Source organism: Durio zibethinus, chromosome 28 (genome assembly GCF_047325235.1).
Source record: "Durio zibethinus cultivar Kanyao isolate XHJ-2024 chromosome 28, ASM4732523v1, whole genome shotgun sequence".
NCBI classification, from domain to species: Eukaryota; Viridiplantae; Streptophyta; class Magnoliopsida; order Malvales; family Malvaceae; genus Durio; species Durio zibethinus.
In genome coordinates this window covers 9,164,922-9,309,100 of record NC_143189.1, presented here as the reverse complement: position 1 = coordinate 9,309,100, position 144,179 = coordinate 9,164,922, and the positions used below count along the sequence as shown (strand labels likewise).

Sequence of the window (144,179 nt, the reverse complement as noted above, 5' to 3'; positions counted from 1 at the left end):
AAATGAGTACAGATGCTCCAACTACATACAAAGAACTAAGAAGTGGCTTTCTGGCCGCAAACTACTCTTTTCCCATTCCATGATTGATGGCAATGCATTTTTGGAGTTTTTGACAAGGTATTCTTAGGTCACACTGTTTGGCCTAATTTGCCCATTTTTGGAGGGAACATGGAAAATGGCCATCCAAACCCCACCTCCACCTTTTCTTTTTCTTTTAAACACTCTCAAGATTCAACTAACAACAACAAGAATTCAATTAAAAAAAAAAAAAAACCCACAAAGAAAAGGTCTTTAAGTCTCCCCTCTTAGCTACTTCTGTACTTCATAGTCCTCCCTCTCTTTTTACCATTTCCATGCACTCCTCTATTTATATCCCCTTGAATCTCTGGTCCTTGACATTCATATCTCACTCGTATCATAGACCATGGATTGGTTTTCTTGGCTCTCAACAACTGGCCTTGAGCCATCCCTTGTGTATGAGTATGGCCTCGCTTTTTCCCACAATGAGCTTGAAGAAGAAGATTTAGCTTACTTCAACCATGAATTTCTCCAAAGCATGGGCATATCAATAGCTAAACACAGGTTGGAAATTCTCAAGCTTGCTAGGAAGGAGAAAGGAGGAATTCCAAAACCAGTGTCAAGGGTTCTGTTGGCAATCAAGAGAACAAAAAGGAGCTTAGCTAAGTATATCAGGACATTGGTTCGCAGGGAAGAGGCAGCTCTTGTTGTCGTCAATCCAAGGAGTAGGTCAGGATATGCTCATAAATGGAAAGGTGCAATGTTGAAGAGAAACAAGAAGCTGATGATGGCTACGCAAGGGAGACTGCTGCTCACAAATGGGACTCCTCTAGTGGTTTCAGGGCCTGCTAGAGTTGAGAGCTTTTCAAGTCCTGTGGTTTTTGACTGCCAGGAGGAGGGGAAAATGGATGGTGATGAAGATGGATATTGGTCAACAGCTGTTGAAGGGATCAGGTGGGATACAATGTTCCAGGATTTGAAACCAACTTGAAGGTTGTTTTCATTTGCTTTTGTTTCTTAATCTATTTTTTCATCATGAACATTTCTCCTTATGTCAAATTTGACTGGTGAGAGATGAGTTTTTTTTGTTTCTTCCACTAGAATTGTGTGTGTGTGTGTGTGTGTGTTTAGGAATGTCGGTAATTTATCTTTTTTTTTTTTCCTTTAGTGGTGAGTCATGTGAAAGCCAGACTTTGGCACCAAGGAGCCTGTTTCAGTCAAGAGATTGTCTCCCTTGCTTTTTGTATGTCTTGATCTTTGTGTCTTTGACAGAAAAGAAAAGCACTAGCAATCAGTCTCTTTGGGAAAGACTGAAAAAGAGCCATTTGTTAGGCATGGAAATATGCAGAAAGCATTGTATTGTAAATTTAAAATGATTGTTTATTTGGGTGAAAGTAGGAGAGATCATACTTTCATATCTCCCAAAACTGTACTAGAATATGAATCATCATGCTTTGATAAGTGAGTTTTCTCTTAAAAGAAAATATATTTCTTTAGGTAACCATAAGAAATGTTATGAAACCAATTTGGAGAAGATACGGCTAAGACACATATCAATTTCATTCAGTTCAATAATATATAAAATCTTTGATTGATTTAGAGTGCAATGATACATGGTAACCAACATCCCTGAAGGATAATACAATGATTTCAAGTAAGTGAATTTAATCATACATCCCTTAGAATATGATCATTATAGGGAATTAAAGTCTTACCAAACGTATGGACACCAAAGCTCAACAAACATCTTTACTTGGGATAGACTCAAAAGTGCAGCAAAATTTGCACCAGATATGGGACTGCACAAAGAGCAAAATTCATGGAGCAAACCAATATAAAACAGGCATGCCACCACTTTTATTCTGGCAATAATAGCTTTCGATTTTCAGTGGTCTGAAGCTTGAGGAAGACGAAATGAACCAGAAGAATATAGCATCTGATAAACTGGTCTTATTCTAATTGTTAAAAATATGCTCAAGATGGTGCCTAGCCCGCAGATGCCAGCTAAAACCAAGAAGGTGAGCCTAAAGCATTCAGGGCCCAAGCAGGTGGAACTTCCTTGCTTAGCAGCTTCAGCATCATAAACATAACCAGCAAGCAGACCTGAGAAAAGAAGTGCACCTACAGGATTGCCTATCTGCATGAAGTTATAAATGATACCAAAATGTTTCAGGCCAAAAAGTTCAGATGCCGTTGGAACCATGAGAGAATATTGAAAGCCGTAGCAGACACCGAGCAGAGCAGTTGAAACATAGAGAGTACCACTGAGAGCTAATGCATACAGAAAAAATGCTAAGATCATAACTATAAGTGTGCAAGTCATCCACATTGTTCGAGGAATAGTTCTTGTCCTGCAAGACCACAAATTCATGCTTACAATAATGCCTCATAAACAAATGGTAATTTTTAATATAAACTACTGAACTATTATCACTGTGAAAAAACTCCACGGGGCCTGTGGCGAGAACAAAGTTTGGATAAAAATTTTACAGGAACATTTTCATCTACCAACCTAAGAGACAGTGTCTTCCAAATAAAAGATGTAGGGAAAAGGATGCATGCTGAAGAGTAAGAACAAAAGTAAGAGAATTTAGTAGTTCTCTGCCGTGCCTTCTGAAAAGCCAGCCCTGGTTTTGAATGATTTGAAAAATGGAAACAAAATATTTACATCTAACCTTACACTAGACTTGCTAAATCAAAATTTTATAATGAGAAATAACCTGACAAAGTGTTCTGAAAGAGCACCCGACCCAAGACGACCAACAAAATTGCAGAAGCTAAAAAGGGACAGTAATATTGTTGTACTATCTAGCCCAAATGCAACTCCAATTTGAGCCAAGTTATTGAGAACGGTAACGCCAGAACCAACTCCAAGAAAATATACAACCCAAAGAAGCCAAAAATCAAACTTAACAAAAGCTTCATGAAACTTGAACTCCTCCCCCCTCCTGGGTCTTCTTTTCTTCTTCACTGCTCCCTCTCCCACAGCAAGAAGAGTTTCAACATCTGAGGCATATTCACTTTCAAAGAAACTTCCAAGATTTGACGTTGATGAAGATGGTGACAACAAAGGATCTGCTTGAGTTGAACCACCTTCTCCCTGAGCCAAATGTTCAGTTGAACCCGCCAGTGGTGTAAGTGCCTCAGCATTTGCTCGAAAAAGTGTCATCTTGACTGGAATTCCAAGTGGAGAAAGCAAGAAGATAAATACAATGGCAAGTAGTACATAAGAAACAGCATCACTTAGAGAAACCGTCTCATATATTACTGTTAGTGTGAGAAGATAGATAGCAAGCAAGACACTAGCAGCCTGGGTGAAAACAAAATGGACATGAACTGAAGAGTCTTCTCCAGAAGGAGGAGTGCAAGGGCGAATAAAGTACATCATGGCCAAACATATCACTGGAAGGCCAAGAGTAAGGAACAGCAGCAGCTTTGAAGCAGACTGTTCAAACACTGAGCTGTATAATACAGTATATACAGCAGCACTGATCCCAACATAACCCTTGAGGATGCCAGAAACAGTACCCCTACTGAGGGGGAAATTCCTCATGTTTGTTACTAGCACTGCTGTGCCAAACCATGCATTACTATTAGAGGCAACTGCAAGCGCAATCCATAACTGCCATGGCATCGAACATAGATGTAGTAAGTACATAAAAATAAAAAATAGAAGTAGAAAAAAGAAACAGAAAGAGACAAACCAATAACTAGTAGCCACTTCAAAACCATCTAGTGAAGAAGCTTATGAAAACAAAGGTCACATGCAAAAAAAATTGTAATGTTACTTAATCTCCTTCATTAGCAATTTGTAGTTATTTTGATATTTTCGTAGGAGTTTCTATCAATAATCTCACATCTCTTCACATTCCAAAAGAGACGGGAAAAAGTAAGGAAAAAAAATCTCATTGGGGAAAATGACCTAACAGACGCTTACCCAGCAACCAACAGGGCCAGCTTTAAGTTTTTTCTGCATCAAAGTATGAAGAGAATAAAGAGATAGCCAGTGTAAAAATTTACTAATTACAGGTTTGGAAATGCTTCAGTGAAGACCTAGGATCATCAATAAATAGCTTGTATCAAACAAAAATGATATGAAACTAATCAACTGACAGTCTAATGCCAACATAACCAGATAAGAGGAGTGTCAGATTGGCATGAATCTGAAGTCAAACTTAAACGAGGTTAACTTCCTTCACTTCTCTCTACATCCATCCATACTATATATTGTTTGGATGGTAGGTGAGATCCAAAATGCTTTCAGTGGTCTGAAAGGAAAAGAGTTTTAGGTAGAAAATCTGGAAAAATTTTCCACTAAAGAAAGCACAAAAAAACGAAAGGGAAAAGGAAGGGGGTTGGGAAGACAGAATTTTTGCACAACAAATGCACACCTTCAAAAAAAAAAAAACCACCTAGACTAGAGGATCATAAGACCAAAATTATGTGACTTAAAACAATACAACAATCATATCATGAGCACTCTCAAACACTATAAGATTAGAACAATATGAGTTATTCAGGTTGCTCATAATCTTGTCAAGAGACACAAAGATATAATCGATAACCTGGGCTGCTTCTCCTGGCAGGTATAAGGAGGATCAACCAATAGATAAGACCCAGGCTTAATAACATTAACACACAAAGATATAGTGGATATCTGCATATTGCTAGATAGATGGGATGTTATTTTGCTTGATGTTATTATTACATAAATTTATGAACTTGCAGTTCAGGAATTGTGGCACCAAATGATATTCCTGCCTGAGTCTTTTTCAAGTAACAAAGTTTTAAGTGAATGTCTCACCTGAAGATATTTTCAACAAGGAAAAGAATTAAAAGCAAGGGTCCTGCACAGTAGTGGGCAAATTCAACTGCAGGTCTCAAAACTTTTTTTTTTCCAACTTTATGAAGCAGGTCTTATGGTGGAGAACAGATTCATGTGCTGCCATTAGTAATTGAAATTAGACCTATTTGTTTGTTCCATTCTTGGAGTATCACTGTGTTTTCCCAATCTTCTAAACAAAACAGATAAAAGCGGATGATTTTCCTACATCATATGTACCATCCCATCTCACTTTAGCTGATTCAGTCACATCATATGCAAACTAAACTAAGATTTACAAGGAAAATTAATGGAGTCACCATGATCAAACAATCCTCATGAAGATCTTATGGAGAAACAACCAAAAAGCAATTTGCAAAACAAATCCAATTCAGAAGAATTCACATATTGATGTACAATAATTGCAAACAGATAAACTCAACTATTTGCTGGCTGCTAGTCCTAGATGAATCTAATTGCCAACGGATATAGGACAAATTTCTTGAAGAAAAAAAGAAAAGAAAAGCGATATGCAAAACAGATCCAATTCAGAAAAAATCACATGATGATGTACAATAATTGCAAACATGTACTCAACTAGTTGCTGGCTGCTAGATGAATCTAATTGGCAACAGATATAGGATAAAGTTCTTAAAAAAGCACAATAAAAACCAAATCACTAATAACAGTTCCATCCAACCTACTCCACAATCTAGTTCAGGAGAAATTAGGGGGGAAAATCACCAGCATTCCAAACAGTAACAACCATCAAACAAAATTTCCGAAAGGATCAGAAATTAATAACTGGGTAGAGAGAACAGTTTCATACAATCACTTTCAGAAAGGTAATGTAGAAAGAGGAAAGAAAAAAAAACAAATATGCATAAAAATTTAAATCCATAGAGTTCAAATTATGAAAATTGTGATGTGATCACTTACCACCCAGAAAGGAAGACCACTAATAGTTTGGCTAACTGCAAGCCAGATAACACCATATCCCAAGAAACAGGCAAAGACCCCAACAAGAAGCACAGCCCAAGGAGGGAACTTATTACAGGCAATACCAGGGAGAAGTCCAACACTCTCTCCAATATCATTTGCCACTCCCAAGATTGTGACTTGTTGCTGGCTTAATCCCAGAACTGATTTGAGAGCAGAAGAATAGAGTGGGAAGTTGTAGCCGTTCCCTGCTGATATCTGAACCCATACTGCAGCAGCCAAGCCAACCCATGGTGGCCTGCTCCCTGCTTTCAGTTTCAGTTTTGGCATCTGCTATTGCTTTTGCTATTGCTACCTTCTGGTAGCGGAATTATTCTCGGCTGCTGAGGTAATAGAGAGAATCAGGGAGGAGTTGTAACAAAGGGAACTCAAAAGTAAACAGGTAAATCAAAAGAAAGCAGGGAATTAAACTAGTAAGACTAAAAGAAATACGAAACACATGGGGTTATAAAGAATACACTCATTTTTCTATGATGTGATAAAATTTTACAATAATATAAGATAACTTAAAAAAACAATAAAAAAGCAGATGGATAATGATAAATTATTATTGCATATATGATCGAATAATTATATTAGTGTAAGAATAAATGGTTGGATCTAGTGGTAAAAAATGTCTTTTCTGTGATATTTTGTCTTCTAGTCTTAAATTTTTGATAAATCCTGATAAGGTAAAATTAATGTAAATAAATCTTTTTAAATTGAGTTTAGAACAAATGTATTGGATAAACTCAAGAAAATATTATTTATTAATGAAAAATAATTATAGCAATTTGTTTGCATTGAATTTTTTTATGAAATTATAACTATAAGAGAAGTTATCATAACATAATCAAGCAATACATCCATATATATAAGAGAAGTTATAATAACATAATCAAGCAATACATCCATATATAATATATTATTAAATAATTAACTAATAAATTAAAACATAACTATATAATTAAATTTATATATAGTTAGAGTTAAACCTAAGAGCTCAAGATTTCAAAATATGCTCCTTGTCACTAATCTAATACCTTAGTGTTGGTTGCATCTACGGCCTACCCTAAATAAAGGGGTTGACCTAACTTACAAGATGTTATTTTGTGATAGAAACCTTAAATTCTGGAAATTATTATTGTTGTATATATTACTAAAGAACATAATTTTGTAAACTAAGTTGAATTTTCTTAAATCATATAGAACACATAAGTGATGAAAATAATGTTTATTGGAAGTATAAAATAAAATTTGAATCAAGTTATAAAAGAGAAGTTGACTGTCTTAGTAATTGCTCATGATAAAATTTATTTTTTGAGATTTTCTATTGCTGTTGAAAAGCAACCAATTGCACTATTCGTATTTGAATTCTTGCATTCTGTTTGAACAAAACAATCGACTGCCCTTGGGAGCAATCGATTGCTCGTACTCATTTTGCCTTAGAAGAATCGATTGCTCAATGTGTTCAACAAGATGTCTATATTCTGTTTGTCGATTGCCCTTATGTGAAACCGACTGTTCTTACCCGGAAAGCATAAAACAATCAACTACTATGAAAGCAATTGGCTACTAATATGAAACTAGGTTTCTGGTCTTGAGAAAATGTTTAAGGCAGTTGATTGCTTTTATCGAGTAGTTGACAGCTCATGTTACAAATTTAAAAAAATAAATTCGTTGGACATGTTCTTTCACTTGAAAAGAATTATCATTTCATGTGAAACATGTTCTTTCATATATAGACGTTAGAAATGACTTATGACGTTTATAAATACTTTTTTAAACTCGTTTTACTAACAATTTTGTATCTTTAAACTCAGATTTCTTCTTCTTTGTACCCTTTTTTTTTAGTTCAAGAAAAATAAAAAAGACTTGAAATGCAATCAATTTTCCTTTGATTGAACATTGTATCTTAGGATCAACTTTTCTAATAACTATTTGCACCTAATAGAAAAATTATTATCCTTATAAAAGCTTTCTAAAAGTGCTTGCCCAAGTTTCTTTTTGTTCTTCATTCATCTTCAACAACATTGCAAAGGTTTCCATTGGTGCACATAGAACAATTATGATGATAAAAAATGCAAAAGCTTAAAGCTTATTATGATACATACATACATACATATATATATATATATAAAATATAAAGGCAACTTGAACCACGTTTCATGTTGTAGCACTTCTGTTACTTTATACATTCAAAATTCAAGCAAAAAATTAAATACACAGATCAGATATATGATCACTAATTTCTAATTATGGGAAAGACATTGCATTTTGAGTTTATAAAATAGCTAGCTAGACTATTTAAAAATAAATAAATAAATAAATAAAATGACTAGCTAGACCAAGGGATTGAGATTGATTGCAAAAAGAGTTACCCTAAGGGTTTTTTTTTTTCTCTTTTTATACTGACACTACCATTATAATGTGACACTAACTAGATTTTTTTACACGTATCAGCATTTTATTAGATATTAATGTCATGTCAACTTTTTTTATTAATGGTGTTAAGGGTTTGGATAATTTAATACAAGAAAATATAGTTGAAGTACCAAATTAAATTATTTTTTTTGTTTTGGAATCACATTAAGAAAATACAATAGTTCAAGGATCAAATAAGACATTATCTTTGTTTTTAAATATTAGAATTGTAATTTCAATATCTTTATTTAATGTATTCTATTATCCATCTCCATCTCCATGTATGTAGATTTTTAGACAAATCATGTAAAGTATGTGTCCTTTTCATTTCGTTCTGTGTTTATTATCTCTTAAATATTATTTTTAATAATAATAAATGAATCATTTTAAAAAGTAATTAAAATTCTAAAAAATTATTGATGGGTTGTGCTTGGCATAGCTCTACATGAAAAATAATTCTATGTTTGGCATGACACGACTTATGAAGATTACAAATCATATGATGTATTGGGTCATACCTTTAATTTTCATAAATCATACTAGCACAATACGTTAAAAAATAATACTAAATCGGTACGATCTATTAACATATGGACTAATATTTAAATAGGCTATGTTAATCTAACACGATCCATTTGACACCTCTTTTTAAATATAATACATAGTTTAAAGGTTTAAGATACAAATTATGTATTTTATTTCTTCAAATACCAATTTATATATTTTTCAAAAATTTAAGTACAAAATATAATCAACTCTTTAATTTATATGTATTTTTTTATTCACACACAACAATGTTAATTAGAGGAGTAAATCTAGGTTCTTTAGTTGCTATCTCCATACTTTCCCAAACAAGGAAGTTGAGGAGTTGGTCCCACAAAGTCTCAAATTAGAATATTCCAAATAAAACAACTTGACATCTTAACAACATTGTCCTTGTCCGGCACATGAATTGAGAACCAAAACCTACCACAAGATTGATGGGGACGTTGATACCCATTACCCAATATATATGGCCTTCACCACCATGTGATTTTCAATTGACAACTATATGCGTCATCACTTACGTGTGATACTATTGGACATGGTTTTTCTTTTAGCTAAGCCATCATGATCATGGTTTCCATTACATACATGCATGCACGTGTTATCTAGTAATTAAGGCAAATTAACATTTTATAACATCTTACTCAATGTGTAAAAAGATAATTAGTGGCAATGTAATTAGGTAATAACTAAGTTACCTTTTAGTTCTTAACCCAATATCTCGTAATATAAGAAAATAACAATTTCTTTTAAATGTTGAGGTTCAAAATTCAATTTAAAAAGATTCATAAAGTTTTAAGAGGAAATCTAATGGTTAGAGCTTATTATTTCATTTTGAAATTAAAAGTTTCAAATTTTAATTTTGAGATGAATCAAATGAAATTTACGAAATAAAAAATTTATTTTTCATTATATAACTCTATCATATTCATAAAAAAAATGAATTTCAAAAATTAAGCTTTATGAAAATTTATTTCAATTTGATAATTTATATAAAGGAAATTTATGTGATTAGGCTGAATTCTTTAATATATTTTTATACGAAGAGGAAAAGAACGGATGAGGTCTCCAAAACGAGGATGATAACAACCGTTGAAGTCAACCTTGTTTGTTTCAAATGATTTTTCTTTTTTTAATATTGTGGAATATATTTGCAAAACTTTCCAATTATTTTATTACCTTGAGCTAATCTATACATCTATACATTTAATATTAAAAAAAAATCTTTGGAGTCTTTTCCATTGGACAGCTGTTCACTTTTGTGGATGTGATGCGTTTTGATATGGGAGGAGCCTGAGGTTGTTTTTTGAGTTGTCGAGAAGACCTGAGTTTTATTTGTTGTCTTTGTAACATATATCGATTAGTATTTTTATAGCATTAAAATATATGAAGGTTTATAAGTTTAATTTAGTTATAAAATTTTAAAATTTATTTCAGTTTGGTGTGTTTAATCTTGTTTTTTTTTTATCTTTAGATTTTTTTATTCGGAATAATATTTTTTTTTACTTTCATGCAAAATTCATGTAAGATTAAAACAAAATTAAATTTTGTAATGTTTGACTATGCATATTAAGAATGTATATGATTTTTATTTGTAGTAGGTTTTCTAAATTCAACTTAAAATAAAAATTTTATTGGTACTTAGACTCTTACAAGAATTTGATTTTCCTAGAGAGGTCTTCTGCATACATATGAGATATTTGAAGATTTTTATTTACGGATAGACTTTATGATTATGATACCCTAATCTTATATCGAAATATTTTGAGGATCGATTATGATATATAAGTAAAGGCTTAAACTTATTCTTGTGAAGCACTTTTCGTAAGATAAAATCGTCAAACTTTCTGATAAAAGTGGATAATACATCAAAAATTGAGTGTAAATTTTCACAAATAGTATCAGAGTGGTTACCAGTTAGACATGATTTAAGTACTACACAATGGGAGCCACCTTAAAATCATGCGGTAGTTAAGTGCGACATGGTGGGAACCATTTTTAGAATTTCAATGTTTAATGTAATCTTATGATTTGTGTATGTTTTGTGTTGAGCTTACGCAATATTTAATATGATTTGATGGATCTGTATACTTTGTATTGGGCTCAGGAATGTCAAGCTTTAACATGGAGAGTTTATGACACTCTAATCATACATTGAAAGACTCTGATAATCTGCTATGATATATAAGTAATAACTTAAACAAAAACTTATGAGATGCTTTTTATGTGATAAAACTATGAAATCTTCGGATCAAAGTAAATAATATCTCGCAAATTGAGTATAAGTCTCCACAATGATATTTAACCAAAAAAGTTTTTATTGCACCATGGCTTTTTTAATTAACCATTAAAGAGTTATATTTCAAGAATGAATTTTGCAAGATTAACCTTACGAGTTTGGATGAAAAGCAATTATAAGGTTTTGATAATACAAGCTTAGTCGAAACCTTTTAAAATTGCAAACATCAAATGTGATGAATGTCCAAGATAAATTTCAAGAAACATATTCGGCTAATGCAATTTAAGAAACAAATAACCCATATTTGGCCAACGTCTCCTAGATCGCAATAACTCTCATTCATTAGAGTTTGGATAGAAATTGACTCCTAACCTTTATCTTTACCCCATAGTCAAAACTCCCATCTATAAATAGGGAGATTTACTCTTGTATTTTACATCCCACTCTATACCATTCTTTTTCTCGTTTTTCTTTAGTTTCTTAAGGTCTTTTTAGTTTCTTTGTATTAGGGTAAGGTGACATATTAACCATTAAAAAAAGATTTTGTTTTCTAAATTCTTTCTTTATTTCAATAGCATTCTTTATTTTCAAGCTTTCTTGTTTTTGGTATACAAGTTCTTTTAAAGCAATTTTTAGTTTTTAAGTTCTTTGTTTCATTATAGTATTCGATCATTACTATTTTCTTTAATACAAGCTTTGATTTTATGCAATTTTTGATTAATTGTTTCTTTTATGCTTTTACTCTATTCAACTTTTACAAATCTTTGTTATTTCAAGTTTTAATCTTTGTTTCTTTTAAATCTAGCTCTATTTGGCCTAATCTAAGATTTTCAAAATGACAGTTGGATATCAAGATCTTAACTTATATTGTTCTATATATATTTTTAACTTATTTTCAATTGCAATCAAATCAATTTTTTTTAGTTTAGATATAATAAGATAATAGCTTGTCAACTTTAGTATTTTAATCTACCCAACAATTCAATTCTATAATTTTTGTAGAACGATACCCTATTTCATCACTTTATTATAATATGTACACTTGCAGGCATTATAAAAAGTAGCAATCACTTTTCTTTTTATTTTGTTTTTTTTTTTATTTTCTTTGGTTTATAAATTTAATAGTAAAAGAATCTTTGGAATTTTTTATTTTACATTAAACAGCTATCCACTTTTATAGGTTTGATGGGTTTTGATATGTGAGAAAATTGGGGTTATTTTCTGGATTAGATTTTATTTGAGAAGATCTATTATTGTTTAGGGAAAGATTTAGATGAAGTTACTTAGATAAAATTAGTGAAATTCTCTCTTAAAATGATTAAATAAAAATTAAAATAAAAAATAAAAATAAATAGATTGAAATATCTTGTTACGTAGATTAAGTGTATAAAATTTAAAAAAATTTTAATGAATTTTGATATAAATTTATAGATAGATATTTTTAATAAAAAAGTTGATAGAATTTTTATCGTTGAATGAATATTGATCAAATTTAAATTATAAATAATATTTTTAATTATTTTTAACATATTATTGATATTAACATTGAATTCTATTAATTTAATAATTTGAATTTTTTATTAAAATTTTATTAAATTATTTTTAAAGATGAACAGCATAAATTTTACTTAAAATTTTTTATGTAAATTTTGTTTTGTTCTATATAAATTATAAAGAGTATCTTTCCCTTTTATTTTGGTTTTCTTATTTTGCATTTTTTGGTACAAATTATTTTTTTATTAGTTAGTACTTTTTTTTAATATAAAACTGGAGCTTCAGGCTTTAATAAATGTATGAATTAAAGAAATAAGAATTATTAATTATTAATCTCTCACAACGCAACAAATTATATACAATTTATAATTTTATAATATATAAATAAAAATATAATATATTTAGATATTTTAATTCTCAATTTATAATGCATGACTTGACAAATTATTGATTTCAAACAATTTCCAGCGAAGCGGGCTACAAGATTGTATGGTGTGTTGACAGGTGTTGGACAGGTGTCGGAAGGAATAGAAAAGAAGAGAGCCTATCTTAATTATTTTGACAAATAATATATAATAAAAAAAGATATTTATTTTTTCTACCAACCTCGTCAAAATCAGAGCCTAAAGTTCATGGCTGCATATTTTCTGCATCACATATATATATATATATATAGTGTAATTTAATTGGAATTTGGACATGTATATAATATTATATTATTCCTTTTATAATTAATTAAATTAATGATACATGCATGCCTGCTGGTTATCCGATCATGCACATTCCCCGAGAAAAATGACTACGCAATTTGCTGTAGTATAACTTCAAGCCAATATATTAATTTAACTTATTATTGTAACTTTCAAGCACGAAAGCTCGTTCTGGCACGTTCTTCTTAATTGTCTGAGTTTACGGGAGGATTTTATTGTTTAAGAAGTATTTGGTTTCTTATACATATTCGATTAATATTGGTATAAAATTTTGCATTTTTAAATAGATGAAATAAATTTTAAAAAATTAAGCATATATATATATATATATATCACCGATTCAAGTAAGATAAATTTAATTTATCGTTCTACAAATGATGAGTTTTCGAAAATGCTAGCTATAACTGATAATTCCTTTTACTTAGAGTTTGGACCGAGGAGAAGATCGACAAGCCAAATCTAGGAAGTTTATTATCTTTTTCATTCTTTTTTCTTATAGGAATAAGTCAACACGGACATAGAGATATCAATAGTTCGATACCACTTGCACGATTTATGTTTAAATTAATACTAATGCTTCTCGCATTTCAAATTGAATAATCACTACAATCATTTTTTCAAACAAAACCAACTTTTACTACCATTTATTACAATAATATCATGTGTAATTAGAATTAAACTAAAATTTTCAAATCATATTTTTTTTTTGAAATTTTAATTCCACATAATATCATAAAAAATTATGATCAAAATTAATTCAAAGTGGAAAATAAGGGGCTCGGTGGACATTTGTCAGTAAGTAGATTGATGCCACAAATCGATTCTCACTCGCCCATGATTGGTTGACCGACTGTGCTGCTGCAACTCCTTTCTCGTCCCCTTCATTATTTCTCTTCACTTTTCTCTTTTCTCCTTGCTCCTAAATTCCCTCCTCTTTTTCTTTTTCTTTTTTTTTTTTTAATTTTGAATCTTAACATTTTTTCAAAATTTATTTTTTATAAAATTCAAATATTGATTTTTTAAAAAAAAGTTTACAATTTTTTAAAATAATTAATTTTGAACCTTTTAAAATCATAATTTTGAATTTTTATATTTTTTATTTTTGATTTTTGTAATTTTTTATAAAAATTTTTCTCTTCCTTTTTAAATTTTTAAATTTTTTAATAAAAATTCTATTTTTGAAAAACTTCCTCTGATGCTGTTGTGATAATGGATATATAAATGACATGACAACGACTTCGTAATTACCTAACAACTGATCTCTTATCATTGATTAAATCATTTACATCATAATGGATTTAACTTTTGAAGTAAAGTGTTTGACGGAATAAAAATTTAAGTATTTGGTTACAAATTTTAATTTTGTAAATATCAAAATACAAAATGATATAGCACATAAATCAAATGAGTATTTTACTCTTTAATTAAAAAGAAAATAAGTATATTTATCACAAAAGCATAACCTACTTATAGAAGACATGACATGACTTTTTCATCCCGAAAAGCAAACGATTGAAAGTTTTCGTTGAAATCCCTTTATATAAACTAGTACTAGTTAACTACCTGCACTTCGCTATAGGATGTTCAAATGAGAGTAATATTTTCTAATTAGATAGATTTAGTAGCAATGGAGTGGTGAACAATAACAAAAACGTGAGAAAAGGAATATTAAGTTTTAGAAGATAAAATATCTAGTGAGAAACAATATATAAAATAGTTCAATACTACATGAGATAAAAATTAAGAAGAGGGATAGAGTCTATACCAATAGATGGAAAAAAAAGTTCAAAACATGGCATTTTAAATAGGTGACCGGAGTTTAGAGTCATAATATAAATTTATTGAGGTGAATAGCAATTAAAAGTACTATTAGTTTTTCTAAATTGGAATGTTCCAAGACAGATATAGTTGAAATAGGAAAAATTAATCCATCATTAGCAAGATAGTAGCCATCAGCAAGATAGTTGCAAAAGAGCATTAATAATAAAGACCTACAAAATATACTTGAAAGGGATAGATAGAGTAGCAATCTTGGAAATAGACAATGTTTCAAACTTCACAAAAAGCTAACAAAGATGGTGCAGTTTTTGACATGATTCCTCAAAAAGTTACCTAACACAGTTTGATAATAAAAACCTACAAAATATACTTGAAAGGGATAGATAGAGTAGCAATCTTGGGAAAAGACAATATTTTTACAGACTTTACAAAAAGCTAAAAAAGATGGTGTATTTTTTGACATGATTCCTCAAAAAGTTACCTAACACAGTTTTGACTCTTTCCACCATTTTGTCAAAAAAAAAAAAAAATTATATTTACGCAAAACATGGAAATCAAAATGATATTATATAACTAGCAAACTAATGTACCATAATTTTTTTGACAACCTAGCATGTATGTTACAGAAATGTACTCCACATAGTAAAAAGAAAAATCCATAACCAAAGACGTTTGTATATTGAAGATCAAAAAGTGTATTTCAAGTTAGTCTTTTCATCTTTCCTCACATTTTTATCCACCATAAAGTTTCTAATTTAGTTGAAGGATACAAAACCCTAATTAGTAATTAATACTTTTCAAACTTAGGGCGTAATTAGAGGCATGCAAACTAACATGGTGTGGGAAAATTTGCCATGATAATCCACAGAAGCGAGGCAAAATAACCAAAACTATTATGATAATCAGCATAAGATGCTAAGCAAACCAAAATTATTATCTTTTAAGAATCCAAAGCCAAGCAGTTTGATCACTCAGGTAGCGAAGTACTTTGACATTCAAGTAGCCAACAATTAAGAAGAATAAATAGTCTAAAGTACAAATATCATTGTCAAAGTTACAGTTATAGAGAAACACTATACACATTCATATAATTAAAACTGCGGCAGTGCTCGGGCATACATAATTTGATCATCAAGAATAAAAGTTGAGTGAGTAGTTTAAACCTTAATTCCAAGGACAAAATGATCACCAAGCAAATATAAACTCACACTTGAGCAATAGTTGCAAAGCTATGAATAACAATAGAAAAAACTACTTCTTAATCATTCTAATACCTTTATTGGTACATCTTTTCCTAAGGCAAAAAAGGTTGCATGATCCAAGCTTGCAATTACTATTGTTTGTGATGAAATTTTGAAAATTACAGCTTCAAAGAGTTGGTCTAATTCTTCATCAATGATACTAAAAGCAACCTGTTAAACATAATTATCAAATAAATTATGTTTAAAACTAAATTGTAGGTTCCAATATTATGCTAATCTAAATATTCACAATCAAGCTTAAATGTAAACTAACATGATAATGAAATTTATATGGTGCAATAGAAATCAACCAATTAGTTTCAAGTATTTACAATCATGCAAACAAAACAAAAGTAGTTAGAATCACATTTCCTAGAAAAATCATGGATGATAGCACATTAGTTCAGTCAATCCAAAAACCAAGTTTTGATAAAAAATTTCAATTAGAGCATTCAAGCATGCAAGATAGTAATCTTTTAGAATGTTCTTCCTTTCACCTATCTATCTCACAAATTCAAACTTCTAATTAATATAAAATTAATAAAAAAAAATTAACACCATATACATAAACTCAAATAAGCAAGTTTGCAAAGTTTTCCTAATCATTTTTGTCTAAGGAAACTACTCGCCACCACTTCGTACGATATCTTAGTAATTAGCAAAATTATGCATTTGAATTTCTTGCTACTTGCCATTCAATTTTTAATTTTCCAAACCAATAAAAAAATTATATAATCTATTAGCTTTTTAAGTGAGATGGTGATCCGAAAGGGGGTTGAATTGGATTTCTCCAAGTTCTTCCCAAATAATGATTTCAAAATAATTAAATGAGGAATTAAAATAATAAGCACTTTTGATGAAAATATAATGCAAGCAATAATAATTAATGAACCTATAATCAAATATAAACAATAATAGATATAAGGAGATAGAGATAGAGAAATCAAACACAATAATTTACAGAGGTTCGGTTCTTTTCACATGGCACCTACGTCCTCTCATCTTGGTTGTCTACACCAAAGCTTCAATCCATTAATCTTAAATTGAAAATACAACCATATCTTTTTCTCTCTAATGCTTAAGATAGAAGCCTCACACTCGTTACTTTTTAGGCTAAGTAGCAATCTCACAATCTCACAAATTCAAGAGGATGCCTCACTTTTTTATTACAAAATCACTTAATAAAAATATAAACTTAGAATACCTTTTAAAGGCTAAGTGTTTGCCTAATGAAGTCCAAAAAAATTTGATGAATGAACAACAATATAGCTTGGATACAATAAATACAAACGATATGGATTTTAAGCTCTAACAACTCTTGATTTTTTGAGAGAATGAAAATATAGGTTGTTGGATCTTACTCTCTTGATTCATCAATTTTGTTGGTGTGTTGGAATGCTTAATATATAAAGAAATTGAAAAAATAGCTATTGGGAATGCTTAGGAGAAAAAAATAGCCATTGAAGCTTGATAAACTATCCATTGGAGCTGAAGGGATCGATTGGTTCGTATTTTACCGACCATTTTACACTTGAAAAACACATCCCGATTGATCCCTTTATGTAGGGGATCAATCCTGTCAAGGGGGTGATTGATCCCCTACATAGGGTGATCAATTCCTTCTTCAACCTGGAGCATAAAGATGCATTCTAAGTAAAAAATCAATTGATCCCTTCCCTTCCCTGAAGGGATTGATCCTGTCAAAGCTGGATGGTTATCTCATATTTCGTACTCTACTCACTAATTTGATCATATCTTGAGTTATATAATTCCAAATCAAAAACCATTTAAAGATTTAGAAAATAGACTTAAAGGCCTTTCTATCCATATAAAATTCATCACCTAATTCATTGTGTATGAATTATGGTGAATTTTTAAAATTACCTCATGTGCAATTTTTAGATAATTGTAAAGTGTCTAGTAAAAATTCAAAATCTTTTCTTAGAAAAATTAGATTTAGATTTTGTTTGATCCATTAGAAAGTAGACTCAAAGAACTTTTCAATCATATAAAATTCAAATATTAAAATTTTGTGAATTAATACAAAAAAATAAAACAAGGTCAATGTTGCAAAACTTTGTTCTTGTAAAATAACTTTCTTAAGTTAATCTATTTCTCAAAACCAATATTATCAAAATTATACTGAGTCCAAAATGAATAAGTTCACTTTAAAAACAACAATTGAACTTTTATTTAAGCTCAAATAAATAATGTTTAAAAATAGTTTTGATTTGAGAAATAAGAAAATATAAAAAAAGGTTTGTTTATACTTTGAAAATCATATTATTTATTTATTACCAAAATATAAAACTTAAGAACATGTACTAAATAAATCATTTTTCAAATCTTGATTAAGCTTATTTAGCTTATTGTTTTGTTATTTAAAAAAAAAAAGATCAATTCAAGGCTAACAATCTCCTCCTTTTTGATATCACTAAACTTATAGATAAATTTGCTTGATAAAAAAAATTTTCTTTAAGATATTTAAAATTTTGAAAAACTCCCCTTTAAACAATGCATTTCAAAACTTCCCCCTCAATTTATGTATCCTAATCAACACAACTCAACAAACATATGTTAATCAAATATATGAAATAAGTACAATTAAACACACGCATGTCAAGCACAAGCAAATTTGTCTATATGATATTTCTCTCCCTTTTTGTCATAGCAAAATGGTATGAGCATATTAATAAGCAAATAAACACAAAGAGGCATCGTTAACAAATATATTCATGAAACATTTCTCTTCTTTTTTGTTTATACTCTTTATACCAAATGTTAAAATTCCTATACCAATTGATATAAACATACAAGAAGAAATATTCATAAACTTTCCCTCTTTTTGTCATAACAAAAAAAAAGAGAGATCAATTCAAGGCATGGGACAACATGTTTGATACCAATAATATCAAGAGTATTTTGAATGCATGTAATTAAGTGTAATATGCACAATTAAGTTCACATAGATATATTCAAGTATAAAATTATAAGTGTATCCAATTGAAATGTTATAGCATAAAATCATTCATTCAATCTAACCATATGAAATTTATGAGCAAAATGATAATAAATGATATACAACCTACTCATAAATAATGTTATCATAAGTTGTGTTTAGAACCTAAAACATCAATAGCAATTAAGCATAAATTCAAGTACATGCATACAAGCTCATACCAATTATTAACGATACCAATTGTTATCCCAAAACAAATTAAGCAAAATTATATTTTAAGATTTATTCTTCTTTCCAAAATAAGGATTAATCAATTTAAGGCACACACAATTTTGCATGAAAGGTATAAGTTATATCAAGAATAGGCACATAAATAAGCATCTAAGAAAGTTCAAAAATCTTTAACAATTTTGATACCAATTGTTAGCAATTTTATTCAACAATTTTCATAGAGCACACATACTTTAAACATATGAAAGATTCATTCAATACATGTATAAATGATAATAGTAATCTTCATAAGCTATTCTATCCAAACAATAACCAAAAGCTCATATGTATATAATAAATCATAGGTAATAATGAGCAATGGGGTTCAATCATCATGTCCTAACAAAGATTATATAAGCATGATTTTTCAAACATGATGAGCACATATGCCATAGCAAAGAAATAATGAAAACATAATTATTCAAATATGTTTCAAATTATTTCAATGCATAGCAATGTACTTAACTCAAACATATGCAAGTATTCAATCATATATTTCAATCACAATCATACAAGCATATGCAAAATACATAAGCAATATACCTAATTAAAAAAATATGCAAGCATTTAGGCACAATTTAGTATTTTCCATCTCAATGATCTTAGTCAATGAATATGTATTTAAATTTCAAATTTATAATTCATAATGTATAAGTCAAATCAATTTAAAAATCAAGAAATCAACAAAGCTAACCCATAGCCATATTCAATGATTCAAACGAATATTCATGCTATCAAAACTATTAATCAAAGCAATCAAGAACTAGACATGAATATTAATCAATCCAAGCATTTAACAAAGTTAAGACAAATTCTATCAAGTAGCTTGGTGATTAATCTGTGCAAAATGTTTACAAATTCGAAAATAATATTTTATTTTTGCACATATCAAAGCCAACTGTCATAATGTATAGATTCGTAGACCTACCACTAGACATAGATTAGAGAAGTCACCACCAATCTTTTTTTGTCTAAGTGTGATTGGTCACTTGAAATATATTCTGATCTACGAAAATAGAGGTTAGGTTTGAGAGTTGAATACACATGAGAAAGGTTGTAGCACCCCCATAATGCCCATCTAAAGGATGGTACCAGATTGATTTCAAATTATTCAAGCCTTAATCATTTTATGATTTACCAAATAATTTAATATTGAAAATTAATCTTAAAAGTGTCATAATAGTTTGGTAGCAGTTTAAAATAATTTTCTCACCTTAGGAGTATTCATAGAAACTAGTCTCCCATTTTGAAGAGGCTTAATCATCGGATTTATTAATTTTTATTCCAAAAAATTAGTCAAGCCTCTCAATAGTTTGGTAAGGCTTACTTTAAAGCAATCTTCTAATAGTTTAGAGGATAAAAAAATTATTTTTGTTCATTTGAAAATTTTTTATTTTTTTGTTTGAAAAGACTTTTTTTTCTTTTCTTTCGAAATCATTTTTCTTTTTCTTTTTTATTTTTAGAAATATAATAGCACACACATTTTTTTTAAAAGGAATAAAGCCAAAAAAATAATATAATAATAAAGTGGGTTAAAAATAAAATCAAAAAATATAAATAAAATGAAAAAAAAAACTTACGATTGGGTCGGGTCAGTACCAAGGTCAGCACGTGGATCCCGATGCCTCTTTGCTTAGAAACTCCTTCCCCTTTCTCTCTAGCCAATTTTTCTCTGCCTTTTCTTTGAAAAATTCCCCAAGAACCCACCGGCAAATTTAACCGAAAATTGGGTATTCCATCAATTTCTGGGGATGTCACCAGGAAATTCAACCAGAAACTAGAAAACCCACTGATTTCTAGAAAACTTGTCAGAATTTGACAGAAAGATTCAACCAATCATCGAAAAACTCATCGAAAAATTTATGTTTTTCCCCAAATCCAGATTTTTTCAGAAAATCCCAAATTTCTAGATTTTTTCAAACTTCCCCCAGATTTTTTCAAAAATGCTCCAAAATCCAAATCCAAACCCAAAAAAACCTAAAATCAAGTCTAAAAACTCCAAATTGAACCTGAAATCTCAAAATTTTCAGAATATCCCTACTGTCAAAATTCTCTAAACGTTTCTTTCTTCAAACTTTTTCTCTCAAAATTTTTGTGTATTGTTCTCTGTAACATCAGTCCAATTTATAGGTAGTCTTAGGAATAATTTTAGGAAATGGACAAAATCAATCCCAGGCTTGAATCCTGGGATTGTATTCTATTCAATGTGATTTTTGGGTCCAAAATTCCAGCAATACGATTTGCAATTAAAACTTTGACCAAGGATTTCGATTTTGATTCCTTGTATTCTCGTCCACGTACAAATTAGAACAGAAAAAGAAAAAAAAAACAAAAGAAAAGAAAAGGAAAGAAAAAATAAAAATAAAATAATGATAATAATAGTAGTAATAATAATAATAGTAATAATAATAATATAATAATAATAAGAATATAAGTATATACATAGAAATACCAAAAAAAGAAAATAATAATAATAATAATAATAATAATAATAATAGTCAAATAATAGTGACATTAATAAAAAGAGTTGGCCCAATTAGGCCCAGACATAAATGGGCCTAGTTGGGCTCGAACATTAATGGGCGTAATTAGGCTCGAACACCAATGGGCCTAATTAGGCCTGAACATAAATAGGTGTCTATAGCTATCCCTCTTTGTACATTTTTGTTAGATAGGGATGTTGTAAAGACCTAGACACCCACTATATTTGAGTCGAATTAAGAATGATTTTTGAATCTGAAAAAAAACCTAAATTGAACCAAGATCGAGTGATCGGAGCTAAACTACGAGTCAAGATGAAATGACTAGGACTGAGTTGAGGTAAAAAATAAATGACTGGGATGAAACCACAAATCGTAAGAAATGATCTGGACTAAACCATATTAAATGACTGGAATGAAACCATGAGTCAAAATAAAACAACCAGGACTGAGTCGAGGTAAAAAATAAATGATCGGGATGAAACCACGAATCGTAAAAAATGATCTAGATTGAGCCAAGATTAAGTGATCGAGACGAAACCATGAGTCAAAATAAAATGACTAGGACTAAGTCGAGGTCAAAAATAAATGATCAGGATAAAATCACGATTCATAAGAAATGATCTGGACTGGGCCAAGATCAATTGACCAGGACAAAACCATGAGTCAAAATAAAGCTACCAGGATCGAGTCGAGGTAAAAAATAAATGATCGGGATGAAACCATGAATCATAAAAAATGATTTGGATTAGGCCAAGATTGAGTGACCAAAATAAAACCATGAGTCAAAATAAAATGATTACGACCAAGTTAAGGTCGAAATAAATGATCGGGATAAAACTATGAATCATAAGAAATGATCTAGACTGAGCCAAGATTAAGTGATCGGGATGAAACCACGAGTCAAAATAAAGCGACCAATACCTAGTCGAAGTCAAAAATAAATGATCAGGATGAAATTATGATTCACAAGAAATGATCTGAACTAAGCCTAGATCAGATAAGTGGATGATGTAAGTGCATGTCCTATCTAGAGTGCAAATGAAACATCAATTATGGTACTAAGGCTTCTACATTCTTATTTTTGCAGACTTTTTGCAAAGAAACCTTCTTTTGTTAGCCTGAACACTTATCCCAAGGAAAAATTATGGAAGCCGTTTTTTTCTTACTTATGGGAATTCATCTTTGGTCCTTGTCTCCTTTAATTCTTCAAAGTAACGTATAATTTCTTATGACTTTGTTGAATTATTAATCATTATCCCAATTTCAAAGTAGGGATGTAAATTATGCTCTTCTTCTATTCATGGCAAGGTATAAAGAGAAAGGACAAATATATTGGCAATGTATAAAACTAAGAGAGAATAATAAGATGACTTTCATTTATTTGGATAAGCAATGAATTACAAATGATGGTATAGAGATAAAAAGAGAGTATTCGAGAGCGACTATTTGGGGTAGCAATGCCTTAAGACAAATGATTAGATAAGTATGACAATAAATCTTGGATCTCCTTAAAAAACTCAATCAAAATACGATGCCTCGACACTTCAAAGCTCTTTAAAATTCATTGTCCCTAGTATGCCTTCTCAAGTGATGCCATATTTTATTCACTTGAGTTTGTTTTCATTCGATTCCAATTACCTTTTAAGGTTTTCAATTTGAATCCTTTCCTTTGGGTTCAAGTTGCCCTTTCGGGTTTTCAACTTGAACCTTTTTTTTTGGGTCAAGTCACCCTTTTGGGTTTTCAACATGAAAATTTTCCTTTTTTCATTTTTTTTAGTTTAAGCTGCCCTTTTGGATTTTTCACTTGAAACTTTATTTTTTTCCTTTTTTTTTAGAGTCAAGCAAAATACTTTTTCACGGCATCAGAATTAATAGGATTAGAAAGTTAATCTCCATCCATTTTTGCCAAGATTAAAGCTCTTCTCGAAAAAGCTCTCTTAACTACATATGGTCATTCTCAATTCGAAATCCATTGTCCCCTATCATTATGCTAACTTGGGAAAATTCTTTTCAATACCAACTCTTTTTCTCAAAATTGATGAGGTCTGATCTTTTTGTCATGAGCCTTCATCATTCTTTTTTGGTATAATTGGCCATGACAGAGTGCCATTAATATCTTTTCTTCAATGATGTTTAATTTTTCATAATGCTCTTGGACCCATTCAGCTTCTTCTAATCCCATATCCCTTAGGACTTTTAGAGATGGAATCTCTATTTTTATTGGCAATACAACTTTTATCCTATAAATTAAGGAAAAAAAGTTGCTTCAGTAGAAGTACGCACCGAAGTTCGATACACATGTATGGTAAAAGATAATTTTTTGTGTCAGTCCTTGTATGTTTCAGTCATCTTTTCTAAAATATTTTTGATGTTCTTGTTTGTAGCTTCCACTGCGCCATTCATTTTGGGATGATATGGAGTTGAATTGTGGTGTTTGATCTTGAACTGAATACACATCTCTTGCATCATTGTACTATTCAAATTCTTTGCATTATCTAAGATGATTTTTTTGGGAGCCTATATTTACAAATTATTTCTCTTTTGATGAATTTGTAAACCACTGATCTTGTCACAGTTGTGAAAGAGGTAGCTTCAACCCATTTAGTGAAGTAATCAATCATCACAAAAATGAATATATTCTCATTTGAGGCCTTTGGTGTGATGGGACCAATTACATCTATTTCCCACATAAAAAATGGCCAAAGTGGTGTTATAATATTAAAGTACTAGGTGGAGCATGGATCTTATCAACATAAATATGACATTTGTGACATTTTTTAGCATAATCAATGCAATCTTTTCCATTGTTAACCAGTAATAGCTGGCTCGTATGACTTGTCTTACCATCATATGTCCATTTACACGTGTTTCACATACGCCATTATGAACTTCCTCAATAATCTTTTTGGCTTTAGAGGCACTTACACAACTTAATAATATTTGGTTCTTACCTCGTTTGTACAAAATTTCTCTATCCAGAAAAAAATCCCATATCCAACATTCTCAAGATTCTCTTATCATTTTTTATTGCTAGATCTGGGTACTACTGATTCTTTAGATATTGCATAATATCATGGTACCAGAGGGCGGCCATATTTTTCCTTTACAAGTTAGTATAATGGACTGGTACATCCTTGATATCTAATTTGATAGACTGAATTTCAACAGTATCACCAATATGTACTATTACAGCCAAGATAGCCGAGGCATCTGCAATATGATTTTCTTCACGAGGCAAGTGTTCAAACTGAATTGCTTTGAAGTGTTTATACAACTTTAAAATGTATTTGTGATAAGGAATAAATTTTGAATCCCTTATTTTTCATTCACCTTTTAGTTGATAAATGACTATAGCTGAATCACCAAAAACTCTTAATGTTTCAATTTTCCTATCTAAAGTAGAATGCAACCTTATAACACAAGCCTTATATTCAGCTACATTATTGGTGTAATTGAAATTCAATCTTGTTGTAACAAGGTAATAATATTCTGTTGGAGATACTAAAACTACTCCAATCCTATGTCCCATGGCATTGGTGGTCCCATCGAAATACATCTTCCATATATCTTCCTCATCATTATCTTCTTCTAATTCTGAGATGGCCATTAGTTCTTCATCTAAAAAATCAAGCTTCATGGGCTCATAATCATCAATGGCCTTATCTGCTAAGAACTCAGTAATGACACTTTCTTTGATTACTTTTTGGCTTAAATATTCTATGTCATATTCAAAAAGCATCACCTGTCATCTTACGATTCTTCCTAATAGTTATAGTTTCCCGAAAATGTATTTGATGGGATCCAATTTAGCTATGATCTGAGTCATATGGTAAGCCAAAGTACAACACATTTTCTCTAGTGATAATACTGTGACTCATACTCTATAAATTTATTGCTCAGGTAATAAATAACTTTCTCTTTCTTGTCGGATTTATCTTGTTGGCCTAGCACACATCTCATTGATCCCTCATGTACCATAATGTATAGAATTAATGGTTTTCTCGAAACTTGGGGTGCTAATATTAAAAAGTTTGATAAGTGTTATTTAATCTTATCAAAAGCTTTTTGACATTATTCATTCCATTTCCCATGATTATTCTTCTGAAAGAGTTTGAAAATGAGGCACATTTAAGAGTGAGTTGAGAAATGAATTGAGAAATATAGATCAATCTACCTAAGAAGCCTCGAACCTCCTTTTACGTGCTTAGAGGAGATATATTCTGAATGGCTCAAATTTTGTTTGGGTCGACTTTTATCCCTCTTTCACTGACTATAAATCCCAATAACTTCCCTGACCTGGTTTCAAATGTACATTTAGCCAGATTCAGTTTGAGCTAGAATTTTCTCAACCTCTCCAATAATTTTCTGAGATGGACTATATGATTTTTTTTTCTAGATTTGGTAATCATATCATTTACATATATTTTAATCTTTTTATGCATCATATCATGGAAGAGGGTTACCATTGCTTTTTGATAGGTTACCCCAGCATTCTTTAACCCAAAGGGTATGACCCTGTAGCAAAATTTCCCCACACAATGATAAATGTGGTCTTTTTCATACACCTCGGGCTATTTTTATTTGATCGTAACTAAAAAATCCATCCATAAAGGAGAACACTGAATGCCAGGCTATATTATCCACCAGTGTATCTATGTAACGTAAAGAAAAATTATCCTTTAGACTAGCTCTATTCAAATTTTGATAGTTTATATACATTCATACCTTTCCATCATTCTTACGAATAAGAGCATCTCTAGTTTCATTCTTTTTAGCTTTTGTTGCACCAGTTTGCATTTTGGCTTCAATGGTAGCCTATGCTTAATTATTTTAGTGCTGAGCCCAAGTATATCTTGATAGGATCAGGCAAATACATCCATAAACTCTCGGAGTAAATTTTCTAACTGTTGTCGATCAATAATTGAGAGTGAAGTACCAATCTTAACTTCTTTCTTATTTTTGACATCATCAAAATTAATCAATTCAACAACTTCTTGATAAGGCTTAATGGATTTATCTTTCTATTCAATTAGCCTCATTAAATTCAGAGACAAAGTGTATTTCTTAGAATCTTCTTTAATATCAAGTTCATCGATATTAATTGAATTTTCAAAGTTAAACCTCGGATCATTGTCATGACTACCTTCGTATTCTTTTGGGGACTTAAAAGTTAATAGAATAGGAAATATTGGCAAGAAACTTTGATGGGGTAATGAATGAATGGAAGAAATGAACCAAATGCATGCTCCTACTTTTATTGATATAATGAAAAATAAAAGGCCCAAACATAAAGGTTCATCCTAATGCTTTTGGACATAAACAGTTAAGAGATGTGATTACATTGAAGAAAAATCAAAGACAATAGGCATTTGGATGACCTTCTAATTCTGTAATTCATATCCTGACGGGCAAAGAAAGACCAAAGCTTCCTCATTTTGACTTTCATTATCCACTATATGAATAGATAGCTTGGCAAAAGTTTTTTTTTTTTTTTGGTTTTTCTTTTGTGTCTTCTTTAGCTCTCTACTGAATGTATCCTCAAAGAATGAAAATTTCATTCAAATGGGGAATGATCATCAGTTCTTTCTTTACCCTTCTGCTATTGTTCTACCATTCTTCCATCTCATAACCCAATCTTTATTTGCCATTGTAATTTTCAATCTTATAAATCTTTTTTATCCCATGAAAGCTTTTGCCTAAGTCGAACCTGATACTCCAACCCTTATTAACCATCTGATTGATCATAATCTGATTTAATTTAAATATTCTCCTATTGTATTTATAGGTTCAAAAGATTGATAAGAGCACTCAAATGATTCTTTTGTCACTTCCACATATAGGGCATTTATGGGTCGGGTTACTAGTAAATCTTCTTCCCCGGCCATAATCACCAAATTTCTTTCTATATTGAATTTGATCTTTTAAAGTAATGAAAAAGGGACGATGTCTGCTTTATGGATCTATGGTCTTTCCAATAAGTAGCTATATGATGAGGAGATATCTATGACTTGAAATTTTATATTGAAGACACATGTCTCAATCTATATAGGCAACTTAACATCCACTAAGACTTTTTGTCTAGTCCCGTCAAATGCTCGAACCACCATCTGATTATTTTGGATATGAGACATATCAAAGGGTAGCTTAGCTAAAGTGGACACATGTATGACATTAATAACTAATCCATTATCAATGAGGACCTTAGCTATTATGTGGCATTTGTATTTAAGAGTGATTTGTAATGCCTTGGTGTTCTTTCTACTTTTAGGTAGAATCTTATCATCGCTAAAAAAAATGTGATGTGGCACTACTAGATTTCTTACCAAGTGATTCACATACTCCACAGACACATTATGGGCCATATAAGCTTAATTCAATACCTTTAATAAGGCATTATGATATAGTTTAGAATTTAGGAAAAGAGATAGTAGAGAAATTTTGGCTAGCATCTTATTCAGTTGCTCCACCATAGAATATTTGCTATACTTGACTCATTTTAAAAACTCGTAAGCTTCTTTTTTAGGCATAGATTTTAAGACATCTTTTTTTGGAGTCTTTGGTTCAATCTGCTTCTTATTTTTTTCCAAAGTTGTCAAAATGTAACATTTTCCACTTTTAGTTGTGCCTCTTACACCCATTATATAGGTAGTTTTAGCTTTTAGCATATCTTTTTGCTACCTTTGAGTCGTCACCTCACACTCATATTTCTAAGGCACCGCTTTGTTATCTTTATAAAAAAGTAAGCGTGAAACTTTTAGAGCTACTGGTTTGAGAACAAACTTATTCTTAGTTGATTATGGCTTTTGCTTACAATGTATAGTGATAGGTTTTGGCACCCACTTATCTGTCATAGCTACCCTAATGGCTTCTGAGGCTCTAACTCTTTATATAACTGTATTTAGTAAGAGTCTTTTAGCTTTTGAACTTTATCATAGAATTGTTTGTAGATATTAATTGAATGTCTTAGTGCCCCACCATGATACTTACATCTTTAATTTGGGATGCATCTTCCCATATAAATGTATGGAGCCATTGGTTGTATCATTTCAGTTTTACATAGGGCTTCATACAACTAGTTAAATGGCATCTTGAGTTCTTCTTGTCTCTTTTTCACATGTTTTTCACCTGCATCTAAAGCATTGATTGTATGATCGGATAAAGGATTCTCATTAACATTGAGTGATGAACTTCCATTGGTATCAAAGCTTATCAACCCTTTCTTAATTAAACTTTACACCTTATACTTGAAAGGAACACAATTCTTAGTAGAATGTCTCACTACTCTAAAATGGTAGTCACAGTGAGCATTAGAATCATACCATTTAGGGTAAGGAAGTTCAAGTTGTTTAGCAAGGACGAGAGCAATTAGATGGTTTTTATAAAGTTCTTGGTATAGCTCGATGTAACTTATGGGGATAGGGTCGAATGTAAGTCTTTTCTTAGTTCATGGTTCTCTGGCATTACATGTAGTGCTGATTAAGTGAGTAAGAGATCTTAGTGAAGATGGATAAGATGGTTAGATGGTTGATTGGTAAGAAAATGCAGAAGTATGATTCACGGTGTGATGGTATGAAAGATATGTAGGTCAAGAGTAGTGTTTGAATTACTACACTTCAAGACTAACAGCTTGAGTCTTACTCTTCATCTTTTTAGGTTTTCTTTTGAAAGACTCACCTCCTTTAAGCTTATCATTTTTTATAGCCTTTTTGATGATCTTTTTAGAAATCACCATATCAACAAAGTTTTTAGTCATGTTTCTAATCATTCTTTCATAGTATGATGACTTTAGAGTGCTCATAAATAGCACAATAGTTTTTTTCTTTATTAAGGGAGGTTGTACCTAAACAGTCACATCTTGCCATCTTTGAGCATATTGCTTGAAGGATTCATATGCTTTCTTTTCTATTCTGTACAAAAAAAGGTGATCATGAGCTATATCAATAATGTCGTGGTATTGATTAACAAAAGATCTAGTCAAATTTTTTTATGTCTTTATACGGATCCCATCTAATTAAATGTACCATCTTACTATAGACCTAGTTAAGCTATCTTGAAACACATGCATCAGTAGCTTCTCATTACTAGTGTGTACCACTATTTTGTGATAGTACATAGTGACATGCATGATGGGGCACTTAGTACCATCATACTTTTCAAACTTTGGTACTTTGAATTTAGGTGGCATTACCACGTCTGGTACTAGGTAAAGTCCTATTGCATCCATGGATTCATAGAAATCGATTCCCTCCATAGCCCTCAATTTTTCCTCAAACCTATTCATGGCCTGGTCAGTTTTAGAACTCTCTAAAGGCACAGCTATCTGTAGCTTCTTTTTCTCTTTTACTTTATCTGCAGTAGGGAGTTGGATGGGTTCAACAATCTTTTCAGCATAAACAGGATTGTCATAACTTTAGATGTTCTCATGATCGGGTGTATAAGTCATCCTTAGGTAATTGTACTTTAAAAAAGCTACTTGTTGAGGTTGGAATATTGGAGCCATTTGAGTCTTTTATGGACTAAAACCCTAAGGATATATTGATTCAATAGCTTCCGATGAGGCCTCCCCCTCTATTTCTTTTATTTTGTTTGCCTTTTCCAAGGCTTCTAAAATTTTACTCAACTTTCCTTCTAGTGCCTCTTGAGCCTTTTCTATCCTTTCAAGATGACTTGCATTATCTTGCTCTATTTTCTTGGCTTTAGCCTGAGTATTGTATGGATGTGTAGCTATTCTTGTACCTTAGTATCACAATCAGAGATTTAATGATGATGTTATAATAATGAATGAATAAATGAGTGTGATGCAAATGCATAAGAAAGAAAAAAAAAGAAGCGAACATAAAAAAAATACTTACCCCATAAAAAATTCAACAAAAAAAAAAACTTTCATTATTTCACTGGAGTCTGTTTTACATCGAATCTAATACTGTCCCTTTATGAAAACACTTAACTTGCTCATACTAATCTTTAGCCTCTTCAATGAAGTTTAGCAGCCTCTGTCCATGCTCATTTGCTGGTGTAACTGAAGCACTAAGTGCCTTAATCTTTTTTGTCATCTCGCCTATTTTGATCATGACCTTACCTATTTGAGCTATAAAGTGCTCTATGTATCTTTGTCTTTTTAACCTTTCTCTTTTGCTGCACCACACCTGATAGGATAACTCTCTGTGCCTTTTCGTGAGGATTTCGACATGATTTTTTTATTTATTCAACTCTAATGTTAGAGTCAAAATGTAATTTGCAAGCATTTGATTCTCCTACTCAACCTTTTTAAAGTCATCTTCTATTTGGGCACATTCTTTTTTTCAACTTTTCATTCTTACAAGCCAAATCTATGTTGTTTATTTCTCTAGCCTGTATCTATATACGCAACCTCTTATGTTCTTGTCGTAACTCTTTTAGCTCCTTAAGGGTATCATCCCATTCTCTAACAACTTTTTGAGCCTTGCTGTATTCCTTAGAAATCTTATGGTCTTGGATTTCTAATTTTTTTACTTTATTTTGCCACTGGTCCGTTTCTTCTTGTAGCTTCAAAATTTTTTACTTCAGTTGCTCTTTGTTCATTTCATGCTCTAACTTTGAAAGCTTATTGTCTAACTCTTGGCCCACTTGCAGGTGATTATCTTTAGGTATAAATGTAATCTCCTAATCTCTCTTATTTCTTCAAATTAGGTACCCTAAAATGACTCTATCAATGAATGGCCCTGGGCTTACCCTCTTGGGCTTATTCCAAGCCTTTATCATGCTATCAATCTTTTGAAAAGTTTTGAGCTCTCCATATGAACAGTGAAACTGGTTGAGCTTGTAGGTTATGGGAGTAAATTATTCTGGTCCATGCTATCTCCTTACCATCAATGGTGCATAACTCGTTGACCCCCATAGACCTAAAAGTGGAACCCTTGTCTCATCTCTACATTGATACAACATAGGTTCCCTGTTCATCCATGGAGCTAACCATTTTACCTGACCAGCTATGAGCCCTTGCAACAGACACTTTCACTCTTTTTGAGTCTTTGCTTCTGCCCAAATGCTCTAACAAAACTCTCTAATCAAACTTCTAGTGTAGAAATAAAGTTTGGTAAAAGTATTTTTCTGACATTCGAAATGGCTTTTCATCCATATATATAATAAAAGTATGCAACCCATGAAGCGTGCTTTGTCATTCTACTTACAAAAATTCAGAGATCTAATGGTTTTTACCAAGATAGCTAGTTAAAGATTACACTTTTTTTTAATCTACTTAAATAAATCCACCATTTCTATCTAAAAAAGGCTTAAGACCTTAGGAAAAATGACCAACTCATATATGGTTAGAGCAAATGCATTCATTCTCTGATCATTATCTGGATGCTTGATAATGAAATCTCAGAGAATTTTCCATGGAATACACCTATGCTGTCCTTTTTCTCGGATGTATGAATCTATGACCTTCTTTCTTAATTTATGTTTCTTCATGTATATTTTATTTAGATACAATAGATGCATACCCACTAGAGTTGAGTACTCCTCTATTGTTGATACTAAATTAACCTCATTAAAGATAAAACATTGGTAGGAGGATCTCAAAACTATACCATCACCTTGAAAAGTGAGTGATCAACCTCCATTGACAAAAGACATACAACATGCCGAAACTTTTCACAAAAGGCCTTTTACCTTGAATGAGTCATACTATTGCATATATCTAATAGTCCTTTTAGATCATTATGTTTAAGGAGTAGGTGAACTTTTTTTGATAATGTAGAGACATGACCAAGTGGTAAGCAATCTCTCTCTTCTCGTTGCCTTTTTTTTATTCTATCTTCAAATCTATGGGAGAGTCACATTTGAATGGTGTAGATGAGGCGCAAACCTGATGTTCCATGGAATCCATGAAGGCTTTTGTTGAAATATCTTTAGGACAAAAACACTATACAATCTGTAAACATGTTTATGAATGTGCACAAAAAGAAAAGAAATAAAAGAAGATAAAAAGATTAGTTAGTCACTTTAATAAAGCATAGAATAAACATCACATAGCAAATAAGATAACAACATGACCTTGAATTTTGGATTATCTATAAGAGGTGGAAAAATAAGGCTCTATCTATGGTTAACTATATGCGGTTCGGGTTAATTCTAAAAGGTTCCTAAATTATTCCTTACATCATGGTCTATTACAGACTAATAAGACACCCCAATCCTTACCCGTCATAGGCTACAAATGAAAAGGGTTCAATATGATTAGGAGTGTTTCGTAGGCCCATATAGAGACATGAAATCTCATGAGGGCATAGGTACTTCACTCCCTCCTAAAAGTAAAGCCTGGGTGGAGGGCTTATGTTATGCATATGCAATTGAATGACAGATATATACCATAAGTAGGTAGTTAAGCAAATATAAGTAATGAATAAAAAGACAAACAAATGAACAATTAGGCAAATATACACAATGAAAGGAAAATAAATAATAAAGCAAATATAAGCAATGAAAGGGAATAAAATAACTTCAAATCTATTAAGTGCGGCATGGATAATAAGAAATCATTTATTGGTTTGACTCTGGTTTTCTCCAGTGGAATCGCCAAACTATCATTGCCATAGATTCGTGGACCTGCCACTAGACATGGATTAAATGAGTCACCACCAATCTTTTTTTTTTCTAGGTGTGATTGGTCAACTGAAACATATTCTGATATATGAAAATAGAGGTTAGGTTCGGGAGTCAATTACACATGGGGAATGTTGTAACACCTTCATAATGTTCATCCAAAAAATGGTACCAGTTTGATTTCAAATTATCCAAGCCTTGATCATTTCATGATTTACCAAATAATTTAATATTAAAAATTAATCTTAAAAGTGTTCCAATAGTTTGGTAGCAATTTAAGATAATTTTCTTACTTTAAGAGTATTTATAGAGAATAATGTCCTATTCTAAAGAGGCTCTGTCGTCGAATTTATTAATTTTTATTCTAAAAAAATTAATAAAGACTCTCAATAGTTTGGTAAGGCTTACTTCAAAGCAATCCTCAAATAGTTTAGAGGATAAACAAATATTTTTGTTCATTGGAAAAAATTTTATTTTTTTATTTGTTTGTTTGAAAAGACCTTTTTTTCTTTCGAAATCATTTTTCTTTTTCTTTTTTACTTTCAGAAAAAAAGGAATAAAACCATAAAAATAATATAATAATAAAATGGGTTAAAAATAAAATAAAATCAAATAAAATCAAAAAATAAAAATAAAATGGAAAAGGGAAAACCTACTATCGGGTTGGGTTGATACCAAGGTCAGCGTGTGAATCCCAACTCGGGTTCACGCGGATCCTAAGCAGCCAAAACGACATCGTGTAGAGGTTGTATATAAGGTAGGTCCAGCGCCTCACTACTTAGAAGCTTATTCCCCTCTCTTTTTCTAACCGATTTCTCTCTGCCTTTTCTCTGAAAAATTCTCTAAGAACCCACTAGTAAATTCAACCGAAAACTGGGTGTGTTCCATTGAGTTCTGGGGATGTCGTAAAAAAATTCAATCAAAAACTAGACAAGGCACCAATTTTTGAAAAACTTGTCAAAATCTGACTAGAAAATTCAATTGATCATCGAAAAACTTATCGAAAAATTCATGTTTTTTCCCAAACCCAAATTTTTCTAGAAAATCCCAAAATTTCTAGATTTTTTCAAACTTCCCCTAGATTTCTTAAAAAATGCTCCAGAATCCAAATCCAAACCCCCAAAACCTAAAATCAAGTCTAAAAACTCCATATTGAACCCGAAATCCCAAAATTTCCAAAATATCCCTATTGCCAAAATTCTCCAAACATTTCTTTCTTCAAACTTTTTCTTTCAAAATTTTTGTATGTTGTTCTCTGTAAAATCAGTCCAATTTATAGGCCTACTTAGGAATAATTTTAAGAAATGGACAAAATCAATCGCAGGTTTGAATCTTGGGATTGCATTCTGTCCAACGTGATTTTTGTGTCCAAAATTCCAACAATTCAATTTGTAATTAAAACTTTGATGAAGGATTTTGATTTTGATTCCTTGTTTTCTCATCCACGTACAAATTAGAACAGAAAATGAAAGAAGGAACAAAAGGAAAGGAAAGAAAAAAAATAATAAAATAATAATAATAATAATAATAATAATAATAATAATAATAATAATAATAATATAAGAATATAAGTATATACACAAAAAATACCAAAGAAGGAAAAATAAAAAAAATAATAATCAAATAATAATGACATGAATAAAAAGAGTCCGCCCAATTAGGCCCGAACATAAATGGGCCTAGTTGGGCCCGGACATCAATGGGCCTTAATTGGGCCGCGATGCCAATGGGTTTAATTAAGTTCGGATATAAATGTGTGTCTACACCAACAATTATCAAATTATGCATTAAACATTATAAATCATAGGCACATAGCATAGATTTAATACAATTACCTCCATCCTTATCAAGCTATGTTGTTGTGCTGATTGTAGTTGAGTGAGGCTTTAAACCCTCTACTCTACATCATTTGTGCTAGTCTTTGATGTAATTGGGCTTGATTGATGAGGATGACATGCTTTGCTTGCTATACTTAAAATTCTAAAAATGTAAGCTTATTCATGCTCATAGGCTTAAAAAAAATTTCTTAACAAAGGATTTTCATTAGAAGCATCAAGAAAATTAATTGATAAAAATTATACCAATTATTAGAAAATGAATTCCATATTCTAAGTCATTGTAGGCAAAAGAAATTTTGTTCATTAAACACAAGTTTATAGCAAAAGAGATATATACTTAAGCTAGAGGTCATATATCAATTTAAACATAAAATAGCACAAGAATGGCACTAAAGTAAAAGTTCTCATGTAATGTGCAAAACGTTAATCTTTCTAGATCATTTATGAAAACAAAAAAGACATATTCAATAATCATGTATATTCAAGAAATTATCAAAGAATATGTTAAAATAAATTTTAAGCCATATAAAAACAAAAAACTCAAGAAAGACATATTTATCATCAAAAACATATTTAAGAAAATTTTAGCTCAAAAGCATAAATATGTCTACACAAATTATAGGCCATAATAAACAATGACTTAAGCAAAAAATAAGCATCATAAGAAAATCATTTACTTAAGTCATGTTGTGACCATGTCAAGTCAAACTAAATAACATTTGTTATATAAGCACACATACTTGATAAGAGTAATAGATGAACCAACAGTATCTATCATTTAAGAATAAGTAGTTCATCTATTCAAAATAATAAAAAAAAAGGGATAAAACAATTAAGCACAAGCTCCAAAATATTCACAAAATTAATAAATCAATTTAGCACAAGAACAAGTATATTTAAGAACATTTTAAAAGTCAAGAGATAAAAAATTTAAGCACTTTCAAATTACAAGAATTAAGGTCAAATTAAATCAATGATCATATGAACACATATCTTGAACAAGATCATAAATGAACTAAGAATTAATGTATATCTTTTAAGCATAAGATGTTCATCAATTTCTAAAATCACAAATCAAGAGTTAAAACAATTGAGAATAAAATAATCAAGTTTAAATAATATTTCACAAGATCCAACCATTATAAACAAGTTAAGCAATTTTAAACAACAAGGTCATATAGACATGTTCAACAATCACAAATTAATATGCATAAAAATCACAAAATCATTTTCATCATGCTAAAATCATTCAAACAAATATATTTATGCAAACACAATATAATAAATCATTCAAAGCTTAATATTTTCAAGATTTTTATTTTTGATATTTTGAAGCTCATTTTTGCTTGAAAAATACCTTAATAAATCCATAACTAGTCAAGCTCATTTTTAACCGTCTTGAACCATTCCAATAAGTTTTAAATAACAAAACAAAGCTGTTCAATTGGTCATTTGACATTAAAAACAAAGAAATCATAAAGTCAACTCTTAATCCCATATTTTCTTAAAAAAAGCTATTAAGATGGACAAATATATTTAATCACACATTTAAGGTCTTCAAACCATTTTGAAAAGTTTTATATCACATTTTGAAAAAGCCTAAATGGTTTTTATGCCCATAAATGTTCAAAAATAAGATTTGATATTTTAAGCTCCACACTCCTTTGAAACTTACATATAGCACTTATGAAAAATTTAAACTATTGCAAGTTATCAAGTTATCTTTATTTGAATAAGTTTAAATCATTAAATTCAAGATATTCAAATTCATTTTAAAATTAAAAGCTTGCTAAAACAAAATATCATATTTTAACGCTTGACTATAGCAAAAATCATTTTCAAAGCAAAACATAAAGTCTCAAAATCATTAAGCTTTGAGCGCTCCCCTTAAGTTTATGCATAAATATAAAAACAATTTAGCATACAATTTATCACATCAAACACCAATAACAATTTCACAAAGCATGCATGATATCATTAATATCCAACATTCATATACACAATCATGTATAAGCACAAGTTCTCAATAATGTTAATTTCACAAATAATATCAAAATATCAAGATCATTTATGCAATCTCAATATTAAGAGCATTCACATATAATCCCATAAATTCATTAGAGCATTCATGAATTCTCCTAAAAATCTATCTCAAGCAAATAAATATTAAACACAATATCAACAAGCATGTGGAATATATTAAAATCATACAAAAAATGCATACTCAATTCAAGCTTACATATATAAAATAAAATTGGTATATTCAAGATATATTAACAATATCCATTAAGCACTCAATGTTTAAAAAAAATAGGCAACTGATTTCATATTCACTTAAATAAAAGTTTAGAGGTTACCTATCTCTATTATGTGTCTAGAGTTTCATTTTTTAAAATCATATTGTAACTTCTTACTCTAGCACACCTATAAGAGACAATCTCATTTGATTTTAGGTACCCAAATTACTTTGGGTCCTTGAGAGTTAGTCACCAAGTCTCTTGTTCCTTTAAAAATCCATACTTATTTAAATCTAAATGAAACTTTTCTTTTTATAGGACAAGTATATGTAGTATGATCATAAAAATTACAAAAATTACATTTTGTCATTTTAGCACTTAAACAATACTTGAAAAGATTTTGTTTTTCTTTCATCAATTCATCAAATTTCTTTTTCAAATCAAAATTTTCTTTTTCTAAAAATTCATTTCTATTTTGAGAGGTCTCAAAATGTATTTTCAATTTTTCATTTTCTTTTTCTAAAATATTTTTTGCATTTATCAAAAAATCATTTTCAACATTCAATTTTGAAATCATTTTCTTGTATTTGATTTTCATTGACTCAAATTTCATAACTAAGTCATCAAAAGCATCTTGCAATTCATCAAAGATATATGAATTTGAATCAATTAGTTAGAGGTTACCTTAGGCTCTTCAAGAGCCATGAGACATGATGCATTTTGGTTGAAAATCTATCTTTCATATAGCTCATCTAACTTTCTTCATATTTTATTTGAAGTGGAGCAATTGAGATCAAGTTGAAGTTATGGGAGTCAAGAGCTCCATAGAGAATGCACTTGGCCTTTGCATCATCAATCACTTACCTCATATAGTTTACAAAAGAAATTCAAGCCCTTTTTTTTTATCACATTCCAAGCTTTAAAATCATGGGCTATTATGAACACCTTCACCCTCATTCTTCATTCAAAAAATTCATATTTATCGAACATGAGAGCTTTGAGGATTTTCTCACCATCTTGGCACCTAAATTGAGCCATAAGATCTTTACTCAAGGTAGTTAAACCTACAAAAAGAGACCAAAGCTCTTATACTGATTGTTAGCTTTTTAGGTGAGATAATGATCCAAGATGAGGTGAATTGGATTTCTCCAGGTTCTTCCCAAACAATGATTTTAAAATAATTAAATGAGGAATTAAAATAATAAGCATTTTTTATAAAAATATAATGCAAGCAATAATAATTAATGAACCCAGAATCAAATATAAATAACAATAAATGAAAGAAGATAGGGATAAAGAAATCAAACACAATGATTTATAGAGGTTCAGTCTTTCTCTATAAGGGACCTACATCCTCTTTTCTTGGTTGTCCACACCAAGGTTTCAATCCACTAATCTTGAATTGAAAATGCAACCTTATCTTTTTTGCTCTAAGGCTTAAGATAGAAACCTTATACTCTCTACTTTCTAGGCTAAGTAGAAACCTCACAATTTTATAAATTCAAGAGGATGCCTCACCTCTTGATTACAAAATTATTTAATAAAAATGCAAACCTAAAACACCTTTCAAAGGCTAAATGTTTGCCTAATGAAGTACAAAAAAATTTGATGAATGAACAACAATATAGCTCGGATATAATAAACATAAAAGATATGATTTTTAAGCTTTAACAACTCTTGATTCTTTAAGAGAATGAAAATATAGCTTGTTGGATCTTACTCTCTTTATTCATCAATCTTTTTGGTGTGTTGGAATGCCCAATATATAGAGAAATTAAGGAAATAGCCCTTAAGAATTCTTGGGAGAAAAAAATAGCTATTAAAGCTTGATAAACTATCTATTGGAGTTGTTTCAGGGCCTACCCAATCGATCCCTTCTCTGAGGGGATTGATTGGTTCACGTTTTGCTGGCCATTTTGTGCTTAAAAAACACGACCTAATCTATCCTTTTATGAAAGGGATCGATCTTATCAAGGGGTGATCGATACCCTACATAGGGTGATCAATCCCTTCTTCGACTTGGAGCATAAAGGTGCATTCTGGGTAAAAAATCAATCAATCCCTTCCCTGAGGGGATTGATCTTGTCAAAGTTGGATGGTTATCTCCTGTTTTACACTCTACTCACTAATTTGATCATATCTTGAGTTATGTAATTCCAAATCAAAAATTGTTTGAAGATTTAGAAACTAGACTTAAAAGGCTTTCTATCCATATAAAATCCATCACCTAATTCATTGTGTATGAATTATAGTGAAGTTTTAAAACAACATCTTATGTAGTTTTTAGACAATTGCAAAGTGTCTAGTAAAAATTCAAAATCTTTTCTTAGAAAATTTGGATTTTGATTTTGTTTAATCCATTAGAAAGTGGACTCAAAGAGCTTTCCAACCATATAAAATTCAAATATTAAAACTTTTTGAATTAATACAAAAAAATAAAACAAATTTAATGTTAGAAAACTTTGTTATTTTAAAACAATTTCTTAAGTTTATCTATTTCTTAAAACCAATATTATCAAAATTGTATTGAGTCCAAAATGAATAAGTTCACTTTAAAAACAACAATTGGACTTTCATTTAAGCTCAAATAAATGATGTTTAAAGATAGTTTTGATTTGAAAAACAAGAAAACATAAAGAAAGGTTTGTTTAAACTTTGAAAATCATATTATTTATTTAGTACCAAAATATAGAACTTAAGAACATATACTAAATAAATATTTTTCAAAATCTAAATCTAGCTTATTTTGCTTATTGTTTTGTCATTTTAAAATAAGGATCAATTCAAAACAAACATAATCGATCAATTTATCAAATCGAAAAAAGAAATCTATCATCTTTTTGTATTTATAGTAAGATAAATCAAGAGATCAATAAGGTCGATCTTTAGGGCAATTTAAGCAATTGTAACCTTCGATTTCTTCAGCTTCTTTGGATTCAACTTTTTTCCCCTCTATCAACTTTCCATTAGGTTTAACTCTTTCTAGATCATTATTATTATCATCATTATCATAATCATGGTTTAATAATTTCAAACTACACCAACATAATGATGTTTCCCAGGTTTTGTTACACCAAGATTGCTTAGAAATTTATATAAGACATGGACATTTAAACTTATCCTAAAAATCTTAACTTTAGTACTATCATATGTATCACCTAACTTATCAAATGGGTAGAAAAAGATCATAAAAATATATATTACTTGTCTGATTGAAATGTTAAGGTAACTTTTGCCTCAATTTCTAGATTCATATGTTGTAAACCTTTCTCATCCTGTCAAAAAATATAAATTTCAACTTATAAAGCTCATTTGAAAACTAATCTTTATTCTTTTAATTGACATTTATCCTTATATCTTAGTATATTACAATATAACATTAATAAATATTCAAAACGAATAATAAAAGATAAAGGAAGAAAATTTTACCAATTTAGAGAAATAAATGAGTACCGACATCCTTTATGGAGATGCGTAATTAAATCTCGGTAACGTTAAAAAATAACAAACTCTTTTACTTTTTTTTTCTTCAAACTTCTCTCTATTCTTAAAATATTATGTCTCTTATGAGTGAGAACATGTATATACATATATTATTTTGGGTGAACCTAGGTATATACAGCATTGTTTTGGAAAAAACAAGTATAAACATATATTTTTTCATCATCCACTTGTAAGTAATATCATACCCGGTGAACTTTATGGGTGAAAACATCAGTAGTTAAAAGCTCCATCAATATTGTTGAACACTTGGCTAATCAAATATATGATCATAAGTGAAATAGTGCTATCAGCAACAACTCCAATGAGGCTAATAGCCATCAACCACATATCTACACCATCCGTATTCATGAAAATAGAGCATGTAGATAAAATTTTTTATTCATAGGGCTAGTTCCAACCTTTTTATTACTCATTTTCTTATCTTCCATGACATTTCCTTTTTTTTATTTTTTCATTAGCTATCAATCCATGGATATTAAAAAGTAGCTACAACCATAATAAAATGATACATTGGCCATCAAGAAAGAAATAAAAATAAAGAACAATTCATACTTATAGATTGGATTTGATTTTGCAAATAAAAAGAAAAAAGGTATGTACTCACCAAAGATGATTGACTTCCATAATTTGTATTGATAAAAGGTTATAACAACTTATAACATATTTATAATAGCAAAATCAATATTGTTATGTTTAATTATATGACACTTTTTCAATGAATTAGATATGAATCTAATAAGAAATTATTGTCAATTAGTCATTAAAAACTGTTGTTTCATCAATCATCTTTTTCAGTTTTATATTATATATTCTTATTCAAAATAACAATAAATTTGATATTTGGCATTTGATTATGATAGAAATGTATTTTGTTGTGAGGCAACACATAGATAACCTTTGATTGCTCAAAATCTCATAAAATTTATAATATGGCCATAAACATTCTTGGTCGACTTCATAATAGAAGTGTGCATCTTTATGATACAATGCATGAAAAAAAAACTTTGTAGTCATGTGAGAAATTATAATTAAAATAAAAGACCTGGGCAAAAAGAAAAAAAAAGACAAAATAAGTGAGAGAAATAAATAACAAAGGGTATACTTCTGGTTTCATTCAATATTAACATGATATTTAACATTAACACCGTTACTTTTTAGGGGGTATTGTGTTTTCAAAGCTAAATAGGAGTGTAATTCTTAAGTGTAATCTTACTAAAACCTTAGGAGTTATGTATCCAGTAAAATGATACATAAAATAAAAAAAAAGAAAATAGACTACTGATACCTGAAAGCAAATAACCAATATTAATTTAACAGCATTAGACATCAAAATAATGGATGAAAAAAAAAAGACAATAATCAATTCAACAACAAAACCACCAATAAAGTTACCTTAGACTTAGATGATGTATGTTGCACACCTTTTTTGAAGCCTTTAGCACTTGTTTGTTAGTCTACCAAGTTTTCAAGAATGATGCCTAAAGACCATATTATGTAGAAACCAAGTACTTTAAAAAATTGTTGGTTGATCCAATCTACTGATGTCTTATAAATAGCATTAGAGATATGTGAAAGAGGTATCTGTCAAAGGAGAACTTAAATACTTTGGTTAGAAAAAACAAATGAAATTTCTACAAAGATCGATAGAGAGCAAAATGAATCTAATTAAGATTTGAGAAGATAAGTAAGCAAGATAACCAAGCTAATATAACACAAAGATAGGTTTAAACATAATAGAACCATACTCTTCCATTTGTGCCACTCTAAAAAATGAGCTAAAAGGATCTTGAAAGCCATACACAACAATCAAAGTCAAATTGTGAAAGAGCTGAATTGAATAGCCCACTCAAGGACATAAACAGACTAATTATCTTGTAATTTATCCTATCTTTACTAAATCAAAACACAAAACACATAACTAACAATAACTAATATCATTATCAGCCTCTCAAAAATAGCAAAAAATAACCTCTTCTTATGTTGCATTAGACCAGTATAATCTATCAAAAATTTTCAAAAAAAAAAAAAAAAACTCACCAATGAATAACCTTTATATTGACAATCATAAAACCCAACTAAATTGGATCTACACCACAAAGGTGTAAGGATAACTACAAATCCCAAACACAAAAATTTAATAACTTAAAATCAAGCAGCTATCCATTTATGACTATAAATTGTTTAGATGATAATAACTATTATTATCTTAATATTCATTATTGACTTAACAAGAGGCAAAATAAAGATTAATGTTATTAGATTTACCCCACAAACAATTTAATTTGTAAAAATTTAATTGAATTAATCAAATTATATAACAAATAGTTAAATTCAAAAAAATCAACCTATTATGATCAATTTACAATGAAACAATCTATTATTATCAATGTACATTATATAATAATAGATCAAAGGCAACTAGTAAAATATATATCTTTTTAAAAAGGCAAATATGGTAAAAAGAACAATGGATATACAACATATACTTGAAAATTAAATGGGTGTATTCTGAATTCCACTAGCTTGATTTGTATTGGCCTAAACCTTATTAAATTTTCTCAATCAGTTTTTTCAATCTATCAACAAATTGCAATGTCTTTTAAAAGCAAAGAAAATATGAACAAAAGTAAAACAAAAAGGCAAAAAAACTTTCTAAATCATGAAAGATCTTCCCTAATTTGTTTTTTTAATGGACTTTTTTTTCATCAACTTGTACACTAACAGATGAAGGGAAGTAAAAAAGATTATTACAACAAACATCATTATTACTCTAAGAGGGCATTTGGTTCGAGGAAATCCATGCATTTCTTTCCAGAATCTTATTGTTGGGTATTTGATTTCAATTTTTGGTTCAAGGTAATATGATTTCGAGGGAAAGTGACAGATTTCCAACAGTTTCCAAAGTTTCGAAATCAAAAACTCACATTTCCCTATGGCATCTAGGATTCTAAGGGAGAAAATTGTGTTATTTTCAAATTTGACTTGAATAAAAAATTATAAAATAGCTATTACTATTTTGAAAAGTATGCAACTCAGTTATATATTTCTACTGCTAAAATTTTTTTTATATTGTAATTAATGGCATTTGGTATGAAAAATGCCTTAAATAATCTTGTTCAATTTTTTAGGATTATTTAAGGTATTTTTCTTGTTTAATTTTTTTAGGATTATTTAAGGCATTTTTTGGCCAAAAACGCCTTAAATAATCCTAAAAAAATTGAATGGGATTATTTAAGGTGTTTTCTACCCAAAAACACCTTAAATAATTTCCTAAAAAAAAATCAGCATTATTTAAAGTATTTTTTAACAAAAAAAAAAGCCTTAAATAATAAAAAAAAGTAATCTTCAAAAAATAAATGCTAAAGGGGGGTCGAACTTACGACTTTATAGTTAATAGCTATATGCTTTAACCAACTAAGTTACTCTAATTTTTTTATATTTTATCTCTTAAATTTTATAAGTAATGAAAGAGATTATTTAAGACTTTTTTGACAAAAAAAACCTTAAATAAGAAGGTTCAAAAAATTAAAGGGTATTATTTAAGGTATTTTTTACTAAAAATGCCTTAAATAATCCTCTTAAAAAAACATTAAAATGCTAGAGGGTAGGTTGAATTTACAACCTTATGGTTAATAACAATATACTCTGATTGACTAAACTACTCTAGTTTTTTTAATATTTTATTGCTTAAATCTTACAAGTAATAAAATGGATTATTTAAGGTGTTTTTAGTAAAAAATGCCTTAAATAATACGATCTAAAAAAGTGAATGTTAATATTTAAGGTCTTTTTTTTTCCTTACCAAAACGCCTTAAATAATCTTGTTTAAAAAAATAAAAATGATTTTTTAAGGCGTTTTCCAACCAAAAACGCCTTAAATAATCTCTAATATTTATTTATTAATGATATTCATAAATAAAAATAATAATCAAATAAAATATTTATCTTTTTTTTTGTTATTAAAGGTATCATTTGTCATTTAGGTATTTATTATTAATAAAACTAATAAAAAGTTACCATCATATATGTTAAGGAGATTATGATAACTATTCAAGAATTAATATATGTGAATTTTTTCTAACCAAACGAGTGAATCTAAACATGAGATGCCCTGAAAATGAAAAAAAAACTCTAGATATCGCATTTTCTCGGGGATTACACTTTTTTCCGAAATCCAAGATTCAACAAACCAAATGGCCATTAAGGGAAAAATAGTTAATGAATTGAATGATACAAAGCATAATAATCTTTCTTTTTTTAAAATGAGAAAATTATTTTTATTTTCAAGAAACCTTGCTCTTTCAAGTAGCACAGCACCAAGAAGCCTTTCATTGAAAATCAACCTTAGCACAACTCCTATGGTAGAGTTGAAACATCAATAAAGTATCAAATTATACATACAAGTTTGAAAGCTTTATAGAAACATGAATTTTTTCACAAAAAATACATGCAATTACCTCTTGAATTTGACAGAGAAATTATTCTCTCTTTGCAGCTTCCTATTTTCTTTCATAAAACCTTGTTTCTACCAAAAACTATCAACAAATTTCAAAAAAAATAAATAAATCAACAATACCAAAAAAAAATCTAATATTTCAAAATAAAACAGTTAATTGAATGAAATAATGGCTCACAATGCAAATATAAAATTATTATTGATAGTTAATGTAATAACTTCTTTTGACATTAGTTAAAATTAATTCTCAGAGAAATTTCTAAAAGTTAAAAAACTCTAAAAAGAAGGAAAATTATAATAAAAAAAGGAAAGAGAAATATTTGTTAGGAATCAAACAACTGAATAAAAGAAAAAAAAAACTTGTGGAAAAGGAAATGTAAATTCATTCAATGAAAATATCGAAATAAGATTTCTATAAAAAAAACTAAATAAACACTTCGACATTTTTCATCTTAGTTTGATCAAGTAAGTTTATTTGACAATTTGAATATTTTTAAGTTTTTAGATGTAGAATAATTTTGATACTATGATATAAAGATTTAATATTATTTTGAAGTTATAATTTTTTTTTTATTTTTTGAAGTTATGTGACATATTTTTATTATGGCCTGTACAGTGAATTTATTTAATTATGACATCTCAAAAGTCAATTTAAATAATATTTTGAACTTTAAATTAAAATTTATTTTAAAAACAACTATATGAAAAAAAAATTAAAAAATTGTTGTATAGAGTTTTTTTATATAGAATTGACTTCTTATAATTTTTTAATTTTAATACACAAATTTTATTATTTTATATTTTTAAAAGTATTTAACATTATACATTAACGAAATTTATTTTAAATTATAATAATTTTAAATAAAATAGTGTAAATAATATTATTTAACTATTTATCCCACTAAATGCAAATTTCGAATCCATCGACTGATTAAAATAATCATATTTTTACAAATTCATTATGCATGTAACCTGGCTAAAAGGTTTCTTTTAGCGAGTTTTAACCAAATGGACTTGGCTCCGTGGGAATTGTCACGGAGCTTTGATGTTGGTCAACTACAATCATAAAATCTTGACTCATAATAAATAAATATATTTACTTTAAATATTTTAATTAAATAAATTTGATTTTATTAATAAATATCATTTCAATTTTAAGATTTTGTGGTTGTAATTCTGTGATAACTTCATGGGACCGAGAGGATAGAATCAAAACTCGTCTTTTAGCACACTTTATGGGTCTTGGCTGCATAGGGATGGAAAGAACTAGCCCAAAATTGCCTTTCAATTTGTTAACCCAAAATTAAAAGGTGAAATTATGGTTAAAACTCTTTATAAATTTTTTTCTTGAATCTTTTAAACTTTAATTTCTTACTAAAAAGATTAAGATTAAGATTGTCTGATTAGGAGGATTTTTAAATTCGAATCGGGATGAAATTTATGAAATAAGATAAAAGTAGAACAACTTCCTTTTGTTTACCTATCACGATCATCTATATCCAAAAAAATAAAAAATGTTAAAGCTATAATTAGGCTTAAATTTTAGTTTTTCCAATGGAGGTGTATCTAGAACTAAAGTGCTTATTTGGAGGACAAAACTCAAATTACTTTTTGTTTTATGTTTCCAATAAAAAAAATAAGTATTTAAAACTATTGATATACTAGCCAACAGTCGTGATAATTATTCAATTATCCATAAAAATAAATTTTGTCATTTAAAAAAATGGACATTACAATTGAAAATAAAAGAAATTTTTTTTTTTGATAAGAAACAGGAATGAATTAATTATAAAATAATAAAATACATAACATGTCCAGTTTCATTGGCAAGGACTAAACCTTTAACAAAAGAAGGAGATTTACCAAACACTACATAGTTAGCTTTGTAATGACTAGAACTATTACAACAATTGCTACTACCAAACTGAGCAAGGGCATTAGCACACTTATTCCCTTCCCTAAACACATGAAGCATGCATTGATCTTCAAGATCTTCTATCAACTTCCTGCAATCAAAGACCAAAGGGAGTACCACGAGATTAGTCACCTGGTGATTCTTAATTATGGAGATAACGGTGGTGGCATCGAGTTCAATTTCCAACTTGTGGATATTGAGTTTTTTCGCCAAAAATAATCCATCTCTAAGAGCCCATAATTCAGTCAAAATATTTGAACACACCGCAATATATCTAGAGGAATCAAAAATCCATTTTCTCTCACTGTCTCAAATAATGGCTCCAGCTCTTGCTTTCTTAGGGTTGCCCAATGCCCAGCCATCTGTGTTCAATTTATACCATCCCTCATTAGAAGGGTTCCACCTAATGGACACAAAGGATTATAACGGAGCTCGAACTCCTCTCTGGTTCATCGCAAAGAATTCAACAACCTTCGTAGTCGTCAATTTCACCAAGTCAACGGTCTCACCATTCTGTCTAAAATTTCTTCTATTCCTTTCAAGCCAAATCTCCCATAGATTATGGATAAACAACAAGTACCAGGGGATACCATACATGGATCAATGCTTATTCAAAGCATTTTCTTTGATCCATTGTCTACAGTTTAGGATTTGATAGGATAGAGGCAAAAAGGCTCCTCGTAAGTCAACTCATATGTTTCTGGTCCACTAGCAATTGTAAAATAGGTATTCCAAATCCTTTCGGTCATGCATGCAGAACACACAAGTAGTCGGGACGTTCAACCCTTTTCTAGCAAGCTCATTACGTGTAGGCAAGATACAATGCATGCATTGCCAGATAAAAAACTTAATTTTTGGTAGAGCCCGCAACTTTCAAATCCACTTCCATTGACCTTTATTCTCGTTCAAACTTGTTCTCTAGCAAATTGGGTAGTGAATACTCTACTAGAGGATGCAGACCAGTATATACTATCTTGTTCCTATCCCACCAGTTGAGAATGGATAGCATTTATCTTATCAAGAATATCAGCATTGAGTTTGAAAGAAATTGAAAGAGGTTGATTATTTTTTAATGCATTCAAACATTGGCTTATTGAAATTTGATCCTCCTGCTAGTTAAGAGGGCCATGAACAGTATTTCTCAAACTCTCATACGCCAACCAATTATCATGCCAAAAACTCGTAGAAGAGCCATCACCAATGACTCAGCCAATACCTTTTTCAACAATCAGACCTACCCATCTCTTGGCTTTCCACATCGTCTACACTTTAGAAGCTTTTCTTAAAGTGTCGTTTTCCTAGAGATATTTCCCTTTCAACATTTTAACCCACAAAGCATCCTTTTGATGATGAAATCTTAAAACCAACTGAGCTAATTGTGCTTGGTTTTGAGCTCGAATCTTTCTCAAACTTAGTCCACTTTCATTTTTTTTCTTGGTCACTTCGTTCCAATTAAGTAAGTGCAATCTCTTCTTATCCCCATTTTTCCTCCATGGAAAATCCTTGCGAACCTTGTCTAACTCATTTGAAATGCTAACTGGAAGGGCTCTACATTGCATATAATAACTGGAGATGCTTTTCGTAGTCGACTTGATCAGCACTATTCTTCTTGCAAGAGAAAGTAGATTTGCCTTCTAACTAGCTAACTTTGCTTTGACCTTGTTGACAATGAAAGCATAATCATTCTTACTAACTCTCCTTTTATGGATAGGAAAACCCAGGTATCTTCCGAGATCAAGGGTTTCGTTAATGCCCAAAAGGTTAGTAATATCCCTTTTGTAGTTTTGTCTAGTGTTGGCAAAAAATAAAACTTTGTATTTCTCCAGATTGATGGTCTGCCCAAACTCACCATAAAATGCCATGAGAACCTCATGCATAGACTTGGTAGTTTTTCTTTTTGCTTTGCTTAGAAGAGTAATGTCATCTGCAAATATGACATGAGAAAGCACAGGGCCATTTCGTGAACTTTTAGTAGGCTGTCATTTACGATTTTCTACAGCTTCAAGAATTTTTAGACTTATAAACTCCATACACAAAATAAAGAGGTAAGGGGATAAAGGATCCCCTTGTCTCAAACCTCTGGAAGGCTTGAATTTTTTCAGCATTCCTCCATTCATCAAAATGGAAATAGATAAGGATGAGATACAGCTCATGATTAGGGAAATCAAGGACTTTGGTAGATTGAAAAAGTTAAGCACCTTCATAATAAATCCCTATTCAAGCTTGTCATAGGCTTTTTCCAGGTTCAATTTGACTATCATATGTTTTAATCCTCTTCTCTTAGTTTTAAATGAGTGGACAAGTTCCTGAATAATAATGCAATTATCACAACCGTTTCTACAAAGAACAAAGCTAGCTTGGAGAGGTGAAATCAACTTATCCAAAAAGGGCCTTAGTCTCTAAACCATGATCTTTGAGATAACTTTGTAGGGTATGTTACAAAGGCTTATGGGCCTAAATTGGTCTATCCGAATGGGATTAATACACTTGGGAACCAAGGAGATCAATGTCTCATTCAACTCTTCGGGCATGGATGCCATCTCAAAAATTTGTTTGATAGTGGCACAAATCTTATCTTTCACAATATTCCAGCAACGATGGTAGAAGAAAGGTGGAGACCATCCAGGCTAGGTGCTTTGAAGGACTTGAAGCTCCAAAATGTTTTTTGAATCTCCAAATCTGAGATAGGTTTCAACAGATCATGCTGATCTTGTGTGGTAAGCTTAGCAACAAATTGAGGTCAGAAGTGACAAAATGGGAACTTTAAGAGAAGGAAGAAGTATACAGCTTCATGAAGTAATCTTGGACCACCAGGCCAAGATCGCTAGGTTCAGTAATCCACACTCCATCCTTCATTAGGCCAGAAATTCTGTTATAATGCCTTCGTAAAATGATAGAGACATGGAAGAATCTAGTATTTCTTTCTCCTTCAATAAGCCAATTCACCCTAGACTTGAGAATCCAAATATCTTCCTCTGCTTTAAGGATGCCATTAAACTCCTCTAAAAGGGTTCTTTGAAGGTTCAAGAGGAACTGGTTCGGTGAATTTGCCAGGGCTTTTTCAATGCTCGACAATCGAACAAGAATTTTTTTCTTCTTCAAAAAAATATTACCAAAGGAGTTCAAGTTCCATTCCTGCATGTCCTTTCTCAAAGTCAGCACAGATTGAGCTAATGATTCTTGGCCATTACTCCAACTGTTGCGGACGAGGGTTAAAAACTCGGGGTAGTCAAACCACATCTTCTGAAGGCGAAAAGGTTTAAGACCTACCCTAGGAACTTTGTTTTTCAAAGACAGCAAAATTGGGTAGTGATCAGAACGGGTTTTTGGCAAATGAGACACCCTTGCTTCAGGAAATGCGAGGCACCAAGCGGAGTTGGCAAAAACAAAGTCAATCCGTTCTTGGATCAAGTCCAACACATTCCTCTTATTAGACCAAGTGAACCTAGGTCCAGAGAATCCAAGGTCCGCAAGATGGCAGAAAATCAGACAGTCCTTAAAAGCCCCAGATCTAACCAAAGAAACAGGTCTACCTCCCTTCTTATCTTCGCTATTAAGAACTTCATTAAAATCCCCTAAAACTAACCATGGAAGATCATGATGGGATGCAACAGTTTTAAGATTTTCCCATAAAAACAATCTTTCATTATAACGAGGGCTAGCATAAATAGCAGAAATTAACCAAGAAAAATTATTTGATTTTACCTTGATTGTAGCATGGATCTCCTGTTCTGTAGCGCAAATATCATCCACGTCCACGAGATCAGATTTCCACAGCAACCAAATCCCTTCTTTGTACCCTATAGTGGCTGTGTCCTTCCAAGAATCGAAAGGAAGGCGGTCAATTATATGGCGAACATCCTCTCCTCGAGCACGAGTTTCAGTAATGACCATAATATTAGGTCCATGCATACCAGCCAGTTCTCTTACCGTTCTCACAAAGTTCGGATGCCTTGCACCTCTACAGTTCCATAGTAACATCGACATTAGTAAGGCTAGATTTTTGGGTTGGCGCACAGATAGCCTCTAGAAGCATGGGGTGACCTGTTCCTCTCTCAAATTCCACCCCTGGTGCAGTCTTCTCATCTTGGGATACGTAACGATCCTGTGGATCAAGAGCTCCTCCCCTAGGAATATGGGCGAGCTGAGGCATATTCTGAACTGCTTCACATGCAGGCTGGTCCTTATCTTCATCACTATAGTTTGAGGGCTGTTCATCAATATCTCTAGAGGGTGACTTAAGTGCTGAGTCACCTGAATTGCTAAAACCCACATTTGATGATTCAGTTTTGCTTCTGTCCATGAAAAAGCCTGAGATTGTGTGGAGTCTGAATCCTTGAAACTCTGCATTGGTTGGGGGTAAATCAGAATAGGAAGGAGTTCGTTTCTCCTCTCCATTGCATTCTCGGCCATCCTCTCTTCTAGGACTCCTTCTTCGCTCCCTTGGTGATATTGAACGACCGAATCTCCCACAACCCTGTTTTGAGTTCTGAGAGTGGAAGTTGGACTTTCCCATATCGGGTGAGAGCTCTGAGGAGCTACTATTCTTGTTTGCCTGCTGATCTGATGAAAGGCAGTCTCTGATGGTTGTTCTTGCATATCTACTTGCTTTCTCAAAGCTTTCAGTTTTCTTCCCTTAATCTCCTCCTTTCCCTGAACAAAAGAATCCTTTCTCTGAACAATAAATAAAGGCAATCCCGTCTCTATTTTGCTGTACAATTCATCAATGTAAAAAAAAAAAATGATGTGAAATATGTTTTGGGAAGACAGTTATTTGAGAGAGAAAGCTTCTAGAGATATGTGGAGAAAAGAAAGAGGAACAACATAGAGGGCTTGGGAAATAAAAAATGAGGAAGAAAGAAAGGGATTAGAGAATCTGCAAAGTGAAAAATGATGACAGATGCCAATATCTTTGATCGCCTGGATGATGGATCAATTCTTGGGGTTTTATTTCTGGGTATCTTTTATTTTTGGAAATTGATTAATTCTTGGGGTTTTATTGTTGTAATGGCAGGTTTCAAAGGGCTACTAATCTTTATCGATTCAACACCAACATTGGATCAAAATAGCAACAATGACGAGAAACTAATTCCATCATTGGATCTGCAACAACCCAAGAATGAACCTGGAGAGGTAGATAAGCCCATCCAATCCCGAAACCCAAGCTGCACTATCTCTACCAATGGCGATACCATCATTGATCCAAAGAGGGTTAAGAGGTAAAAAAAAAAAAAAAAACACTTTTTTGCTGTTCAAGAAGCTAGATTATCTCCAATGGATTTGCACAATTGCTGTTTTCCTGTTCTTTGTGGTGTTTTTTCAAATGTTTTCAATTGGTTCAGTAATGGACAAATCTCAAGATTCCTTTTTGGATGATAAAGATTTTGTATTTAGAGAATTGAAGTACTTGCATGAGATGGGTGGGTTGGATTTTGGTGAAGATATCAAATTGTAACCATGTAAGATTTTAGAGAAATTCCAGAGAGAAAAGAAACAAGTGAATTTGGATTCTTCATCTGTTTTCAACATGCTTCAATACCGTTTCCAATTAGAAAGCCTCAGCTTGCATTGTTTAGTGCAAAACTTTTTCTATTTTTGTTCATTCAATGTTGTTATTACTTACTTATAGGTTTTTGTTTTTCAAAATTTATATTTGAAAGTGTTTGCCGATCTACTAGTTGACCCATAACAGTTGCTAATGGTGACCACTGCAACTGTATTGAGAGAGATTGGTTATGAAATTCAGGTTAATGACATTGAGTTCTGGACATTTCATCATTAGTGAGTCTGATTTTTTTTTGTTTTTTGTTTTAAAAGTTAAAAATCTAGTTGTGAATAAAAAATACTCTAAATGCCTTTTCAGTTGATAACTTACTGGACATGTTGGAAGTGATAATAATGACTATGAGTTTATGATTTACAAAATCTTAGAAAACGAAGTTATGGATTCATCTTTAGCTTCTTGTGTTTTAATTTCTTTCTTAGAAGGTGTACTCCTTTAAAGATGGTGCTGTGCATAATGTTTGGCAAAACATTGGAGTTCCTGTCACCATTCTTAATGACAATCCAAATAAGATCGGAGTTGATTGGCTGAAGTACATGTGTTTGTTTATAATCTGTAACAAATCAACTTTAAGACTGATATTTTGCATGGCAATGTTTAATTAAAGGTCTTTATTTTTATATCTGCAATTAATGAACTATTTATATATTTATTATTGGTTATTTGCATTAATTCTAATATTAAGAAATTTGATTATGTGATTGTAGACTTATTTCAGCTCCACTCAGGATAAGTTATCTTTATTTTTTTTCTTCAAAATGATTGACTTTTTGCATGAGTTTCTTGGTGCAAGATTTTTAAAAATTTGGCCATGTGTCTTAGCCCTCCACTAGTTCTAAAAGAAGCATAAAAATATTACAGGTACATTCATAACAAACTTATATAGCAATAATTAATTGATTGTTGTTCAATTAGAGGAAAGGAATCAACTTTCTCGTCTATGAGAATTCTGTTTTCTTTTCCTTTTTGTTTCCATTATCTTTTCGGTAAAATTTAAAAAAAAAAATGTAAAAATTGAATTTTTTAAGCAAAAATTGAAGCTAAACCCACCAAAAAACTATGAGCAAGAAGCAAACCACGCATCATTTTCTTTCAATGGAGCACACTTGAACAATGGGAATTCTATCGGTATGAAGCATAACCCTGGTATTTTCTTGGATTGAACCTTAGAAAAACAAGTTATACTCAAAGACGGGTTAAAAACGTGAGTCTTTTTTGAAATTTTGATATGGAATTTTACTCTTTGACTTTGAATTCAACTTTTTATTATTATTATTTTTTTTTGTGAATTTAAAGGATGATACAAATTCAACTTTTCATTGTTTATTTTTGTAAATTTAAAGATGAATACTGAAGGAAATGAAACAGGATCGGTATTCAGTGATCTTGAGTGAACAACAGATAACGTCATTTTAGTTGATAACTTAGTGCTTATATTTCTAGGCATGTTGGAAGTGATAGCAGTGACTATGACTTACAAAATCTTAGAAAATGAAGTTATGGATTCATCTTAGCTTCATGTGTTTTAATTTTTTTCTTGGAAGGTGTACTCCCTTGAAGATGGTCCTATGCACAATGTTTGGCAAAACGTCAGAGTTCCTGTCACCATTCTTAACGGCAATCTGAATGAGATTGGAGTTGATTGGCTAAAGTATGCATATTTGTTTGTAATTTGTAATAAATCCACTTCAGGATTGATGTTTTACATGATAATGTTTAATTGAAGGTCTCCATCTTTATCTACAATTAGTTAACTATTTATATATTTATTATTGGTTATTTGCATTAATTTTAATTTTAAGTGTAGATATTTAATTTTATCTGCGTAGTTTTCAACCATTGTGCAGAACTTAAAATTCAATCCGGTTCAAATCCAATGTTTCGTTAATTTTGACAAGCTTCTAATTGAAATTTGAATTAATTTAACTCATATGTCTCAAAGTCAATTTTGGTCAAATCTGATCAAAATTTAGTCAAACAAAGTTATAATTAGTACACTTGATCAAATTAGTCAAAACGCTCAAAATGGATGGAGCCCAATTCAACATTCAAAATCCAAATCCAAATTAGAATCAATGTAGTTTAAAATAGAAATTTGTGAGTTTTAAAGTACTAAAAAGTTTAATTGCATTTCGGGAAATGTAAAATTATTGAAATGTCTTCAAATGTATTTTCGTAATTTTACATTTTCAAAGTTGAATTTTTGTATAAATTTTTAGGGTATAATTAAATATATTTTGATGATTTTTAATGCATTGAAAATCAAAATCACATCTTGAAAGGCATAAAATTATAAAATACCCTTAAGGTTATTTTCGTAATTTGACCATCTTAAAGTTGAAATTTCAAAAAATGCTCCATTTGATATTATTTAATGATTTTAAAAATTTTGAAAACCTTAATTGTACCTCGAGAAGTGTGAAATGACCAAAATGCTCATTAGGGGTAATTTTGTAATTTGACCTCTCCAATATTGATTTTTTGTAAAACTTTTCAAATGATGATTTTATATTATTTGATAATTTTTGGTGCATTCGAAATCATAGCGATACCTTAAGAAGTGTAAAATTACCAAAATAACTTTTAGAGGTAATTTCGTAATTTGACTTTCTCGATGTCAGATTTTTACAAAATTTTTAGATTTTAATTTGCTAATATTTTAAGATTTTTGGTGCTTTAGAATCACAAAAATGAACATAGAAATATTAATTTCCAAGAAAATAAGCTAAAGACTGAAAACTTTTTATTAAGGGTAAAATAGTCTTTTCAATTGGTTTTAGTGGTTGTAAAAATTAAACCTTTGTAGTGAACAATGCAAATTGTTGGATCTCATGAGAAATCTTGATTCAATGGCTAAAGTTTTCTTTTTGGATTAAAAATAAAGGAAAAATTTTGACCATTGGAAGAGTTTTGATTTTATGGCCATAATTCAATCTTGATAAGATATTTTCCACCATATTTAAGAGCCAAGGGGTGATATTGTTGTATGAAAAACTAGAGGGCTGGAAACAAAAAAACAGGGGAGAAAATCAAACAAAAAAAAAAAAGAAAAAATAGGAAAGTTTAAGAAAACTTGGATGGAGGTAGAAAATTTTTTTTTCTTACACTTTCATTACATTCTCATCACATTTTTCACAACATTTTCATATTAGTTTTCTATTTTTTTTTCTTGAAAGTTTATAGCTTTTTTTTTAATTTAATCTTGGTTCAAAGTTCTTCCAACTAAATAATAGTTTGGATTGAAACCAAAGAATCAAGTAACAAAAAAAAATCAAAATCCACCATTAAACCAAGTTGGAGGTTTGGCCAAACCTCTTTTACCATGGCCAAACCTTCTCTTGGTTCTTTTTTAATGTTTGGTTGCTTCAAAATGTTGTTTATGATGGTTAGATGATGAATTTATGATGGTTAAATGGTAGTGTTTGGTCTATGTTCTATTGGTTTATGATTTCTTAGCTATTTTTAATTTGCTTTATGTTGGTAGAATTCTTCATATGATTTTAATTTCCTTACATGATGGTTTGATGAGTAAGTATTAATGCATGCTTGAGTGAAATGAATGAAAATATATTTGGTCAAAATATGCTTAGCCAAAAGTTGTTCATCATTTTATGGCAAAATATTGCTTGAATCCATATGTATGATGATGTTTTTTAATATGTTTTTCAAGTTTGCAATGTGTTTTGTTTAATTTTCAAAGAATGAAATGTTGGTTTATTAGGTTATTTTAGTGACATTTTTTAGTTTGTTTGGTCAAGTTTCCAAAGAACAAAATGGTGGAACATTCATACCAAATTCAAAGTTTTTTTCCATGTTTGATCCTTTTTGTTTTTGAATTTTCATGCACAATATGTTTGTAATTTAACTTTGTAAATACCTTGGTTTGTAATTATTTTTCAATGTCATGTTTTTTATCATATGCATTCATTAATGGCATTTTCGTAATTTGATTTTATCATATGTTTAATCCCATAAAACCTTAAATCCCATGAAATATCAAATTCGATGAAATCATAAACCACAAACCCTAAACCATAAACATTAAAACCTAAACACTAAACCAAACCCCAAACTCTAAACAAAACCCTAAACTCTAAACCCTAAACCAAACCTTAAACCCTAAACCTAACCAAACCAACCTAAACTTCAAAACCAATCATGCATTTGTATTTCATTTTATTTTGTCAGCACATGCATTTTTATATTGTCATGCATTTATACATTGTCATTTATGGTATATTATCACACATTCATCATATTTTATTATGTTCATACATTTCATGCATTAAATTTCAAAAATATGTTTTCAAAGAAAAATATTTTGAAATAAGATAATATATTAAGTAAATATAGTCATCAAGAGCTTACCTTTGGTAATTATTTTGCCTCTAGTGATTATTATTTATGAGATGTATTATCTCGATTTTAGTGGGAGAATTTGAAAACCTTTAAATTAAAAATATTTTTGAAGCTCTACTTAAAAGAGTGAAAGAGGTTTTCTGATATTTAAGGAGTTTTCATCTTGATCCAAAACAAAAAAAAAAAAAGTTTTGTTTTTAAAATTTGATTTGTTTTTGTTTTTTTTCTAAAAAAAGAAAAGAAATTAATTTTAAACATTAAGAAAAATGTGACTAGTTTTACCCAAATTAAAGGCAAACACGCAATCAATTGGTATCATCTTTGATGGGTATTGTAAGGATGCTAATCATTCCTTACGCATAATTGACTCTTAGACCCAAATTTGAGTTTGTAGATAATAAATTTATTTTTTTTATAAAATTTTTAAATCTGTTATAAATATTTTATTAAAAAGACAAAAAATTTTGGATGACTAATCATACCTTAAAAGAGATTAGTAGTGACTTCTCATTTTAATTTTTATCAAAAATATTTTTAGCTCCCTATTTTTCAAAATTTCTCTATTTGTCTGGTTTTCGAGTCACCCACCTTCAAGTCTCAAGATGTCGCGATAGCCTGGCGACTCCACTACAAATATATTTTTTAGAGTCAAATCAGATATTGATTGTATGTTATCCTTAATTTTGGTTTAATAGTTTTAATTACTATTTAATCTTAATTCCTTGATTTTGATTTTCTTATTTTCTTTAAAAGTGAAAATTTTGAAAAAAAAATCAAAAATGAAAAAATATTTTAATATTAATTTTCTTGTTTTCCCACAAAAATTAAAAAATATATAAATTAAAAAAAATGCAAAAAACAAAACAACAAAAAACTATGTGCGCTTTACATTTCATGCATATTTTAGTTTTGTCATTTCATTCATATTTTAATTATGTCATTTATTATATATTGTTGTTCTTTATTTTATTCTTAATATTTGTGAGACATTTAGGATAAGGGTAGTTTAGGAATATGTGATAAGTTTGTATGTTCCTTCGCACACACTCTCATCAACATTATATACATAAACTCTATACTTGGGCTCTAACCTTTTTAAGGAGGAAATGAAGTAGCTACGCCCTCATGAGGTGTAAACCTCTGCAATGACTAGTAAAGCACTTTCACTTACATTGAATTCTTTTCGTTTGTAGCCTATAATATGTGAAAATTATGGTGCCACACTAATCTGTGATGGATGATGTTATGAGAAAAAAATTTGAGAACTTTTAGATAAGTCAGTTCCCCAACCTAGCATATAATAAACTTTAGAAAGCTAGCCTAGGTAAAGCCATATTGTACCATTTCTATAGTAATTGACTTGAATAAGTCACACAAAAGAACACCCCTCACTTTCTTTTTTTTTTAATTTGATAGTTTGTATTATTTCTTTTAATAAAAAGGAAAAGAAAGGAATCATTAAGAAAAACATTCCTTGGTGTTAGAAAAAAAAAGAAAAAATAAAAAAAATACTTCCAGTAAAATTTCTTCTTCCATGTAGCTCGATTCATTTTATTTGTGTACAAAATTGGTAAAAAAAAAAAAGAAGTATGAAAGGTTTTTCTTAACTTATTTGTTTATTGGCTTAATAATAAAAGTTAGAAATGAAAAAAAAAAAAAAAACTTTAAATCTTAGTCAATTTGTGTGATTCTTTTTGTGTTAAAATTTTCCATGTTCTAAACAAAAACAAAAACAAAAATGGAAAAAGAAAAAAATCTTTAAATCATAGTGAGCTGTATGATTGCATTTCACATGTGTTTTGAATTTTTCCTCTTTCCAAGAAAAAAAAAGCTTTCAATTTGAATATTGTTTCATGTTTTGCACTTTATTCTTTCATACATTTTTATCATAATTGGAAATAATAATATAACACATGTATCCCATCTCATGCACATCATAATAGGATAATTTGTCATAATGTATCAGTCCAGAGATTGGATCGCTAAATGTAAACATTTAAAATTGAGACAAAAACAGGGAGTTGCCACTAATCTCTTTTAGGGTATGATTGACAATAAAAAAATTTTAGCTTTTAATAAACAATAAAATGGATTTAAAATTTATTAAAAAGATATTTTTTGTCTATGAAAATAAATTATATTCAGGAGTCGGTTACGTGTAAGGAAGGATTAGCACACTTATAGCACTCATTTAAATTGGTACCAATTAATCATATGCTATTTTTTGTTTTGAATAAAAATGGTTTCAATTTAGAAATTTAATAATAATTTTTTTTAGAAAGAAAATTAATTAAAAATCTTTATTTAGGAATACTGTGAAAATCTTTGGATTAAAGGAATACCTTAAAATTCCCTAACATATAGGTAGAATTCAAAAATAATCCTTTTTGTCTAAGATTCACCACAACATTCAATTAAAAATAAAATAACATTCTTTGTAAATGATAATTATTAGTAACTCTCTAACATCTAGGCAGAAAACAAAAAATTATCTTCCTCAGAATATTATTTGAATTTTATTTTTATTTGAAATCAAATTTTGAAAGAAATTTTTATGTAGTAAAAATGAAGTCATAAATAGCAATAATTACAATACGTACATATGCATGATTAGTGCAAATAATGATTTAAAAATAGATAAATGCAAATGTGTATCTTATGCAATGATGTAAATTTAAGAATCGGATTTGTAAATATAAAGAAGCCACCTAGACTTTCTAACCTCCAAGGAGAATGTGGGTGCGACTTTTATATTTAAAATTTTATTTTTCATTTTTTATTCTTTATTTAAGTTTATTATTTTAGATTATGAAATTATATGGAAATCCTTAATGAAATAAAATTTTTTAAATACCCCATCACCTAGGCTATATTCGAGAACAAATTATTTCACAAAAGGTTTTTAGATAAATTCTTGAATTTTGGGATGGTCTTAGGGTTTGTTTTATTTTAGCTTCATTTTGTTTGTAGGCTTTAGCCATTTGGGCCAAGTATATTTTTCATTAAGCCATATTTTGGGTAATCTTTAATGGCCCACATTGGGCTTTATTTGAGCTTTGAAACGGGTTTTTTTTTGGGTCATTTTGGGTATTCATTTGGACCTATGCAACAGGCCTTACTATGAGACCTACATTGGATTTCATCTCGAAGCATTTAAAAATGGACTATGTAATGGGCCTAAAAAATTATAATTAGGACCCAATTACAAAATTAAGCTTAGATTAAAATGATAAAATATCTCGAGAAAAATTAGGTATCTATAGTTGTCCTTCTTTGCATATTTTTGATGATCAAGAATAATGTAAAAACATAAATAACAATTTTGTCATATACTATTTTCTAAGGTGAGTTTTTTTTTTTTTTTTTGGTTTTTTTTGGTTAAGCCAAAAATCCATAAATTGCAAAAATGATTAGGATTGATATGCAAGTTAGAGAACAAGAATAATCGAGACTAAGTTGTGAATCAAAAATAAAGATGACTAGGATTAAATTGTAAATCGAGAACTACAAATGATCATAACGAAACTGTAAGTCAGAAAATAAAGATGATCAAGACTAAGCTACAAGTTAGAAAATAAGGATGACCGCGAAGAAATCATAAGTCAAAAAATAAAGATAATTACGATTGAGTTGCAAGTCAAAAAATAAAAATGATCGAAACTGAAACCGCAAGTCAAAAAATGAAAGTGACTAGGATAAAATCGCAAATCAAGAAACAAAAATGATTAGGATTGAGCCACAAGTTAGGAAATAAAGAACAACCCTAATTGAACTACAAGTAAAAAAATAAAGATGGTTAGGACTGAGCCACATATCAAGAAATGAGGATAACTAAGACGAAATTACAAATAAAAAAATAAAGATGGCTGAGATTGAGCTACAAGTTAGGAAATAAGGATGACTAGGATGAAATTGCAAGTTTGAAAACAACGATGACCGAGATTGAACTTCAAGTCGAATGAAGTAACCTGAACTAAATTACAAGTCATATGAGGTGGCTGGGATTAAATCGTAGTCGAATAAGGTGACTAAGGTTGAACCGTAAGTTAGATGAGATGATAGGGATTGAACTAGAGATTGAATGAGGTGACTAAGATTGAATTGTAGGTCCAATAAGGTTATTAGGACTGAACCGTAAGTCAGATAAAGTGACTGGGATTGAATTGTAAGTCAAATGAGGTGACCACTAATCTAAGCTTGCGTGCTAGCTAAACTAGGTTTAAAATAAGTGCTAGATAATCTAAGCTTAAATCTCATTGGTACCAGATAAATTGGGTTTAAATTTTCATAACAGCTAGCTGAACTGGGCTTAAATTATCATTGGTGCCAACTAGACTGGCTTAAATTTTCATTGGTGCCAGCTAGATTGGGCCTAAATTTTTATTGGTGCCAACTAAACTAGGTTTAAATTTTTATTGGGTGCTAGCTAAACTGGGTTTAAATTTTTGTTAGTGCCATATAAACTGGACTTAAAACTTGGTGGACTTAAATTTTTTTGGGGAACAAGCAAGCCCTATTAGAAATGAACGAGGTACAAATTTTCTTTTCCAATAGATTGGATGATTCAACACATGAAGGTTTTTATTGAATCAAAAGGACTTAAACACTTAAAAAGGATAAAAGAGGTGTATAATTTTCAGCTAATCTGAGATTATTTGTCAGCTAATTTAAGCTTATATGTCAGCTAATCTGAGATTATTTGTCAGCTAATTTAAGCTTATATGTCAGCTAATCTAAGCTTATATGCCAACTAAGCTGAGATTATGTGCTAGCTAATTTGGGCATGCATGCTAGCTAATCTAGGCTTACATGCCAGTTAAACTAGACTTAAATTTTCATTAGGTGTCAAAAAAACTAGACTTAGATTTTCATCTGGGTTTAAAACTTGGATGTCAATTAAATCGAGCTTAAATTCTTTCTCAAACACTAAAAAAATTGGATTTAAATTTTCATGGGTGCCAACTAAACTAGGCTTAAAACTTGGGTGCCAGTTAAATTAGGCTTAAATTTTTTCTTGAGTACCAAAAAAACTAGACCAAAATTTTTCCTGGGAATTGGTGATCCCTATAAAAAATAAAATAGGTGAAAATTTTCTTTCCAAAATAGATTGAATGGTTCAACACACGAAAGTTTTTGTTCATTCAAAAGGGTTTTTCCACCCAAAAGGGATAAAAGAGGTATATACTTTTTTCATGCAAGCTTACAAATGAAACATAAGTTTTTCTAAAACATAGATCCCTGGAAAACCAAATATGTTAAACACCTTTTTTAGCTTTCAAATGTGATATTTTGATGTATGCCAAGATTAGCTATAAAGACTTGAGATTTTTTAAGGTTGTTTGGGAATGAAAAACTGAGATTTTTGAAATCAATCATTATCAAACTTTTGGGACTTTGATATTTTGGATCTTTTGAAAAGATTAGGCTTATTTTTGTTCAACATCCATCTTATTTAGTATTTGGAGTGGCCTTCAAAGTTTGCTCTAGATTGCCTTTTTGTAAGGTTTTCACCTTAGAACCATATTTATTTTTTTGTTTTTTTTTGTTTTGTTTTCCTTTTTTTTTTCTTTTGATTATTACACCATGCACTTAAGAATTTAAACTTATCCAAAAAAAGGTAATAGTCTAAACAAAAAATTAGGCAATAAAAAGAGACCAAAAGGCTTATGGTTATTTTTTCAAAAAATGATCTTTAATTATTAAGCATCCATATTTGATCCAATATGGACTTTTCATAGGATATAACATAAGTCAAGGTTTGAGGCTTTTGAAGAAAGGAATAAATAGGTCCAAAACAAATGTTTAAGGGTAAATGAAACCAATGATCATTCTTTAATTTTAAAGATTCATTATGGGGTATATTCTCTTTTCATTTTCTTGTGCTTTCCACTTATTCATTTTTTTTCTTTTTTTTTTGTTCATCTTTCTCTCTTTTTTTTTCTTTTTCTCTTTTTTTTATCTTTTCTTTATCTTCTTTTCTTTACCTTTTCTTTTTCACTTTTTCATTTCATTTTTCCTTTCCTTTGAATGGATTTAAAACTTTTTAGGAACTTACATATTAAGCCTTTGCCTTCAACATATGGGATTCTTTTTGGACATCACCTTTCTTAACTCCTAAATACATATTTTTTACCCCTTATTGTGGAAGGTGATCTTTAGTTTTTTTTTTTACTCTTTCACTTCTTTTTTTTTTCTTTGAGTGGATTCAAAACTTTTTGAAAACTTTTATATTGGGCCTTTACCCTTAACATATGAGACTCTTTTTTGGATATCATCGTTCTTAACCCCTAAATGTATCTTTTTTTTACCTCTCAGTGTGAAGGGTGATCCTTAGTTAGGGTTCTATTTTTACATATGTGCAAGGATAATGAAAGATGATCATTTGTCATTTCAAGCATAGTTACTTAAATTGAAGAGTAATTTCTTTTAGAAAAATGAATTTGAAGAAAGGTTTTTCATTTCAAAAGTTTTTCATTTTCTTTTTGTCTTTCTTAACTTTTCATTTAGCTTTTTCATTTAGGGTTTTTATTTTTTTTTTGTTTTTCCAAAATTTTTGGATTTGTCAAGACTTTATTTGGATTTATTTAAATTTCTTAAGTGCATGATATTATAATCATTTTTCTTTTATCATTTTTCTTTCCCTATTTTTTTCTTTTTTTGACATGCCCCTTATAACTCATACATAAATTTACTATGCTAATAATGCAATTCATGAAAGATGCCTTATTTTAATAAACCATCCTTAATGAAAGTTATTACAAAAAAATTATTATATGGAATGAACCTGTTTAAGGTATCGAATGATCTAAGTCACTCCATAAAAAGAGAACTAATAGGTTTATCATAACTTAAGTTGTTTTAATGGCAATGACGTGTTTCTTTTCTAATCAGTGTGCCCCTAACACACATGGGCCGAGCTAATTTTGTGGTCAAAAGCTGAAAGGTTGGTAAGTTTGAAGTCATTTTATAAGACTTGGGGTGGCTTTGATTTTGAAAATTTTGTAACTACAGCGTAATATTGACATATCAAATTACCACATCTAAATTCTTAAACATGTCATGTATGCCTAATTTTCTAAGAACCATATATTTTTTAAATTGGTTGTTTCATTATTCATTATATTAGAAAAAGATTATCACCCTTTGATATCATAACATTATCAGGTGAAGGCAAGGTTCACGAATTTAAATTCATGGCTTTTGAAGGGTCATGGCTGATGAATGGAATCAAATGAATGTGTTTAGGTATTTGAAATTTTCCTAATAGTGATCACTAATTCATTTGAAACTCAAAACTTTCCTTTTTTTTCTTTTTTTTTTCTATTTTTTAATGGCATTTCTTTTTTTACAACCTTGGGACTTTAACATTTTTCCCTTTTTACTAATTTTCTTTCAAAGAAAACCTATAAGTCCAAACTTAAAAGAAATAAAAAAAAAACCTCAAATGACTATGATGCACAACATTCATTCATTAAATGCAAACACTTAGACATAAACCCAAAAATTTACATTCCCATTAGGTTTTTGAGATGAAATTCAAATTTACAGAAATAAAAGTTCCTTACTTGGTACTTAAACTTTTGTATCACTGACCTTTAATTCTTATTGCTATCAATTTGGGGTTAGTTAGCTGGTGGACTAGCATATATGTAAGGCTATACAATTGGTGACTACGAGTAAATTTTTTAGGAAGCTTAAACTTGAGGTAAGGTAAACCCTTGGAGGATACAATGGTTCTTCTATATTAATTGTATCTTCTGGTCCTGATGTGCCATAAACTCTTTTACCTTTTAGCTAGCTAGCTAGCAATTGGCTTAATTCAGACATTTATGCCTTGATGTTCAATTGTATTTCCATTACTTTCTCTTTTATCTCTTCATGTGCTTTCTCGACCCTTTCAAACTTGGCTGTACTTTTTTCTTCCATGACTCAAAAATTACGTATTATCCTGTGCAGAATTGCTTGACCTGATTTCCTTGACTTTGCTGTCTTTAGACCTTTCTTATTAATCATGAATTAAAATGCATGGTATAATATCATCATCATCACCATCATCATCATCATCATCATTATCATCATCATCATCATCATCATCATCATCATCATCATTATTATTATTATTATTATTATTATTATTATTATTATTATTATCAATGAATGTAATGTAATGCAAATGAGGTATTGTTTTGGATCAATCTAAGCAAAGGAAACATTCATTAACCATAGAAATCTTTGTACATCAACTAATCATTCATGTATTAAAACCATAGGAATACCTAACTTAAGCATACTGTTCCATAGCTTCATACAAAAAACTCAACAATCATTGACTGCAATCTTAAGTTGGTATGATCTCTTGTTCAAGTTCTTCAACTATCTCTACCATTTCACTAGCCTTTTGCACAGCTTTGTAGATTTGAGAAGTCGGGTACTCCATATACTATTGCCTCCCTAGGTTTTTCACTCTCCATATTTCTCGAACCTTCAGTTCCATATTATAGTTATAGGCCCATTGATCCTTCTTTTTTTGCCATTTGGTCAAAACCTTATCTATGTGATTTTGATTCTTAACCAGCTAGATTTTTAGGCTCATCAGCTCCTGTTCCAATGCTTTTTTCTCATTCTAATTCTTGGCATTTGGCTACCTTTGTAGAGACTCCAAAAAACTTATCTTTCCATGTTTGCTGCTCTTTGGTGAGTACAAAGACTGCTTCCTTGTTTTCTTAGGCTCTGTTTTTATAGGACTCCACCATTTTTCTCAATTCTTTTGCTTCTCTATTGGATCCCTTTAAAGGTCCAATGTCTATCATCAATATTTTATTCTTTTAGTTAAGATCTTGTAAATCCCTTTTCAACATTTTTTGTTCCTTGGCTAACTTTTGTAATGCATCATCTTTCATCATCAAATTATACCTTAATTGGTTGACCTAATCTATCATTGCCATTTTTTCTTTCTCTATCTTCTTCCTTTCAATCTTGAATTCTCACTAGGCGAAAAGCAAACAATACAAGCTCTAATGTAAGGATAGGCAACTAATCTAAAACATTTACTGGTAAGGGCCTAACTTTATTAACTTTTTTCATTTTTCATGTAAGGTACCTTTTGTAACATTATTTGTATATTTGGCTGAGTTCATTCGATTAATTTGGTTTCATGTCTTGATGACCTATTAGACCTTTTTCATATAACTGGGTGCCCCATAATCACACATAAGCAAATAAAGTCTATGAGTCATAGGGATGCACTAACAAGAATGATATTGCCTCTGGACCATGAGAGGTATGTAGCTTATTACCCCTTATATTCCTAGCTATGGTACCCACAACTCATCCCCACAATTGTATAAAATGGTTGTGGGAAGCATCCACGGTGCCTTCCATCATACATTTTCACTATTAAGTTAAGAAAGAACGCCATCTGTTGTCTTTTTATCCAATCCCTTCGTCATTCCTTGATAACAAATTCTTTAATCATAATAAAATGGATGGAGAAAAGCCGAAATGATATCTTCTTTTTTCCCTAAAAGTGACTTATGATCTAAGCATAAAGCAATTGAGCACAACCTATGAATCGTCTTTCATCCTTCATTCGATAAAAGTTTAACAATTTGATGCTCTCCGCTAATATGGTCAATGAAAGATTTATGCCCTTATCCAATTGCTTAAAAAAGTTAACCACTAATGCTTCTATATGTCCTAGTATGTTAGGGAATATTATCAACCCATACACGGCCAAAGCAAACAAATCCAATTCGCCTTCATCATCAAGATGTTTCTTTATATGCTCTAACAGAAACACTGATGAAATTGTCTCGATCCCATTCTTTTTCTTTTTGTGCTTGTCTATTTTCTTGACCTCTATTTGCATGATTTTTGTTAATTTCTTTCTATATCTGGTAGTCTTCTGCTCCTTCCAATAGATCTTGTCTTGACTGGTAGACTCTATATAGAGTAGGGACTAGTACTCTTCAATTATAGGGGTTAAGTCTTTTTTATTAAATATGAAGCATAGATAAGATGGCTCCCAAAACTGTATCATAGTCTTAACTAGTGACTTATTAATCTTTATTAACATAAGTAATGCCATATCCCAATACTTTTTCAAGAAAGTCTCCTTCTTTTCTACTCCTCACTACTGCCATATAGTTTCCTATTTAACTATATCACTTTGACTCAAATCCACATGCACTAATTGTGGAAGTGTAGAAATATGACCAACCCACCCTTAAGCAGTCTGTTTATTTTTCTTAGGTGCTTTTTGATTGGCTTTTAACTTGCAAATAAGTCCTACAAGAGGTTGATGCTACTAATAGCTTAATGAGAGCTTCTTTTACTGATGATCGACCTAAACAGATACCCCTCTTAAAATGTAATGCCTATATGATATATGCAACAAAATTAAAGACTATAGAAACAAAATGAATCAACAAACCAAAATAAATAAAAAATAGAAACAACACAGCAATGATACAATACAACAAAATAATACAATATAATATATATATTGTCTTAACTTTTGGTGATTTTCTAAAAGGCAATATGCTCTATCCTAAGTAGGTTTCTTATGGCTCATGATATGCTGGGTCGAGATTTATTCATCTAAAGGTTTCTAGATCAAATTTTATGTCATCGTCCATTATAGACTAAGAAGGCACACCAATCTTCACCAATTACAAGCTACAAACAAAAAATGTTTGATTTGAGTAAAAATATTTCGCTAGCAAATGTGAAAGCTATGATTTCACAAAAGTGTATCAACTTCACTTCCTCCTAATAAAGACAGATTCTGAGTCTAGAGCTCATGTATGTAAATGAATATGTAAAAATGTACAAAACAATATATCAATAAAAATAGAATAAATAAATTACAAATAACAAAATCAAAACTAGATAATAACTAACATGAAATTTATTTATTTTTATATATTTTTTTTTATTTTCAAAAATTAAAATAAAAGGAATTAAATTAAATATAAAATAAAAGCAATTAATTTCAAAACCTTTAATAACACATGATTAATTTTTTTGTTTAGCCTGACTCTCAAAATTTCCCTAATGAAGTCATTAAGCTATCATAATATATCGGTTTGGAAACTGGATCACTAGATGTAAATATTTAAAATCGAAAAAAAATTAAAGAGTCACCACCAATCTTTTTTAAGGTGTGATTGGCCATGAAAAAATTTTATCTTTTTAATAAACAATAAAATAGATTTAAAGTTTATTAAAAAGATAATTTTGGTTTACAAAAATAAAATTAGGCTTATGAGTTGATTATGTATAGGAAAGGATTAGCACCCCCACATTGCCCATTTAAATTGGTATAAATTAATCATACGTTATCTTTGGTTTTGAATATAATCGGTTTCAGTTTACAAATTTAATAATAATTCTCTTTTTTTAAAAAAAATAAAATCTATATTTACAAATATTGTGAAAATCTTTGGATTAAAGAAATACCTTAAATTTTTCTAACATATAGGCAGAATTCATTAATAATCCTTTTTGTCTAAGATTCACTATAACATTCCTTTCAAAATAAAATAACATCTTTTGCAAATGATAATTATTAGTGACTCTTTAACATATAGGCAAAATACAAAAAATAATCTTTTTCAAAATATTATTTTAATTTTATTTTTATTTGAAATCAATTTTTGAAAAAAACTTTTATGTAGTAAAAATGAAATTATAAATAGCAATAATTACAATATGTACATATGCATGATGAGTGCAAATAATGATTTAAAAATAGATAAATGCAAATGTGTGTCTTATGCAATGATGTGAATTTTGGAATCGAGTCTTTAATTATAAAAAAACTACCCGGATTCTCCAACATTTAAGTAGAGTTTGGGTGTGACTTTTATATTTAAAATCTCATTTTTTATTTTTTTTATTCTTTCTTGAATTTTATTATTTTAGATTACGAAATTTTATGAAAATTCTTAATGAAATAAAATTTCCTAAATACTTCATTATCTAGGTGGCATTCAGGAACAAATTTTTCACAAAAGATTTTCACATAAATTTTTGAATTTTGGAATGATCTTGGGGTTTGTTTTATTTTAACTTTATTTTGGTGATGGGCTTTAGCCATTTGGGCCAAATATATTTTTGATTAAGCCATATTTTGGGTTATCTTTAATGGCTCACATTGAGCTTTATTTGAGCTTTGAAACGATTTTTTTTATTGGACCATTTTAGGTATTCAATTAGGCCTATGCAATGGGCCTCATTATGGGGTCCACATTGGGCTGATCCTAGAGCATTTAAAAATGACAATGAAATAGGCCTAAAAAATTATGATCAGGGCCCAATTGCAAAATTGAGCTCTTGTTAAAATGATAAAATGTTCCAAACAAAATTAAATGTCTACAAATATATGCATTCCATTTCATACATATCTCAATAGATGGGACATGCATTGCATTTTATTATACATGGTAATAAATGATACATGCATCCTATGCACATCTTAATAGGTAGCACATACACTCCACCTTATTACATATCTTAAGTAGCGTCAATCTCATTAGGTCAGCATAACACAAGTATTGCATTTTATATAAATAAATCTCATGCATATAATATGTCAATGCATTTCACATATATATGATCCATCAGTCATAAGCATACATTTCATTATTCATGTAGTATGTCATTATATTCCATACATGTGTATCCATGAACAGTAAGGGTTTATAAAACATGTATCATATTTCACATGAACATACCTTAACACCTTTGGCAACGAGACATTACATTCTTATATACACATTCATGGCTAATAAAATTTTTATCATTTAGGGCCATGTACATATGAAAATCTATTGTCTTAGATATCTTTGCATTTCATGAGATTTTTTTACATCATCATCATGTTAATGTATTCATGAACATGCTCTGTGTATCATGTAAGATAGAAATTGTTTTGTGGCATACATTCAATAAAGGTAAAAACTTAGACTTTTTTATCTAAATCTTGAAATAAACTATCTATTTTGGTGGATATCAGAATGGCAAAAATGAGAGATTAACTAGAAGTAAGGATCAATGCACTAGAGTTGAATTAAGAGGAATTTGGGCATGAGTTTCGAGAAATTAAATAATAAATTGCTCAATTGATATAAATGGTTAAATGTGTTGGTAGGGTTAAGTTTGTTTCTCCCTAAAGGTCTTCATTACTTCCAATTGAATCAGATCAAGGCCTATTGGTTTTTACTAGTCCAACATCTTTCAAAAAGATCTTGAAATGCACACGATGTCTCAAGTGAAGATTGGAATAAGCTCAAGAAAGGAATGAATGACTTAACCACATAAACGATTGAACTCTAGAACATGATTTCCAAGACAAGGTCCCTAAGTTTCAAACAACCCTCACCAATTATCATAAATCAAAACCTGTATTCAAATCTTTCTCATGACTATTTTCAACATCCTTTGCAAGTACCCAAGATTAGTATTTTTTTAGTGTCATTGAGGGTTGAAATGTTTGCACTGAATGAATAGGCTTTAAATTTAGTTATGATGTATTGCATTGTTTCATGAATTTGTGAATATTATCATTTAAGGTTTTTAATTTCTTTTAAAAGTTTGGATTTTTAAGATTGTTTTTTTTTTAAATTGTTGAATTTTGAATATAGCCCCATATAATTAATTTTCAAAAGAAGAGAAGTGCCTTGAAAAAGAAAAATAAAAGAGAAAAAAGAAGAAAAATAAAAAGAAAAGAAAAAAATAAAGAAAAAAGAAATTTGTTTTTTGTAATAAAAAATGAAATGAATCTCGAAATAATTGGTGATCTCTATTAGAAATCAACTCACCAAATGCCTTCACATCATTTTCAAATCATTCAAATACTTTCACTCACCAATCATTACCCCTTAAGATGCATGAACCTAAATTTGTGAAATCTTGTCTTTGTCTGATAATACTGTGATATCAAAGGTGGTGATCTTTTCTTAGGCAATGAACAATGAGATACATAATTTCAAAACAAAAAAGAAAATTTGGATTCTAAGAAGATCAAGCAAACATGATTTTTTCTTAAAAATTTAGATGTTGTAATTTGATAAATGTCAAAGCTATGATATTTCTAAAATCAAAGCCACCTAAATCCTTTAAAATGACCCCAAACATACTGGCCTTTCACTCATCTATCCCAAAAATTATCTTTGTCCAGTATCTTAAGACACATTGACCAAAAAAAAAATGTATTCATTGCTCTTAAGACAACCTGAATTGTGATAAACCCTTATTATAGAGTAACATGGATATCATGACATTTTAATCAAGTCCATTCCACATAATCCTTTTTCTCACATTTACCTTCATCAGAGGTGGCTTGTCAATGTATGCTATCTTTCTCGAATGGTGGTGGAAGGCATGCAAAGAAAAAAAAAGAGAGAAAAAAATAAATAAAAAAAGCAAAGAAAGAGAGAGAAATAAAAAAGAGGAAAATTTTGGTTATGACATCATGCACCTGACACGTTCAAATAAATCCAAAAATAAAAAAATCTCGACAAATTCATGAAAAAACCAATGAAAAAAAAAACCTGAGAGTTTAAAAAAAAAAAAGATATTCTTTCAAACTTTTTTCCCAAAAAGAATTGCTTTTCAAATTTGAGTGACTTATCCTTAAGATAATAAATGGCCATATTTCATCATCCCTTCATAAATATAAAAATTTATCTTTTGTTACTCTTTTGAACCTAATGAAAATTCTTTTAAAATGAACCTTAATCTAGAATAACTTTTCACACTGGGGGGCAAAAAGGGATGCGTTCAAGGGTTTAAATATGGTAATATCCAAAGAGGAACCCCATATGCTGAAGGTAAATATTAGATAAAAAGTTTTTAAAGTTTTGAGTCTACTTAGAGGAAAAGAAAAAGAAAAAGAAAGTGAAAGAAAGAATGTGGGAAAAGGGAAAAAATAAAAGAAAATAAAAAAAAAAAGAGAAAAAAGAAAAAGAAATAAAGGGGAAAAAACAAAAGAAAAAAAAAATGAATGATTGAGTGGAAGGCATGAGAAAATAAAAGAATAAATCCCCAAAGTGAATCTTTCAAATAATCATTTGGTTAATCACTCTTAAACACTTATCTATTCCTTTCTTTAAGAATCTCGAGTCTTAACTTACGTTACGTCCCAATTGTAGACACTTAATTTTATTCGGGATATTTCATTTTTTTAATCTGAATTTATTTTTATAATTGGGTTTCGATCATTAGTTTTTTCATGTGAATTAACAGTTCATTTTTAATGCTCTAATATGAGGTTAAATATAAGTTTTATAGTGAGACCCGTTGTATTGGCCTGAATGAATGCCTAAAAATGGCTTAATAAAAGATCCTATAATTCCCATTCTTAAAGCCTAATAATAGCTCATTGTTGACCATTAAAATAAAAAATTAAAATAATAATAAATATAAAAATTAATTATTAAATAAAAATATATAATAAATAAATAATAAATAAAATACTTAACCAAAATAAAGTCATAAAGAGCCCATAAAATATAGCCCAATTAAAAGCCCATAACATGCCATAACCCAAAAAACCAAAACACCCATTTGGCCTTGTTAAAATTTTTTAAAAAAATGGCTAGGAGGGTCCATGTGAAAGGAGAAGAGGAGACATGAAAACCATTCAACACGTGAGAAAGAAGGGACTGCTAAAACTTACAAGGCATTGGTGCTGACAACGTGGAGAAGGATGAAAAAAAAATGTTGAAGAATTGATGCAAACCATGCATGAAAAACGTGCATGGGAGGTAAAGGCGAGCAGAACCCAGAAGAGGGAAGTACGGTTTAAAAAAAAAGAGGGGAAATTGCGTGAAAAGGGAGATATGTGAGGAAAAAAATAGAAAAAAAACTGAACGAAGAAAGGAAGGGAGGTGAACCAAGAAGACGTGAGGAATGAAAACTAGAGAGCAAAGAGGGAACGTGTAGAAGGAAGGTGGCGGGCCAAAAAACTGGCAAGGAAACCGGCAGAAAGGGAAGGGAGCAGCGAAAAAAAAAGAAAAGGAGGTTTTTTTCGTGAGAGGGGAGGAGAATGGGGAAGCAAAAAAATAAAAAGAAGTTGGGCGGAGAAGCAAAAGACCAGAACGCCAGCAACAAAAGAGGAAGAACGCAAAATTGTATTGGGCAGGCGTTCGCAGAACTAGGAAAGTGGTAGAAAAAGCGAAAGTGGTAGAAAAATCTGAAGTGCAAAAACAGAAAAGCAGAAGAGGAAGGAGAGGAAAATTAGTAAAAAGGCAGGAAGCGATAGCGAACAGAAGGAAGAAGAAGCAGAAAAAATAAAAAGAGTGTAGCAGAAGCCGCATGTGGACATGCTGGAAAAGAAAAGGAAACTGACCAGAAAATAGTAGCAGTAGAAAACTGGCTGCAGAAAAATAACAAGAACGTGAAGGCAGTGAGAAATGGCGTAAAAACTGGTAGCAGAAAAAAGAGAAATAAGAAACAAGCAGAAAAAGGAGAGCCAGACGTGAACCAGACAAAAAAAAAAATTGACAGCAAACAAGAAGCAGCGGAAAGGAGAACAAGAGTGACGTGAAATTCAACAGCAGAAAAAAGGAAAAACTGTTGGGATTTGCTTTGAATCTCAGAATCCCACATCAAAAGTTAAGTAAGTTTGAATTTGTCTTGTATCCCACATCGGAAGTTTAGTAAAGGTATAAAGGGTTTCACCCTTATAAATAAGATGTTTTGGTTTTAGTTTAGTAACCCCAAAGAGTTAGACACCAAGAGAATAGCTAAGTGAGTAGGCTATTAAAGGATGTAATTGGGTTTTGGGTTACGTTTTGAGTAAAGAGTTTTAGGAGACTTTTCTCATTCTAAAAGTCTCACAATTGTAAAGATTTATTTGATAGTGGATTTGGTTTGGAGTAGGCCATTTTGAGTTGGGCCGAACCAAATATATTTGTGTATTTTTATTTTTGATTTGAGCTTGTTATTTTGTGTGTGGTTGCTGCGCGTGGGTGTTGTTTTTTCCCAACAAGTGGTATCAGAGCGAGGTTCAAGGTTCGAGGTTCGAGGTTTAAGGTTCGTGGGCCCAAGAGATCGTGAAGCAAAGGTTTAAGGTTCGTGAGCCCAAGAGATCGTGAAGCAGTGTTTGAAGATGTCTAAAGAAAGTATGTCTGGTATGTCTATGTCTAAGTTTGAGATTCCGTTATTTGATGGAAAGAGTAATTTTATGTTATGGCAAAGTACGATTTAAGATTTGTTAGTACAACAAGGGTTGGATCAAGCATTAGAGAGTAGTAAACCTGAGGGAATGTCTGATGCTAATTGGAATAGGATTCAGAAGAAGGCTGTTAGTACTATTAGATTGGCGTTAGCTCCAGAAGTAAAGTACAGTGTGTTGACTGAGAGTACTCCGAAGAGTTTGTGGGATAAACTTGAAGGTATTTATGCTTCGAAGTCGTTGATTAATAGATTATGTTTGAAGATGGATCTGTATTCTCTGAAGATGGAAGAAGGTATGAGTCTTCATAATCACCTGAATGAGTTTAATAAATTGGTTTCTCAATTGCTAGCGATTTCTGTTGATGAGTTAAAAGATGAAGAGAAGGCTTTAATTTTACTGTCATCTTTGCCCAAGTCTTATAGGCCTTTAGTTCAGACTGTGTTGGTAGGCAGGTCTACTTTGAAGTTGGATGATGTGACTGCCTTGTTGCGTGAGAATGAAAGGTTTATGGGAGCTCAGAACTCATCACCTAGGGGGAGTACACTAGCTATAGAGGGTTTTAATCGAAGGAGGACTCAAAAGAGAATTGATGGATCAAAATGGAGATCTAAGTCAAGAGACAGAGATTACAGTGATATAGAATGTTATTATTGTGGTGAGAAGGGACATATCCAAGTACGCTGTAGGAAGCTGAGAAGGGATATGGCTGCTTTCAAAAGGGCGAATGATGAAAAGAAATCAGATGAATAAAAAAATGATACTGCTGCTGTCGTGTCTGATGATGATGATGTTGTTTTGACAACTTGTGTGGATGAGACCCAAACTTTGAAAAGTGATAAAGGTTGGGTTTTAGATTCAGCTGCTACAGTTCATGTTTGCAATGATAGGAGCTGCTTTGTGGAGTTGAATGAAAATGAAAAGTATGGGGATATTGTGGTTGCTAACAAAGAAAAGGTGCAGATTCAAGGCATTGGGAGTGTTCGCCTTAGATCTCACAATAGTGTTATTAGGACACTTCGTCATGTAAGGTATGTACCAAATTGTCACTATAATTTGATTGCTTTGGATGAGTTAGCTTCGCGGGGTACATATTTTATGGTAGTAATGATTAGTTGAAAGTGTATAAGAATGATAGTGTGATCCTATAAGGGAATAAGGTCAATCACTTGTACATGTTTGATGGAGGCTCAGTTGCTGGAATGCCTGTGATGAAAGAAAAAAAGAAAGGTAAGCATGTTAGCTTTGCAAATACTGTTGAAGTGTTTGGAGATTCAAGTCAAGGGAGGATTTGTTGGGATTTGCTTTGAATCTCAGAATCCCACATCGAAAGTTAAGTAAGTTTGAATTTGTCTTGTATCCCACATCGGGAGTTTAGTAAAGGTATAAAGGGTTTCACCCTTATAAATAAGATGCTTTGGTTTTAGTTTAGTAACCCCAAAGAGTTAGACACCAAGAGAATAGCTAAGTGAGTAGGCTATTAAATGGTGTAATTGGGTTTTGGGTTAAGTTTTGAGTAAGGAGTTTTAGGAGACTTTTCTCATTCTAAAAGTCTCACAATTGTAAAGATTTATTTGATAGTGCATTTGGTTTGGAGTAGGCCATTTTGAGTTGGGCCGAATCAAATATATTTGTGTATTTTTATTCTTGATTTGAGCTTGTTATTTTGTGTGTGGTTGCTGCGCGTGGGTGTTATTTTTTCCCAACAAAAACAGCAAGGAAAAAGGTAGGTAATCTGTCATGGTTTTAATTCTAAAATAGGTTTCATACTTTCACTCATTTTCTTTCTTTGCATTACTTCTATTTTCCTTTGATTTGGTTATTACATGTACTAGCTTGCATAGTGTCCTTCCTTGCCTAGGTTGTATGTGATGTTTATTGGTATAATTTCTAAAGAAGAAGAGGAAAATCCATAAAAAATGAAAGGAAGCTTCTTTCATTCACTGGAAATCAAGCAACACTAAAGCATAAAGAAAAATGGTTTATAAAAGTTTTAAAGATTGAAAAGAATCTGTGAACCATACCAAGCTTTTTTTTACCACTATGAAAGTTCACTGCCGGTGCCCCTTTTATAACGGAAATCTTGGTCTTTGGCTTTGTGTCAGAGTTTTATGTTTTGCTTTTTTTTTTTTTTTTACTGTTATTTCTTCTTTGAAGTTTGTTTTAGCTTTTCCATTTTACATTTCTACTTGTAGTTTGTTTCATATACACTTTGGAGGACAAAAACACATGCTTAGACTAAGGAAAATGTTTAATTTCTAGATTATTTGTAGGCTCTGTTATGTTTTTGATGAACTGTTTGTGGAAGACTGATAACTTCATTTCTTATTTACATGTGCCAGTTTGGTATTTTTTATTTTTATTATTATTATTTTTTATGCAAGTATGTTGTTGAAAGAATTCCAAGTTTTATTTTTTCTTCAATATACGAAGGTTTGATAATTTGAATTTCCTTTTATGTTCATGAAAATTCTAAATATCATGATTGATTATTTATGTCCTTGGCTCATTAGAGATTTTTTTAAAAAATATAAAGTTAAAAAATAATAAATTATAAAAAAATAGAAAATAAAAATAGAATAACAATAAAATTTTTAAATCTCTGCCTAAATGTTAGGGGAATAAAAATCAAATTTTAAAAAATAGTAATAATAAATAATTTCTTCCAGATGTTGAGAAATTATTAAATAATAAGAATAAATAAATAATAAATAATAAAGTTTAATGGAAAGGATAAAATTTAAAAATTAATTTTTAAAAATTATGTAAAACAAACTTGTTCCAAATAAATATAAAATATTAATTTTTGAAAATCATAAAAAGCAAACTTACTTTTAAAATTTGCCTAGATATTGGAAATTTAGAAAGGCTTATGAATTTTGAAAACCTTAAACCTAAAATGAAACCCTAAACAAAACCCTAAATCCTAAGTAAAACCCTAAACCTTACGTATAGTTTAAAACTGTAAGTGAAGCCTCTCATTCACTCAAAAACCCGAGACCATCCCAAAATTCAAGAATTTATGTTAAAATCTTTTGTGAAATAATTTATTCTCGAATATTACCTAGATGATATGATATTTAAGAAATTTTATTTCATTAGGAATTTTCATATAATTTTGTTTTTAAAATAATAAAATTAAATAAATAATAAAAAAATATAAAATAGATTTTAAATATAAAATGTCGCATCCAAACTTTGCCTAGAGGTTGGAGAGTCTAGGTGATCTTTTCATATTTGAAGACTTAATCTTAAATTTCATTCTCCACTTCATTTAAAGCACATTGGCATATATAATTATTTTCTCGCACACATTATGCATATGCATGTATTTTAATTATTGTTGTTTATGGTCAACCATAGCCTTTTCCATTTTTATTACATAAAAAAACTTTTTTCAAAAATTGATTTCAATGATAAATAAATAAATAATATTATGTGAAGTTTAATTTTTTACACTTTGCCTAGACGTTGGAGAAGCACCAATAGTTATCATTTTCAAAGAATATTATTTTTATTTTCAAGAAAATGTTGTGGAAAATCATAGATACAAAGAAATATCTTCGAATTATGCTTTTATGTCAGAGAATTTTAAGATATTTCTTTAATTTATAGATTTTCTAGTATTTCCAAATAAAAATTTTTAATTGAATTAATTTCTTAAAAGGAAAGGGAATTATTATTAAATTTCATATAAAAGTACTTTTGTCTAAAATTATAAATAGCGCATGATTAATTGGTACTAATTTCATGAGCATTGTGTGAGTGCTAAACCCTCCCTACGTGTAACCGACTCCAAAATCCAATTCTGTTTTCATAGATCAAAATTATCGTTTTAATAAACTTTAAACCTGTTTTATTGTTCTATTAAAAAGATAAATTTTTTGAGTGGCTAATTACACATTAAAAAAGATTGGTGACGACTTTTTGTGTTTTTTATGATTTTTAATTTTTGTGTCTAGTGATCAAATCTCTAGATAAATACATTATGATAGATTGATGACTCTACTAGGGACATTTTGAGAGTGAGGCCAAAAATTTTAATTATGCGCTATTGAAAATTTTGGATTTAATTAGTTTTATTTGATATTTAATTTAATTCCCTTTGTTTTAATTTTTTAAAAATATATAAAAATAAATTCCATGATTAATTGTCATCTTGCTTTGTTATTTGTAATTTTTTTTTATTTAATTGATATATTGTTTTGCATATTGTTTGCACATTCATTTATATGCATGAACTCTAGACCTAGGCTCTGTCATTATTAAAAGGAAGTTAAGTAGCTATGCTCTCGTGAGGTGATGACCTCCATATTTGCTAGCGAAATATTTCCACTCAGATCGAACCCTCTTCGTTTGTAGCCTACAATGGGTGAGAATTGGTGTGTCTTATTAGTTTGTAATGGACAATAACGTAAGGTTTGATTTGAGAACATTTAGATAAGTAAATCTTGACTCAACAAATCGTGAGCCATAGAAAGCTTACTTAGGGTAGAGCCATGTCGCCTTTTAAAAATTTTTTAAAAATTAGGACACTGTATGTATTCTGTTATATTATATGGTTGTTTTGTTATTTCTATTATTTATTTATCTTGGAATATTGGTTCATTTTTATTTGTATAGTTTTTAATTTTGTTGTAAATATTATATAGGCATTATGTTTTAAAAGAGAGTATTTGTTTTAGGTCAGTCATAAAAAAAAAAAGAACAAAAAAAGGGTTTTCATGAAGCCATCAGTAGTGTCAACCTTTTGTAAGAAATTATTTAGAAAGTTAAAAGCTATGTCATTTTCTTTTGTAGAAATTATCCAAATTAGGATAGGTGGGGCACTTTGATACAATTTGTGTTTAAAGGTACTAATAGTGTAAATAAAGTTAGGGTTGAAAAAAGAGTAAAAGCAAAAAAATACAAACAAAAAGTCCAAATAAAAAGTAGGATAAGGTAAAAGAAAAAAAAAGATATTTAGGATAAAAGTTTATCATTTTTTTGGGAATTTAATTAGTGTATTCTACTTTCATCGTTAAGGCAATTTGTATATTTTGGGTTGTTCCATTTTTATGTGTGTATATATATATATATATATCTTTGCATCATTATCATATTCAAGCATTCATAAATATATTTTGTGTAGCATATAAATTAGGAATTGAGTTTTGAACTGGGCCCAATACATTTTCTGAGCATACTGAAGCATTCAGTGGTTCGAGTAATAATGAAGGTTTGAACAAGATTATTAGAGAGATGAGTGATTTGACCACCCAAATTTTGAGCTCCAGAATTTGATTTCCAAGACAGAGTTACCAAGTTTCATACAACCTTCACTAATCGTTTTAAACTTGAACTTGCATTCAAATCCTTCTCGTGAATGTTTTTGACCTCCTCTCCAAACATCTAGAACCAAACTCCAAAACTTCATACAATTTCTGATAAGTCCACATATGAGCCAAAATCTTCAACCTGCCATTCTCCGACCACTTATTTAGCTAATTTCTCAACTTTAAACTTTAGCACCATCACCAAATTCTTGGATTCCTAGTCAATCTTTTGCCCAAAAATTACCTGAGAAAAAGAAACAGTTAGATCATATCCTCATTTCATATGAAAAACTTTTTTCTCATCTTTTTGAAAGACACCTTGTTGTCTCATGCCTTTAGAGCCTTTAAAGTCTCCGTACCTAAAATATTTTGATCCAAATGGTTCAATCCAACAACAATATGGGGTTAAAAATTTAGAAACGATGAGAAGGGATGGCATGATGATGAACATAGATGGGATTTTTGTTTTCAAGTGAGGTGGTTAGAAAAATAAAATGCTTTATGAATTTATTCTATTTGGAAAATGTTTTTTTTTATGTTGATATGATGTTATCTTTTTGAACTTAGATATGTGAATTATGGTTTGCTTATAATTTTTGTTCCTTTCCCAATTTCCGCACTTTTCATTAAAGAGCTTTGTCATTTATGCATTCATTCATTCATCCATTTATGTATCCACTCAATAGAATGCAAGTCATTTGTGCTCTAAAAAGAAGAAATTTCTTTGAGAATAATCCATATGATTTCTTCTAAGGATCAGGAGAATATTGATTGTAATAAGCTCTTCCTCTAAAAAAATTAATCTAATATCTTGTGAATCATTGATTCATGTATCAGATATTGATAAGAACAAATACTACACTTAATCTTAGCCAAAAGATCGAGAAAAGTGTGAGTTACTTCTTGACTCAATTTTTATTTTTGTAAGGCACCTTCGATTCAACCGTGCTTTATGCTCTTAATGTGGGATGTGAACTCAATTAAAAGGAACTTTAATATGGACAAATTTATGTGTTTTATGCATTTGGCACGCTGATGTACTTGGCTATTTGCACATGAAAATTCTTTCCATGTCTCAGAAACCATAGACTTTCAAGTGTAGCTTGGGCGTAGCTCTTTGTTTTATTTCTTAATTTAAACAATCACCCAAATTGTAGCTAATAAACGATCCTTAGTATAGGATTGGGTTCCATTTTACGAGGATAAGATAATCACTGATCTAATAAACCTATATCTAAGAAGAAGAAAATTAAAATGTGCTTGCCAAGAAAGGTTACTAATAGAATTAAGTTTGATTTGCAATTGAGCAGAATCATTAATAGTAATCAAAGGCTTCTGATTTTGGAAGAAAAATTTTGGCTAAAATACTAAAGGAGTTCCTAAATTATTTTATGTAAATAAATTTTTATATTTTTATTATATCTAAGTAAGTTTTTATTATTTGATTTTTTATCCAAATATACCCTTATTTAAAATAAAAAATTGATTTATCTTTAAAACTTATTTAGGTATAAATTAAAATATAAAGACTTATTTAAATACAAATTAAAATTTAAAAATTTATTTGGATGCAAAATAAAAGTTAAAGATTTATTTTGGTGCAATAAAAAAAATGAGAGATTATCTAAATAAAGTGATAAAATTCAGGGACTTCTTTTATATAATTTTAGCCAAAACTTTTGGATGGTTAAAGGATTGAGTAGTCAAAATAGGAGTGAAAAAAGTATTGGTGCCTTGAGACTGTGATATTGTATCAAGATAGTATAAACTGAATTATTTTTGGAACTGAAAGAATATAGCTTTATTGTATTAATCTAATATTTATACACGTTTAGGTTAGTGATAAGTACTAGTTTAAATAAAAATAAATTGCAAATAAGCATTACAAAGTTTTAAAATATAATTTCTATTAATTACATTAAAAATGATACTATAAAGATTTAATTCTCAAAAGTTATCAATGATGTATATATGTTGAGCAAAATCAATTTATATCAGTATAAAATTTTTTAATTTTATATATTTTTAATTATTAATTTAAATAAATTTAAGAGATGAGAGAGATAAGTAAAAAAATAATTTAATTTTATCTTTTGAATTTATTAAAATTAATATTAAAAAATATATAAAACTAAAAAGATTTACATTGATATAAGTAAATACCTTTTCTATATATATAATTCAAATGATAAGAATGGGAGAAATTAAAATAAAAATCTTAAGTTCCAACCGTAATTCTTTTAAAGGTATTTGGTTCATACATGATGGATTATCATTCAAACCAAATATCAAATTCACCATAACATAAATATGAATTAGATAATGGCTTGATGTTATAATTTTCTTTACAACAAACACCTCTGTTTTGGAAGGCATGTTCCTTTTTATTTGGTAAAAACATATCTATAAAGACAATTAAAGCTCTCCCAATCATATATTATAGGACAGACTAACAACGTCCAAAAAAATTATAAGGGAAATTTAAGAGAAAATTCTAAAGAATAGCTGAAGGTCATCAATTTTTGTGCCAATTGTCATATTGTGATCGGCTATTTTTGTAAATTTTATATTATTTTATTTTATTTTCATAAATGATTCGTAAAATGAAAAGATAAAGCTCGGAAAATTTCTTGGGAAGACCAAAAAACCAAAAAATAAAGGAGGAAGATAAAGCCAATGCCATTCCTTTACCATTCGACCTTCCTGGACAAGCGGGGGGCGAGTTTATCCCTTCCTCCATGGATGGGAAGCCAACTCTTTCTCTTTCCAATTGTTAAAGAAAAGAGAGAGAGAGAGAGAGTGTGTGTGTATGCTAAACCCCAGCGGTGGCCTGAGTGGGTACAACCTGACCTCGCAGTTGGTGGATGGACCAAGAGCAAGCATCTTGACTTCGGTTCTTGCGTCGATCAGTAAACTAGCCGAGAAAGGTGAATGGTTTTTTAATATTATTTTCAAAATTCCTTTCAAATTTTTGTATGCTTTTCATCTGTTTTTGATGTAGTTTAGCTGGTCCTTTGTTTGAGCTTTCAAATAGAAGCAATGCTTTGTCCATTCTGATTTTTATGTTTGATTACTGAAAAAACATGAAAAAAAAAATGGACTTTGAATCTTAATTAAGCCATAGAGAGCTAAATGTTAAATTGGATTACTTGGATTAAGGTTTTGTTGAGTACTCATTTACTTTGGCTTGCTAGAAAATTTGGCAACGCTTAAAAGAAAACTTCAGTTTTATTATTCTCGGGATTTAAAATCCATTGAATAAACCCAAAAACCAAATTAAACAAGTACAAGTCAGTATTTGTGTCGGTCTTTGTTATATAATTCCATTAGTTAGTTTATGTTTCATAAAGTTTTCTATCTTTATGTTACTTAATTACTATCTTCCTGACTTCCACATAATGCAGAAGAAGTGTTGCATGGAGAGAAAGTGAGGTTAATTTAACGGAGATTTCAACCAATTTTGACAAGTTTTGCCCAAAAAAAAAAAGATGATTTTGTTGGATGGAACCTGGAAAACAATCAAAACATCAATAAAAAGATGAATGGATTCAGTGTTGAGCTGCAAGGAGTGCTTCTGCCTACGCAGGCCACATGAACAGCAATAATGATATGATAATTAAATTGCCTCTAATTAACCTTTCTTCTTTAATTTCCCTAAGGAATAGAGAGAATGTCTATAAATTTTGAGCTGCAGATAACAAATGGTCTCATGCTTTATTTTTAAGTAACAAAAATGTTATTCTGAATGCTCTACTGTTTACATTATAAAACAGTACGTCCGAACTTTGATGCTGTTTGAACCTTCTATTTAATCCATTGTTTCCATACTTTTCACTCCATTTAATAGTTACATTTATGTTACTTTAGCACATACAGCTATCATTCTTGATTGAATGAGAAAGGTATATATGTATTAAGATTAGATGTAATTCTAAGGCACCAATGGTTAATCAGACATTATTTTAAATTTTGATCTAATTCGTTTTGCATTTAGGATTGAGTGTAGCTGGTGTTAACTTTTGGCACTTCTTATTTTGCATTAGTGGGTATATTACAGACTGATTAATCTCCATGAATTACAAGTTAATTTTGATCAATGGCTAATTAAGTTATCTTCATCTTTCTTTTTTTCTGTCATAATTGCAGATAAATTCTGTTATTCATTTCAGGTCAGTATTAAAGCTTCTGTGTACTACAATTGATGGTATTTTTGGATTCTTGCTTCTTTGGTATGGCTTGACAAATGAATATTCTCATCACTGCATGCTTTCCAAAGTTGATTTTTTTTTTTCTTTTGCTTTTTCAGTCTGTTTGTTGTGTGATACAAACTTTTTGGTTGCGTAGCGTATTTTTTTTTATGGATGTTATTATTTTTTGTTCTGTTCATAATGTGGTTGCATAACGTGTAATTTAGCTCTTATTTATTTTCTGAACAATATAGATCAATATGATTTAATTAAAACAACATCACTTGAGATTGGATTTAAAATAAGATTGAATAGCATGAACCGTTCATCAACAATAGACTCATGTTGGATCATAATCTAGCAGTGCAGCTATCCGAATAATACTTGAATGAACATACATTTTACATTATCAACTATTATTCTTTTTCTTTATTTTTCATTGGTTTGATTGTTTCTTCTCTATTTTTAGTGTGATAAATATTTAGAATTTTATAGTTATGCCTGCTTAATTTTATTACTATAGAGAGAAGTTGCACTCATGTCAAATGTTAGAAAACTTGAGTTATTGAAAAGCTTAGTTGCTGCCTTAGCTGTTGACTACACAAAGGAGAATTTTGAAGATTTACCACGAGTGTTAGATGTCATCTATGATATCATAGGCAATGTATAACATTTTTAAATAATATTTTTATTATTTTCAATCATAAAGGATCCTTGGAAAATACAATAATAATATACCTAATTATGATACTACAAAATAACTCATATTCTAAGCATTAAGTTAACCAAAGAATTTTTTCTTTTTTTTTTTTTTTTTTTAGTGCTATAACACTAATAAAAGTGTCTAAAATATATTATGTGCATTGCACCTCTAAATTATATTAAAATTACTTCTAAATTTTTTATTATAAAGAGGTAAAGTTTCTAGACATTAGTTTGCAATATGTAATTAATTGCTTTGTGATCCTTTCTAACAGTTTAAGACAATTTTTATTGTGCTATTGCATGTGTCTTTTATTATGAAAACATATATGAACATTAATATTAACATATATTATACATTTTCGCAAAAAACAACACTGCTACGTAGTACGGGCACAACTCTAATACTAATTAATGTAAAACAAATGGGGAGGAAAGCATTTTTTTCTCTTTGGTAAAGGGTTAGCATTTCAGTATTTCAGTACTTGGCACGATTCAGTTAATGCGCCTGCACGCTTGGCCGCTTTGTTGGACCATTGCCTAGCTGATCAGTTCCTCATTTCCAAGTCCAGAAAATTCACTATCTTTGAAAAATTATGCATCAAATTGACTGTACCATAACTTTCTAATATGTTTTACATTAACGTGATTTTTATGGGAAAAAAAGTTAAAAGTGACAATAATGATGAAAAGTAATTGGAAGACTATTTCATTTAGTGACTCAAATCTTATATATCCTAGGGTTAGTGATTTTTATGCTATATAAGTGTGTATGTATCCTCCGGATTAGTTCAGTTGATAAAAAGAGTTTTCTTTCCTTATTATTTATCATTTCCTTATTATTATTTAGTAAGTTCAAAATTTTAACTTTAATACATGTAATTAACTTTTTTCCTATCTCAAAACTATAAGTTCCTTTAAAAAGAATTGGACTGAGATTTTTTTTTTTCAAAATAAAAAGAAATATTTAAAAGTAGCATGAGAAATTGATTTAATTCACTTCATACATACAACTACGCAAGTCTTCTCAAAGTACACAATATGTTGTTGATAATTATGTGATTTATCAGTAAAATGTTAAAATTTTAATTTAAAACTAATCAAAGTGTAATTCATGACTTGTCAAATATGTTTACATGTTTGGTTTTTCTATTTTTTAAATTTCCGTTTATGAATGGTAGTTTCTCCACAAGTATATCGAGCTTTTAAGTAACAAACTTTACGAACTTAGCTCCCGAAATTTCTAATTACATGTTTATTTTTTTTTAGTTGGTTATAAGAAATATCATTGCATTTTTTTTTCTCTTAAGCCAATTACTATAAAAAAATTAAAAAAAAAAAAAAAGAGTTGAAAAGGAACGCAGTCATGAGTCATCATAAAATTGGACCAATTCTCGTAAGTCCATTTCCCAAAACCCGAGAGTCCAACGCATGAGCCCACCAACAACCCATCACTTTATTAGATCCAACGGCCCATCACTTTATTATATTAACGTTACAAATGATTAATGAGTTATAATAAAATATTATTTATTTAATATGTTATTTAAATTTTAAAAATTTTTAATATAATATTTAAATCTTAAATTTATTAATTAATGTAAAATTTGAAGAATTATTTATACATAATATATCTTTGAAATTAATTATATTAAAATAAATATTACATTAATTAATAAAATTATAATTTAAATATTATATTAAAATTTTTTAAATCTAGATATTATATTAAATATTTATATAATTCATAAGCATTCTTGAATTAAAAAAAAAAATAAAGAATTCCAAATATTTTTCCTTCAATAGATCTTTCTGGAAGCCATGGTACATCTAGACATCTCTAGGACCGCACGACCCCAGGGACTACCGCAGAACTAAAATATAAATTAAAAAACAAAACAATATATCATCGATTATTAATAATTAAAAAAAAGTGTAAAAAGAAATCGAAAATTCCACACAAACCAGCCTTTATAAAAGGCCCCCAAACTTCGTTTCGCTTCGTAAGGATATTTTCGTACTCTCCCTCTTGCGCCAACATAAAAAAAAAACCCGAAAAAAAAAAAAGAGAGGTGTTTCTGAACGTCTTTGGCTCTCTCTTCACTCTCTCTTTTAATTCTTTCGTAAAAAGGTACGATCGCCGGCCTTCGCTCTTTACAATTTTGTCGATTGTTTTATTTTATTTTTTTTGTTGTTGCGTTTATTTCTCCATCTGGAATTTGTAGATCTGTTTAGTTTTTGCTCTAGATTTGTTGCATCGGTCGATTTTTTTTCCGCTCGATGCTTTTTGTATCGAGTTTCTTTCTCTTTAGATTTTGATGGTTCTATTGATTCAGATGGAAGTAGTTTTCTTATTTGATTTCTAATTTTTTTTATTCTTTTATGTGTAAAATTAGCTTATTTTAAGGTTTTTTTTTTTTTTTTTTGCAAATGTTCTTTGGATTCAACCTTTTTTCGTTGGAGATTTAGTTAAAATTAGTTGCTTTAGTTTGATTTGAATTCGATTTCGATTTGTCATTGCTAGTTATGCAAAGGACTGTTCTTTTTGAGTTGGAATCTGATTTTAAAAGATTTTAGAATATGTTTCTAATTGTTTGATTAATGTGTGTAGAACTACTTAATTTTTTTAAACTAAAATGTTTGATTAACTTCAAATGTACTTGTGTCTCTGCTTGCACGAGGTAAGCCCATGCCACTGACTGTTATGCCCATCGAATGGTGTGTATTCTAATGCAAATAATCAGCTCAACTAGAGTTCTTTAAATGAGAGAAAAAAAGAAGGGAAATGTTAATTGAATCTTGTTATGGCAGTTAGAGTATTAAAGAGTAATGATCCTATGAGTTCAAGTCCATGGAAGTTACATGGAATCTTGAGCAGCAAATTTTTGCTCATAGTAAATGAGAATGTATTATATCACTGTGATTGATATTGATTTGGTAATTTGTTACTTATTAAACGTGTGATTATGGTGATGCCATGTCTGGATTTCTAATATCATGTTGCTTTAATATTTATTTATAATATTATAGCTATTCTTTTTTTTTTAAGTGCAGATCGTTTTAAATTATTAAGTAAATTGGTGTAATTTGTTTTGAAGATGAGCGTTGTCGGGTTTGATTTTGGCAACGAGAGCTGCATTGTTGCTGTTGCAAGGCAGAGAGGGATTGATGTCGTGCTTAATGATGAATCAAAGCGTGAAACTCCGGCTATTGTATGCTTTGGGGAGAAGCAGAGATTCATCGGTACTGCAGGTGCAGCATCTTCTACAATGAACCCTAAAAATTCAATTTCTCAGATAAAGCGGTTGATTGGCCATCAATTCTCTGATCCTGAGTTGCAAAGGGATCTCAAGTCCTTGCCCTTCAATGTCACTGAGGGTCCTGATGGATATCCTTTGATTCATGCTCGTTATGTAGGTGAAATGAGAACTTTTACCCCAACCCAAGTCTTGGGAATGGTTTTGTCAAATTTGAAAAGCATAGCGGAGAAGAATCTGAACGCTGCAGTGGTGGATTGCTGCATTGGAATTCCCGTATATTTCACTGATCTTCAAAGAAGGGCAGTTTTAGACGCAGCCACAATTGCAGGCTTGCATCCTCTTCGCTTGATTCATGAAACTACAGCAACAGCATTGGCATATGGTATTTATAAGACTGATTTACCTGAAAATGACCAATTAAATGTTGCCTTTGTTGATATTGGGCATGCTAGCATGCAAGTTTGTATTGCTGGCTTCAAGAAGGGACAACTCAAGATACTGGCTCATTCGTTTGACCGCTCCTTGGGTGGTAGGGATTTTGATGAAGTTCTATTTCAGCATTTTGCTGCAAAATTTAAAGAGGAATACAAAATTGATGTCTTCCAGAATGCAAGGGCTTGTATTAGGCTTCGAGCTGCTTGTGAAAAGCTAAAGAAAGTACTTAGCGCCAATCCTGAGGCACCTTTGAATATTGAGTGCTTAATGGATGAGAAGGATGTTAGGGGTTTCATTAAGAGAGAGGAATTTGAGCAGATCAGTGCTCCAATTTTGCAACGTGTGAAGAGGCCGTTAGAGAAGGCTCTTGCTGATGCTGGACTTGCTGTTGAGGATGTTCATATGGTTGAGGTTGTTGGCTCAGCCTCTCGTGTTCCTGCTATGTTGAAAATCCTCACAGAGTTCTTTGGTAAAGAGCCTAGGCGCACAATGAATGCTAGTGAATGTGTTGCAAGAGGTTGTGCTTTACAATGTGCAATTCTCAGTCCCACATTCAAGGTTCGAGAGTTCCAGGTAATATTCTACCAAGTTATCATCATGATTTTGCTGTTTCTGTTGGGTGTTATCCCTGCAGCGTATTTATAAGTCATTACCTAAGCAGTTGATTGCATTGTAGTATGATTTCTAGCTGTTATTTTTCTTTATTGTCTTGAGGATGGGAATGATGCAAGATTTTTTCCTTGGACCTCTTCCATACTTCAGTTTCTCTTGTTGCTGCATGTCCTACTGTCATTTTTGGTCCTTTTGCTTTTTTGTTCTTGCTGTATTTGAACACAGCTCACCACTTAATTTGTATGGTTTGAAGGTTAATGAGAGCTTCCCTTTCCTGATTTCACTATCATGGAAAGGATCCGCTCCAGATGCTCAGAATGGAGGAGCAGAACAACAGCAACTGGTTTTGCCAAAGGGAAATCCTATACCCAGTGTCAAGGCTGTGACATTCTACAAGATGAGTACTTTCAGTGTTGATGTTCAATATTCTGATGTAAGTGATTTGCAGGTTCCGGCAAAGATCAGTACATACACGGTAATTAATCCACAAACCTTAATCAAACTCCAATTATCATGCCTTTTAGTTTTTTACTTCAGCATAAGAGTAAATTGTTCAGTACGAAAATTTCGTGCTCAACCTTCTGATTTGGGAAATAATTTTGTGGCATTTGTAAAATGGCAGATTGGTCCTTTTCCAACAATAAGAAGTGAACGACCAAAATTGAAGGTCAAAGTTCGTCTGAATTTGCATGGGATCGTGTCCCTTGAGTCGGCAACTGTAAGTATTTGTGTATTAACTTCTAAAATTTTTAATTATAGCTGAAAGGTGAATTTGTTGTGCTCTTTCCCGACTATTTTTATGTGTTTTTAGCTCTTGGAAGAGGAAGAAGTTGAAATTCCAGTTTCAAAAGAGTCAGCAAAAGAGGATACTAAGATGGAGACTGATGAACCACCTAACAATACTGCTGCCCCCAGTGCCAATGAGACAGATGTTAACATGCAAGATGCCAAGGGTACAGCTGATGCAGCAGGGGTTGAAAATGGTGTTCCTGAATTAGGCGACAAGCCTGTGCAAATGGAGACTGATTTTAAAGTAAGTGATTCTTTTTTCCACTATATACATGAATTGCCAGAATTGGTGGTGTAGCATTTAAAGCAGGCCTACTTCTGGTTGCCAAATTTTGGTATGGTTGTTAATATGGAATATTTTTATAGCCTTTTTCTTGAGTTCTGGGTTTGTTTGGTTGTTTACATTTTTTGTTCTGCCTGTCATATAGGTTGAGGCTCCCAAGAAGAAGGTGAAAAAAACAAATGTCCCTGTGGCAGAGTTGGTTTATGGTGCAATGTTACCTGCAGATGTTCAAAAAGCAGTAGAGAAAGAGTTTGAAATGGCTTTGCAAGATAGGGTTATGGAAGAAACAAAGGATAAAAAGAATGCTGTTGAGGCTTATGTCTATGACATGAGGAATAAGGTAAAATGTTGTCACTAATTTGTAAGAACTGTTTTTTGGCTGTTATGATCTTAAAACTAATTATGCTTTGTCTTCAGCTTACTGATATATACAACGATTTTGTCACTGCTCCGGAGAAGGAAGAGTTTACTGCTAAGCTTCAGGAAACGGAAGATTGGCTATATGAAGATGGGGAGGATGAAACAAAGGGTGTCTATGTCGCCAAGCTTGAAGAGCTTAAGAAGGTAAACATTTGTTCTTCTTGTAATTTTTCAGGTGACTGTATAAGTTGTGTATCTGACAGTTTTCTTACTGTTGCAGCAAGGGGATCCTATTGAAGAACGTTACAGAGAGTATGCTGAGAGGGGAACTGTCATTGATCAGCTTGCTTACTGTATTAATAGTTACAGGGAGGCAGCTATGTCAAATGGTCCCAAATTTGATCACATTGAACTCGCTGAAAAACAAAAGGTAAGGGCTCTCTCTCTCTCTGTCTCTCTCTCTCTCTCTTTCACACACACACACACACACACCTTTATTGCTGATATCTAATCCTTTTGGTGCATTGTAGGTCTTAAATGAGTGTGTGGAAGCTGAGGCCTGGCTGAGAGACAAAAAACAGCAGCAGGAACAACTTCCAAAGTATGCCACTCCAGTTCTCTTGTCAGCTGATGTGAGAAAGAAGGCTGAAGCACTAGACAGGTACCACTCTTACACTTGCTTAAGGTTTCGTATCCTCTTGTTTTATTTATAGATTTCTGTACCCTAAAAGTTATTTTTTCTTTTTCTCCTCCTTACTATTTTATATATGTATATATATGTTAATATATGGTACTTGTGATATTGAGATTCAAATTTTGCCTTAAACAGGTTTTGCAGGCCAATAATGACGAAACCTAAACCAGCTAAACCAGCCACACCTGAATCACCACCAACCCCTGCAACCCAGGGAAATGATGTTCAGCCACAGGGTGCAGATGCCAATGCTAACTCGAATGCAAGCCCTAACTGTAGTGCTGACCCCGGTGAAAATGCGCCAGCAGGTACTGGTGAGGTCCCCCAAGCTTCCTTAGAGCCAATGGAAACTGACAAATCGGAGACTACAACTACTGCATAAATTATTAGTCGGGTGGTTTGTTAATTTTATGCAGCCTGAGACATAGTTGTAGGCTGATGAGGCTGTCTTGTTCGTTTCAATTTGTAAAGCCTTGTCTTTTGCGACTCCATTTTATTATTAAGGGTGAGTCTTTAGAATCCGGGTTTTTCAAGAGAAAAAAACTGCAACGGGGCTTCCCAGCTAACATTTTTCTGTTAATGGGAGGCTAAAATTTACTCTTTAAAGGATTTCCAAGTGTTAAATCATTTTATGTTTGTAGGATTTTGTCACGAGATTAAAAGTCACTTCAATTCTGGGTATTGTTGTTGATGTCTTCAAATGTTGGATTTTGTTTCAATTGAAGCTTCACATTATTACTTTGGTTTCTGTTGTTATATACGGTGAGTAGATAACCTCAGAGAGAAGTCTGGTCACAAATTAGTCGAAGTTGGATTTGGCAGAGCAAGGTGTAATCAAACCAAACTAAAATTGAAATGTGAATGGTCAGATATGTAGAATAATTTTGCGACATGTGATGTGAAAAATGCTTAGTCAGTTGAGACTGAATTCTGAGAATTATCTCTTATTGAATGGACAGTCAAAGCTAGGTTAGTTATTCAGCATCACTTATGTTATCCATCAACAACATTAAGTGGAACCCACAATGGTTGTGCAAAAGAGGTTTACGGAAGAGACTAAACATAGGATATGTGCCTTTGTTAGCTAGTTTGCTGAAACACCAACTACCATATTTTTTTTTATTCTATTTTGTAGCACGGTGATCTTTTCAAAGAACATTATATGTACACTGAAAGGGACTAATTAGCTGCTCATTGTATTATGTGGAGGCAAGGCAATCATGTCAGATGATCCCTAATTTGATCACATGGTACTGGCAGAAAGTACAAGAGAATGGTCTTTTTGGCTTCTCTTTACCTCTCTGTTGGTATCTTTCTTTCTCCTTATTGCTGGAAAATAAACTTGCTAATTCTTGCATGTCTTAAATGGGCGCATGGCAGCTGAGGCTTGCTGGACAGGACTCAAAATTGTCAAAAATAATGTTAGGTAAACGACTAGAAGATTTTGCATGTGCGTCTCTTTAAATTTCTAATACTACTTGACGCCTTTTTTAGTTTTTTCCAGTGATTCAGCCAATAACTTATGTGGGTCTAGAGCAATCTTAACTCGGGAATATTCAGCTCCAGAACGGATACTTTCTACGGGGCTGCACAGCTAACTATCATGGATTTGAATTTAAAATCATAAATTTTCTCCAAAAAAAAAAAAAAAACAAGGACAGAAAGAAAGAAAGAAAGAATTTAGAACCAGAAGCCAGATCTTGGGATCTACTTGCCTTCTCAACCAACATCTGACTGAACTTCAAAAATCTATCCACTCCACCTTCAAAAATCTTCTAGCTCTTTCTGTTTTTTCTTTTTCTTTTAACATGTACAACACCAAAAGGCAAGTTTACAGATATTGTTTCTAGTGCGTATCTAGCAAAAAACGAGTAAAGGACAACTTATACTGTCCAAGAAGTCAGATCACTGCATTACGTCTTAAGTTTACACTTCAACTGGACCAGCCAACCTTATTTTCACGAGAACAAACACTAGAAATACAACTACCCACTTACCTGCAACAATGATGTCAATAATCACAAAGTCCACGTTTTCAAGCTTGATCAATGGTGACAGCAATTGATAGAGGAAAAAAGAATCATCCAGATCTATGCATTAATGTGGTACAAGTGATAATGCGAGTAATGATATTTCTAAATTTAGTAAAATTTCTACTTGATTGATACAGCATGTCTAGCGTTATTATTGTTGCTCATGGTAACAATTAGCAAAAGGCACCAATATATTATACAACAACATTTTGCAGTCAACATCTAATCAACATTGCAAAGATAACTGGGTTTTGCATGCATTACCTACTAGCATTCTCAGCAGAATCATTCTCCTCGTCGAAACCCTGATGTATTTTTGCAATTTCAGCTTGTGCTCTCTCCATGATCTGCTGCTTCTGCATTTCCAACTCCCTGTGAAAATCCATTCTCATCTTCTCTAATTCCAACATCTGCTGCCTTTTACTATTCTCAATCTTTTCATATATATCACTAAATTTCTCAATAGAATCTGCAAGCAATTTGAATGAAGAACCCTCATCACATTGCCTCCTGAATCTTCTCTTTTTAGGTGGCAGTCCATCTGAGACATCCTCCTCACCATCAGCAGATTCTGAATTTGCTGGGCTATCCCTCATTTCATCCAAACCATTTGCACGGTTCAAATAAACCCTAGGGTTCATGAAAACATACTCACCCGAGTCCAACCCACAAGATAGCCCACCCTGCTGTGGAGGAGTTGACATTAAAATATCCATCTTCTTGAAATAAACCCATTTGCTGGCGGTAGCACCAGTCTCTGCCAGCATAGCCTTCTCCTTCTTATACTTCTTCTTCAAAGTATCCAATCGATTCCGACACTGGGTGTCAGTCCTTTCAATCTTTGAAACCTCTGAAACCTTTTCTGCAACTTCTTGCCATTCCTTGGACCGAAGACTTTTTCTCCCACATTGCAAAAACTGGTCACCCCATGCTTCTAACAAAACAAATGTCTCACGCTCAGTCCAATCTGTAAGAGAATTTCTCCCACCATGTGAGGGCTTTGGCACCGATGGAGCTGTAACTGCTGGTGCTGGTACTCGAGGAGCAAATTCATAACTTGAGACCAAACTCTTCAATTTCCTCTTTTTTGGGTGCCTCTCCAATTCAACATCATCATTCTTTCGATTATAACCTTTCTGCTTATCACCACCTACATTGTAATCATCCTCATCATCATCTAGCTCGTCATCGTCGTCATCATCATCATCATCCATATCTTTTCCTGCATACTGAACACCATTATTTTGCATATGATTTTCCTCTTCCTCTCCCAAATCTTCCTCATCTTCTTCTTCCTCCTCGTATTCATCATCATCAACATATTGATTCCCAATCGGTCCAGAATATGGAACATTTCTTACAGGAAGCTTTTGGCGATTCAAAGAATCATAACCCTGCTGGTGACTAACACCATACGGATTTGCAAGGTATCTAGCATCATCCCCAATGTCATCCATTAAAACCAAAAATTCAGCTCAACAAAGCCCAAAAGTATCCCTAAAAATCCAAGCCTAACAACAATAAAATTTTAAATAAAGACCTACAAAAAGGATACTTCCCCTACACCTTAGTAGGTTCAATCCCAAAATTTCCTCTTCCCTATCCAATCAAACTTCAAGAACAATATAACAATCGTTTATTTTTTCTTCAAAAAACAATCCCTCTAATTCTCATCAACAATCCTACTCCTCGAGAACTCCTAAAACCCTTGAATCATTTCTCTTCATAAAAGGAAAGAAAGCAATACCAAGCTTCTTTATTATTCAATCAAACAAAAACCCATAAAAAAATTACTCGAAAAATAACCTTTTTCAACTCTAAATCACGGAATTCTCAATCTTTCAACACCCAAGTTAACAACATCAAACCCTTCATTGCCTAAATAAAAATAAAATAAACCACTAAAATTCAAGTTACTTTTTCTTTTTGGCTGATCTTTTTACTTTCCAACTCTTGATCACTGATTTATCCTTTCCCAAAAATCAAATTCCAATTAACCCCATCATCCCCAAAATCAAAAGCCCTAATCTTTAATTAAATCAGAATCCGATTTAGAAAAACAACAAAAACCCATCAAAACTTACCGGAAAAAGTGCTAAAAATTCTCAAACTTCTCTTCAACATCAAACCTTTGTTGAAGTTCTAAGAAGTCTCTAACTCAAAATTTAAAGGAAAATTGAAAAGTTCCATTTTTGTCTTCTTGAAAGAAAATTAAACACGGAAAGGGGAAAAAATTGTGATCGTGGAGAGAGTTAAAAACTGGGAATAAAAACAAAATAGGGATAAAAAGAGGATTGCTGCTATTGTATGCCTTATGCGTAGTTTTTTAATAGCAGGCCTTGATATTTATGAGCCCATAAGGTCAAGGGATTGTCAAATGGGCTCCATGGCTATTTGGGCTTGAGTTGTTTATCATTTTTCAGTTCAAGTGAAATCAAAGTGATAAATTGAAAAAGTATATTTAAATAAATGTATTTTTTGGTTGCTTAGGACGCTGTGGTATTTGGAAAAATATTTTTTTATCAGTTTATTATGTTTAATATAGATAAATTTATTTAGATCATTCTGACAAAAATTTACTAAGCGAAACCTAAAAACCCTTCGTTACTCAACTAAAAACAAGAAATTCAAAAAATAAATTTAAATCAACGTCATATCTTTATTAAATTGTACATATTAATTAATTAATTAATTATATTACTTATAATTACATAAATGATATGTGAATTGTGGCATCCTTAGATTTGTTAGTAAATTTTTAAATAAAATTCAGTGTATAAGATAATTGAAAAATATATGATAAAAATAACGTACCATTGACTTTCTCTAATTAATAATTATTTTTAGCATTTTCGACATTATAGGATTATCACAATTTCTTATATATTTATTAAAATTTTTAAATTACATCCTTTGTAAAAATAAAATAAAGTAGTGTTTGGTATGAAGTGATCACTCAAAAGTTATAGTAATCTATATATAGTGATTAGATTACCATATTTAATAACCATTTAGTGATTTTACGTGACAATAATTTTGGATCACCAAGAGTGATTAGATCACTATCTTAAAGAGTTATCTAATTCTCATCTAAAATGGTGAAAAACTTTTTTCATTATAATGAAGTGATATGTAAAATTAATAATAATCAATATTATTCATTTAATATGCGAATTAAAAACTTTTTTCTTTTTAAAATTAGTTGTAACTATTTTATGTTATAATTTTTATATTTTCAAACTAATATTCATTGTAACAACTTTTAAAATATTTTTTATGATTTTTTATAATTTTTTAATATAATATTTTTGATTTTAATATATTAGTTTTATTTTCCAATTCAAATCTTTTTTTCGTAATTTATATTATAAAAACTAGTTTACTATCAATAAATTTTTTTAATTTAATAATTTAATTATATTTATTACGAAGTAAATAAAATATTACTAATATTTTATGTATAAATTATTATCCTTAAATAATATTGAAATTATTAACTTGTGTAACTATTATGTTAGCCTTGAATTGATCCTTATTTTGAAATGACAAAACATTAAAGCTAAATAAACGTGATCAAGATTTTGAAAAATGATTTATTTAGTAAATGTTATTAAGTTTTATATTTTGTTACTAAATAAATAATATGATTTTTAAAGTTTAAACAAATATTTATTGGTGTCATATTTTTCAAACCAAATCTATCTTTAAAGATTATTTATTTGAGCTTAAATAAAAGTCAAATTGTTGTTTTTAAAGTGAACTTATTCATTTTGGACTTAAAACAATTTTGATAATATTGGTTTTAAGAAATAGATTAACTTAAGAAAGCTGTTTTACAATAATAAAGTTTTCCAACATTGAATATGTTTTATTTTTTTGTATTAATTCACAAGGTTTTAATATTTGAATTTTATATGGTTGGAAAGCTCTTTGAGATAACTTTCTAATGGATTAAACAAAATAAAAATCTAAATTTTCTAAAAAAAGATTTTGAATTTTTACTAGACACACTGCAGTTGTCTAGAAAACTGCACAAGGGGTAGATTTGAAAATTCACTATAATTCGTACATAATGAATTAGTTTATGAACTTTATATGGATAGAAAGCCCTTTAAGTCTAGTTTCCAAATCTTCAAACGGTTTGTAATAATCCCTTACAAAAAATTTAATAGGATTATTCAAGATATTTTTTAATAATCCCTTACAAAAAATTTAATGGGATTATTCAAGATGCTTCTTGTCAAAAACATGTTAAATAATCCTAAAAAATTCTTATAAGGGGATTATTAAAGGCGTTTTATGCCATAAACACCTTGAATAATCTCCATTAAATTTTTTGTAAGGGATTATTGAATGCATTTTTGGTCAAAACACCTTCAATAATCCCATGCCATTTTTTTGGATTATTGAAGACGTTTTTTGTCAGAAACACCTTGAATAATCCCTTACAAAAAATTTAATTGGGTTATTCAAGACATTTTTGACTAAAAATGCTTTGAATAATTCCTAAAATTTTTTATTAGAGGACTATTAAAGGTATTTTTGTCCAAAAATGCCTTAAATAATCAAAAAAATGGCAAGGGATTATTGAAGGTGTTTTTGGCCAAAAAAGCCTTCAATAATCCCTTACAAAAAATTTAATGAAAGTTATTCAAGGAATTTTTAGCTAAAAATGCCTTCAATAATCCCTTCATAAAAATTTTTAGAAATTATTTAAGGCAATTTTTGTCAGAAACACCTTGAATAAGCCCATTCAATTTTTTTGTAAGGGATTATTCAAGATTTTTTTGTCAAATACACATTGAATAATAAAAAAAAATGGCAGTGGATTATTGAAGGTGTTACAAAAATTTAATGAAGCTAATTTAAGTCATTTTAGCTAAAAACACCTTTAATAATCCTCTCATAAAAATTTTTTAAGATTATTCAAGGCATTTTTTGCCAGAAACACCATGAATAACCTCATTCAATTTTTTTGTAAGAAATTATTGAAAATGTTTTTAATAAACATGCTTAGAAAAAGTGAGTTAAGTTTAGGTTTTTTAGGAGAATATACATATTTACCCTTAGTTATTATCAGATCGATTAATTCGGTTATCAATTTTAAAAACCAATAACTGATTAATTTAATGAATTTAATCGATCTTAAAACCGACTATAACTGAAAACTGACTAGACCAAATCGAAATAACCATATTTCATTGGTTTCGGTTAGTTAAATCGGTCTGAACCAATAGCTGCTCACCTCTACATATAGTTTTTACACTTCCAAAATGGTTTATGCCTTCTCTTTTGGCTGCCTTTTAGTTTCTTTTTGTTGTGAACTTTTTGTAGCCATAGCTTAATGTCTAAATCTATCAACTATTTAAACTACTATATCACTTGTTGGCCATACAACTTTTATGCTTCTACAATGACTTATGGTTGCTCTTTTGGCTGTCTTTTGGTTTCTTTTTGTTGTAAACTTTTAGCAGTCATAGCTTAATGTCTAAACCTATCAACTATTTTTATGCTAACTCTTTTCTATCCTTTCATTACAGATGGTTTTATTGTTCCAATAGAAAAAAAATACCTCCACACAGCTAGTAATTATTGTCTTTATGTGATGATCAATGAAAATACTTTCAAACTTAGTATCTATCCAGACCAATAATTTATATCTTCTTTATTCTATTATACCTTTCAACTTTAATTGTTATGTTTTTTATAATTTTGCTTCTATACTTATTTCACAACTTGAAGGTTAAGCTTTTTGTTGTTATTTCCCTTTTGCTTCTTACCTAATTTGCTTCAACCATTACTATGTTCTTTGTTTTTGTTTCATTTTAATAATAATAATAATAATAATAATAATAATAATAATAATAATAATAATGATAAGCAATTTCTACACTTTCATTGCTAAAAACCTTTTTGCCCGTGTCAACGTGCAAGTCTACTACTATTGTATTTGTTTATTACTAGAATTGGTTTACACTATTAAGTTGGATAAATTAATTATTTTAATATAAAAATAATAAATAAAATAAATAATTATAAAAAGTTAAAATTAAATATATATAGTATTTTATATATTAAGATTACATTTTAAATTATTTTTTAATGTTATATAATTGGTGTTGTATTTTTATTAATTATTTGATTAAATGTATGATTTTTTAATTTCTTTAATTATAAACTTTTTATAAAAATATTTAAAATAAAAGAAAAAAAAGGAAAATAACTTTTTATTTTTTTATATCATTTATATTTATAATTATTATTGTATTTTTATTATTGTATTTTATTTTATTGTAGATAATAAATGATAAAAAATCAAAATTTATAAAAATAAACCTAATTAAAATTTAATATCGAACAAACTTTGACATTTCTTTCTTCAAATCCAATTAAAACCTAACTCATTATGTTTGAATATAATTAAAATCTAACACAAAAATACATTTAAACCCAATAATTTATTAAACTTTTTTTTATCAAAATCAATAGCTATTTGACAAATAAAAAGTAATTTGGTAGCTAAATTGTGACTTGCCCCCACTTAACGATAACTTTTATTTTATGTTATTGATTAATTTACTTGTATAAAAGATATTAGCACATTTAAAAAGCCATCTATAGACAGTACCAACTAATCTTATGTTATCCTAAAAAGGACTTATTGACACTAGCAATGGGTGGTTAAGATGTTTAAGGCTGTTTGATGCAAAAAAACTACAAAAGTACTCTAAGGGCTTGACAAAAGTGGGTAAACTAATAGAACACAATGAATGATGACTAACAAAAATAGATTGTAAAATAAGGGCTATTTATTAAATTGCAAATGAACAAAGTTCACCATTAAGAACAATCTCTAAGGGATATAAAAATCACCATCCTACGAATACTATGCTTGTATACAAAATTAAAGAAATTCACCACTCTAGAAAATCTACGTAAAAGATATAAAACTTTAGAATAATCTAAAATATTACTTAAAGATAAACAAAACTCTGATGTTTAGTACTAAGTAATGACCAAAACTAAATAAGTTTGGAACATTCCTCCAAGCATGGAAACACATAAGGACTGTTGTTTTGGGGTTGCCAAAATTAATGGGATTACCTTCAATCTTGCTAAAATGGTATCTAAAATCATGAGATTTGCATGTAAACACAATAAGTTGTAGTATGAACATAAGTAGTCTCCCATTTACTCATGTAAATACAACATTTTCTAATTGAAAACGTGTCTAATATCTATTGTCTAGGTTTGTCTATGAATCTGATCATATTCTTATACATTTTTATGCTTTTCTTTTTCAATTAGTGTGAACACAACCTCTCTAATCCAGTTCACATAATTTCTTTATTTGTTTAGTGGATTAGGATCAAGGATAAGCCCTTTTTAGCTTTGGATAAGTTCTCCTTAGTTTAGGCTCAAATTGTAAAATGTAAAGACATTCAAGTGTCAACTATCTAAATAGTCTTTTATTCTTAATTAAATTTCATTATTTGAAATATTAGAAAGTTTTATGTTTTCTCCAATATTTGGATAGAATTCCAAAAAAAAATCTCTTACTTCAAGAGTATCTAAGAAATTTATATTTTTAAAAAAATTTTACCATTGGATTAATTTAAAATTTAAAGAAAAAAGTTTATTTATTTTTATTTTTGATTTTACCAACCTTTATTTTTACTAAATATTTTTTTTAAATTAAATAAAATATTTTTTATTAAAATACTTCCAAAATCTTTCTAACACTTTTTGTAAATTCTAAAAAAATTCCTCACCTAGTAATTTCAAGCACCACTTGCAATTTTCTTTTAATTTCATCATTGGAAGAATATTAATTTATTTCTAATTTTTTAAAAATTTATATGATACAAATAAATAAATAAATAAAATTATAAAAAAGTATAAATTTATTTGTCCAACATATATATTTGGTTTTTTTTATTATGTTTGTCGATGATCAAAAACATGTTCCTAATATAAAATTTTAAATATGTATGTAAATAAAAAAAATAAGTAAATTAATAAATAAAACTAAAAAGAAAAAACAAAACAAAATAAAATAATAAAACGATGAAAAAATTTGATTGCTATGTGTCCAAAGCAAAGAAAAAAAATACCAAAAGTTCTTTCTCCAAATTACTCCCAACCAATTTATTTCATGCTTTAATTGATCCTCTAAGCATTTTTACCATATTAAATGTTACTGAAATTGAGAAATTGAGGTAATTTTAATGGTGCATTTGAATGAAGAATTTTGAAATTAGCAAAATTTTTGAATGCTAGCATTTTAAAACGCATAATTCAAAATAATAGAATTTGTAATTATATTATTTGAATAATTATTTTTTAAAATGACTTTTAAATATTGAAATTTGATGAGAGAAAAATATTTATAATAGATAAATAATGATATTAGAGACAGAAAAAGAAAAATACTAAAAAAATATACAATATTGGTGTTATTAGATTTGTAAAAATATGAAAAATAAATTTTATAATGAGTTTTTGTAATTAAAATTAAGTGAAGACAAAAATTACTTAAAAAAATTATTATAAATGTTGACTTCTTACCATAGAAACAGGAAATTTCACAAAATTTACCCTTTTAAGTTGAATTTTTTAAAAAATTGAACTTTTCAAAATTTCTCATCCAAATTTCAAGAATTTTAACAATTTCAAGTATAAAAAAATTTTTATTAAAAATATTTTTAAAATAAAAATTTAAATATAATAAATTGATGTGAAAGAAAAAGTGATTAAAATAGTTCAAAATAAATTAAATTTAGATAAATTTTAAAATATTTTAATTAATTATTATAAAAGAAATGGCGAGATATTAATTCTAATTGTAAATATATGTTATAAATTAGGTTATTTATTTTTATTGATAAATTTAATAATCCATATATAAATTATTGATAATTTGAGTATTTGTATATATTTATGTTGTACTTTAACAAAAAAATTTATATCATAATTTATAAAAATACGAAAATATAAAAATATTTTTTTATTTTATTAAATTTATATATATTTTATATTAAAATTTTAAATTATATTAAAATTTAAATTATATTAAATTTTATATTATATTTTATATTACCAAATCTATTTATTGGTTAACGTAATTAAACGCAAAAGAAAACATCGGCGTTAATAGACGATTTTGGTCAGCTTTCTCTTTTTGTGCTTACAAAGGTAAACACCTACTTCAAAAGCTTTTCTCTTTATACAATACAATTGGAATTTTTAATATGTATCATCAATGGACCATTTCATGGTCTGAATAAAAGTTTTTTTTCCTTTACAAATTCTTTCACTGGCCATTTACATTTCATTTTGAAAAAGAAAATAATTGGTTTCCACTTTTTTAAGGTATTTGATTTGAATCCAAATAAAAAGGTAATTGGAATTTGATTTTTGAATGAAAAGCTAATATACATTTGTTGATAATAAAACGAAAAATTTTAAATGAATTTGACAAAAAAGATTAAATCAAGATTGTTACTTGAAAATAAGATGAAATTTAATTATTTTAGATCGACGAAAGCAGCCAATCGATCTTTTGCTAAAATATATATAATGATATTTAATTATTTTTAATAATTTAAAAAATAATCATATTTTTTATAAAAAAAATTATTTTTCAATGATAATTCATAGGCCTTATATCCTTCACAATTGAATTAAATAAATATAAATAAAGTCAAATATAGATTAAAAATTATTAAAAATCTTGGCTATGAACAAAATATGTTTATCAAATTTTAACAATAAAAAATTGGTAATAAATAAAATTTTTTTGAAAATATCCTTTTATGTTATTTTAATATCATATCTGTTTAGAAAATATTGCTTTAAAGACTATTTAGAAAATCTTTATATTTACTTTAAAACTACTAGATATTATCAGGTTATGTGATGAGTGCTTGTTTTTTTTTAAATAAAAAATTTAGAAAATCAATTACTTTTCTTTTATCAAAATAATAAAATTAAGAAGAGATTTGAATTTTAAATTTTAACTTGTTAAACTTAAAAAAAAAAAAGAAAAAAAAGAAGCTAGGCTTGCTCACATTACTGGCTATTTTAAGATATTTACCATATCCATAAAAATATTTTTATTATAAAATCCCAAAAAAAGAAAAAAAAAACTGATAATAAAGAATCAAGGAAGAGAAATGGAAATAAAAAGCTGATGATGAAGAAGGACAGCTAAAATATTAAAAAAAAAAAAAAAACACGATGGACAAAGTCAAGTGGAGGATATTTGCATGCAGTGTAGGCAAGTGTGACTACTTCACACACAAGAAACTCTTTTTCTTTTTGTATTCAACTCCAAAAGCAGGAGTATACACTCTTTTCTACAAATACATCGTATAAAATATGTATTTTTTTCTTAATCATGAGGAAGAGAGAGTGAAGAGAGAGAATAAAAGGAGAAGTACCAGAAGGCTCATTGGCTTACTGTTTCTCTGATTTTGATGCATTGCAGAAGAAGGAAAAAAATAGTTACTAAAAAATTTTAATAAAAAAGCAAACCAAAAAAATTGCAAAAAAAAAAAGAGAGAGAGAGAGAGAGAGAGAGTTTATTTTTTTTCAAAGCCAAAGTAAAATTATCTCTTCTGCATTTTGGGATTTTTCTTTTTTTTTTTTTTTCCTCTCACCTTTCAAGTTTTAGGGGAAGAATACCAGGTGGGTCTGTTTTATTTTTGCTATTTTTTAATTTTTTAGCTCTTTTATTTTTATTTTTCTATCAGTCTACATTTTTTAGCTTCTTGGATGTCAAAAAGGTTGGACCTTTGTTTGAAACCAGTTTGATTTTCATTCTTTTTGTATGTTTTAACTTTGACTTTTAATGTTATGTCTATGCTTGTTTTGATGTATGCGAGGGTCGTTTTTTTTTTTGGTTAATATTGATGCTTTAACCTTTTTTTTTTTCTTTTATTGAGTACCCATTTGACGCATTTGAAGTAAAATTTGCATTCTGTTTTAATCAAGCTTTTGTTTTTGAGTTTTTTCTTTTTGATGTTCTCACTTCTCTAGCTTGAAAGCTCTTCAAATGTGTCTGATTTTTGGGAATCTTTAAGATTTTTGATCAATGATAATCTTGGGTTTGATTAATGTTGATCATCAAAATCTATGCTAATCCCATTGCGGCTCGCTTCTTATTAGAGTTATATGTTGATTAATGATCGGCCTAGTTGTTTCTTTTGCCTTGTATGTTTATATAGTTCATTGTTGCATACAAGCTATTCAAAAGGATCGCCTCTTGTTCCTCATTGAGATTTACTTTATCATGTTAAGTGAAGGTCAGGGATGATTTGTTTCCTTCATTGATGCTCAAAAACGTTTTTTGATGAAGAGTTTTTTAGAGCTCTATTGAGATTTTCAAGTATTTTTGCTTCTCATCTTGCATTATTGAAATGATTCAAGGATCTTGTACTATTTTTATTTTTTACTGAAAGACTCGGCCAAACTTTTGTCTTTTAAAGTAAAATTGTTATGGCATTGTCCCTGTTATTGCATCGTAGCTTCCAAAATGCTCATTCTTTTGAGGCTTTTTGTGGTTGAATATGATATGATGATCTAGGCATTTATTTTTCTTTTGCCCCTATCTGTATATAACTGTATACGAGCTATGCTTCCACTTCTATCACGGTTGAATATTGTCATTTGGGTGGCCAAATCAATGATCTTTATTTTTTTCATGAGGTATTGCCATACATGGTACTTGCTTCTTCATGGCTTTGGTCATTATATTTATTGGTTTTGGTATCAATCATATTTGTTTTATATTGATAAATTCTTGATTCTAATGCAGTAAGAAATTGCTGGTTTTCTTGCTGAAAGATTGAGGTTTGATAGATAATGCAGTGTGAGAAAACATACTTTGCAATCAAGTTCAATGAATGGTAATCTGATGGCTGATCCTGATTCGAAGTCCTATTTTCAGTCTGATATATTGGGTTTAAGGCATATTAGAAGCTCACTTTTCAATATTCCTGGTTTCCTTGTTGGATTCAGTATTAAGGGTTCTTCAGATTCTGATACAGTGAGGAGCCCTACATCTCCTCTTGATTGGAGAGTTTTTGTAAATTTTAGCAACCCATTTAGTGTTAGGTGTCCTAGATCATCATCCCAAAGTAGTTATCAAAAGAAGTGGGACTGCAGTAAGATAGGTTTGGGCATTGTGAATTTGCTTGCTGATGAAATTAAACCAGATGGTGTAGACCTTGATTCTCCAAAGAATATAATATTTGGACCACAGGTGAAGACTAAATTTCCTCATTCCTCAAGGTATTCCCATGAATTCCTCGGTAATTATATGAAATCTAATTCTTTGCCTAGGAATTACACAATTTCACAACTTTTTCAAGCTGGAAAATCCAACACCAAGTCAGTTGATTCTAGTCTTGTCTTTGGAAATAAGGAAGTGCCATTAGAACTCAAACCAGATTCCAGCTGGCTTTCCCCTTCTTTTGTTGCCTCTACCCAAAAGTCCAATTTGAGTTCTAGATGTTTTTGTTTGAAGAATGGAACCACCGGCATTAATAGTTCACCTCTGCAAGTTGGCAGAGCATTTGAAGTAGATAATTCCTTATTAAGTAAACCAAGTTCACTTCCTATACCTCTCAGCCATAGCATGGGATCTCTCTCGACAGACAAGATAGAACTTTCTGAGGATTATACTTGTATAATTTCTCATGGTCCAAACCCTAAAACTACTCACATTTTGGGTGACTGTATTTTGGAATGTCACAACAATGAGTTGACCGATTTTGACAAAAAAGCAGAACCAGGAACCAAAGTGCCTAAACTCTGTAAGAGCACAGAGACTTCAACCCCTTATCCCTTTGATGAGTTTTTGAGCTTTTGTTACTCTTGCAAGAAAAAACTAGAGAAGAATGAAGACATTTACATGAACAGGTTTATACAATTCACATCCCCTTGTGACTTTTACTTCAGTTACATCTTGTTGTAATGACTGAGGCTGTTTTTTCTTCTGATTCCTGCAGAGGTGAGAAGGCATTTTGCAGTTTTGATTGCCGCTCTGAGGAGATTTTCACGGAAGAGGAAGTGGAGAAAACTTGTAATAATTACTCCAATGGTTCTCCTGAGCAAAGTGATGATGAAGATCTCTTCCTAATGGGTATGCCTATTGACATATAATGGGTTGTAATTATGGTTGCTTTTTGCAGGCTTCCATTCCAAGACTGATAAATTTGCTGCAAAGTTTAGTACCTGGATCATCTGTTCATAAAGAGCTGTTTATGTGAATCTGTTTGTAGCCATGGATGATCAATGCATAAATAGTGAGTTACGGATAGCACAGCATAGAGTTTTATTCATAGTCCAGAGACAGATATAATATTAGACTATTGTTGCATTATAATTTTGATTAGATGAGTTAGTAGTGGCCAAAAACCCCATCTTATCAGTTTATTTTATCTGTTATTACCATTGCTCTTGTGTGAGCTGTTGTAGAAGCCTTTTGAACTCGAAGAACTCATTGTTGAATCTTGAATCTATGCCGCTTTCAATCAAGTGAATGCATTCTCTTTCAGATAATTCTTTTTAGTCTGCAGCTGTCTTTCCTATTCTGGCAATATATGACAACAAAATGGGGATTAATCTTATTTGTCTGCCATAAGTTCTAGTTCATGAAGGTCAGTGAGGCTAATCGGTTTGCAATTTAGTGATGTCAATTTCTTGCAAGTTTGGATTTACATGGTTGGCTGTTAATGCTGAAGAACATTGTCAGACTGAATGCTCAGCTCCACGTATTGTTTTTGTCCATTCTGCTGTATGGAAGGTACACTGACATCTTCCATTCATCTAGATTCAAGTTTAGTATTAAAATTTCTGCATAGAAGTTTTATTTTTCCTTGTGATTTCTTAGAGAAATTGTTGATTGTGTTAGCCATTTGCACCTAGCTTTTGCTCCGCTCCAAATTCTTCTAGACAGTCACTTAATTTCCCTGACTTTCTGGTAGCTGTCTTAACTCTTTGTTTCTGTATTCAAACTTTCAAAGTGCGTATTGCAAAATAGGCTCGCGTGGCGTAGATAAGCCTGGATAGGTTCGAAGAAGGGCAAAGTTCAAGAACCACTTGTCACGTAATAAAAAAAAAAGTACACGTTGCATAGATGATTGCTTGAGAGGTCAGATGCTGGTTGACATCTTCCTGTGGTCTAAAAAACGCATGCAGCAACCAGTAGCTTGTCCACGCATCCCTTTATGTTTAGCCATAGAAAGGGAAATTTATCTGCTTATCTGCAAAAAAGTATCCCGATATTAAGCTTCAATCAGGCAAAAGCTTAGGCTAAGCTGATCCAAAGGATTTTGGTTTTAACCAAAACCAAGGATTAGTACTTGAAAAGAACCTGATTACTTGAAAAAAAAAAAAAAAAGGAAAAATAAATGAGCTCAAGTTATAATGATTTTTTTACATAAATATAATGGGAAGCATGGTCAAAGGAACTCACTCAATTCACTGGGCAGAAAATTATTGCATCTTTACATTTATAATTCTTCTAAAATTTGCTTTGCACATCATATGATTTTAGAACCATGAAATTTGGTGCTGAGGCAAATAACTATAATTAGTTAATAGTTTTTTAGAAGCACATACTTGACTATCAACAATCTTTTTTTTTTAAACAGGAGCAAAAGTACCGATGGTTTTGTTTACATGAGGTGTTGGTTTAATGTTTTAATAGTAAATAGGAGATTTTAAAATTTTAAATTTTACTCTATAGATTTAATTATTTAATTATCTTGTAATTTATTAATTAATTAACTATTTTTATTATGATGTAATATGAATGTAATATTTTTTGATAAATGTAATTTACAAAAAAGAAAATAATGGTTTAATGGACTCATATTTGTCATAAAGAAGTTTTGCACTCCTGCACTCATATTTAGAGATGATAATAGATCGGATCAGGATAAATTTTTGTTCATCCTAAACTCAATCCAACTTTATACTTATAATAATCGAATTTGATCCAATTTGAATTTTTAAAATTATTTTACACTTGAATTTAATCAAATCTGATATTATATAAAATCATATTCAACATGATCTGATCCAAAATTGATAAAATATTATTTTTTAAATATAAATATAAATAAATATATATAAATATAAAATTAAATAAATAATTAAAAATACTAAAATTTAATTTAAAAAATCAACTTTAAATAATTAAATCAAGTCAAAATTCATGGATTACCGATAAATTTACCTTCCATACTCATATTTTTATACTTTGTTATGATTTAGTGGCGAAACAACGTGATGACCTAATAGAAAGAGATACCCACTAATCGTCCAAATAAAACCTTAACGAGTGGATGATAGATAGACTAACAATTAAATGTAATTCATTTCAATTCTTTCATAATTGATAAAAATAAAAGTATGTTTAGATAATTGATAGTATTTACGGAGATCTAACATTTAAGAAAAAAAAAAAAAACTTCAATTTTAAAATTTTCAAAGAATTAATAAATGGATTTGGACATTTTCCTTAATCTATATTTTCTTTATTTTATTTTATTATTATTTTTTTAAGAAAGTGGCAAGATCTACTAGCTTTTTCACAATTTTCTTTCTAAGAGGCGGGTTCTTGAATTTAGTACAGATTTGCTTTGTGCAGGCTGCAGCTGACCACTGCTTTTTGTTGAAATTGGTGATAGATTTTGTCTAACCGTAGAGAACGTGACAAGAAAGCTAAGAATATTTACATTTTACAGAAAAGGAAAAAAGTTGTGTGACGTGGTAACACAGCCACCCAGGTTCAGGATAAATGTCAGTTTCACGTTTCTTACTTGCCAAATTTGCATTGGGTATAAAAGCTCTTGAATCCTGATCCAGCTTTTGTAATTGGACCTATATCTTTTTTCCAATTACCCATTTTGCCCCGTATAATACTAGCATAAAAATATGTAAGAATGAGGATAAATACTAAATAAATGAATATTCGTTATTATTTAATTTATTTATATTAGATTTGAATAATTATAAATGAATAATTAATAAATTTAAATAAAAAATTTATTATTTGTGACAAATTCAAATAAGATATGAATAGTATTTTATAGATTCGAATTAATTTAAATTTTAATAAATAATAACAAATATTAAAATTTGTATCCAAATTTATTAATTATTTTACATACTTGTGGAAAGTTTCAAACCTTAACAAATAGTATTTATTTATTTTTTAATTAAAGTAAATTTGAATTTTAAATTAAAATTTGATTTATTTTATATTCAATAAAAATTTTAAATAAATAAAATTTTTAATGAATTCAGATATTTAAATGGATAATATTTACTTAAACAGATTGAGATTTAGATAATGATACTAAACTTAAATGAAAATTTAAATAAATTCAAATTTTATAAAATATTAAATAAATTTGGATACAGATACTTAAAAGATAACAAATATCAATTTCGCTGCCATCATAGTAATATATAATAGTATCTATTTAATTATAAATCTATTATACCAATAGTTTTTTTTTTTAATACAAAAGATATCATTTTATTATGCCAACACTCTATTTTTTTATACAAAAGATATAGTAGGTTGGACGTATGAGAAAAAATTGTAAGTGTTAAAATTTAAATATTAAATTTGTTGATTGTTAATTTTTAAAAATGATTCTATAAATTAATTGAATTAAATTTCATATATATATATTTAATTCAATAGTTAAAATATGTACTTTTTTCACTCAAAAAATCAATTTGATTCAATTTTTAAAAATATTTATCGATTCTAATTATAGTTGTTTTTGGATCATTTAATGTCATTTTTAGTTAAATTTGTTATTTGGTTACTTACTTAAAGGGAGATTGATTTTCTAATTATGCACGTGCTTATATCATTGAGTTAGATAACTAATAATGCAAGCAATGTGAGTCTCCTTAATAATTTATCTCATCAGTGATGTATGTATTTACTTTTAAATTGTACTTATTTTTTAAAAAAACTTTTAATGCTAAAATGATTAAAAAAAAAGGCCTTTTGATTTTTATTATTTTATTTAAATAAAATTTTATATTTTTTACATTGAAATAAATTTTTAACTTTTATTTTGTAATCAAATATGCTCTTAACTTTTAATTTATATCTAAATAAATTTTTAATTTTTAATTTGTATTTAAATAAACCAAAAGACTTTTATTTAAAATAAAAACTTACTTGAATATAAATCAAAAGATAAATGCTTATTTAGATACAATAAAAATATAAAAAAATTATTTAAATAAAGTAATAAATTTTAAACACTCTTTTAATATTTTAGCTAACTTTTAATTATGTAAATTTTTTCTTATTTTCTTTTTTACAGATTGTATGGGTTGGTACTTAAAATTTAAATTTATTGAATATTATATTTTAAAGATAATTGTATGAATTAATTAAAATAAAATTTAAATTTTATTGCAAATCTAATAGAGATAAAAAATTAGGAGAGTTATATTTGATTCGAGTCAACTATACTAGGAAAATACACAAAAGTCCATAACAAGGTCAAATAGAAGAAAAACATTTTTTGGTCAACTAGGGGTTTCCCGCTAATTATCACAACCAAGAGGGGCATTTTTGTCTTTCCGAAAGCTTTCACTGACAAAAGACAAACAACCGGAAGTTAGAGCGAAGTCGGAGGAAGTTTCTTCTCTTCCTCAGTCTGCTTAGTGGCGTTTGGATTTTACCACATTTTTTGTGTAATACGGTTAAGTTTATGTTATCTATTTTTAGTTAAATTTAAATATTAATTTTAATAAAATTAAATTAACAAAAAATTTTTATTAAAATTTTTTTTAATCGTAATTATAATAATTCTTATAAAATTTCAATTATAATAAATTTTATTATTATTTTTAATATTGTTCAACCAATCTTACCGTACAAATGGTGTATTAAATATCTCTCAGACTCAAAAAGATCAATTTAAAAAAAAAAAAAGAAGAAATAGAAATGGTTTTCGTGATGGTGAGCTCCTGCTATTTGCAAACTCCCATTTCCAACTCTCAATTACCGTCTTCTTCTTCTCAATCCGTTATCTTTAACTTCAGAAATGCAGAAACCAAGAGAAGAAAGAGAAGCATCAGGCCTCCAATGGCTTCTCTTACCCATGAAAACAGCAAGAGGAGGACGGTTCTTTTTGTGGGTATTTCCATTCTTCCTTTCTTGCAACTCAGAGCCAAAGCTCTTGAGGGCTCCACCTTAAGTAAAGCCCTATTTTTAAATTTCTTTTTCTTTCAATATTTGATCTTTTTAATCAAATTATTGAATTTATTGTAATGGGTTATCTCTAATTTTTGTCGTAGAATTGTACAGTCAATGCCTTATGGGACATTGATGTATAGAACTTGTATATATCGACATTGTTTTAGTTGGTTTCATTTTCTGTTCTGTGTTCATCTTATTTCAGAAGAAACTGAGTTAAACAAACTAGAGGAAAACCAGATAGCAGAAAGCGGGCTAAACAAACCAGAGGAAAACCAAAAGATAGAGGTCTGAATTTCTCATATATGATCCCATCCAGTCTATTTGCTTTCATTATGTTTACTTATTGATTTTATGACTTTATGTTTCAAAATTTCTTAATGGGGTAGCTTGCATGGACAGGAAGCACGGGGAGATTCACCATCTAATCCCTTTCTATCTCTCCTGAATGGTCTTGGAGTTTTTGGTGCTGGTGTGCTTGGTGCACTCTATGCTTTCGTTCGGAAGGAGATGAAAGCAACTGATGAGACCCTAGAATTGGTAGCTCATCACTTACCTTCAAAGTCAAATTTTGTTGTACAATCTCTCATTGTTTATAGATGGCTTTGAGCATTCAAGAAGAATTAAAGAACTTATGGATAGAACACAAATAAGGAAAAGTCAATTCCCTCCCTTTGGATACACAGAGTCAGATGCTTTTCAACAATACCATTGTCTCTCCCACTTCTCAACCCCCCTTTCCCCCTCCCCATTCCATTACCTTCTATCAATTAATCTCTTTCCAATAGAGAAAGGAAAAAAAATGAAATAACAGAGATTAAAGAATATTTTTGGTGTTTTCTCCTTAATATACTGTTTGTAGTTCTAAATTATTTATTCAATTTCCATTACAGAATACCCTTGTTTTGGATTTGTATACAATTAATCTTTCACTGATTGCAACATGCAGATGAAGATCAAATTGCAAGGAAAGGAAGCTGAATTTTTTAAGATGGAGAAAGATTTTGAATCAAAGCTGCTAAATGAACGGGAAGAACGAACCAAGCAACTCAAAGAGGGAAAGGAAGAACAGCTGTCTTTATTGGACCAACTAAATTCAGCTAACACCACAATCAAAGGCCTAGGGCAGGAAGTGAAAAATGAGAAGAAGTTAATTGAGAAGCTTAAAGTTCAAATAGACAGTCTTCAAAGCAACCTCTCAAAGGATGGGGAAGAGAAAATATCTCTTGAACAAAAACTGAAGGAAAAGCTTGAATCAGTTGATGTCCTACAAGAAAAAATTAACTTGTTCAGTTCTGAACTAAGCGATAAGGAAGGTGACATTCAAAAGCTCAGCTCTTCCCTTGTTGAAAAAGAATCAGATTTCAAGAACTTGAACACTACCTACAAGCAAACTAAGGAAGAACTTGGGAAAGCACATTTGGAGATTGAAGGATTGAAAGAAGAATTACTGAGAAATCAAAGTGAACTTGAATCCAAGAATTCTGCAGTGGATGAATTAAATGCTAGGATAAGTTCTCTAATGGTTGAAAGAGATAATTCTAAGGAGGAATTTGGTGCTCTTCAGAAGGATTACAATGATCTGAAATTGTCTTCTGAAAATAACTCAGCGGCAGATGCTAAGCTTTTGGGGGAAAGAGAAAAGGAAATTCACCTTCTAAAAGAAAAACTTGAGCTCGCTCTAAATGATGTAAGTGAAAATAAAGCAATTATTGTTGATTTGCACAAGGAAAGGGAACACCTGAAGAGAGCACTGGAGGTGGAAGTGCAGAATGTAAAGAACCTAAAAGAAGAACTTCAACTTGCTGAGAAAACTCTTTTGAAGCCCAGAAGTGGGGTTTCTGATCTGTCCAATCAACTAAAGCAATCAATAAATCATTGTAAAGAGCTTGAGTCTGAGGTTTCTAGGGTTAGGGCTGAGTTTGATGAAGCAAACCGAAAACTGCATGATAGCCTTGATGAGGCAAAACAAAGCGGTGAAGTTCTAGCCAGTGAGCTCACAACTGCAAAGGAGCTTCTGAAGAAAACAAGGGAGGAGCTGCAGATTTCTTCTCATGAGCTGACTTCTATGACAGAAAATCGTGATAGCCTTCAGATGGAATTGCTAGATGTCTATAAAAAGACAGAAAGCACAGCCAATGATTTGAAAGAAGAGAAAAACATTGTTTCTTCTTTAAACAAAGAGCTACAGGTTTTGGAGAAGCGTATTGCTAAGGACAAGGAAGCAAGAAAATCACTTGAAACAGCCCTGGAAGAGGCTACTAAGTCACTTGATGAGACGAACCGCAATATATTGAAACTTTCTAGAGATCTTGAAAGGGCTAATGCTAAAATATATAGTCTTGAGGATGAGAAAATGCTGCTCTATAAAACACTTACAGAGCAGAAGAATGCATCTAAAGAAGCCCAAGAAAACATGGAAGATGCTCATAGCCTTGTCATGGCACTTGGCAAGGAAAGGGAGAGTTTAGAAAAGCGAGTGAAGAAACTTGAGGAAGAATTGGGATCTGCTAAAGGTGAAATATTACGGTTGAGAAGTCAAATGACTTCATTCAAAGTTCCTGTAAATGATCAGCATCAACAGAATGGTGAAACTGAAGCAAAAGTCACTATCAGTGCAAGGAAAACTAGCAGAAGGAGAAAAGGTAGCTCACAGTGAGGCTGTGAACCATCCTGAGTTCTAATACTCTTCTGCTAAATTTCATTGTCGCTTTTTGCAATACCCTTGTATTACTGTATAAATCTGACACCGAGATATTCAAATTAAGGAATTTACTTGTGCATGTAAGGATCCGTGTTTTTCTTCATATTGGTGAAATACTAACACAGGTTCTGAAGTTTTCAACCTTTGCATGTTCATTGGGAATTAAGGTGCAGTCTGTTCTGCATTTCATTGCTTGGATGGAAAACACTCTGTAGTCTGTACCCTCCTTAAGAATGCATCTCTCGGGGTAAAAGATGCTGAAGAGAACAATTCGACTAACAGCAGAAAAACAACATAGCTTTTTTCGACTCCGAATCAATCTTAGTAAAGATATAGTTTCAGTCATAGGCCCGTTGAGTAAGCCTCGTCAACTCTGCATCTCTCTGGAAAAGCCATGAGTTTGCCATTTTGAAGTTATATTTGAAAAGGATGCAATCCATTTGGTGGAAATTGGAAGCCCAAGAGTTTTACTTTCCATGACCATTTGGCTTTCTCTGGAATTAGTCAGCTAACAAATCGGTTTCAGCATTAAGTAAATCACTGAACAGAAAGGGATAATTAAACATTATACTTACTTAATGTTTCGACAACAGTAGGAGTCAAACTCACGACCTTTTGATCCGAAGTGAAACGCGCTAATCCTCTCCAAAGAAAGTTCCAGCGGAGATTGGAGCCCAGCAGAAGTTTATTATTCTTTAATAAGAACAAAGGTTTTGAAAAAACAAAATTTGCAGAATTTGTTCAGGTAAAATAAGGCTACCAAACCTCTCGCTTTTATCGATCTCGATGGCTAGTTTTCAATCTTCGCCTATTTTGATTTTCTTTTCTTTTTTGAATCAAAATCTCAATTTTTTTCAAGTTAGCTGGAATTGAGAAATCTGGAATTGAGAAATCTTTCTGTTTTTGTTTGCTTGTTTCTGTTATTAATAAGCAGCTGGTTTTCATTCTCAGATTCCCTCCAAAAAAGGTCTTCCTGATTCTGTTTTGTTTATCTCAGGACTCAATGATTTATCAGATCCGAGTTCGCCAAGTCTCAATTTTGGGTACACTAAAAATTGAACATCAAAGTCCATTTTGGCATTGAAGTTTCATTCTTAAAAAACTGGGGTTTCCTTTAACTTCGAAAAACTCAAGCTTTGATCCTTTTAATTTTCTGAGAAATTCAAGGGAACTACTTTTGTTAAGGATCTGACCCTTGGGTATAACGGAAATTTAGTATCCTTTCAAGGAATAAGTATGGAAATTCTTTTGGGGGGTTTTAGCTGATCTGGGGATATTCGGAATTTGAAGGGGCTATTTCAGTTATAGTCATTCTCTACGGTGCGGTGGTATGGGACCCTTGCCTTATTGTAGCCCAAATTGTGTACCTTCAATGTTTATACTACCTTACTCTTGGAGTCTTCGTTTCCTTTCTTGTCGGCACTCGCGTTTATCGTGTGAGTTTGGTTTTCTTTGACTTTGCTACTGTTACTACCTCTACCGTTACCAGCTGGTGTGTCATTGCTTCATTTCTGCTCAGCTCTATTGCAGGGTGAGCATATAATTCCCATCTTGGTTTTTTAACTATGCTTCATTTATATGTTTATCTGTGTCTGCTAGCGTGAACTTTTGAATGCATTTATAGAAGAAATTGTTGGTTTCTATCTACTGGTTTTTAGATGTTTTAGTTGCTAGAATGTGCTTGAATATGAATAATTTATTTAGTCAAAACTCAGTATGTTTCCTGCTGTTACCTTACCAACGTTCCTTTTGCTGTGTACCTCATCCTTGTGACACCTTTTGACTGTTGATGATTAAACTACAAAATCCCAATTTCTCTTGTTTCATCCTTGATTATATGTTGTAGGATTGGCTTGGATCAATGTACAGATTACATTGTACAGTCGTGATGTTTGGCTTGTTCTATTTGTTCTATGATATGTATACTTTTTCTGATACTAAATTAAGATTTAGAAAGCTTTGCACATGAATTTTGAAATTGAAACGTAAGAACATTGAATCTTGAACTTTTTTTAGGACACTAGTAGCTAAACTTGAAAGTTATTTACCTGCCTGCCCAATTCATTGCATCTGTTATTCTTGCTGATTCAGTTGGTGTTCTATATGAGCAAAGGTTTGTTTAATTGTGAATTAATGGCCAGAACATGATATTGCTTCTGTGAAGATATTGCCTAGTTTTAAACTAAACGGTAGTTTATATGTTCTTGTGCAGAAAAAAATTAAGTAAGATGTACTAAGAATTTTAAAGATAATAATAGTATTAAGCATTTTGTAAACTTAGCTAATTTTAACTTTTTTTTTTTGTTTGGATTTATGCAGGGCTGTGTACATGCTTTATTTGATTGAAAGGGCAAAAAAGTGCTTAGATTTTTCAGCCACCCTATATATTATCCATCTTTTTATATGCATCATATATGGAGGTTGGCCTTCCTCAATAACATGGTGGGTTGTGAATGGTACTGGAGTTGCAGTGATGGCTTTTCTAGGTGAACATCTATGCATTAAACGGGAACTGAGAGAGATTCCCTTAGCACGATACTGATCGAGTAAGAAATAATTCCTCTATGTGCTAAAGTGACTTAAGAAAATTGTAATGTGAAATAAATAATTTTTTCTTTATTATTCTGTTGTCTGTCTTTTCTTTTGGGACTTTGGTTCCAGTAGAATTGTCAATGCTGGCTTTCCAACTTATTCTTTCTTGAATTTGTGGGATTGCTATTTATTGTCCTGCCCTTCATAAGATATTCTGTTTGATGGTTGGTATGCACAATAAATTGTGCATTTTACTTGTTTTTCTTATGCTCAACGGGAGTATGATGATTTTCAACATCAACTTCATCAATGGATTGGTGCTAATTTATGTCATTTGTCTTTTTGGACGTTGGTTGTCTGGTGCAGCAGTAGTCTCTTGTTCTGCCAGTCATTTCCTTCTTGAGTGGGCTGTTTAGGCTTGCAGCACTAGTTTCTTCCATAAGCATTCTTTTCCTTCTATACAATGTTTGTTTTAGGGGACATGTTAATTTTGTGGATTTAGAATATCTTATATATATATATAATTTCTGAACCATATATCTTTGAATTTCGGTTGAGATGATTTAGTTTTATAGCTTGTAACTTCTTAAAAGTGTTTGAGAACATGCATATTAGGTTGAGAAATTTTTTGTTGGTTTGTATCAGTGAAATTCTTGGTGGCATTTCCAGAAAAGAATTTCCCTTTTAATGCTTAACCCCTAATTGTTAAAAGAACATCCAGTTCTCATGTTAGTTAAATAAGAAAAAAAAAAAAAGCTAATGAACTATGTAAAGTTAAAACAGAAATTGTTCAAATAATTACCTTCTTTAGTTATTGACCCAAGAACTAGTTTTCTTGGTTGAACTTTAATATGCCACAATGTTTATATTCTTGATACCTTTTCAGTTTACAATTCTTATTTTTTTCAAATATCATAGTGTTGGCTGAAATTTGAAACTATTTCACGCTGATGTTTGACTGACAAAATATCAGGTCTGAAGAAATTTCTTGTGGCATTAAAATTCTTTGTTTTTGCTATGGAGGAGCTGAAGGATATAATTCTTTAGATTCCAAATCCAATCCGCAATGAGAAAGAGCTAGCTTAAGTTATTGAATCTATTTTTAGTTGCTTCTTGAGATAATTGAGAAGTGCTTCTGAAGATGATAGAGAGCAAGCATAAAAGTTTGGGATAGTGGTGCTTAAGTGATATGAAGCTGGAGCGCATATGGCTAGGTACGCATTTGTGTGAGGGGATCTAAATGTACAACTATAGGTGGCTTTGAGAAAGATGATACACTGCTTCTGATACTGTTTTCTGATTTTATCTGAATATACACTGCTTCTGATACTGTTTTCTGATTTTATCTGAATAGTTGATTAGTTTTTCATTCTTTAATACAGTTGTTTGGTTGAGTTTTTAGGTCTGCATATGATTTGAGAACTTTTGAGTCTATACTATTGGCTGCTGAGTTATCTGATTTGGTGTGTTTTCCCCCCATGTGGATGAATGTAAGCTTGAGATAGTCTCAAGTTTTGTGTATGACTTTAACTGATTTGCGGGCAACATCAGCTTGACCATTGAACATTTATCTCCTGGTCCTTCATTAGAGAAACTCATCTTGATAACAGTTCAGAGAAGTGTGATGAAAGGGTTCAAGAGGAGTGAGGGCAACCCTTACCTCTTTGCACATTCCCGAGCCCATTGGCACAATCAGGTGAATTAAAAGAATTAAATTGGTAGACAATAGGCCTTTTAAGCTTTAATGAGCTGGGTTGTGGAGCCTTCTGTTTATAGTTATTACTATCTATTTTTCTGGTTTAAAGCATTTCCCACAAATGTTGAGTATCAGTGATATCATATGATTTGCAAATTTGGTTTTTTTTTTTTTTTTTTGTTGCTAAAATTGAAATACTCAGAAGTTGATGTGGAAGTAATTTCTTGAGTTGGCATGTTTTCTTAGTTTAATTTGTTTCACTGGCTTGGCAATGTCATGGTGAAAACTCATAAAATATTACCCTCATTTGCAACTAAAGGATAAAGGAACTTGTCAAATTAGACGGCCAAATTATTTGGTTGTTTTATTTTAAGTTAATGTCATGAATGATCCTTAAATTATAATAAAATATTTAACTTGAATTATAAAAGTTTTTACTGTGGTACATAAATCATAAATCTGTTAACTAAAGTAATAGTATTCATATTTATCGTAATCAATTTCAAATGATAACGGTCAAATTATGTAATTAGTTTTTGTATTTACGTGAAATTTATATTTTAGTTCTTATGCAACAATTTACAAAAATTAGATTCTTGTACTAATTTAATTTGATAAGATAATGTTACTTGATCTTCACTAAATTAGTTAATATGGTCGTTGACAATGTGACATTGACTTATTGATGTTGCATTTGGGATTGATGAAATCAATTATTAAATTATGCAAATGGTTTCTATATTAATACAAATTTGAAATTTAGTCTTTGTATTCATACAAACTATTTTAGTTACTTTAATATATTAGTTTTTATTGTCTATAATTAATTATTAATAATATCATATTAATAATATTATTATTATCATTTATATTAATCAATTATAATATTAATAATTTAAATTAATATATGAAAGTGAATATTATTTTAATTAGTATAAATATATCATATAATAAAATTTATAATGAATCTAAAATAAATCATGAATGAAATGATCATTCTATCCAATCAAATAAAATAAAAGATTCAAACTTAAATTCTTATAAAGGGTGAGTTTCTATCTATTTGAAAAACAAATTTTGAATCATAACAAAATAAGAAGAAATGATTTATTTGATAAATCAAAACATTAAAATCGTGTATCATAATGAAAAGTTTCAATTTTTTGAATCTTTACAAAAAAAAAACTTATTTAAATAATTATGTTAAATTAAATAATAAGATTAATTTTAAAACTAATACACATTTAGTTTAGTAAATTACTTTAATTTATTAACAATCTTAAACCTATATTTGATTATAAAAAAATTCATTTAAATATGATTTAATTTAAAAGAGCAAAACATTGTTTTATGGATAATTTTACCATTATAAGATGCAATTATAATTCTAATTCATTAGATAAATTAATAAAAAATAATAGTTTTATTAATTAGATAATGATAGATTTATATCATATATTGATAAATTAATGATAGATTTTTAATAGATTGGTTTAAGATTTTTTTTCATATGACCATAATATACTACAATTGTGGCAAAAAACTATGACAAAATTAATAGCAGATTTATATTTTATGATAGAATATAACAAGAAATAACAACAAAACTAGTAATAGTATTTCACATGAGTGACAAAAATTGTAACAAATTTAGTGCCAATATATGAAAATTGTGAATAAATATTGTAATAAAATTTTCAATATTGCGATAGAATATTATGTGAAAATATTGTAACAATTTTTAAAATTTAATGTTTTAAAAAATTAGAAAATTTGTAAAAATTGAAAATATTTTTTGTATTAAAGGAATTAAACTTCAAATTTCATGCAAGTACAATAATTAAACTTCAAATTTTATATGAGTACAAGGACTATTTGCATAATTTAATAATTTTATCAATTCTAATTACTACATTTTCAAGTCAATACTACATCGTTAAAGTCAATACCATATCAGTATATTCAATGACCGCATTAGTTAATTTAATGTAGATCAAATAATACTATTATCAATTAAATTAACATTATTAAATTATACTAGTATAAGGATATAATTTTTACAAATTATTATATAGGGACTAAAGTTTAAATTTTATATAAGTACAATCAGTTACTACATAGTTTGACCAAGGATAACACTTGATGGATAAATAATTTTTCAAATATCATATTAGTTAAAAATTTCATAATTTATATATCACATTAAATATTTTACTATAATTTAGTGATCATTCATTACGTTAACTCAATTTTTGGATTATGACTTGTGTCATTTTGCTAGCTTCCATTAGTATCTCAAACTTGAAATCCATGTTGATTTTGTCATGTCTTGCGACTTAAGATAACGACAACTTTGTGATTTTTGCAAGGATTAAATATAAAAATAACTTTAAAATTATATTTTTTTTATCAATTTAATATAAAAAAATTGTCAAATTAATACTTTAATTTTCATTCCATTATCATGTCAATATCTTAAACTAATGTCGTTATTTTTTAATGCTAACATGATATAAATATCAAATAAGATATTGATATGTGTAAAAAAATCCAACCAGTGCTACAACATCAATGTTACATTAATATTAAAAAAAAAATTAAAAATTTTTTTTTAAAATTCTAAAAAATTTTAAAACTTTTTAAAAATTATAAAAAAATATGAAATATTTTTAAAAATTATAAAAATTATGATAATTTAAAAATTAAAAAATCTAAAAATTTTAATAAAATATAAAAAATTCAAAAAAATGAAAATTTTAATAAAAAATATGTTTTTTAAATTAAAAAAATACAAAAACTTAAAAAACTGAAAATTAAAAAATAAAAATTTTGAAAATAATCAAAAAAATTAGAAAAATATAAAAATTTTTGAAAAAATTTGAAAATTTGAAAAAGAATTCTAAAAATTCTTAAAAAATTTTGAAAAATTAAATAATTTCAAAAATTTGAAATATTTTTAAAAATTTAAAAAAATCTAAAAAATTAAAAATTAAAAAAACTTAAAATTTTCATAAAAAACCAAAAAAATTCAATTTTTTTTTCAAAACTAAAAATTTTTTAAAAAAAATTAAAATTGTAAAATTAAAGAAAATGAAAATTTTCAAAAATTTTAAAATTTTTTTTACAATTTTTAGATATTTTTATTTAAAATTTTTATAGTTTTTGTGATTTTTTTTGAATTTTAACAAAATTTTATTTTTATTAAAATTTTCATTTTTCTTGAGTTTTTCATCAATTTTTTTTGAATTTTTTGGATTTTTTTATCAAAGTTTTGAGATTTTTTTAATTTCTTAAGCTTCTTGAATTTTTTATTTTTAAAAAATATTTTAGTTTCTAAGTTTTTTTTTATAATTTTTTAAAAATATTTTAGATTTAAAAAAATTTAGAATTTTTTTAGAAATTGTTTAGGATTTTTTAGATTTGTTTTTGAATTTTTTTAAAATTTTCTTTTAATGTAGACGTGATATCAAAGATATAGTGTTGACTGAACTTTTTTGACATATGTTAACATTTTGTTGAATGTTAATGTTACGTTAATAAGTTAACTGACAGTGTTAATTTTAGATATTAAAGTGAATAACAGAATGAAAGTTGCAATATTAAACTGATAATTTTATTCATTTAAATATCAAATTGATAAAAAGTGTATAGTTTAGGGACCATTTTTATATTAACTCTTTTTGCAACTGCCTAAAATTTGATCCGGTGAAAATCCAAAATAAATTGGTTTAATTTCTTACATCCGTATGATATGAGAAGATAAATTTTGGAAAAACCAACAGACATCAACTTGGTTTGATGGAATGCAATAGGCTTCGAAACTCTTTTTTTTTTTAAAAAAAAAAACATAACTTTCATTTCTCCTTTAAACCAAAATATAAGCTTTAATTGCTTATACAAAGTAAGCCCTAACTTGCAAATAAATGAAAGGATTGCAAGTACTTAAATTTAAATTTTATATATGTTAAATGATACTTCTTTAAAGGTAGTTCATGAACCAATTATGCTAAGCATCGGATTCCTTCAATTGATTTGGGTCTCTAGCGAAATGAAAAAGTTGTCTAGCTGAGTTCTCTACAACAATGTCATTGTCATGGCTGAGGCTTCCATGAAACTGAGATGTCTCCCACGGCTTCCCCAACTGTGAGATAGAATGAATTCATTCCAAAGGACTCCAAGATTTTGGAGTGATGCATCTTCTCCATCACACTTCCCACAGGATTTACCAACACATGCTACTTTGGAAAAATAAACTCTATCAGCCTTGGATTTAACCTCAAGCTTAAAATGAATGTGTGCTGAAACTCATTGGTGGCAATCATTACCTGGAGTGATCTTTTCTCCAGGATCTTTCTTAGTTCGCATGCCATGTCAATGCCACTAGTATCTATGGCTGTGACAGCTGAGAAAATTGTATTACTGTCAGCCAAATACAGTAGGAAATTCTTGGGAATAATACATATTATGTTTTCTTTTTCCTCTGAAAGGATGATCAAAGAGTGTTTGGAGTAACTTACCGGTCATGTCAATAATTATACATTTCAAAGTGCTTTCATGGTTTGCCTTAATCCATTCTTCCTCCTCTCGAATCCATCTTAATATCCTACAACAAAGAAATTCCTTCAGTCAGACAACCATTTCTCAAGAAGGTGCTGTGTCATAATTTTCTAGACTAATGAAACATTCCGTATTGAAATCTATTGCAAAGTTTATTGACCTTTCTTGTAGATAAGTTGAATTTGCAAAGTAGATTGGAGATTCAATGGCCAGTATAAGAAACGAAGGGACCCTTGAAGCTTCTCTGTATCGGTTGAAGCTTTGGTATATCGGTGTTCTTGGAATATTCCCCAAGACCACAGTGTTTGGCCTGGTGACATGCAAGCGAATCTTGAATACAGAAACTCCAACCTGCAATTTCAGGCCAAGCAATTAGATATCGACCAAAAAACTTGTCAAATTTCATTGCTTCAATTCTATGTCGATGCTTTTAACAGTACAATACTAGGAGAAGAGGAGATGAAAGCAATCACTAGGAAGTTAAATGCTTACTGCAATGGCAAGTCCCAGAGGAACAGAAACGAAAAGAACCCCGAAGAAGGAACAAACACAAGCCAAGAAATCTAGTTTGTCAACTTTCCACAATTTGTATGCGGCCTGATAATCGATAAGTCCTATTACTGCTGTTATGATGATGGCTGCTAAGATGACATTAGGGGTGTAGTAAAATAGCGGCATGAGAAACAGCAGTGTCACAAGCACAGCTGCAGCTAATACTACGTTAGAGATCGCTGTTTGTGCTCCAGCATTGTAATTTACTGCAGATCGAGAAAATGATCCTGAAAGACATGTTGAAAAAGAATAGTTTTAGATGCCTGAGTACCATCTCTTTTTCATGAAGTTTTACGAAGTCATTTCTGAAAGAGTCATCGCCTGTTGTGACATAACATGAAGTGCAAGAACCAGCCATGTTCATGAGACCAATAGCCATCATTTCTTTGTTTCCATCAACTTGGTAGTTCCTTAGAGAAGCAAATGTCCTTCCCACTGCAATCCCTTCCTACAGAACATTATGAAACAGTTGGACATTAGAAAGATTAAACTTGAATTCATATAGAAATTAGATACCAAGAATGAGGATGCAGTGCATTGCAAATCCATGGCGGTGTGGTAATAACAACGATTTTAGCTATCGAATAAGATATTGATGGCAATGTTGGTTCAGGAAAAGCTTACAGTGAGGGAGAGGATCCCAGTGACTATGCCAGTCTTGACAGCTAATGCCAGATATTGGCCATTAAAGTATAGCATGTTAGATGAAGGTGGATTAAAGCCCTTTTGCAAGTGGCCAATCTGTGAAAGAGAAAAAGGAAAGACACAACTTAGATTTGGGAGAACTTTTCAAAAGATCTTCTTTTACATAAAAGAAGAATATAATATCACTTCTTACAATTGAGATTCCATGAGCTTTTGATTTAATGCAGAACACACAAAGCGTTGAGAGAATCACTGATGCTAATGGAGCAGCTGCCGATACCCAGAAAAGCTTTGGTTTCTTCATGCTCTACATCAAAATTTTCAAACATCAAAATTTAAAGAACTAAAAAAGAATCTGCCAGAAAAGCTTTGGTTTCTTCATGCTCTACATCAAAATTTTCAAACATCAAAATTTAAAGAACTAAACAAGAATCTGCCAGAAAAGCTTTGGTTTCTTCATGCTCTACATCAAAATTTTCAAACATCAAAATTTAAAGAACTAAACAAGAATCTGCACAAATCACTTTCTTGTTATAATAGAGAAGATACTTACAATATGCCTTGCTGTCAACAGAAACAACAGGAAGGTAAATCCCGTTGCAATAGTTTGCCAGGACCACTGCAGATTAATTTAACCAATATTACCATTGGAACATTTTCTTGAAACATATTTTATAAAAATGAAGAGGAAAGTTTACATTGGTTTCCGTTGATGAAGCCACCTACCTCTTTTCTGTGGTCAAATACAGCGTTCATAACAGGAATGAATTGCATCTTGCCAGTGAAATGAACAATTCCAAGTAATCCCTTCAGCTGCTGTAATGACACAATGACTGCTGCACCAGCCATGAATCCAACAAGAGTTGCCTTGGACAGAAAATCAATTATGAAGCCTAAACTGTAAATCATAAACCAGAATCAATTAAAATACTAAAAGATAATGAATTGGCTTTTGTCCGTAGTCCAATATGTTCAGGAATTCTTCTGATTTTTCTGAAAATGATGAATAGAATTTAGGAAGCCCATGTTTTAAAAGGTGTTAAGACAGAATCAATATGCATATCAGACTTTGTTCCACTGTGAAGGGGGTCGTTTTCAGTAATCTTAAGGTTGTCACTATCAATAAATCCTCAAGGAAAATGAGCAAAACCGTATAAATTCTTCCACTTAACTATCTAACTTTATACATTTTGACTTTAGAACATCAAAAGAAGGTACCTTAACAGACCCAAAGATGCGTGAAATAAACCAGCAAAGAAAGTAGCAGTGAAGGCTAATTTAAGGTAGAGAATTGGCTCTTCAACAGGGGAAACACTTTCACTTAGCATTGTGCCCATGACTAAGGATGGAATGGACACTGGACCAACAGCAAGATGTCTAGAACTCCCAAGGAAAGAATAAACCAATGGGGGAACAAAGCTTGAATCTGCATGAAATGATGAAATATTGATACTAATAAAAGTTTATTTTATTTGCCTTTATCCATTATTGCATTCAAGTAAGTAGTTTTGGTTCTGATACTAACATAATCCAACAGTTGGTGACAAATTTGCAAGCTTTGCATAACTGATTCCCTGCAGTCCAACAAAACAAAATAGATTAGCATAAAAGAATAAGGATTTTTTTTTTCAAATGAAACAATTTTGTAAAAAAAATGAATATTAATTTGATCCATAACATGATTTATTTAATACAATGACCCAGTTAATATCATGTCTGATATCCAAAAATCTTTACCATGTGATATCAACCACAACAGGAAATTGAATTAAATTCACATGAGGATTGACTATTGAGAACAAAAATCATCTTTGGATATAAGTTCAGAACCAACACAATTTTTTATTTAGTATATGACAACAATAAAAACAAATTAATTTTGTTATTAAAAACTGACAACAAACAAAAATCCAGTTCACATAAGCCACACTTATTCACTGATAAACTTTTTAAAAATTGACCACTCTAATGATTCAAAAGTAAAATGGAATATGTTCAAAAACTTCTCCACTAATTTTCATTAGTTGACAAAATCAAAACCCATGAACAACCATGAGAGATAGATGCTATTGTGCTTCAGTGTTGATGATTACCTGTGGGATTGCAAGGCTAGAAATGGTAAGACCAGAGATGACATCAGACCTAAACAGACTGAGATTATACTCAGGACCCCACTGGAATATTGGGAACAAAAACTGAAGTCCCAAAACCAGTTTCTTACACCAAGTTTGCTTCTTGAATCCGTAGAGTGGATCATCAGGGAAAAATATCTCAGAGAACCTGTGTTTTAGCTTCTGGAAAGTGGTTTTCTTTGGTGGCGGGCATACATTGTGTATCTCCATTGGCTCTGGCGGTGGTATTGGTATCTCTGTTGAAACCTTCAGAATTGTTGTTTTCGTACTTCCAGTATGGCTAGAGAAATCTTCAACCCTGTTAGAATTTACACCCATTTTGTCCCTTTGTTTTAGCAAGTAGAAGAAAAAACCAAGTCTTTTTTTTGTGAACAACGAAGTTAAGCATGGCTTTGAATTTATAAAGAGAAAATGGAAGGGTATCTGTCAGATGGTAGTTATTGGGCAGTTGTTGCTATTTGTTTGAATGTGGCAAGTTTAGTCTTTTTGATCATTTGTGGTTTGCAAAAAGATTAATGCCATTGCCTAAAAAAAAAATTAATGTCATGATGCTTAATATACGGAAAAGATTCAGATCGAATTGTTTAGTTGAAACTTGAGAAGGTTTTAATTAAAATGGATTAAATTAAAATTAAAATTAATAAATTGAAAAGTTTAAATATGTAAATAAATGTGTAAAATTTGAAAAAAATTAAATAAATTTTGATATATTTTTTAGATAAATATTTTTAATAAAAAAATTTGACAAAATTTAAATACAGATTAAATTTGAATTATAAATTGTAGTTTTAATAATTTTTTTATTAAACTCTATAAATCTATCAATTTAAGTTATTTTATTAAATTATTATTAATTAAAAAAAAACTTGACATATTTCACCTAAAAATTTTATCTAAAATTTACGTTGTTAAAAATAAATAATGGGATAATTTGGTATTAAAGAACAGTAGCATATGAAATACTAGTATTTTTCATGGGCCCCAATCAGCAATTTGTGGATTTGTTTATGTAATTACAATATTTTAGGGAGATTGGGTGCTTTCTTTTCTCTTTTTTTTTTTTTTTTTTTTTTTATGGGGTTTATTTAATTTGATTTATTTGACTTGCTTTTGGGGTTTTATCCTGCAGCACAGTGAGGCCATAACACGGATGAGCCTTGGGGCAATCGTTTTTACAGAAGGTAAAAAAAAAAAAAAAAGCCAATTGTTAATTGATTGATAGTTTTTCTTTGCTGGATTGCTTGATAAGAAACTGTTATACTCAATAAATTTCACATCCATTTAAGGAAAGGTTAATGTAAAAATTACTTTCGTTTTTGTTTTTGATTGGCTTAATTGGCAAGTGATTTTCGTATGAGTCGGAGATTTTTAAATTAAAGTATATTTTTAGAATATTGTGATATACTTAATTGTTGAAAACTGTTTTTGAATTTGTTTAATTAATTAGTATTTAGTAGCCTATTAATTAAAATCATCTATGAACTAGTAACGTCCAAAAGAAAAGCTTTGTTAGGTGAAACTAAAACTCATGCTCGGGATGAGAGCATGTAGTACACACAATACTAAATATAATTTTATCATAAATTTAAGATTTAATTTAATTCATTTATATAATTATTTTTAAAAAAATTAATATCCAACAGATTTAACATTTAAATTTTAATAACAGTCTCGTAATTTTAAATTATATATATATTTTATAAAATATTACTTTATCACATATGTCTTAATAGCGTTTTATTGATTTGAAATTAGATGATTAATTTATAAATAAATAATATATAATTTACCTATTTAAGTAAGTTTGTTATTATATTAGTCATTTAATTATAAACATAATTTATTAAACAAACATTATTAACTTAATATTGAATCTAGTATTAAATTCTCTGTTTTTTTTTTTTTAATCATGATTTTTATGTATTGAAGAATTTGTAAAAACACTTGCTAAAAGAAATGTAAAGAAAGACATGTAACTTTCTAACTACCTTGCAAGAAGGAATATTGCTAGAAATCATCGTTGATCTTGACGTCAGGTATTTTTTAATGCCAATATTAAGGTGAATAAATGGCGAATAAAATATGTCAAAATTTCAATTTCGTCTTTCAAACAAGAGCAACACTAAACCGAGATAGTCCAATCGGTGGTAGAAAAAGATTTCCTTTGGTTTTCCTTGTCTAGTTTTGATTAAACCTTTACTCTACAAAGTTATTTGACTTTGTACTTCATTTCTTTTTGGTATGGTGTGTGAAGAGATTAAATCCTTTTTTTATTATTTCTTTTACTTGATTTTATGCAAGTGAGTTTTTGAGCAAGGCAAGACATGTGGCTTGAGGATATAAAAATATGCACGGGGACTGATATTTCCAGAATCATATATGTCGCCATGAACAGCAGCAAAAGGAAGTCTCAAAGAACCTACCTCTAAAAAAACCAACAATTGGTTATCGTGAAATAAGTCCTGAATTACCTATGGTATGCTTTTGACTATATATAGTGCTTTGCAAGGGAATGACTCGAGAAAAAAGTTTACAAACTGGTTGGTTTTGGTTCCAATTTGACCAAAGTTAAGACAGTCATATAGACCAAGCTGATTGTTTAGTGGTACTGAATATGAATGTATATTTTTTTTGGTTCATTGGGCATATGTCGTGTCACCTGTTCTTTATGTCCTCATCATTGCTGCAAATAATTAGTGGGAGGATAATGTTGCGCGGAACACATGACACACTAAAATAAAGCTGAGCCTCACATGGTGAAATGCAGAAGCTGAACTAAAGTCGGCGGAGAGCTGAGGAAGAATTGTTGATGATCATAATTGAGTCATTTGGATTCCACGCGCTAGGGTAATGTGAAAGCAACGAAGAAGACAACGTAATCTGTTCCTAATGCGGTCATAGAGGAGAGGAGGGATTTTGGTTGATGCAACCAAGGTATAAGGCTGAAATATATATAGCTACAGTTGACTTACATTGAAGGATGTATACGTAGCTGGTGGACCAAGCAAAGCATTTTTTTTTAAGCTTTAAGAGCTCTCGAAAGAATTTAAAGTTTTATAAGGGAAAATTGTGAAAATTTTTTATTAGAAATGAGTAAATAAAAACTAAAATTGCAAATCAAAATTGATAGATTAAAAGATCTCATCAAATATATCAAATGTATAAAATTTTGAAAAAGTTTTAATTAAATTTGATATATTTATTAAATAGATATTTTTAGTAAAAATATTAATATAATTTATACCATTGAATACATATCGATTAAATTTGAATTATAAATAATATTTTTAGTAATTTATTTAATTTTCACATTGAACTTTATTAATTTATCAGTTTGAATTTTTTATTAAAATTTTTAATAATTTGTTTACATATTATTTATATTCACATTAAACTCTATTAATTTATCCGTTTGAATTTTTTATTAAAATTTTTGTTTACTCATTTTTAATAAAGAATTTCACTAACTTCATTTATGAAATTTATATAAAATTTGTTTGTAGGATTCTTGGGTTTTTATCCATGTTAAACCCATTAGATTTTCCTGCGTAGGCCAATCCCTCTCAATACCAATTCCAAATAGGAATCTCTATTATGAAAAAGGCAAAAACCTTGCTTGATCTTGCCACCATACCAAACTTTCCCAAAATTGCTGCATGGACTGATGGTAGAAGAATTTTTGTACTTAAATATTATGCTCCACATGAAGATCTTGAAATAGAATCCGAACCAGAAGCTTTAAAGCTACTATATCAACTTTTTGAAATGGAAGATCTTGACCATCCCCAAGAAATCCTATATCAGTATCAAGAAAGATGACAAATGTGGAATAAATCAAGAATTGTATCTCCTCAATCCTAAAACACAAAAGATGAAGAGCTTCATAATCTGGATAAAAGATTCGAAGGATAAGTTATTCTAAATCAGAATTAGCCTATTTTCAAAGCTATCAATAGAAACAAACAAAAATGTATGGAGTCCAACACCTATTGACAAAAATCATTATAGCAGCCACTGTAGCAGAAATCACTATAGTAGTTACAGTAATAGACAAATTTAAATCTTCTATAGTGTAAAGATAAACCATCGGGCATTGTTTCAAACTTTTTCCTTCATAAACAAAAAAGCTATCACCTAACAAAGGCAGAGGCTTCCAGATAATCTTCTTTTTCTTTTTAACTATTTCTCTTTCGCTTTCTTTCCTTTTTCTTGAGTGATCCTTTCTTTTTATCACTACATGCTTAACTATGACATAACCAATAAAAATAGTGAAGAAGAAGCAATAGCTGATAATTTTAAAATTTTAGCCACTAACCCAATGTCTAAAATAGAAACAGATTTATCTGATGAAGAAACATCTGATGAAGATACATAACCTTTACCACAACTAGTGGACAGAGGAAAAAAAATAGGCAACATCTCTAAACTAGAAAATGATGACATATTATGATTCTCAAATTTTCAACAAAATCCAGAATTATATCAACCGGTTGAAACATATCCAATTAATCCTAGTTATTTTCTTAAAAAAGAGAAAATAAAACAAACATCTACTGTTGAGCAAGGCCAAACTAGTCAAACTCAACAATCTCCATCTTCAACAAATATAGATTCGTTAAACAAATGAACTGTAGCACAAGGTGGAACATATTTAGACTTATCTAAAGTCTTCCTTTTAGAATATGGAAAAACTATAGATGAATGAGCATAGTCTATATCTATTGTAGAAACCAACTACAAAGATATTTGAAATAAAGAAAGATTTTTAAATTACTTTTGTGGAACTTGGTAGGGAGATGCCCTTAAGTTTCTTAAAAAATGAAAAACTACTAAGTTAGGAAAATCTAAAAAAACAGAGCTTCTTAACTCTTATACTATTTCTGCTCTTTTAAAACTTTTTACACAAATCATAAAAAATGAAATGTGTGGGATGATAGAAGAAGTTGATGCTAATAATGAAGCTCAATATATTCTTTCTAAACTCAAATTGTGTAACATCCTAAATCTCGATGAATTTTCAAAAAAATATATGAGTGAATATCAGCGTTTAGATGAGGAACATTCCAAATTCTGGTTAGAATAATATTTTCATAAACTTTCTTCACCATGGGATGAATTACGTTCTCAAAATTATTCTATTTTTCTAAAAACAAAATTAGAAAAAGCAACTTTGACGAATCTCAGTATCTCTTTATATGATACTTTAGGAAATCGTACATAGTACATACAAAATCAAGTTATTGAATACTACTTAAAAGAACATGCAACTATACAAATAAAAAGCAAACTTAGTCATAAACAATGTACTAAGATTTTGCAAGAGGAATTCAATTTTGGTTGTAAACAATAATCAAAATACAAGAAGTGTTTCAAAAGGAAACGTTATTCTATTAAAAAAAATGAAAACTTTATAAAAATCAAATCAAACCCAACAAAAAATATGTTGTTAAAAGAAAAAACAAATCAAAGAAAAAAGAGAAAGAAAAATGCAAATGTTTTATTTGTGATCAAGAAGATCATATTGCTAGTAATTGTCCTAACAAGGGACAAAGTGCAAAAAATATTATAAAAACTCTTGAACAACAAGAGCTTTTTGTTGTTTATGTAGAAGAAATATCAGACACAGAGCAAATTCTTTATGAGATATTTTTAGAAATTGAGTCTAAATCTTCCAACAATGAACATGAATATATTTTTATGGTTAATGAAGCCACGTCTAATCCAATACAGTTTCTATACAGTCTAGTTATTCTTTTATAAAACCTGCAAAAAAAGAAATGACTTCATTTAAGAAATATTATGAGAAAAACTCATACTATATTTGAAGAAAAATTAAAACAAATTCAACTCATCAAAAAAGATGAGATGTATAAAACAAATTATTTCAAAATTTTTTAGCCCTAGTTTAAACGCCACATAGAAAAAGTGTCTGGAGATACCATAGCAAATGATTCTAAACAAGGATAAATAGAAATTTCTCTTTTTTCTCAACAAAAAATATACCATTTTATTACGAAATACCCAAAAATAAAATATGTTCATATTGGTATTATCATGATTACTATTAAACCACTTTTTATATCAGGTAAAGATATACCTATTCTTGTTATTTTAATGGATCAATGATTTTTAAACCCAATAAATGTTGTAATTAGAGGAATACAATCTAATTTAGCATCTGGACTCATTACTTTTAAAGTAAAACCAAATTATTTTCTTTCTATATTTGATCCTTTAATAGAAAAAAGCCTTTGTTTATGAATCAGAACATAAAATTCTAATATAAATATACAATCTCATGATCAGTCCATAAATTGGACTGGTATATACGAATTTACAAATATTACTATGGTTTTTATAAAACATATAGATCCCAAATTGATTGAAATTTTTGAACCACAAAAATTTAAATTAGAAATAAAACCCAAATTTATGGATATTAGAGATTTGCCCATTCCTATAGGATGGCTTTTACCTAGTAATGAAAAAGAAGAAAATTAGAGTCAAACCAACTCTTTAGAATTTTTCTATCTAAAAAAAAAATCTCTATTTCAAAAATATTAGTACTTACAATCCAAATCTTAGATTAGTATTGCCACCATCATTTTCTAACCAAAAAGATGATCTAGAAAGTTCGAGTAGTCAACAATCCTTTGCTATTTCGTATAGAAATTCTTTTTCTGGATTTCATTCTACAACAAGTACTCAAATTCCTATATTTCTTGAAGATAACCAATCCCAACCATCATAGTATCATATTGTTAATTTTGTTTTAAATTTGGTATCTTCTTCTAGAAAAACTAGAATTGAAGAAACAAAATCTTTAATCTTACAAATAGATTTTATAAAATTTAGAAATAAAAAAGCAAACAACTTTTTTACTTTTATTGAAGGAACATTTTGTTTTCAAAATTATAAACTTTATTCCTTATATATTTTATTAGACACAGGAGCAACAATCTCCAGTTGTCGCAGTAATGCTTTACCACTAAACAAGTGAGAACTGATGAAACATCCTATTATTGTAGTAGAAATAGAAGGGAAAGAAACCTTTATTGGATACAAAGCAAAAAATGTTCTAGTTTATTTTAACAATACTAAATTTATAATCCCAAAAATTTTATGCTTTCCTCGTATGCATGGAGACATGCTATTAGGAAATAATTTTTCATAAAATATTTACCTTTTTCTATTTATACAAATAATGTTTTTCTAACAATGGATAATCAATCCATCAAAATCAATTTGATAAAAAAACCCCAACATATTTGGGATAAAAAGTTTCAACCAGAAGCTACAAATTTTGAAATCAAGTTAATTAGTGAAAAATACTGGTTATATTCTATTCTTTAAGAAAATTTTTGTGAAGATCCTTTAAAGCTTTGGAAAAAAAGCCCTCAATTTTGTCAACTTAAACTTATAAATCCTTATGAAATCATTAGAATAAAGCCCATGATCTATACCAAACAGGATATAGATGAATTTGAAAATCAAATTTCTGAACTTCTTACAAAAGGGTTAATTGAATCAATAACTAGGCCTTATTCTAGTCCTGCATTTTTGGTAAAAAACCATACAAAAATTAAAAGAGAAAAACCTCGTATGGTAATCAACTGTAAGATGTTAAACCAAAATCTAGTCTTCGATGCATATTACATTCCTCGAAAAGATGTTTTGATTAACTTAGCAAAACATGCTAAATATTTTTCAAAATTTGATTGTAAATCTAGATTTTGGCAAATAAAACTTTCAGAAGAATCAAAACCTTTAACTACTTTTAGTGTACCTACAAGACACTACCAGTGGATTGTTATGCCTTTTGGACTCTGTAATGCTCCCCAGATTTTTCAAAGATGGATGGATATAATTTTTGGCAAACACAAAAAATTTTGCTGTCTTTATATATATGATATTTTAGTGTTTTCCAAAAATCTAGAAGAACATTGAAAACATTTAAATATCATAGCTCAAGACTTTATCGTACATGGAATTATACTCAGTCTAAAAAAGATTGAGTTAGAAAAAACTCAAATAGAGTTTTTAGGATTAAAGCTCTCCAATAATGGTCTTGAACTACAAGATTATATTATTTCCAAAATAAAAGATTTTCCAAAAATACTGAAAAATAAAAAACAATTACAATAGTTTTTAGGTCTTCTAAATTATGGAAGATAGTTTTTCAAAAATCTCTAAAAAAGAGAGAAAATTCAAGAAAAACTCAAAAAAGATATAGAATTTTCTTGGAATTCAAATGATTTTGAAATTATTAAACAAATAAAATCAAATCTTACTAATATACCCAAAGTATATTTTCCTAAACAATGAGATTTACTAATTTTAGAAACAGATGCCAATGAAGAGCATTGGGGATGTGTTTTAAAAGCAAAAAACTTTCATAAAAAAGATAAAATGATTTGTGGATACAATTTTGTAAAGTTTAAACCAAATGAAGTCAAATATATAATATTTGAAAAAGAATTATTAGCAATAAAAAATATAGTAACAAGATTTCATATTTTTCCTGCCTCAAAAAATTTTGTAATTAGAACAGATAACCAATCTGTTCATGATTTTCTAAAAAATAGAAAACTTTTTGATAATCCTGAGAGAATAAGATATAATCTAATTTTCTTTGCTAATATAATTTTACTATTGAATTTATTAATGGTGATAAAATTTTCTTGCAGATTATCTGAGTAGACCCAATGGATAGAGGTAAAAAAACTCTGCAACCCCAATTTGAATGGAAAGTTATTCAAAAGAAGCAAACTAAAAAGGTTTTTTCTACTTCTTCTTATCTGTAGTTTCCTCAAAATAATCCTAACCCAGGATTATTCATACATCAACCTTATGGATATTTACCTCATCAACTTCCACAAAGACCATATCACCAATTCAGAAATCAAACATGTTTCTGTCAATTTTCTCAAGATCCAAATCAATGGACCCCAATTTTATACTCTCAGATAGTTTCATCTGCAGAACAAGTTCTTAGAAGTCCAAGTTTCTAATTCAGAAATTAAAGACTTCTATAATCTTGGACTTCAATAAGAAGTCTATGATTTGTTAAACTATATTTGAAAATCTTGTCTCTTTTAAAACAAAGCCCAATTTCAAAAAAGGATGACCAGATGAGCTGAATTTCTAGTTAATCAAACCAAGAAATATAAAAAATTTCAAGAAACAACTCTCCAGAGTCTTCTTTCATCTAATCTGTTAAAAAAACAAGATATAGATTTTTTTGCTCTGGAAGAAAATCAATATTCAATACAGGAAGTAAAAATTTTCTTGTCCCTTTGTGAGTATTTCAAAAATCGAAAATTTTCAAAATTATGAAAATTATATCACATTCCTTTTTGAAAAAGCTGTAGTATTCCTAACTAAGGAATTATTTTAACAAATTAATCTTCATATTCTTTAACAAACAGAAAAACTGTTAATTGAAAAAATTTTTGAATTTTATTTAGCCTCCTATATTTTTACCATAGAAATAGGAGACCAAATTCCCAAACTTAAATTCAGACTAAATCATGATTCTTTCGATATAATAAGTATCAAATTAGGAATTATCGGACAAGTTCTAGTTCAAAATTTATCCTTTGAACTAATCAAAGACTTCCCAGCCTTTATAAAACACCATTTTCATAGAATGACCAAATATTCGAAACATTTTTTCTATATCCATTTCCAAATAACCAATCTTCTTAAAGTCTTTCAAAGCGAAAGATTCTATCAACCTCATCAAATCTAGGAAGCTTAAAAAGTTTATTTTGGTAATCTATTGGAACCACCCATGGATGCCTTAGAAAATTTAGATAACTTAAGCAAAGTTATCCAAAAATACTCCAATCCCTCTCAATACCAATTCCAAATAGGAATCTCTATGATGGAAAAGGCAAAAACCTTGCTTGATCTTGCCACCAGACCAAACTTTCTCAAAATTGTTGCATGGACTGATGGTAGAAGAATTTTTGTACTTAAATATTATGCTCCATATGAAGATCTTGAAATAGAATCCGAACTAGAAGCTTTAAAGCTACTACATCAACTCTCTGAGATGAAAGATCTTGACCATCCCCAAGAAATCTTATATCAATATCAAGAAGGATGACAGATATGGAACAAATTAAGAATCGTATCTCCTCAATCCGACAACCCAGAGGATTAAGAGCTTCATAATCTGGATAACAGATTTGAAGGATAAGCTATTCTGAATCAGAATAAGCCTATTTTCAAAGCTGTCGACAGAAACAAACAAAAATGTCTGGAGCCCAACACCTACCGACAAAAATCACTATAGCAGTCATTGTAACAGAAGTTACTGTAGCAGTTATTGTAATAGACAAATTTAAAGATAAACCATCAGGCACTGTTTCAAACTTTTTTCTTCTATAAATAAAGGAGCTATCACCTAACGAAGGCAGAGGCTTCCAGATAATCTTCTTCTTCTTTTTTAACTATTTCTTTTCCTTCCTTCTTCTTGAGTGATCCTTTCTTTCTCTTGTAAATGGAAAATTATCTACGCTAAGGTGGTCCCTAACTAAGCTTGTTCCCAATTCTATATACATTTCAGTAATTAATCCTTTCTGTGCTTTACAGCATATGCATTAAGGAGGAATATAAACATGCAACAAAACTAAAATGTTTCAAGGCTTGTGGTTTCAGATTGTCCGTTTAATTAGCATAAAAGAAGCTGCATCACTTCACTGACATTGAGGTATCTTGGTGAATGTGCTTAGTTTTTTGGAAATGAAAATATGTAGTTCCAACTTCCATATTTCCAATATATTGTGAACAGAAATGAATGGGTAGACATTTGTCTTGAACGGTTCTGCAATAATGCTTTGTTCTTTCTTTGTTGGATTGAAATCAAACAAATTAGAGTACCTTTCTTTTGACCAAAAGTCAGTTTAGATATAGGCCTACCATTAGCAAATGTATAACACTTTTCCATTTCACTTGTATTAAACAATTAACTTTGAAGTAATCTTAAAGCAAATGGCAATTTTAAAAAACTGAGAACTTATCACAATTTGAAAATTAGATTTGTACGAAAGCATGCCGGTATACATAACATCTTAGATCAATATCGTTGGATGCTCTAGATAGTTGTGTCTAGTGGCATATCTCACCAGAATTTCTGTTCCTGGTTTTAATATTTCAGGATATATCTGTGTTTGGATTCTTGTTTGCAAAACTAAAAAGAGATTAAAAAACTGGTTTTTATGAGTGCTGAAATATAAAAGTGTTTTGGCCCTGTTAAAATTTCATATCAATAATAGTAATATTGCCTGTTCAAAAGCACATGGTAGGTATAACTAGTGCCCATTGACAAATTGGTAAACACGAAAGTGCCACACATTTCTTTTTTTCCCTCTTATTACATTATGGCCTTACTGATTTACACAATGTAAGGTAATTCTCTCTTGATCATTGGGTAAAATGTCCAAGTTTATGATCATTTGGACGCTATGTGATCCAGGCAGCTAGTTTTTACTGGCATTTTTCTCATGTTACATCTTATGTATAGATCTGATAATTTGAAATACGATATGATATCATAAAACAAAATGATACTAAAAAAATATGAAAATGGCATGGCTAAAAATTTTAACAAAAACTATGTATGAAGTTGATAAAAACAAAAAATACATTTCATGTTTGGTATGTAGACACAAATTTAACATAACCCACTTTATGTTTTTACATGTTTAACACGAAATAAACAAATAAGAACTCAGTCTACTCACAGTTTACATGTTCTTTTGTGCTTTTGTTTCACAGTCACTGTGATTTTATAATTAGCATGATGTTTTATCAGTGAGTAAAATATTATACTATAAAGCACTGAAAAAAAGTTAGAATTAGTTTTGAAGTGAGCCTGTCAAAATTCAAGTTTTGATCCTCAGGCTAAGAATCGCTGACAGTCAAAAGTTTACGCCTTATTGCGACACTAATTCAAGGCAAAATAATTTTTTTCTTTGTTATTACTTTGGTTGGACGTACGCAAAGATTGAGTAGATTCTTTTTTCAGGTACACCGTTATCTGTATAATAAAAAATGGGGAGGAGAACGACACTTTCATCTATATGCGGCGAAAAGTAGAAGCCTTTTTTTTGCTACCTACAAATGGATTGTAAAGGCGGAGCAACTTGTTAAGCAAGATATATGTAGCCAGAAATGATGAACCCGAATTAAGCACAGTATCTTTCACCAGAACCATTCCGTTCTTTGTATCATTTTGGATAAAAACCACCTAGAAGAGTATTCTGTGGCAGTGTTGGCAAGATTTTATAGGGCAGAAATGGTGTGCCATTACTGGAATCTGACTGGTTTTTATTGCAATTCCAGACCAGTTTCTAGGGTCATTATTTCAACAGCTCAAGTGCTACAAATTCAGTTCTGTAGCAGCTATTCTTTTTTTGTTTTTAACTAATAAATGAGCAATTGTTGCGGTATGATTGTCTTTGCAGAGAAAATTCCTTTTGGATATACTAAAGTGAGAAAAAAAGCCTCAACTCCCATTTGCAACAGTACTGTTCTCGTTTCTTCCAATTCCGTCCATTCTTTTAGAACATAATAATCTGTTGCAGAAATGTAACTATATCAACAGTACATAAAAGCATACCAGATTTTCCCACGGGATTAATCGAGTGGGTAGACTCTCCACTCCACAATTCTGCCTCGTTTCAAATTCCTGAAATTCACCTGGTGATCGATTTAGGGTTCATTTGGTAGCGTGATGGCAGGAACTCTTACCATGCCATAGTTGCGTTTTATAACTGGATCCTCAAAAAAACATCCTAATGTTTGATGCTTTAGCCACAATACATAAAAAAATTAATAATACTCCGAATAAAGCTCTGGTTCAGGATAAATATTGCACCTATTTTGACTCAGTTACATGATATAAAAATGCCTTAAATCCCACCTATGCATGAAAAAATATATGGCCCCTCATCAAGCAATTAGAAGTGTTCTGAAGCAAACATACGTCGCTGAGCAAGCATCTCTGTTTGGAATTTACTTGTTTTGATCATAAACGTATGTTCAAAGTGCAGGGAATCAAAAATTTGACAGATAAGTACACAAATGCTAGCCCAACCCGCTTGCAGCAGCAGGATGCCATTTATGGAGAAGTTGAATGGGAATTTCAGAAAGACTCCAATATAGCTCTGTGCCTAAAAAGCACACTTTCATTAGTTTGGAACAATGAGACCAAGTCTGAAGGCATATCGGTCATTCATTGCAAGTTAAGCAATGCCTGATTCAATTTTTATCTATACAAAGCAGAAAACTAAGCCAAAAGTTTCAAATACCTTCAGCAGAATATATTTGCAAAGTCAAAAGAGGCTTGATCAGGATTTTGTTAGTGGCGTTGACAAGCTATCATTTGACATTTTACTCTTTTAGTGCTTGACTAGGGTCAACTCTAGTTCTCAGGATGAAGATGGGAAGATCATACAGGACTTTGAGAAGGAGCTGTGAGTGGACACGTTTATTCTTGGTATATTCCATTCCTTTCAAAATTTGTGCAAATCACTTTTAGAATGCTGTTTCTGATCCATGATCATACCCTAATTGACTTATTGTCTTCCGTGTGTATTTTACTAGTACTTTAGCCTCCAACTGATACAAGTCAACTGAGGCGATATTCACGTTTATTGACATTGACATGCCTTGGTGTTGGAGGCACGGAACTCTTGATTAATTTGATTTAAACCAGAGGTGTTATAGGTCTAGACTCTTGAGACAAGACATAACTCAGGGATGAACCCTTCTGCTGCAGGGGCTATTTTTGCCTTTTCAAAGAATATAGAACTCTTTTTTTTTTTTTTTTTTGGAATAGTTAGTTGAACAACACGATAAGCTTGAGTTCTATAAGTAATAATGATGATGATGATTCCAGGGACGCACTTCCACATTGTTGAATGACCTGGTGTTAAATCCTTAGCAAAAGGGGTTTTGTTGCAGAAGTAAGGGCGTTGCAAAATATGTGGCCTAAAATGTAGTAAAGCTGTAGCACTTAATTGTTTTCTGAAAGCTTTAGGAACTAATGCCACATTTGGTAGGCAATGAGAGAAGAAATGAAAAGATGGAAAATTTGCTTTATGCTTGTACGATTCATTTTAGCAATTGTCTGCTTCTTTGTTTTTCTTTCTTCAAAAGCGGAAAAAGCTACGTCAACAACAAAAATAAGAATATTTTTCATGCCCTTTTGCATTTTTAATCTTTGCCTATGCCGGGTTTGTACTTCATTCCTTTTTATTTTTTAATTTTGAAGAAAAAGAATTTAAATATACTTTAGTGGCTACGTGAGCAGCATACTGACTACCTCATCGTCAATACCTACACATGACTTCCAAATGAACAGCGACCTGTCCAATTAGCCATGTCATCACCGTGAGGTATAAAAGGAAGAGCTAAACCAGGCATGCAACACTCTTTCCCCTATGCTCTTTCTTTGCTTTCACTTTCGCTTATTCTTCTATACTTTACTACTTGCCTCTTTATACATTTGATTGACTTGAGTTTCAGAGCGGGTCTCAAAGCACTACCTTCAGCATCCCCTAACTGTCTTCTCTGTGGCAAATCTGACATGCTCCCCATCTCATCCTCCAGCTAACTTTTCTCTTACTAAGTCAAAAATTACATCAACAAAATTCAACTCTTTAAATACCATATACATACATTTACTATTAAATGCATTTTTTTATGTTTTGATAACCAATGTAATAATGTAATTGTCCATCTGTCATTTAGGCTAGGTGGAATGGAGGAAGGAATGGTCATATTACTCAGATTCTCAGGCCAACTACTAAAATTTAACAGGCCATTTAAAAAATTGTATATCAGGGCTTCGTTCTTGTATGCTGAATGTGAGTTAAAAATTTTCATTTAACTGGCATGAGCTTCTCCGAAGAACCCCACCACTTTGTTTATCTCCTCGGTTTATCATATTAGTTTGTGCTTGTAGTGCAGTTCTGCAATTCCAAGGAAGAAATGGCATATTTTTCTATCATCTAGAATTCAATATTAATGGAATAAGATTGATGATCGTGATCCAGTGTGCAAATGCAGTTCCTATACAAAAGAGTTTTTATTTTTCATCCATCAATTAACGAAACTTTTTATTTATCATGAAACAGGATAAAAAAACCATTAATATTTACGTCAAGAGAAAAAACCGTCACTGTTGCAATTTCTTTCAAATATATATTTTCATCATTTATTTTAAGTTCATTATTATAATAATCAATCTCATCCAATTTTACTGCAACACCGTTTTTAATCTCATTATCCAATCAAATAGACCATTAAGTAGTCAAATCATCCTAATCTATACTATCTATAAAATATATTGGAAAAAATCCCTTGGAGAGTTATTTCAATGACATCTGTTACGATATGATTGGTTATTTTTTTAAAATTATTCTTCATCTACTAAGCATTGGTTTTGCAACTTTCATTCCTCATCTGCTAAGCATTGATTTACCAGCTTCTGTCAAATGGATCATCTCAGTTAGATTTGAACAGAGTAGTTACAAATAGTGTTCATGTTAAGTTTTTAAATAAAAAGCATCGAAATACAATTCTGTTTATGGTCAAATAGTTAAATGTTCATTGTTTCATTTTTTAAGCATGAACAATAAAATCTGTGTTATGTTCAACATTTTTCTTTTCATTGATGTCGTGAGCATACCTTTTAAAGTTCTTTTTAGGCTAAAAAACAATGATTGTTCTTGACAAAACAGCTTTAGCTGTAAACTAAAAAACCTACCTCTACATTAGAGGCTACTTTTACGTGCCATTTTTTATGATTCTTATATTTCAGGTTTTATACTTTTCTTTGCCATTTTCATTTGCTCCTGTAAGCCCTTCTTGACATCTATTTTGAAGCAGGTGTGTTCATTTTTTTTAACAAAATTTAACTTCATTTTTTTATGTATTTTGCTGGCATGCTTAATTTGTTCCTAATTTTTAGTGTTCATTTTGTTTTCTTCCATTTTAATTTGATTTTAGCTGGATAGGATTGTGCTCGGAATCTGTTTGTTTATTACTAAATTGTTTCTCCAATAGTATTTTCCTTATGTTGATTTGTACATGTCTTTGTAATGGTCTCTATCATTGTTTTATGTAATATTGTTGCAGGTTTGAATTGCAACTCTTGCCTAAGATCTTTTGTTATTGAATTTGATAAAGATACAACATTATTCAACGTCAAGTGTAATTAACTCGAGTTCTGAAATCTTTCAAGGAATCGGTCCTTTAGCATAAGTCTATAATATGGAATCTAATGGTGAAGTTGCCTAAACATTTCTTTTAGTTGTCAATCCGCATTTTATTAATCGAATAATAACCATGACTTTACATATTCTAAAGGCAGTGCTCATACTGTATCATCTGACTCTGATCAGCGCAGAGAAAGAACAGTAAGGAGAATATCAACATCAATTAGACGTTTAAGTAAGTCAATTGTAATCATTGCAATACATGCATATGAGTTACTTCAAATTCAATCTTAAATGTATTTCTATTATTAACTAAATTTCATTTTGTTGCTCTGAATTCTGGGTAAATAATGTAAGGAATTGCTATTCAGCTTTTAGCTTTAGGCCTCCAAAGTGTGTTTGTTTATTTTGCAGTGTATTAATGTGGTACAATGAAAGATTTAACACATCAAAACATTCTTCGAATCCAACTTTTTCTTTATGTTGTCAAGAAGGAATAGTTCAGATTGCTCCTTTAGACTCACACCAATTTTCTTGGACCATTATCAAAGAGGTCAAGGAGCATCTAAATTTAGAGATAACATAAAAGTCTACAACTCAATGTTTCAATTTACTTTAATTGGAGGTAAAGTTGATAATTAATTTTGTCAACAATAGAGCAGGTCCATATGTCTTCAAAATCAGTGGTCAAAATCATCATAAGATAAGATCTCTACTGCCGGTTTTAGGGGAAAAGCCTAAATTTGCTCAATTGTACATTTATGATACGGACAATGAGACCTCAAACGGAATGGTTATCATTGATAAAAGCACTGAAACTTCAGGAATTGATAGAGATGTAGTTGATGGATTAACAAGGATGTTAGACCAAAATAATCAAATTGTAAAAGCCTTTAGAGCGCCTAGGGATAGATTTACCTCATCAGATTACACGCTGATAAGGCTTGGATTGGTTGGGATAAGGAATCAAAGAGACAGAACATATGATGCTCCCACAGGATCTCAAGTTGCAGCTCTTATTGTTAGAGATTTTGAAGAATTTGATAGACAGCGAGATGTTGTTGAACATAAAACTGAAGGATTGAAAAGGATTAGTGAATTGCACCCATCTTTCTTGGCAATGCAATATCCTTTACTATTTCATTGTGGTGAAGATGGTCTCAATACAGATATACCGTATGCTAATTCACCAAAAAAAAAAAAAAAAAAAACAAGAAGGAAGCGTAAAACGGTTACTTTTCGTGAATACTGCATTCATCATTAAGGAACCCATATCATAATACTCTGTTAACGGGGCAGGTTATTTCAACAATTCGTTGGAGATGCCTATGCTACTATTAATGAGAACAGATTGTAATTCATAAAGAGGAATCAAAAGAATATCAGATCTGAAATCTTCAAAGATGTCAGAGATGTAATTGCTAGAGAGGATTTGGAGGGATCCTTAATAGGCTAAATATTTATATTTCAGCAACTTTCGCCAAAAGTTTCGATATCTCTTCCAAAACTATCAAGACGCTATGGCCATCCATAAATTCTATGGCTATCCAGACATTTTTATCACATTTACTTGCAATGCAAGATGTTAAAAAATTCAAAAAAAGCATTG

The 144,179-nt window shown here is 30.0% G+C and overlaps 8 protein-coding genes and 2 pseudogenes across 17 annotated transcripts; 5 read left to right on the top strand and 5 right to left on the bottom strand.

Annotated features, from left to right (window-relative positions):
* Positions 1-363: 363 nt before the first annotated feature.
* Positions 364-1,158, top strand: LOC111281253 (uncharacterized). The gene has a single exon (XM_022868951.2). The coding sequence runs from the start codon at positions 425-427 to the stop codon at positions 1,007-1,009; it is 585 nt and encodes a 194-aa protein (XP_022724686.1). The 5' UTR covers positions 364-424; the 3' UTR covers positions 1,010-1,158.
* A 417-nt stretch (positions 1,159-1,575) lies between these two features.
* LOC111281194 (protein NUCLEAR FUSION DEFECTIVE 4-like) lies at positions 1,576-6,301 on the bottom strand. The gene is made up of 3 exons (XM_022868843.2): positions 5,780-6,301; positions 2,739-3,640; positions 1,576-2,369 (listed from the first exon to the last, which is right to left on the bottom strand). Exons 1-3 carry the CDS (start codon positions 6,107-6,109, stop codon positions 1,904-1,906), a joined length of 1,698 nt encoding a protein of 565 aa, XP_022724578.1. The 5' UTR covers positions 6,110-6,301; the 3' UTR covers positions 1,576-1,903.
* A 43,961-nt stretch (positions 6,302-50,262) lies between these two features.
* On the bottom strand, positions 50,263-51,393 carry LOC111280610 (uncharacterized). Its single transcript, XM_089757067.1, has one exon. The coding sequence runs from the start codon at positions 51,391-51,393 to the stop codon at positions 50,263-50,265; it is 1,131 nt and encodes a 376-aa protein (XP_089613193.1).
* A 29,301-nt stretch (positions 51,394-80,694) lies between these two features.
* Positions 80,695-80,811, bottom strand: LOC149510712 (U2 spliceosomal RNA; annotated as a pseudogene).
* Positions 80,812-82,619: 1,808 nt separating this feature from the next.
* Positions 82,620-91,978, top strand: LOC111281230 (heat shock 70 kDa protein 15-like). Of its 6 annotated transcripts, XM_089757115.1 has the most exons (12): positions 82,620-82,845; positions 84,065-84,087; positions 87,906-88,059; positions 88,225-89,075; positions 89,368-89,589; positions 89,737-89,832; positions 89,926-90,147; positions 90,332-90,526; positions 90,604-90,750; positions 90,827-90,976; positions 91,077-91,207; positions 91,376-91,978. In XM_089757115.1, the coding sequence occupies exons 1-12, from the start codon at positions 82,728-82,730 to the stop codon at positions 91,620-91,622; spliced, it is 2,556 nt and encodes an 851-aa protein (XP_089613241.1). In that variant the 5' UTR covers positions 82,620-82,727; the 3' UTR covers positions 91,623-91,978. The 6 variants fall into 6 exon arrangements, with proteins under 6 accessions (XP_089613241.1, XP_089613243.1, XP_089613242.1 ...); XM_089757117.1 differs by lacking the exons at positions 82,620-82,845; positions 84,065-84,087 and adding an exon at positions 86,877-86,938; XM_089757116.1 differs by lacking the exons at positions 82,620-82,845; positions 84,065-84,087 and adding an exon at positions 86,877-86,938 and having other exon boundaries at positions 87,862-88,059.
* A 1,365-nt stretch (positions 91,979-93,343) lies between these two features.
* On the bottom strand, positions 93,344-95,563 carry LOC111281231 (uncharacterized). Its single transcript, XM_089757118.1, has one exon. It carries the CDS (start codon positions 94,728-94,730, stop codon positions 93,534-93,536), a length of 1,197 nt encoding a protein of 398 aa, XP_089613244.1. The 5' UTR covers positions 94,731-95,563; the 3' UTR covers positions 93,344-93,533.
* An 8,109-nt stretch (positions 95,564-103,672) lies between these two features.
* On the top strand, positions 103,673-106,839 carry LOC111281093 (FCS-Like Zinc finger 10-like). 2 transcript variants are annotated; one of them, XM_022868698.2, is made up of 3 exons: positions 103,673-103,962; positions 105,092-106,197; positions 106,287-106,839. In XM_022868698.2, the coding sequence occupies exons 2-3, from the start codon at positions 105,176-105,178 to the stop codon at positions 106,438-106,440; spliced, it is 1,176 nt and encodes a 391-aa protein (XP_022724433.2). In that variant the 5' UTR covers positions 103,673-103,962; positions 105,092-105,175; the 3' UTR covers positions 106,441-106,839. The 2 variants fall into 2 exon arrangements, with proteins under 2 accessions (XP_022724433.2, XP_022724434.2); XM_022868699.2 differs by lacking the exon at positions 103,673-103,962 and having other exon boundaries at positions 105,032-106,197; positions 106,287-106,600.
* Positions 106,840-111,227: 4,388 nt separating this feature from the next.
* LOC111281402 (MAR-binding filament-like protein 1-1) lies at positions 111,228-114,308 on the top strand. 3 transcript variants are annotated; one of them, XM_089757155.1, is made up of 5 exons: positions 111,255-111,283; positions 111,367-111,521; positions 111,726-111,808; positions 111,923-112,060; positions 112,470-114,308. In XM_089757155.1, exons 2-5 carry the CDS (start codon positions 111,410-111,412, stop codon positions 114,177-114,179), a joined length of 2,043 nt encoding a protein of 680 aa, XP_089613281.1. In that variant the 5' UTR covers positions 111,255-111,283; positions 111,367-111,409; the 3' UTR covers positions 114,180-114,308. The 3 variants fall into 3 exon arrangements, with proteins under 3 accessions (XP_022724886.2, XP_022724884.2, XP_089613281.1); XM_022869151.2 differs by having other exon boundaries at positions 111,228-111,461; XM_022869149.2 differs by having other exon boundaries at positions 111,228-111,521.
* Positions 114,309-115,227: 919 nt separating this feature from the next.
* LOC111280608 (uncharacterized) lies at positions 115,228-118,641 on the top strand (annotated as a pseudogene). Its single transcript, XR_016335052.1, has 4 exons — positions 115,228-115,254; positions 115,487-115,755; positions 116,544-116,770; positions 117,730-118,641. The product of XR_016335052.1 is annotated as an uncharacterized LOC111280608 (transcript).
* Positions 118,642-122,402: 3,761 nt separating this feature from the next.
* LOC111281404 (putative sulfate transporter 3.4) lies at positions 122,403-126,735 on the bottom strand. Its single transcript, XM_022869152.2, has 13 exons — positions 126,300-126,735; positions 125,732-125,780; positions 125,425-125,632; positions 124,933-125,104; positions 124,760-124,825; positions 124,400-124,513; positions 124,186-124,302; positions 123,883-124,009; positions 123,502-123,788; positions 123,170-123,360; positions 122,970-123,055; positions 122,778-122,854; positions 122,403-122,687 (listed from the first exon to the last, which is right to left on the bottom strand). Exons 1-13 carry the CDS (start codon positions 126,654-126,656, stop codon positions 122,544-122,546), a joined length of 1,995 nt encoding a protein of 664 aa, XP_022724887.2. The 5' UTR covers positions 126,657-126,735; the 3' UTR covers positions 122,403-122,543.
* Between the last annotated feature and the right edge of the window lie 17,444 nt (positions 126,736-144,179).

Coding starts and splice junctions, on each gene's coding strand:
- LOC111281253 (XM_022868951.2), top strand. CDS start 425: ATGGATTGGTTTTCTTGGCTCTCAACAACTGGCCTTGAGCCATCCCTT.
- LOC111281194 (XM_022868843.2), bottom strand. CDS start 6,109: ATGCCAAAACTGAAACTGAAAGCAGGGAGCAGGCCACCATGGGTTGGC. Junction 3,641..5,779: donor GTGGTCTTCCTTTCTGGGTG/GTAAGTGATCAC, acceptor ATGCCATGGCAG/TTATGGATTGCGCTTGCAGT. Junction 2,370..2,738: donor CTTTCAGAACACTTTGTCAG/GTTATTTCTCAT, acceptor GTGGTCTTGCAG/GACAAGAACTATTCCTCGAA.
- LOC111280610 (XM_089757067.1), bottom strand. CDS start 51,393: ATGGTCATTACTGAAACTCGTGCTCGAGGAGAGGATGTTCGCCATATA.
- LOC111281230 (XM_022868896.2), top strand. CDS start 87,462: ATGTACTTGTGTCTCTGCTTGCACGAG. Junction 87,489..87,905: donor TGTGTCTCTGCTTGCACGAG/GTAAGCCCATGC, acceptor TTTGTTTTGAAG/ATGAGCGTTGTCGGGTTTGA. Junction 90,977..91,076: donor AACTCGCTGAAAAACAAAAG/GTAAGGGCTCTC, acceptor GGTGCATTGTAG/GTCTTAAATGAGTGTGTGGA.
- LOC111281231 (XM_089757118.1), bottom strand. CDS start 94,730: ATGGATGACATTGGGGATGATGCTAGATACCTTGCAAATCCGTATGGT.
- LOC111281093 (XM_022868698.2), top strand. CDS start 105,176: ATGAATGGTAATCTGATGGCTGATCCTGATTCGAAGTCCTATTTTCAG. Junction 106,198..106,286: donor GAAGACATTTACATGAACAG/GTTTATACAATT, acceptor TGATTCCTGCAG/AGGTGAGAAGGCATTTTGCA.
- LOC111281402 (XM_022869149.2), top strand. CDS start 111,269: ATGGTTTTCGTGATGGTGAGCTCCTGCTATTTGCAAACTCCCATTTCC. Junction 111,522..111,725: donor TCTTGAGGGCTCCACCTTAA/GTAAAGCCCTAT, acceptor ATCTTATTTCAG/AAGAAACTGAGTTAAACAAA. Junction 111,809..111,922: donor AGGAAAACCAAAAGATAGAG/GTCTGAATTTCT, acceptor TTGCATGGACAG/GAAGCACGGGGAGATTCACC.
- LOC111281404 (XM_022869152.2), bottom strand. CDS start 126,656: ATGGGTGTAAATTCTAACAGGGTTGAAGATTTCTCTAGCCATACTGGA. Junction 125,105..125,424: donor GCATCTTTGGGTCTGTTAAG/GTACCTTCTTTT, acceptor TATGATTTACAG/TTTAGGCTTCATAATTGATT. Junction 123,789..123,882: donor TTCATGTTATGTCACAACAG/GCGATGACTCTT, acceptor CATGTCTTTCAG/GATCATTTTCTCGATCTGCA.